The sequence below is a fragment of the Girardinichthys multiradiatus genome, chromosome 20, assembly GCF_021462225.1.
Source record: "Girardinichthys multiradiatus isolate DD_20200921_A chromosome 20, DD_fGirMul_XY1, whole genome shotgun sequence".
Classification (NCBI taxonomy): domain Eukaryota; kingdom Metazoa; phylum Chordata; class Actinopteri; order Cyprinodontiformes; family Goodeidae; genus Girardinichthys; species Girardinichthys multiradiatus.
In genome coordinates this window covers 37,548,279-37,666,408 of record NC_061812.1, presented here as the reverse complement: position 1 = coordinate 37,666,408, position 118,130 = coordinate 37,548,279, and the positions used below count along the sequence as shown (strand labels likewise).

Sequence of the window (118,130 nt, the reverse complement as noted above, 5' to 3'; positions counted from 1 at the left end):
GACAGTTGGTAGCACTGTTGCCTTGCAGCAAGAAGGTCCTGAGTTCAAATCCTGGCTTGGATCTTTCTGTATAGAGTTTTCATGTTCTTACCATCCATGTGTGGGTTCTTTGGGTACTCCACCTTCCTCCCACAGTCCAAAAACATCCTAGGTTAATTGGCTACTCTACATTGTCCTTATGTATGAGTCCTGTGTGTCTCTACAGGTCCTTCTCAAAATATTAGCATATTGTGATAAAGTTCATTATTTTCCATAATGTCATGATGAAAATTTAACATTCATATATTTTAGATTCATTGCACACTAACTGAAATATTTCAGGTCTTTTATTGTCTTAATACGGATGATTGTGGCATACAGCTCATGAAAACCCAAAATTCCTATCTCACAAAATTAGCATATTTCATCCGACCAATAAAAGAAAAGTGTTTTTAATACAAACAACGTCAACCTTCAAATAATCATGTACAGTTATGCACTCAATACTTGCTCGAGAATCCTTTGGCAGAAATGACTGCTTCAATGCGGCGTGACATGGAGGCAATCAGCCTGTGGCACTGCTGAGGTCTTATGGAGGCCCAGGATGCTTCGATAGCGGCCTTTAGCTCATCCAGAGTGTTGGGTCTTGAGTCTCTCAACGTTCTCTTCACAATATCCCACAGATTCTCTATGGGGTTCAGGTCAGGAGAGTTGGCAGGCCAATTGAGCACAGTGATACCATGGTCAGTAAACCATTTACCAGTGGTTTTGGCACTGTGAGCAGGTGCCAGGTCGTGCTGAAAAAGGAAATCTTCATCTCCATAAAGCTTTTCAGCAGATGGAAGCATGAAGTGCTCCAAAATCTCCTGATAGCTAGCTGCATTGACCCTGCCCTTGATAAAACACAGTGGACCAACACCAGCAGCTGACACGGCACCCCAGACCATCACTGACTGTGTGTACTTGACACTGGACTTCTGGCATTTTGGCATTTCCTTCTCCCCAGTCTTCCTCCAGACTCTGGTACCTTGATTTCCGAATGACATGCAGAATTTGCTTTCATCCGAAAAAAGTACTTTGGACCACTGAGCAACAGTCCAGTGCTGCTTCTCTGTAGCCCAGGACTGGGGAATGCGGCACCTGTAGCCCATTTCCTGCACACGCCTGTGCACGGTGGCTCTGGATGTTTCTACTCCAGACTCAGTCCACTGCTTCCGCAGGTCCCCCAAGGTCTGGAATCAGCCCTTCTCCAAAATCTTCCTCAGGGTCCGGTCACCTCTTCTTGTTGTGCAGCGTTTTCTGCCACACTTTTTCCTTCCCACAGACTTCCCACTGAGGTGCCTTGATACAGCACTCTGGGAACAGCCTATTCGTACAGAAATGTCTTTCTGTGTCTTACCCTCTTGCTTGAGGGTGTCAATAGTGGCCTTCTGGACAGCAGTCAGGTCGGCAGTCTTACCCATGATTGGGGTTTTGAGTAATGAACCAGGATGGGAGTTTTAAAGGCCCCAGGAATCTTTTGCAGGTGTTTAGAGTTAACTCGTTGATTCAGATGATTAGGTTCATAGCTCGTTTAGAGACCCTTTTAATGATATGCTAATTTTGGGAGATAGGAATTTTGGGTTTTCATGAGCTGTATGCCAAAATCATCCATATTAAGACAATAAAAGACCTGAAATATTTCAGTTAGTGTGCAATAAATCTAAAATATATGAATGTTAAATTTTCATCATGACATTATGGAAAATAATGAACTTTATCACAATATGCTAATATTTTGAGAAGGACCTGTATGTTGCCATGTGATGGACTGGCCACCATGGAAAGCTATTTTCAAGATTTACCACAGATTTACAACAGGATTTAGGTGTGAGCTTTGACTGGGCTATTATTTCACCAAACTGTATTTTGCACATGGTACAGTTTTTTATAGGCGTAGAAAAGCTCCTGTTTGTGTGACATCTGTCACCTCATGACAAGTATTAGCCATCTCTCTCCTACACTCTGTTCATTTACCCGACGCAGCAAAACATTTCTAGCTTGCTTCCCTCAAACACAAATAAAGCTACAGTTCAGATGCTTTGGAACTTCTCTTGGATTACCGAACTGCTGTGTCTGTATGTTCCTGCTATCTACACGTGTTTGTGCTCTTTCTGCAGACAAACGCATAAAAAAAAGGTAATGTCTGTAGCTTGCCTACCCTGCTGTGTTTTCAAGCCTGAGTCTGGGGAATAAGTGATGATCTGGGATCTGACCTTACGTCCCTCCCTGTCTTTTTTACTCCTGTTCTAACTCTCCCCTGGCGAAGCTGCTCGGTGAGCTCATCCCTGCTTGAGAAGACTGTAAATAAACCCTCTGTCCTTCTTCCTCAGCCACTCTCTCCTTTTCCCTGCTCTTATCTGTTCAACTTTTCCAAGAGGAGCACGCCTTGCCCCCAGTGTTGCTGATTTGGCTGACAAGTTGTCAGCAGAGCGGCAGAATAAGGTTTTGCACACATTAGAAGTGGCTGTCACTGAGATGAGGAGACGAATGATGTAAACAGGCTTCAGTCAACAATATAGGACATCGAAGGGAAAACGTTAAGGAGCATACCAGTATTTAGCTCTTAAAAGTTTCCGCATTTATTCAAATTACAAGATTTATGTCTCTACACATGCAAAGCTTTTAGACTTGCGGCTGTAACAATGTGATTCTAAGCGGGACTGAGTATAAATGCGCACCACGTTTTTTAGATTTTTATTTGTAAAACGTTTTGAAGGCCATCAAAATAATTTTTCTTCCATTTCACAAATATGCAGAACATTACGTTGGCCTGTCACATAAAATCCCAATGAAACACTTTGAATTTGGGGTTGTGATGTGACAAAATGTGAAAAGAAGCATATGAATAGTTATGCTATGCAAGTTAGTGTATCTTTTACCTCCACCTAATCCTGAAATTCTGCTCATGAAAAATATGCAACAACACAATGCTGCAGCCAATTCAGGCCAGGAAGGAAAAATTTGTAGCACATCCTTTACACTAAAGTTTTGGCCCAGCTCATCATATTGTTCCACATAACACGTCCGTTCAATCAGTTTACTACAGTTAATTCATCAACACCTAGCAGATTGCCTCATTTGCTTCTCCACTTCCATTTGTGTTTCTTAGGCAAACGCGATTTTTGCAAAGCTTGCAAAGAATTTAATGTATCAAGTCACGGAACAGATTCATGACATGTCACAAGCAAACATAATGCTTTGATCTTGGAGATGGTCTCGCTGATTGCAGCAGACAGATAAAACCTATCTGTGGCTTGTGGTTTCCCAGCCGCATCACTTCTGACACAAATTAAAACCCAGGCTTTCCCTGAGGCGGAGGCCTTGTTGTGGACTGTCCTTTCCACTTGGCTTTAACGGAGGAGTCTAATTAAAACACGTCAATTTGAAAACTAGATGCAGCTGTCTATAGGAGGAAACGTGATGGAATTTAGCACAAACTCTTTCAATCAACTGTTAAGGACAAACTGGTGACTGACCTAAAAGTACTTGATGTGTTGGAAAGTTTTCTAATAATCTAAAACATGAGGTTGTTGACTGTTGCCAAGTAACAACACTCAGGATTTCTACTTTCATCAGGTTTATCCTCTGCCTAATTTCTATTTAGCATATGCTATCTTCTGATAATATTGTTGTGATGTTTCCAAATACATTCCCTTAAGGATGGTACTGCAGCGCTGACAACAGGAAACTCAGGTAGCAAAAGAATATTATTATTTCATCAGCAATGAGCCTATTGGCCAGACATATCAAAAAAAGAGAACCTAGGAGGAAAGTGCACATATCAAACAGAACAAGGCTGTTTAGTCTGTTCCAGAACTTCCCAAGGATGCATTGATAACACTACACATTTCTACAGGAGCAAGTTGGCTAAAGCCTGAACAGCAAACTGGTATGTTTTGCATATTGCCCTATTCTGCAGTAAGAGGGGAGCTTGTCTGGTGTTCACTGTTATAATAATCAGACCTGACCTTTATGGCAATGACTCCGTTTAGGTTTTCAGTCCCTTGCAATCAGGATTAAACAAAGACAAAACAGTTCTTATTAATCATAATGGTTATAGTTAGTGGGTGGGCAACAAGTTAGCAGCAGTTTGGCACCAAGTGAACATTTTGTCCTCAAAGTTGATGTGCCAAAAGCAGGATAAATGGGCAAGCATAAAGATTTTAGCAAGGGATGGCAAGATACTTGCATCAGAGCAATTCCAAAACTGAAATTTTATGTGCACAAGTTTTGATAGATATGGACTACTTCAGTACATTTCCCCGAGTTTGAAATACACATGGACTTGTCCTGTCGCCTTTCTAACTTGAAGAACACATGGCACCAGGATGCACTAGGGGAAGAAGAAAAGCTGGCAGAGGGGATGTGACACTTAGAAGAATGTTTGTCTGGAAAACAATGGATTTTGCCATCCAACTGAATGTTACTTTGACACATACAGTACCATCAATATAAGCACTGTTGCAGACCACACATACCACTTTCATGGAAGGAGTATTCCCTAAAACTTGTGGTGTCTTTCAATTCAATTCAATTTCAATTCAGTTTATTTATATAGCGCCAATTCACAACACATGTCGTCTCAAGGCACTTCACAAAGTCAGGTACATACATTCCAATTAATCCTAACTATCGAACAGTGCAGTCAGATTCGGTTATTTATTCAAATTGGTTAAAATGTTTTTCTATCTGAGGAAACCCAGCAGATTGCTTCGAGTCAGAGACTTGTAGCATTCCCTCCTTCTGGATGAGCATGTAGAGACAGTGGACAGTCACTGGCGTTGACTTTGCAGCAATCCCTCATACTGAGCATGCATGTAGCGACAGTGGAGAGGAAAAACTCCCTTTTAACAGGAAGAAATCTACAGCAGAACCAGGCTCAGTGTGAGCGGCCATCTGCCACGACCGACTGGGGGTTTGAGAGAACAGAACAGAGAGACAAAAAGAACACAGAAGCACTGATCCAGGAGTACTTTCTATGGGAAGGAAACGTAAATGTTAGTGGATGTAGCTTCTTTAGTTGTTTCATCTAGAAAGAGAGAACAGATAAACTCTGAGACAGTTTTCAAGGTTAGAGTCTGAAAGAGAGCACATATAATTAGTTACAGTGAAAGATCAGTCAATTGCTATGTCTAGGAGAGAGACATGGTTAAACACTGAAAGACAGGGCCATGTGGATCATCGGTAGAGAGTAAGCATTAAGTTGTTGCCAGCAGAAACTTGGACGATGCCCCACTCCAGAATGGTGTCACAGGTAGACACAGTCGGGCCAGGTGTAGCTTCTAGGAAGAGAAAAGAGAGAGAACATAAAGTTAAAAGCTGAAATAACAGCAAATAATGCAAAAGTGGAGAGTAGTGTGAGAATGTAGCGAAGAAAGAGGTCATTACGTCCTCCAGCAGCCTAAGCCTATAGCAGCATAAGTACAGAGATAGTTTCAGTTCAGATTATTTAGTTAAACGGCGCTTATTTACTCAGGGTAACCTAAGCCACTCTAACTATAAGCTTTATCAAAAAGGAAAGTTTTAAGCCTAACCTTAAAAGTAGACAGGGCGTCTGCCTCACGGACTAAAACTGGGAGCTGGTTCCACAGGAGAGGAGCCTGATAACTAAAGGATCTGCCTCCCACTCTACTTCTAGAGACTCTAGGAACCATCAGTAAACCTGCAGTCTGAGAAGTGCTCTGTTGGGAACATATGGAACAATCAGATCTCTGATGTATGATGGAGCTTGATCATTAAGGACTTTATATGTGAGGAGGAGAATTTTAAATTCTATTTTGGATTTAACAGGGAGCCAATGAAGGGAAGCTAAAATAGGAGAAATATGATCTCCCTTTTTAATTGTCATCAGAACTCTTGCTGCAGCATTTTGGATGAGCTGAAGGCTTTTAACTGCATTTTGTGGACATCCTGATAGTAAATAATTAAAATAGTCCAGCCTTGAAGTAACAAAAGCATGGACTAGTTTTTCAGCGTCACTCCTGGACAGGATATTTCTAATTTTGGCAATGTTCCGGAGGTGAAAGAAGGAAATCCTAGAAACCTGTGTAATATGGTATTTAAATGACATGTCATGGTTAAAAATAACACCAAGGTTTTTTACTTTATTACCGGAGGTCAGTTTAATGCCATCCAGGTTAAGTGATTGACTAAGCAGTTTCTTTTTTAAAGACTCCTGTCCAAAGACGACAACTTTTGTCTTGTCTGAATTTAGAAGCAGAAAATTTAAGGTCATCCAAGTTTTTATGTCTTCCAGACATGCTTGTAGTCTATCTACCTGGTTGGGCTCATCAGGATTTATGGATAAGTAAGGCTGAATTTATCCTATGCTGCCTGATAATTTGACCTATTGGAAGCATATATAGTAAAGAGAATTGGCCCAAGTACTGAACCCTGTGGTACTCCACAATTAACCCTGGAGTTTAAAGATGATCTATCATTTACATGAACAAATTTTAATCTGTCAGACAAATAAGATTTAAACCAGTCTAGCGCTGTTCCCCTGATCCCTACAGCATATTCCAGCCTTTTTAAGAGAATATTATGGTCGACTGTATCAAATGCAGCACTGAGATCTAACAGAACCAGAACAGACACAAGTCCATTATTTGAGGCCATAAGAATATCATTACTGACTTTCAGCAGAGCTGTTTCAGTGCTATGATGAGCTCTGAAGCCTGACTGAAACTCTTCAAACAGGTCATTGCTGTGTAAATGCTCACACATTTGATTAGCAACTATTTTCTCAAGAATTTTAGATGAGAATGGAAGACTGGATATAGGTCTGTAATTTTTCAACTCATCTCGATCAAGCAAAGGTTTCTCGAGTAAAGGTTTAATTATAGCTACCTTAAAAGCCTGTGGTACATATCCATTTACTAAGGATAGATTAATCATATCTAAAATGGGGCTTGTAATCAGAGGGAACACTTCCTTAAATAATTGGGTTGGGATTGGGTCTAACATACAAGTTGAAGGTTTAGATGAAGCTAATATTTCTGATAACTCAGGAAGCTCCACAGGATCAAAGCAGTCCAAACACAAATCAGGTTCTGCAGTTATTTCCAATTTTGTCTCACTTGCTGAGGATGAAGTAATCATCTTCGGGAGTATATAAAATATTTTCTTTTTACAATTAACCCTGGAGTTTAAAGATGATCTATCATTTACATGAACAAATTTTAATCTGTCAGACAAATAAGATTTAAACCAGCCTAGCACTGTTCCCCTGATCCCTACAGCATATTCCAGCCTTTCTTTGAGCAGAACTATACAAATTGCCACAGAGTAAAGATGGGTCAGGAAATTTAAGGTGTTGACTAAGCCTCCAAACTCCTCAGATCAAGCATCCAAGTGTCCCACCTCACCTTGGTGCCCTAACTAGCAGAGGCATAGCCTATGCAATCAGCAATGTCTGTTGTCCAGCCATCCTTTAATCTCCATGGTATGCAAGGTTGTACTGGCTAATAAATCCCCCACTACTTTTTATAACTGCATCAGGTGTTAAATCAGACATTCACCACAGTGTCAGCAAACAGGTTTCACTGCAGACCCACCACTTTGTCATCTGGACAAATGAGTGTGAGCTGCTAACCTTCCAGTACCTCCATCTGGATTCAGAAACACTTCTACAAAGATGGTGAGAATATCTGGTCATCTGTCTGTGACCTAAGGTTCAAGTGCACTTTGGTTATGCAGCAGCTCAGAATGGCTGTAAATGAAAAAGTTAAGGTTTTGGATTGACCTAGGTAGTTCAAAATGTGATTAAATGTGATTGAGATATATAAAAATGTTTTAACTGTATCATTAAATATTGTGAAAATTTGCACATCATCTGTCCTCACCTCTCTCCCATCCTCCCTGACTGTTGACCATCCAGCCAATTTCCTCCTTCTTGTCTTCCTGTTCCTGTCTGTTGGTCTTTTTTGTTATATTTATGCACGTTATCTTAGAACATAATATTATGTTGAGCTTCAAAGCAATGGGACACATGAATGGGACTGCAAATGAAGAGCCCCACAAATATGAAATGTACTTAACTATCATAAAACATCTACAAAGCCAAAAATACAAGTTCTGTTTCCTGTTGGCCTTCCATGCTTATCGGTAAGTGATTTGACATTTTTCTGTCACATAAATCTTTTTTTATTTTACCCATAGGATTTTAAACAAAATCTATAACAGAAGTAGATGTTTGATTAGTGGTTTGTTCTTCCTAAATGTTGAGTCCATGATGAGTCTTGGTCTGATGCAAACAAAACCGGATGTGTTGAAATAAAGATGAGGCTCGTCATCAAACAGACCAAAAATAATGTATCTTATTGAAACTTCATCTAGCAAACCATGGATCAAAGGGACATCAAATGAAATGTCAGTTCTTTAAGTAGATTTAAAGACTGCTGGGAGCAAATCCAAGTGCTCACAATGCTGCTATGTTGAGTTTACTTCATAGCTATAAGAATACCAGAAGTTCCAAGAACTGTATTTCAAATGTTTTAAAAAGGTGAAATTATCTTTAATCCAAAAAAGATATACTAAAATGTTTTCACAAGCAACCAATAACTATAGTGACGTGTTTTGGGCTTTGCTGTACTATTAGGGTGCAGCGACTGTCGTGATACGATCTCACCATCTCTATGCCACTCAGAAGAATGTTTCAGTCCAGATAAAAAAGTCTTACAGCTAAGCTAGCTAATTAACGACTGGCCACAGGTTTCTTAGCTGCACTTTGGGGGTCAGTCTGTATATATTTTAACATTTTGTTCTTGGAGTAGACCCAAACACAGGTAGAAACAGAGACGTTTTTTTTTTTTTATTTAAAAAAAAAGAAACAGAGGCGTTTGCAAGTCATTTTTTCCAAGTCAAGTCTCAAGTCTTTCACCTCCAATTCAGAGTCAAGTCTTAAGTCTCTAAAGACTAAAATAAACATTTTCTCATTAGATCCACCCAGTGCAGCTCTAACCCTTCATTGCTGTAGGTCAGGAATCCAAACCTATACTGTTTGCCCTAAATTACCACATGAGCATTTGATAATTAGCTTTTTGTCTTTTAATATTTATTAACAGTTATACTTTAACCCTATTAACAGCTTAACAGCGAGAGAATGTCAAAGGTAAGTTACATTTATTCCGTTCTGAATTGATTTAAAGTCATTTTGTGGTTGGCACTGGTGTTTATTTGGAGATACAGTGCCTTGCAAAAGTACTCGGCCCCCTTGAACTGGTCAACCTCTTGCCACATTTCAGGCTTCAAACATAAAGGTATGAAATTCTAATTTTTTGTGAAGAATCAACAACAAGTGGGACACAATCGTGAAGTGGAATGAAATTTCTTGGATGTGTCAAATGTTTTTAACAAATAAAAAACTGAAAAGTGGGGCATGCAATATTATTCGGCCCCCTTCCCTTAATACTTTGTAGCGCCACCCTTTGCTGCAATTACAGCTGCAAGTCGCTTGGGGTATGTCTCTATCAGTTTTGCACATCGAGAGACTGAAATTCTTGCCCATTATTCCTTGCAAAACAGCTCGAGTTCAGTGAGGTTGGATGGAGAGCGTTCATGAACAACAGTCTTCAGCTCTTTCCACAGGTTCTCGATTGGATTCAGGTCTGGACTTTGACTTGGCCATTTCAACACCTGGATACGTTTATTTGTGAACCATTCCATTGTATATTTGGCTTTATGTTTTGGATCATTGTCTTGTTGGAAGATAAATCTCCGTCCCAGTCTCAGGTCTCTTGCAGACTCCAACAGGTTTTCTTCCAGAATGGTCTTGTATTTGGCCCCATCCTGTCCCTCCTGATGAAAAGCAGGCCCAAACCATGATGCTGCCACCACCATGTTTGACAGTGGGGATGGTGTGTTCAGGGTGATGAGCTGTGTTACTTTTACACCAAACATATCATTTTGCATTGTGGCCAAACAGTTCAATTTTGGTTTCATCTGACCAGAGCACCTTCTTCCACATGTTTGGTGTGTCTCCCAGGTGGCTTGTGGCAAACTTTAACGAGACTTTTTATGGATATCTTTGAGAAATGGCTTTCTTCTTGCCACTCTTCCATAAAGGCCAGATTTGTGCAGTATACGACTGATTGTTGTCCTATGGACAGACTCTCCCATGTCAGCTGTAGATCTCTGCAGTTCATCCAGAGTGATCATGGGCCTCTTGGCTGCATCTCTGATCAGTCTTCGCCTTGTTCGAGATGAAAGTTTAGAGGGACGGCCGGGTCTTGGTAGATTTGCAGTGGTCTGATACTCCTTCCATTTCAATATGATTGCTCGCACAGTGCTCCTTGGGATGCTTACAGCTTGGGAAATCTTTTTGTATCCAAATCCAACTTTAAACTTCTCCACAACAGTATCTTGGACCTGCCTGGTGTGTTCCTTGGTCTTCATGATGCTCTCTGTGCTTTGAACAGAACCCTGAGACTATCACAGAGCAGGTGCATTTATACGGAGACTTGATTACACACAGGTGGATTCTATTTATCATCATCAGTCATTTGGGACAACATTGGATCATTCAGAGATCCTCACTGAACTTCTGGAATGAGTTTGCTGCACTGAAAGTAAAGGGGCCGGATAATATTGCACGCCCCACTTTTCAGTTTTTTATCTGTTAAAAAAGTTTGACACATCCAATAAATTTCATTCCACTTCACGATTGTGTCCCACTTGTTGTTGATTCTTCACAAAAAATTTGAATTTTATATCTTTATGTTTGAAGCATGAAATGTGGCAAGATGTTGACCAGTTCAAGAGGGCCGATTACTTTCGCAAGGCACTGTATATTCATGTGATCACTATAATGAAGCTACAGCTAACATGAACAGTTTAGATCCTTTATTAGCCCATAATCCACCAAAGTCACGGGCTAATCAGTTGCATCCTTTTACTGTAAAACATGCACAGAAGGTGCACTCTGTAGCTCACATACCAGCTTTCTGTAATCCTTCATTCCATGAGATTACAATTTATCACTGAGACTCAAGTCTTAGACCAGGGGCCAGTAGCCTTGCAGCACCATGTTTAACACAACTCAATATGTATTAAAATGAACGTTGTGTAAAAGTGTGCGGAAATCCAAGCAAATTTTTGATCTGCCATGAAAATGTGCAGTAGCCACACAAACGTTTTCAAAGGACAATAATAAACTACAGATAACTAAAACTAATCTAAATATACTGAAATATCACTCCATTCAGCTTCATTTAATTCATGGAGCATCAAACCTAATGTTTTTTCATGAGTTTGAGCTATTATGGTTTAAACCCAAGCGACAAACCTAAATCACATTTAGCCTTAATACAATTACTTAACACACCTCAACAAATGATGGAAACAACCTCAGTCGAATTTAAACTGTGAAACTTCATCTGTTTTTGTCACCTGTAGATGTAAATGCTCATCGGTCTTAGCGCTGAGGAGCATAAAATGCAGAGTTGTCAGTTAGTTGTCAGTTATAATAATCAAAATGAAAGGAATTAACATTTGAAATATATCGGTTTGTGTGTAATGAATAAATATAATATACAAGTTTCACGTTTTGAATGGAATTACTGAAATAAATACATTTTTTCATGATATTCTAATTTTATGACCAGCACCTGTATGTGCAACCTATTTGTGATTCGCAAATGTGTCTCATAAATGCTTCCTCAACTCACAATTCCTTCATACTATAATAAATATTCTAATTATTCCAATTATTTTGGTTGTGTTGGAAACAAACCTCAATCAGGCTCCATGTGTGATGGCTGGCTTTTAGTTAATTTGTTTTATATGATATCCTGGGCATATGACATCTCGAGTCGCTATCTCTGGGCAGTAGGCAGGTGCAGTTGTATTAAACTGTTGTTTAATATATATATATATATATATATATATATATATATATATATAAATAAAAAACAAAAACAAAAAAAAGTGCAAAACTTACCACAGGTGGGAACAAAGGCAGCAAGTCCTCTGAAAACACAAGGTGAAGACAGGAACACGAAGTGAAATAGTGAAAAGCAGGAGAGGAACCAGGAGCGACAGCAATCCAGTGAAGAGTGGTTGAAAACAGGGAGCTCAAACACTGGGACAATGATCACTGGTGGAAGGAGGAATTTAATGTAATTTACTGAATGTGCTGCAGCTGATATGCAGAGAGAGGGCTGATGGGAAGGCTTGAAAAGTCACAAATACAGAGGAAATACCTGAGCACAGTGAACACAAGAAAACACATAAAGGTTAATCATAAAATAGTTTAGAAAAACAGTACAAGAATTACTTAACAGGACATGAGAAAACACACGAATTGACTAAAACATGCAGAACTCAAAAACTGAAATAACATGAGCAAACTAAAGTACACCAGAAATAGACATATGGAACATGTGAGGTGGATCACTCTTCTCAGAAAGACTAGAATCAGGGCTACAGCACAATTGGCCATTCTCAAGAGAAAACAACTACTTGTTTCATTTAAGTAATTTAAACCCATAGTTCTTTGAAATAAGATTTTAGGTTTCTTGCTGGAAGTAACAAAAGGAGGACTGTTTTGCAGCTGCAAGCATCTGTAATAGATTAGCATTTCACAGCAGTGGCACAGTCTCTTAGATTCCCATGGGAACTCTAAGTCTTGTGTTTTTATAACGTCCTGTTTTATTTTTACGCGACACACCATATGGCACAACTCTTCTCCACTTATGAGCTCATCTCAGGTTGAAGCAAGACCTTCCTAGAAACACAGCCATTTGTAACGAAGAGACAACTTGTCTTCCAGGGAAAGAGAACAGAAGATTAAACTAGAATCTGGTAGGGTAACGTATAGCCAATATAGGACAAAGACCAAGCCCTGTAGGGGACACAGAAGACACATGAAGGAAGGAGTTCTGGTAGATGAGACCAAAATTTTGATTTTTGGCCTTCATGCAAAACACTATGCATGCTCATAAAGACATACCCCCAAATACCGGGGAGCAGTAACTGTTGCAAAGAGGGTTCTACTAAGTATTGGATGGGGGGGATACATATAAATACATGCCACACTATTCTAGGGCAGTTGTAGGGCAATGAATACTTTTTTAAAGCAGTGTATAAAACAATTTACAGTTTTTATTTCTGTCTCAGAATAACACTAGAATGGTAGATGGACTGAACTCATATAGCACTGTTCCAGTCATACAGACCACTCAAAGTGCTTTACAATAGAGCCACATTCACCCAGTTGCACTCACTAACACTCACACATTCATACACTGATACGCAGATCGGTAGGCAACTTGAGGTTAAGTGCCTTGCCCAGGGGCACATTGACATTTGGCAGGAGGAAGCTGAAAATGAACCCACAACCTTCTGATTGCAAGACAACTACTCCTCCTACTGTCCCACAGTAGGAGAGAACATTGGGTATCTTTTGAAAGTTTTCAAAAAACGCATTAATATCGGACGTATTTTCTCTTTTCTAAGCACACGTGGGATTCCCACGATGTAAACCTTCTGATGTAGACAGAGATTTGCTCACTCGCTTCCTCCTGCCAAAAGCCAAGGGGTTGGAGGTTGTTAATCTCTGATGGGGAATGAGGGAGCTGCAGTAGGCAATGACTCCAGTGAAAGGATATGGTGAGTATACAGGGCTCCTCGAGGCTACTATATGGTTGTGACCCATATGTTTTTGAAGATCTGATCTCCTACTTTAAATCCATTCAGTGGGGCAGGATGGGAGGTTGCTGTCCCAAGCTCCCCTGGGCTACTACATCCAATCTGTATAAGAGGCAGGCTGACTCTCCTATAAACACAGATTAAAACTCTGGAAATGACTGGCAGCTCAAAGCTTTCAATGACAAGGAGTCTTTCCTGAAACTTTCCCTCCTTTGGTCTTTCAGGTCTGCAAAAACGAAATATCATGTTCCAAATCCATTACCTTGTCAAAGCGTGCAGTGAATTCTTGCTTATCTTAGCGTTTCAAACTAATAGCACAAGTTCAGAGGGCACCTCCAAGTTGATTTCTGCAGTTTTATGAGTACCAGACGGAGAGAGCCAAAAAGAGACTGATGTCAGTATCTGGTGCCCCACATTGAGCTGATTCAACACAGTAAAGCATTTCCCTTCCTAGTTTCTTGTCATTTACTGTTTGCCATAATACTTTTAATGTTAAATAATTCAGACAGGCTTTATTTAAAATGATCAGGAAAAACTAAATGATTTGGTCTTCCTGAGCTGTTTACCACAACTGCTGGATTATACTTCTATAAGAGGATGAAACATGGCTTCCTTTGGAGCACAGAAACAATGTTCCCAAAGTCATTTTATCAAAAAGAACATGGTTAAAGAAATCTGTAAAAAAAAAAAAATTACGATTAAGCCATTTTCTGGGCCATGCCTACTTCCTGATGGAAAAATCTTTCCAATTAACTTTTGGAAATGTTGGAATAAATGCGACAAAGTGGATTTCAGTGGCTCATTTTTGATCTGTCAGCATTTGAGGTAGGCTGAGTAATCTTGAAGATAGATGCTGGGCTATTCTTTACTCTCTAGGGTTTGTAGTGACTTCCTCATCAGATAAAAAAAGCATAAAACGGGAGGAATTGTCAGGTTAAAAGCTTTCTGTTAATGAGATGGAAATGATGTAATTAGCTTCATCTGGTTTTTATTTGATGAACCAGTCCTCATGCAGCTAACGTGGGTTCTGTGGGCTTTCACTGGGTGGAGTTAGGACACACTGATGAGAGACAAAGAGTCACAGACTGCAGTCAGTTCTTACTGTTTGGTATATTTCTCTACCAGTTCTTGCTGTTCTTTGTTGGTGTTTGATTTTAATTAGTAACGAGTTATGAAATGTTATTATTGGAGTTATTTTAAACAGTGCTTCGGGATATGGTTTGGTACAACCAAATGTTGCAGAAGTTTCTTTAGATCCCTCAGACTACAGAGAAATCAGACATTTTGTTTTCTTTCAGTTTTGCAACAATGTTTTGCCCATCCATATACAAAAAGAAAAAAAAATCTGCTGTAAATAGTGCTAAATTATTATGGTAAAATTTGATTTTAGCATAAAAAGACAAAACATTCCCTGAGCATATCCAATTTAATATTGTCTTAAAATTCAAATTTTTAATATTTTTATGGAAATCTAATGAATTTTCTTAACACGTGAAACAATTCTACAACCATCTTTCATGTAAGTCTGACTAATACAGAAAAACTGTAGCTGAGTTAATGCAAAATCAAAAAGGATAAATATGATTAACAAGACTGAAATCAACAAATCGGCATATCATATATGGGGCCGGATCATGATCCTTTAAATTAGATCTGAAATTTTATTTGTTAATGGATAAAGCAACTTAAACAGGAACATTTATTAATTTATTATTAGCTAGTGTAAAACAAAGTTTAAATTGAGTGTTATGGGTGTTAGTTCGAACAACAAAACAGTGCCTTGCAAAAATATTCACACCTTTAATTCTTTCCCCTTTTCTCATGCTGCAACTAAATACTTCATGAGAGAACAACAGAAAGCAGAACACAATTGTGAATTTAGAGGAAAAAGATACATGCCTTTTTAAACATTTTTCTCAAACTCTGTAGGCCTGGACTTTGACTGGGCTATTCTAACACATGGATATACTTTGATCTAAACCATTCCACTGTATCTCTGACTGCATGTTTGGGGTTGTCCTGCTGGATGGTGAACTTCCACCCCAGTCCAAAGTATTTCTGGTAAACTTTGACCAACTTCTGTGTGCCTGCTGTCTCCAAAAAAAGGATTTCCATGGCATGGTACTGCCACCACCATGTCTCACTATGGGGAGGGTGTATTCAGGATGATGTGCAGTAAATTTTCCACAACAAATAGTGTTTCGATCTAATTTTCCTTATAATGGTATTATCTGAGGCTTTCACAGAACAGTTGTATTAATTCTGAGAATAAATGGCATATAGTTTGACCTCTTTTGCTATTTAGAAAACTTCTGAAGGCCAACAGTTGGCACAGGAATGTATTTTGCTGTACCAATTTAGTAGTTGTGAATTGTAAATCACAGTTTTGTTTTGGGCTATTACAGAAAATCCAAATAAAATACACTAAAGTTTGTAGTTGTAACTTGTGAAAAATTTCAAAGGGTATGATTACTTCTGTAAGCTCTATAAATAACAATTATTTCTTCCATTTTTCTTTGCTTTAGAATTGTTTTTAATGTTAAAACAATGAGAGGAATAACAAAAGTTAATTAAAGGGTTCCTTGCAAACTATGACACAAGGCCATGTCAGTTGCAAAGCTGGTTGAAATTATGGAAATTACATCATTGATAGTTTGTAAAGGTCAGTTTTTCATTCAGATCTTATCAGCAAACCTTATCTAATTACATGAAGTTTTATGTTGAACACTCATATGCAACATTTCTAACATGTTCCTCTCCTACTTGAAGTCACTGCAGAGAACAGGATTTGTTCTGCCAAAAAAAAGGATTTCCTTTCTTCCTCTTTTCTACATCTTTTGTACTCTTTATCTTCCTTCCTTTTTCAATCTTTCCTGTTCTTATCACTTCTTATCACTGAGTTCACTCAGTTGCTGTAGATTAGAAGCACCCTCGATGGCTGTGGCTGACTATCAGGATCCAGTCTCTCAGTTCGAGGGAAGGGTGCTACATAAGATTCCTGGAGGTAACCACTCATTGCGTTTCTTCATCATGTGTTGTAAGAAAGATGTTCCTCTGGTTAAAGGAACAGCTAAAGAATGAGATGAGCAATGTGAAACCAGAGAGGTAACTCTAAACCTTCCATACAGTTTTTAAAAAATCAGAAGAGGCGCTAATGGCAGTAAGTGCAACTGATAAAACCATTTCATGGTTTTGAAATAAATCTGTAAGCTGCAGGATGGAAAAACTGAATGAATTCTTTCTTTAGGGCTATACTGTCTAGGAAGCTACTTTATTTGTGTCAGTCCTCTTTCCTTAGGCCATGTAGGGAGCAGAGCAGCTGCAGATGGCTTGTTTCAGGAAACCACAGGCCCAAAAGGGATCCCTCTCTGCTGTGCATTTAGTATACAAACTACAAAGGCAGGCTGTGGTAAGCACACCCTTGTGAAAAAGGCTAAAATAGTGTTAGCAGGATGTCAACCAGACTGCAGGCAAGGAGAAGAGAGAGCAGAGCAGAAAAACGCAGAGGTTAATGGAAATCATGTAAAGTGTTCCACAAAAGGGTTCGAACTAAAACCTTTCAATCCAAAGTTAGCACTTACGAAAACAAATCTTGTTTTCAGATTTTATCCCATAACGACCACAAACTTCACTGTATTTTAATGGGATTTTATGTGATAAACCAACACAAAGTAGAACGTAATTGTGAAGTACAAGGGAAATGATACATGGATATTTTTTGCAAATAAAAACATGAAACATGCAGCAGGCGTTTGGATTATGCCTCCTTTACTCTGATCCCTTTTAAATAAAACTCAGAGCAGCCAATTGTCTTCAGAGGTCACCTAGTAAACAGAAGTAAACATAGTCAGCCTAATTCCAATTTACCTTAGGATATATAGAGCACATCAACCGGAACACACTGTTTCCAAAGTAAAACATGGTAGTGACAACATCCTGCTGTGAGGGTTATTTTCTTCAGTAGGAACACAAAAGCTGGTCATAGTTGATTAGAAGTTAGGAGGAGCTAAAAACAATCCTGTGATAAAACATGTTTATGTCATCAAAAGACAAGGGACTGAAGCAGAGCTTCCCCTTCCGGCTGCACAGCGACCCTAAACATGTAGCCAGAACGCCAAAGAAGTGGTTTGGATTAAAGCATATTCTAATTTTGTTAGAGTGGCCCAGTCAAAGCCTACACCTAAATCAAATTGAGAATCTGTGGCAAGATTTGAAAGCTGCTGTTCTCAGGTTATCGCCATCCAATCTGAATGAGCTTGACCTGTTTTGCAAAGAAGAATGGGCAACAATATAAGGGAATTAAAACAAAACAATGTTTAAAGTGCTTTAATGACAGAAATAGCATTGTCTATCTGCTTTACCTTTGCTTTGGCATTGCACAGTCAGTCAGCAGAAAGTCATTAAATATTTAGTAGTGTTTCTTGTCTTGTGACTTCAGAATGATTTATTGCATGCTTTTCCAGGGTCCAGACATCTTTCAAAAAAAATTACAGCAATTGGTTTTTAAATCTTTTTACAACTGTTGTTTTTTTTCTCTTTAGATGAAACAAAGTGACCACATGAACAGTAAAGAATAGACATTTTTTTAAATTCTTTTGTCTTTTAGATCAATATCTTTACATTGCAGAGCGAGGGCTCAAATTCTCTACATATCTTTTACCAAATACTGCTGTCCAATTGTTCTTTCTCTGAGGGATGAAAAGCCAGCTGTGCAGCAATTTCTCTTGACTCTGCATGCAGAAGAGAAGCCTGCTCAGTCATTAGTTGAATGGTGCATACCAATGTGATCTAGTTTAAGGTTTTCTCATCATATATTAGGGACACTTTTATTGCTATGATATTTGTGCATTCCTTATAAAATTGTTTTACTAGCTGATGTCAAAAACAGTCCTGTTCCTCCTACACAGGCAATAACTGCACAGCCATTCAACTTTCCTAACTCTTAGCAATCTCTTTTTGTTACATGTCAACCTTGCTGTCATTTTAAAGCAAAGGTTTAAGCTGTTTTCTATGGTTTTCATTAAAAATGTGGAACCACAACCAGAAGATCATTTTTCCTCCATCTTTGTTTATTTTTAATCCTTCAGTACTGATTAGTATCTATGCCATCATTGTGAGTCAGGATTCTTTCCAGGCCTCTTGCTTGATTTCTAGCAATGACAATCCCACACTTTCATAATGTCAGAGTTTGTTTGTACTCTCTGTTAACCACTCCAATCCAGCTTCAATATATATGTTTTTCATAAGAGATGCTTGACTCAGGTTAAATTATCATCGTAATATTTGACCAGGTGTGTGACGTAGTCCCTTTGGAAGCACAAATAGGTGAGAACTATGTCTGTGTGAGGATTTCAGCCAAGTGGCACCCACGCTGACAGAGGTATCATACTGAATCTCGTTGTAATCCACAGGTGGGAGGAAATGAGAAAAACATGTCACAGCTTTAGAAAAGTCTTTGTCTTGACCTTTGGACTCGTTCAGTCAGAAATGTTTGTATGAAGCTACACTGATCACAGAGACAGTGTGCCAACAATTAACTATCTGTAACATGTACTGAAAACAGAACATTAAAAGTGTCTCCAGTCAGAATAACTACCTAAAGGAAAGGTAAACTACTTTAAAAATCAATAAAACTGCATTCACTAAAATCAGTATTTTATTTCTTTATTTTTACACCATTTTTCACTAGTTGCTCTTGAAAAATTCCATTCTCAGCACATTTTACATAGGAAGACAATTAGCGTCACAGCACATCATTACTTATATGTTGCTGTTCTTTAATCTTATTTTGAAATATGTGCTTTTATTTTGCCATGTTCTGTTTAGCTCCATAAACTAGAGAAACAGATGAAGACCACTGAGCACCTGCAGCATGTGAAGTAGCCAGTTTTTGTTGGTCATTTCTCGCTTCATTTTTGTCAAGAAAGCAGTCTGTGTGCAGCATTGAGGAAACTTAAGTAAAATGGTCCTTAAAAAATGCCCTCAAGGATAAAATGGCTCTGAATGGGCATAACCTCAGTTTCCCCTATCCATGTTATTCCCAATGCTGTTGCTGTCGGGTTTATTATGTGAACGTCTGAGGAGATAATTTGGTGGCTAATTTTCTGTAGTGAGCTGTGTTCTTAAGGAAGCTTACTTTCAATTTAGGTAATTTTTTTCTTTTTTGTCATTTTCAATAATCACATACTTAGTTACTTTAGTTCTTGTTGCACTGTTAGCCACTTATAAACAGACAAAGCGCAACCTGTGGTAATAGCTAGTGTCTGTGGCATTCACGCAAAGTAAAGTGGGGTTATTCCTGCAATCTTTGAATTATTTTCCATTCATTGTCAGCAGATTAGGAATCAAAAAATATGTGACGATCTGTGAGAAAAAGGACATGGAGGAAAAATCATTAACCCAAGTTGTTGTTGGGCTACGTCCGTATAATGCTGATATATCTTATCAAAGTCCATTTCTTCAGCTCAGTCTCCCAATCTTTAAATGAAGAAGGTCCAGAAATTATAAATTATCTTGTTTAAAGTGTAAAAGTTGATGTTTACACATGTTTTAATTTGCTTTGCAACAGTGTGTTTGTTAACATTTAAGTACGCATGTCCTGAAGTCATGAACATTATTTATGCAAAGCATCTAGAGTTACAAAAATAAGGTGGATAGATGCTTACTGGGTTCCCTGTAATTAAGTGTCTAATGTAAACAATGGTTTACATAAACCACTATGACTACCTGCTTGGTTCAGCCTCTGGGACCACATAATTTGTAATTATACTAAATGAAGATACCAAGAGAGCTGGGCTATATACTGAAGATAAGGTGGATGATAACTGCTCATCACAAGGCCTGTCATGAGATCTTTTGATGTTAAGACGCCACCATATTTCTTGTCAAAGTGCAGTTGTATCCAGTTTTTGGTGAGTGCTTTAAGCTCAACACCCTGTATCTATGTTTGAGACTCTTATTATGAAGTAATAATAATGACATTTTGGCTGTTGGTTGACAATCCCCTGTTGCGATGAACACTGAAGAAAGGCTTTCACTCCTTTGAAATTGGTTGTGTGACAATTGTTTGAGTAGTAAAAAGAAACTGACAGAACAAAAAGCATGAATGTGTGTGCACTTGTGAATGCAACTGGGTGAATGTGGCTCTAATGTCATAATTTGTGGGTGTTTTTGTGTTCTTCTTCTTCTTATTATTATTATTATTCTTGATAGGTTTTGAGTCATGCTTCCGTTATTTTCCTGGTCATGCTTTAGTTTTTGTCTTCTAGTTCATGTTTTGTCAAGTTAGGTTTTTTGGATCTGGTTATGCTTTAGTTTCATTGTTTACTAGTTGTGTTTAAGTTTATATTCAAGAGTCTCTGTTTTGCTTCAGCCACGTTTTGTTCTCTCCTGTCTTCAATCATCTTCATTCGGTTCACCTGCACCTAGCATTCAGTCTCCTCGTTTCACCTGGTTCTTGCTCCATATATACACATCTGTTCTGTTCGTTCCTCGCAGAAACATTTTGGATCACCATCTGTGCTCATGTCTTGTCCCTTTGTTCATGCCAAGCCTGTCTTGCCAGCCTGTCTTTTCTTGCCATTACGTTCTGTAGTAAGTTTTGTTCATTAAATCATTTCACTTACCGTCATGCTGCCTGCTCGTCTGCCCTCCGCTACACAAACCGTGACAGTGAAACACTTTTTAGTGGTTAATATGTCCAAAAAGCACTATATGAATTCAGTCCATTTACCGTGTAGAATTAGAGAAGAGTAAATACCACAATATATGGACTGGTCAAACCTATACTATGATTCTACACCGATTACCAAATGTTTGTTATTCCATTAACAAAAGGAATTTTCTTTTTCATTTTCCTAAAAATATATTTTAAATTCTTTCTCATTCTCCTGAAACAAATTTTGTATATCTTGTATCTTTGTGAGCTGGATGAGTTGATTCAGCCTTGGCTTAGAACATTTTAATAGAACCTTACTTCACAAATCCTGAACTACCCATTTTAATTTTAGGAAAACACCTGGTCTAACATGGTCATAGGAATAATCCTACTAATGTAACAGCATGCCTGGAAACCTGCAGAGAAACACAGCAAAAACATAAAATCAAAGGAATGTTTAATGTAAATCTTTAGATAGGGGATTTGTAGTGTGTCAGTACCCTCTTAAACTCCCCAACACCACGCAACAGGCAATCATTTCTCTTCTACTCAATTTCCTCAGTAGACTGGTGCTCTTGCTTTAGTATCTGACTGAGGAATGACTTTTTCCTCAGGATATAATCTAAAGGAATCCTTTCCTTCTGACATGGGGTACTTCCTGTATCTCATTCATTCCCAAACAGAAATGTACACAGACGTTTGGTTAGGATGTTTAAAGTACAGTCTGTAGTTTTTGTGAATAAAAAACATGATTCAAAACCAAGTTCTTATGGACTAAAATGTGAATTATGTTCAAATTTAAGGCAATTCCTCTTTGTATAAATTCTGATCTTTTGGGTAATACATGCTGCTCAGGTCCCTGATTTAGTCAGGAATGGCAGTTTTTCACAATATTAAAAATCCTGCTTTAAACTGACAAATAAAAAAAAATTTGTGCCAGAGGTAAGCAAAAGACCATGTTTCCAACTTATTGTTTGCATGCTTTGTTTGTCGTAACATTTGCAACTTTTGCATTTTGAGACATTGCTTCCAGCTGATTTAAACAACTGCCCAGCTGTGTGGTGTGCGGCATCCTGACATATTCTTTCACTTTAGTAAACAATTGCCAGATATTGTGCACTAACCTGTTTAATCAAGCCTGAATATCCTGGCTTCAAGATGAAAAGCAAATCTGCACTTCACATTTTGTATGAGAAATGACTTCAGCAGAGATGCACACAAGCATTTCCTCATGGAAAAGAAAAACAAGAAAATTTTAACTTCTTCCATCCCTTCTTTTTTTCAATCGAGCCATTTCTTTTGCCATTTAGCAAAGAGTTTTATAGGGTTTCATAATTATAGATGGGAAAACACCATGATGTCCTCTTTAAAAGTTTAGTGGCTCTTCAATACGATGCAGCTCATCTGCTTTGAGTTCGACGAGCTGCAATCAGTCTATCAACGCCACATGTTATGTTTTTTTTTTTTCTGAACGGAAAAACCTACAGTACATTTAATTAGGATCTTTCAAAAACTTAAAAGTATCTTTAAATTGTGTAATTTCCCGTTTTCCAATAACTCCACAGTCAGTGACAATAATCATAATCTCCTACATTCTACAGCAGATATAATGAAAAACAAGTGTTAGACTCACTTTATCTGAAGACTGGTGTACCTTTTTAATCTACCAAGAACCCAAACTTAAATACCAGACAACAAGAGCACTGATTAGAGAAGAGGCCCATGGTAACACTGGAGGAGCAGCTGAGATCCCCAACTCAGGTGGAAGATTTTATTGACAGGATAATTGTTGGTCATGCACTCCACAAATCTGGTCTCCAAGAAAGAGTAAAACGAAGAAAGCCGAACTACAGTTGACTGTAAGCTACGCAGGGCACACAACAAGAATGTGGAATAGCTAAATTTAAACTTCTAGGGCCACTTTCAATATGCTATCTGTTGAGGCAAACTATCACTGTAAATAACCCTGAAAATATTCCACTGTGAAATATGGTGGTAGCAGCATTATGCTGGGGAGGCATTTCTTCAGCAGGGAGAGGGAAGCTGGTCAGAGTTAAAAAAGAAACGTTGGATGAATGTAAATACCGGCTAATCTTGGAAGAAATCCTTTTTCTTTTGCTTTTCCTTGTGTTGGTCTAGCAAATAAAATCCCAATGAAATACACTGAAGTTAGTGGTTGTAAAGGGACAAAATGTGATAAAGTTCAAAGGGTATGTATACATTTGCAAGGAGCTGTAGGTGTGTATGGGTGTGCAAATTTTTGACTTTTCCCATCTAATGCATGCTGTCAGTCAAGGTCATCACAGCATTGCTCTCTGCCTTTCACCCTGCCGCGGAAAATTATAAGATAACTGAGTCAGAAAATCTGATGCTGTTGGTATCTGAAGTGGTGAGATGATAATCTCTAAATCAGTGAAACAGAGCTTTTATGAACCAGTAATAATTTGTGAAAACTTTTTTTTTTAACATTTACATCAAGTGCTTCTTCAGATGATATTTCAAATCATCTATTGATATTTATTAAAGATCTGTTTTATCTATTAATAGAAAAACTCCTTTCTACAGACCTCACTGATGGACATGTTTGTCTTTTCAGTTTAAACAGCACAGATTACCCCTCACATCTAACTGGGCCCTCATGCTCACTGCTCTAAGCCTCTCGGCCTATTAGCTTGCTGGCTCCTCTTGGCCCCAGTTGACCCACTTACACAGTGGCACTGCCAGCAGGACCCGAGCCAGCCTATTCTACAAACCCTAAAATAGAGTTCTTGACCCAGAACACTAAACTATATCCAATATGACAAAGAAGCAGACGGGAAACAGATCTTACTGTACAATAATGTGTGGGCTAAATAAAGGGCAAAAACAGTTTTCAGGTAAAGTGTTTCTTAATAAACAATTATGAGCTACGGATGCAAATTAGTAGAGCAAATCTCTGGTTTTATTGTTTTAATTGCAACCTGCCTGTGTTTATTATTGTAAATGTGATTTAGAAAGATCTAATGTGACATTCACATGCATTACTATTTCTGTGTGTCCACACATGAAGGCAATAGCTGAGAAAGCTCTTGTGCTTTAAATTAAAATCAAATCAAGACATATTTAATAAGAGTCAGTCTAAACATGTCTGTTTGGTTCGGGACGGAACAAATGGTGGAACAGAGCCGGAGAATCATGCCTGCTGTCTTTACTGAGAAATCCTTAATAACTGTGTTTTCAGCAAAGGAAGCTGAAGATCCTTCTCCGTTCCATATCGCTGCTCAGACTATTGCTCTGCTCTGGGTGTACCACTCCAGCTGTGCTGGGTACATACAAGAAGAAAATATATTTAAAGGGGTCAGTGGGGCTGAAAAAGTTCACCGAGCAAATCTATGCTTTTTTTCATTCACATGGCTGTTTATTGGCCCCTGTGTTGCACATTGACAACTATTGTGGTCTCTCAAACTTTCTTTTTTTTACATTACGTATAATGGAGAAAAAGAGAAGATAATAGAGGTGTGACAATACACATAGTTCCTAAGATATATATATAATATTCACTCCCATTCTCAGTTTAAATCCACCTCAAAACTCCTGTTTTTAAATCTGCATATTCCCTGTAATGTCTTATTTATGTACTGTAAATTGCTGGTGTTTTGTTGATTTTTTTGTACTTTCTTTGCTGTTTTTAACTTGTCTTGTACAATGTTCTTGAGTGTTATGAAAGGTATTTTTAAATAAAATATGTTATGTTCACAAGGACAAATCTAGATGAGAGTTTATTGATGTTTGGGGGAAAATAGGATTACACATTTATTGGTAAAGGGTCTAATGGTTTCATGAATTACAGAGTGTGCAGATTCCTTAAAAACTGAAAAATAGTTTAGCACTGATGGAAAGTTGTAAATCTAATCCAGCTTTGTTTGTAGAGCAATACAAATTAAGAACAAAGGTGCTGTACAGAAAACATGAGGCACTAAAATTACAAAAAGTCAATTACACAGATACAAAAGCATAAAATTATAAAAATCGTAAGATACTAAAAACAATACATAAAATACTAAAAAGCATAAAATATTGAAGACAAATCAAAATATAAAATACTAAAACGAAAAACATTAAATTCTAATTTCATGTACTTTAAAAAACACAGTCATGCAATAGAAAACTGACCTAAAGTCACAAACTAACATCTCATGTGGTATCAAATGCCAAGACAAAGAGATGAGTTTTAAAAAGCAAATTGAGATGTAGCCTGTCTAATGTGCAAGGGTAGGTCATTCCACATTTTAGGAGCTGCCACAGCAAAAGCGCGATCCTCCCTAAGCTTGCATTTTGTTTTGGGCACACTAAGGAGCAACTGATTGGCTGACCTGACAGAACTAGAGGGTGCATGATGGTGCAGCAGCTCAAAAAGATGGGAAGGAGCAAGACCATGAAGAGCCATAAAAACAAATTAACTTTAAAATGAATCCTGAAATACATATGGTGCCAGTGGAGTGAGGCTAAAATTAAGGGATATGTGCTCATGTTTGCGAGTGCCAGATAAAAGATGCAGCACAGCATTTTGCACCCTCTGGAGTTGAGCAATATGGGAACCACTAACCCCCACATAAAGTGCATTACACTAATCCAGCCAAGTAGTAATGAAGGCAAGGATTACTGTCCATGCCTTCCTAGAAGTGCTTCCTAGGAAAAATGGACTTTATTTTGGCCAACTGCCTTAAAAGACAAATTGATTTCACAACTGCTTTAATCTGACTGTGTCGTGAAGCAACATCTTTGGTTTTGTTGTGGTCTTGTGTTTTCTATTAGTTTGGAATTTCTCTAAGTTATTTTAGCAGTATGTTTTCTGTTATTTGTTATGGTTTTCTTATGACTATTATTATATTCGTTGTATTCTAGTTCCCTTGTCTATCTTGTAGTTTCTAGTTTAGTTTCTCTTTTAGTATATCTGTGTTTATTTATGTTTAAATATTTGTTCACCTGCGCTCTTTGTTTATTAGTTTATTCTCTCTGTTCCTCCTCGTCCTGGTTCCTTTTCTGTGGTTTAGGTTTTGTTTATTTACGGTCAGGGTTTCTTTTTGAGTTCTTTGTTAATTATTAAGTTTTGGTGTTTCTTCTATTCCCTCTAGTTTCTCGGTTTACTTTAGTTAATGATTATTCTAGGTTCTTATGTCTCTTTTGGTATATTATTTTCGTCCATAGTTTTGCTTAGTTCTGTTTCCTTGAGCTTTGTTATTTATAATTTTGTTTTCGTAGTCAGGGTCTTTTGGTTATGTTCTTATCTAGCTTTCCTCGTGTTTCGTTTTGTTTCTGGCCTTGTCACCTTAGCAACTATTCACATTCCCTCAGTTCTCTACTACCTGGTCCACACCTGAATTCCATCTCATCTGATTACTTGCCTCAGTTTCTCATTGGTCCATACTCCACTTCCCTCTGTTCTTAAGCTCTCTGTTTTTGTTTGTTCCTCGCTGGTTCCTTCGGTTCTCCACCCATGTCTATGTGCTTTTTGTACCATGTTCCTGCTAAGCTAATTTTGTAAGTTGTGGACTTTTCGCCTTTGTTAAGTACCTGCAATGTTTTGCTTCGTTTTGGAAGAACCTGGGAAATAAAGCTGAAGACTCCTTTAAACATGCTGCTGCCTAGCTCTTGTCTGCACGTTGGTCACTCTAAACCACAGAACGCGACAGACTGTCAAATTTTAGATCAGCTTCCACTTTAACTTCAAGTTTTTAATGGTTGTCGTTTTGTACTAAGCTAAATAACCTATCTCAATAGGGGGAGTCTCAGTTGTGCCACTAAATACCATGACTTCAGTCTTACTCTCTTCGAACTTTAAAAAATTGAGAGCCATTTAGGCTTTTAAGTCTTCAAGACATTTTAGCAGCAAATGAACACAGTTCCTATCTTTCTTTTTGAGTGAAATATAAATCTATCATCAGCATTGTATTAGAAGAGCACACCATGCTTCCTCAATATGGAGCCAAGCGGAAGCAGATATAGGGCAAAAAGGAGAGGTCCTAAAACTGAGCCCTGTGGTACACCACATCATAGAGGAGCAGATGAAGGAAAGTTGCAAAGCAGAAACTGACTTCAATGTCAGTGGCCAGTCGCTAATCTCATTCTTCTGGATTGTGGATTGGCTAATGCAATAAGGAGTGCATCACTTTTGAAATTTAACTTCTGACATCTCAGTTTGATCTTGGCTTAGTCATCAAAGCTATCCAATTTCAACCTACATCGTCTAAAAGCAAAGTTATTTTTAAAGTTTTCTGAATCAATCAGCATTTAGCATTAATTAACCAACCTAAGCTAAAGATAATCTCAGTAACTACAGCATCTGTGTGGTTTTATACAAACAGGACTACAAATGTTATGGTAACTCTAAATTGCCCTTAGTTCTGAGAGTGTACATGCATAGTTGTGTCTCTATATTGCCCTGTGATGGATTGGCTGCAAACCCGATCTCACTCCAAGTTTTGGTACATTGGTAATTCTAAGTATATGGGAGTATTTTTTTACTGACATATTTTTAACAACCTCAAAGTGGAAATATATTTTCAGCTCAGCAGCTCTGAGGACATCACCGGCCTTCAAACTGAATAATCAAACAGATTGTTCTCTCGCTATATCCTTGTTGAAGACTCGAGCCCCTTGTAGAAAAAAACTAAAAACTATTGAGCTTGTTGCTGTGAGCATTCCCACAAGTTACTTCTGTATCCTGCTTAATCCTTGCAGGGTTGGGTGGCGGTGTGTATGTGTGTTTGGGGGCGAGGGGGGAGGGGAAAGCAGCACATTGTGGACACCTTGTCTATAATCGAGACAGACAACCATACATACTATCACACCAAAGGCAATTTTCAGTAGTGAAATACAGTGGCTTGTAAATGTATTCATATCCCTTGAACTTTTCCACATATTGTCACATTACAACCACAAACATTAATATATTTTATTGGAATTTTATGTGAAAGACCAACACAAAGTAGTATACAATTGACATTTAGAATGAAAATTATACATTTACTATTATTATTATTTTTATTTTTTATTTTTTTACAAATAAAAAACTGAAAAGTGCAGTGTGCAAAGGTATTCAGCCCCTCTACTCTGAGTGCAACCAGTTGCCTTCAGAAGTTGCCTGATGATTGCTAATGACTGAAGAGAGTCCACAGGTGTGTAATTTGATCTCTGTACAAAGACAGCTGCTCTGTGACGGCCTCAGAGGTTGGTACAGAGAATATTGGGGAGCAAACAGCATCATGAAGTCCAAGGAACACACCAGACAGGTCAGGGATAAAGTTGTGGAGAAGTTTACAGCACGCTTAGGCTATAAAAAGATTTCCCAAGCTTTGAACATCTCACTGAGCTCTGTTCAATCCATGATGAAAAGAGTATGGCACAACTGTAAACCTACCAAGACAAGGCTCCACATAAACTTACAGGCGGAACAAGGAGAGCACTGATCAGAGATGCAGCTAAGAGGGTCATGGTGACTGTGGATGAACTGCAGAGATCTATAGCTCAGATGGGGGAATCTGTCCACAGGACAACTATTGGTTGTGCACTGCACAAATGTGGTTTATGGAAGAGTGGCAAGAATAAAAGCCATAAGAAGTCCTGTTTGCAGTTTGCCACAAGCCATGTTGGGGACACAGCAAACATGTGGAAGAAGGTGCTTTGGTCAGACAAGACCAAAATTGAACTTTTTTACCAAAATGCAAACCGCTTTGTGTGGCGGAGAACTAACACTGCACATCACTCTGAACACACCATCCCCACTGTCAAATATGGTGGTGACAGCATTATGCTCTGGGGGTGCTTCTCTTCAGCAGGGACAGGGAAGGTGGTCAGAGTTGATGGGAAGATGGATGGAGCCAAATACAGGGCAGTCTAGGAAGAAAACCTGTTGGAGTCTGCAAAAGACTTGAGACTGGAGCGGAGGTTCACCTTCCTGCAGGACAACGACCCTAAACATAAAGCCAGGGCTACAATGGAATGGTTTAAAACAAAACATATTAATGTCTTAGAATGGCCTAGTCAACGTCCAGACCTAAACCCAATTGAGAATCTGTGGCAAGATCTAAAAACTGCTGTTCTCAAACACTCTCCATCTAATCTAACTGAGCTTGAGCTGTTTTGCAAAGAAGAATGGGCAAAAAGTTCAATCAGTAGATGTACAAAGCTGGTAGAGGCAGACCCTAAAAGACTTGCAGCTGTAATTGCAGCATAAGGTGGTTCCACAAAGTATTGACTCAAAGGGTGCTAAATACTTTTGCACAATGCCCTTTTCAATTTTTATTTGGAAAAAAAATAAATCATGTATAATTGTCTTTTCACTTCACATTTGTATACCGCTTTGTGTTGGTCTTTCACATAAGAATTCCAATAATAATTATTCTAACTATTCAACCCGAGCTTGCTGTGATTTAAACCCATTTGCTTTTTCAAAGGTTTAGCCAGAGGAGGATGCCTGTGTCAACCCGCCCTTGTGTAAATGAAAGTTTGTGCAAGCAATAAGAAGTTTCTGGCACTCTGAGCCACCCAGTTTGGCTCCCCTTATTGTCTGGATACCTCATGTCACAATGGTACCCAGGAAAAGCTGCACAACACCTCTGATTGCTTTCGCCTCTCTCTCCTCCTTCCACTCTCTGTAGTGATTAATTTGGCATTAAGTCAGTTGTTGCCATTCCACAGAGAGCCAAAGAACCTGGGAAGAATTTAAACCTTGAAGAGACCTGCTGACAGCTGTTCTACCACTTGGGTAGAGTCCAGGCCCTTATCTTGTGCTATGTGAAAGCTCCTCCAATGTCCTAATTGCATTTTAGATTTTGAGCTTTGTTTTCGCTCAGCTCTCACCCAACATAAACTTGCTTAAGTCCATCCTGTAAAGTCAATTTCAGACTAACCTCCCTCCTTTATCCCTGCCTTCTATGGAAAACACTTTAGCTGCTGTTTTCTCTTTTTTAAATTAAGAGAATAAGCGCATGTGATATTGATTTGCCTTAAACATGTGTACTCAACTTGATTTGTTTGAATGTGGTTTTCTGAGTGTGGTTGCAGGTCCAAAAGAGCCATATGTTTCTGTGTCTTGCTTGTCTAATGCTGGAAGATGCAGAGTGTGTGCAAGTAAAAAAAAAAACTAAAAAAAACTAAACCTTAAGACTCCGAGTCACAGTGAGTGGACAATAGTTTGCTGTGCCCTGAAAAGTATTCACACCCCTTGGACTATTTGATATTCTGTTACATTACGACCACAAACAGTAATGTATTTCTTTTTAATATAAATTATTTTTTAATAAAAATCGACAAAGTGTGGCGTGCATTTGTATTCAGACCCATGATTCAGTACTATGTAGAACCACCTTGAACTCCAATTAAAGCTGCAAGTATTTTGGGGTATGTGTAACTGTACTAACTAAAACTCATCATCAATCAAATTGGATGGAAAGTATCAGTTAACAACATTTTTTAAGTCTTGGATGAAGCTGAAAAATCTCAGCCACTTTAAGAGGGCTATTCTTAGACATGAATATGTTTTTATTAAGACCAATTAACTAAATTACAGCTCTGGCTGTTTGTTTAAGTTTGCTGTCTTGTTGGATGGTGGAACACCACCCCAGTCTCAATTCTTCTACAGGTCAGGTTTTCTTCTAGAATTGCCCTGCATTTAGCTCCATCCATCTTCTTATCAGGTTTGATCAGCTTTTCTGTTCCTGCTAAAGAACGCATTCCCACAGCAAGATGCTGCCATTACTATTCAATTCAATTCAATTCAATTCAGTTTTATTTATATAACTATATAACGCCAATTCACAACACATGTTGTCTCAAGGCACTTCACAACAGTCAGTTACATACATTCCAATTAATCCTAACCATTGAACAGTGCAGTCAGAGTTAGCTTTTTATTCAAATTGGATAAAAAGTTTTTCTGTCTAAGGAAACCCAGCAGATTGCATCCAGTCAGTGACTTGCAGCATTCCCTCCTCCCGGATGAGCATGTAGAGACAGTGGACAGTCACTGGCGTTGACTTTGCAGCAATCCCTCATACTGAGCATGCATGTAGCGACAGCAGAGAGGAAAAACTCCCTTTTAACAGGAAGAAACCTCCAGCAGAGCTAGGCTCAGTGTGAGCGGCCATCTGCCACGACCGACTGGGGGTTTGAGAGAACAGAACAGAGACACAAAAAGAACACAGAAGCACTGATCCAGAAGTACTTTCTATGGGAAGGAAAAGTAAATGTTAATGGATGTAGCTCCTTTAGTCATTTCACCTAGAAAGAAAGAAGATGAAAGAAGGAAATCCTAGAAACCTGTTTAATATGGGCTTTAAATGACATGTCCTGGTCAAAAATAACACCAAGGTTTTTTACTTTATTATCGGAGGTCAATTTAATGCCATCCAGGTTAAGTGATTGACTAAGCAGTTTCTTTTTTAAAGACTCCAAAGACGACAACTTCTGTCTTGTCTGAATTTAGAAGCAAAACATTTTACGTCATCCAAGTTTTTATATCTTCAAGACATGCTTGTAGTCTATATAACTGGTTGGGCTCATCAGGATTTATGGATAAGTAAAGCTGAGTATCATCAGCGTAACAGTGAAAATTTATCCCATGCTGCCTCATAATTTGACTTATTGGAAGCATATATATAGTAAAGAGAATTGGCCCAAGTACTGAACCCTGTGGTACTCCACAATTAACCCTGGTGTTTAAAGATGATTTATCATTTACATGAACAAACTGGAATCTGTCAGAGAGATAAGATTTAAACCAGCCTAGCGCTGTTCCCCTTATCCCTACAGCATATTCCAGCCTTTCCAAGAGAAGTTTGTGATCGACTGTATCAAATGCAGCACTGAGATCTAACAGAACCAGAACAGACACAAGTCCATTATCTGAGGCCATAAGAATATCATTCTACGGATGTATTAAAGTGACAATAGTGTGTTCAGTTTTTTTTTTTTTTAACCCCGACCAGATCTTCTTCCAGATTTCAGTGTTTTGCTTGTAACAAACTTAAAATAGGACTTGATTTATTTTTGCTTTTAAGAACGGCTTTCTTATTGTCGCTCTTGCATAAAAGGCAGATTTGAAGTGCACACAGTATATAGTTGCACTGTCAGCAAATTATTGCACTTGAGGTTTGGATCTCTGCAGCTCATACGCAGTCACCATGACCCTCTTAGCTACTTCTCTGATTAATGCTCTCCTTGCATGGCACTGTCAGTTTAAGTGGACAGTGGTTGGATTGCAGTTGTGCCATACGCTTTTATTTTGGGAGGATGGTTTGAACAGTGCTCTGTGAGATGTTCAAAGCTTTGGGTGCTGTTTAATAACCTAACCCTGTTTAAACGTCTCCACAACTTTCTCCAGTTGCTTGTACTGGATTTCATTTCAGTATAAAGAAGGTTGAATACAAATCTAACCCATTTTTGTATTATTTATATCTACTACAAATTCTTAAAATTCTTAAAAAAGCAAAATCCCCAGGTCTTTTAAAAATGATTAACAGATTCCGCAGTGTCATTTTTTATTTCCTAAAATCAAAGCAAAAATTAAAAGGTCTGTGCAAAAACATTTACACCTTTCCATAGTATTTAGAAAGGTAAGTAGCAGTCAGGTGCTGCTAACCAAATATGCTTGATTAATTCATCAGCAGTGTGATCACTTATATGAAATGGGGAGTTTTGCTGTTTGCTGATCTCAAGCATTCAGGTGTGTGTTAACGCAATGCTAAGAAGGAAAGATATGAGCAATGACCTTTGATGTTTGATGATGGTTTGGTAGCCTTATCCTGTGTTTCCAATGTTCTGTGATTTTGTTGGATTTACTTCATATTTTGTTTTATTTTTTATTTTTTCCTTGTGCACCTTGATCATTTTTTCTCATGTTTTTAGTTTAGTCTGTGTTGGTTGATCTACCTTTTTAACTGAAAACGTCCTTTGGTTCTCTTTGTTTTATTGTGTTTTTTGTGACACATCTCCATATAAGGGTTACTTATGTAAGCAGCACTGCGGGTAGAATACAACCAGGAAACAAAACTGCTCCTTAAACTCCTGCTTCTCCTCTTAAGTCTTCTTTTGCCTCTCAACCTCTTCATCTTCTCACACAACTAACAGGTCATGATAATTGGAGGTTAAGGGAAACTTAAAAGTAAAATTATTTAACAATAACCTTAAAGGGTTAAAACAGAACACCATTGCTGTAACATGTTCAACTTTCTTGTTATCTACTGATTGAAATTTGAGTCAGTTCGCTCCTTCACCACTTCAATCAAACATCCTCAAGTCGACTATGAATTAATGTCTTGTAGAAGACTGCTCCTCTTTTTACCTGAAAAAGTCATATAACAAAATGACAAAAACTACAGGAGTTCAAAAAAGTTAAAAGAAACATAATTATCAATGCATGACTCTTTAGCTTTCTGTAAAATATCTTCTTACATCTCTGTGCTTTCTCTGATACTAAAAATTGCTAACTTTGAGTCTTTTTCCCTCAGCAACAACTTCCACACCAAAGAGGGTTGCAGTTAGTGCAATCTAGCTCATCTTCGAACTTCTCTGGAGCAGGAACAGGAACTGCAGATAACTCGTCCTTGAACTCCTCTGGAACAGGAACAATAAGAGGCTGTTCGTCCTCGAGCTCCTCTGGGACAGGAACAGGAAGTGAAGGCAGCCTGTCTTTGAACTCCTCCGGAATGGGAACCAGAAGTGCAGGCAGCTCGTCCTTGAGCTCCTCCGGGACAGGAACCGGAAGTGAAGGCAGTCCATCCACAAACCCCTCACGGGCAGGAACAGGATCAGAGGTGAAGCCAGGAGCAGAAGCGTCACTCCAGCGGTGCCATCTGCAACATGGGGAAGAGGCTGAGGGAGAAAGGTAGCGCAGCAGACCACCTCCAGGAAGAGAAATCTCCAGCCTTGAACCCCAGAATGGCAATCGCTGCAGGAGTTAGATGAATAATGATAAGTCTGAGATTTATTGTTCTTCACTCACGGACCAGGCAGGGAAACCAGAACCAGGCGAGAACATAGGATGGACGACCAGGAACAAAGGTATATGCGACCAGGAACAAAGATAAGTACATCCCTGGACACAGCAGGGAACAAAGGCCACTAAGGAACTTAAATACAAATAGGAAATGCAGGGAGAACCAGTGAAAAATAAGACCAGGTAAACAAGAAACTGGTGCGAGCTAGGCTGCAGTAAACAGAAGGAAACAAGGACAAGACTGGGTAAAATAAACAAAAACACTCAAAAACACAGACACTGGCGTGATACGACATATCTTCACTATAACTGCAGCAAATTTGGACTGAATAGTTTGAAGCATATATGTTCTTTAAATGTTTTAGAGGGCAATGTGCCAGACGGAAATGACAGTTAGGCAAAGGGTGCCAAAACTTTCCCGAATGTGTTTTTCACCTCATAAAATGGACATAAAAGGGAATCTGGTCAAATAAAAGTGCTGATTTCAATTGTAGGAGTCCTTCTGCATTTGACATAGCCTTTGGTTATGACATTTACCTTCTGTATCAATAAAATGTACAGTTGCAAATATAACTGGAAGGTAACGGAGTATCGCGCAAGCTAGCAGCCAGCGGACAGCAACCAGCAGACTGTAATGTGCAAGCAAATTACATCTCCACAGAATGTGCAAGAAAGACAAGTTTGGCCTTGTTAGAAAGGTGCGTGTCTCTAGTTTATGATATGAGACATGTGGGGTGCTGCAAAGAGAAAGGTGCTTTTTGTACCGCTTTGTTTACAGAGTCAGCAATGTCTGAGGGACCTTAAAATGTCTTTGCCTGTGTTTAAGTTGTTGTAAAACTAAAAGGTATTTGTGCAAAACTCATTTGGGAAATTATTTTGTGATGATTAAAGCCTCCCCTTGTGATATATTTAAGGACAGAAAAGAATTTGGGATTTTTACCTAGTTTTATAGACCGCCAAAAACGGGCATTGCCCGGTGGGCCCACCGGCGGGCCCACTGGACTCAAAGCTGAGAATAAGTAAAATTGCTATACAAAATCTTGTTTTAATGGTAATCCACACAAAAAGAATGAAGCTGAGTTCAGTACCAACTGCTCAATACAAGCATTTCTTTGCTCTGTAAAAAAATTTGAAAAATGTAAATATATTTTAAAAGTTCCAATGTTAGATATGTATTTGTGACAGTGGAGATTTGGCTAAATGCTAGTTTTGACTATGCAGCAACATTTCTGCAAGAGAGTGACAGGAATATGGATAAAATAATATTTGTACTCGTTGTCTTCCGCTTCTGGGTCGCGGGGGCAGAACACTGGCCATAGGTGAGGGTAGGAACATAGACCGACCGGTAAATCGAGAGCTTCGCTTTTCGGCTCAGCTCTGTCTTCACCACAACGTACCGGCACAGTATCCACCTTAAAGGGGCAGCCGCACCGATCCGTCTTTCGATGCCCCGCTCCATTCTCCCCTCACTCGTGAACAAGACCCCAAGTTACTTGAACTCCACTTGAGGCAGGAACTCCCCTCCAAGCTGAAGAGGACAAGCCACCCTTTTCCTGTCGAGAACCATGGCCTCAGACTTGGAGCTGATCTTTATTATCAGGATGTCCACTAAATGCAGTTAAAAGCCTTCAGCTGATTCAAAATGCTGCAGCAAGAGTTCTGATGAAAATTAAAAAGAGAGATCATATTTCTCCTATTTTAGCTTCCTTTCACTGGCTCCCTGTTATGTCCAGAATTGAATTTAAAATTCTCCTTCTCACATATAAAGCCCTTAATGATTTAGCTCCATCATACATCAGAGATCTGATTGTTCCATATATTCCTAACACAACACTTCGTTCTCAGACTGCAGATTTACTGGTGGTTCCCAGAGTCTCTAGAAGTAGAATGGGAGGCAGATCCTTATCATATATTTATCAGGCTCCTCTCCTGTGGAACCAGCTTTTAGTCCATGAGGCAGACACCCTGTCTACTTTTAAGACTAGGCTTAAAACTTTCCTTTTTGATAAGGCTTATATTTAGAGTGGCTTAGGTTATCCTGAGCTATCACTGTAGTTATGCTGCTATAGGCTTTGGCTGCTGGATGACATTATAACCACTTTCACTCTCTCTGCTACATTCTCATACTACTTTCCAATTTTGCATTATTTGCTGTTATTTCAGCTTTTAATTTTATGTTGTCTCTCTTTTCTCTTCCTAGAAGCTACACCTGGCCTGACTCTGTGTCTACCTGTGACACCTTCCTGGAGGGGGGCATCGTCCAAGCTTCTGCTGGCAACAACTTAATGCTCAACTTCTACCGATGATCCACTTGGCCCTGTCTTTCAGTGTTTAACTCTGTCACTCTCCTAGACATAGCTACTGACTGAGCTTTTACTATGACTAATTACTGTATATGTGCTTTCTTTCATACTCGGTTTTTTCTTCCTCGACTAAAGGATCTACATCCATTAATATTTACTCTTCCTTCCCATAGAAAGTACTCCTAGATCAATGCTTCTGTGTTCCTTTTGTGTCTCTGCTCTGTTCTCTCAAACCCCCAGTCAGTTGTGGCAAATGGCTGCTCACACTGAGCCTGGCTCTGCTGGAGGTTTCTTGCTGTTAAAAGGGAATTTTTTCTCTCCACTTTTGCTACATGCATGCTCAGTATGAGGGATTGTTTCAAAGTCAATGCCAGTGACTGTCCACTGTTGCTACATGCTCATCCAGGAGGAGTGACTGCTACAAGTTACTGACTCGATGCAATCTGCCGGGTTTCCTTAGATAACCCTAACCCTAAAACTTTTTATCCAATTTGAATAAATTAAACAACTAAATCTGACTGCACTGTTTGATAGTTACAATTAACTGGAATGTATGTACCTGACTTTGTGAAGAACCTTGAGATGACATGTGTTGTGAATTGGCGCTATATAAACAAACTGAATTGAATTGAATTGAAATCTTTATCCCAGCTTCACACTCGGCTGCCAACCGCCCCAGTGCATGCTGTAGATCTTGGCTAGAGGGGACCAGCAGGACCACCCCATCTGCAAACAGAAGAGACGAAATTCACTGGTCCCCTAAACCACACCCCCTAAGGGCCATGTTTGTGCCTAGAAAACCTGTCCGTAAAAGTTATGAACAGGACCAGTAACCAAGGGCAGCCCTGCTGGAGTCCAACATGCACCGGGAACAGGTCCGGCTTAGTGCCGGCAATGCAGACCAAACTCCTGCTCTGCTTGCACAGAGACCGGATGGCCCCTAATAAAGCCTCCCTGACTCCGTACTCGTGGAGCACCCCCCACAGGGCACCACAAGGGACACAGTCGAATGCCTTCTCCAGGTCCACAAAACACATGTGGACCGGTTAGGCAAACTCCCATGAACCCTCAAGTACCCTGCAGAGGGTCTAGAGCTGGTCCAGTGTTCAACGGCCGGGACGAAAACCACACAGCTCCTCCTGAAGCTGAAGTTCGACTATCGGCCGGACTCTCCTCTCCAATACCTGGCGTAGGCCTTACCAGGGAGGCTGAGGAGTGTGATCCCCCTATAGTTGGAACACACCCTCCGGTCACCCTTCTTATGAAGGTGGACCACCAACCCGGTCTGCCAGTCCAGAGGCACTGTCCCCGACCGCCACGCAATGTTGAAGAGGTGTGTCAACCATGACAGCCCCACAACATCCAGAGACTTGAGGTACTCAGGGCGGATCTCATCCACCCCCGAAGCCCTGCCACCATGGAGCTTTTTAACCACTTCAGGGACTTCAGACTAGATGATGAAAGAGTCCAACCCCGAGTCCTCAGCCTCTGCTTCCACCAGGAAATGTGTGACAGCAGGATTGAGAAGATCCTCGAAGTACTCCTTCCACTGCCCGATAATGTCCCCAGTTGAGGTCAGCAGCTTCCCACCCCCACTGTAAACAGTGTTGGCGAAACACTGCTTCCCCCCTCCTGAGGTTTGCCGGAGTTGCTTCGAGTGTGCCACAGCCAGGGCTGCGGCCTCACAGTACCCGTCTGCCACCTCAGGAGTCCCCCAAATCAACCACAGCTGATAGGACTCTTTCTTCAGCTTGACAGCTTCCCTTACTGTCGGTGTCCACCACTGGGTTCGGGGAATGCCGCCATGACAGGCACCACAGACCTTACATCCACAGCTACGGGCAGCAGCATCGACAACAGATGCAGAGAATGTCTCCAACCTCCCCCGGAATTTGGTCAAAGCTCTCCTGGAGGTGGGAGTTGAATACATCCCTGGCTGAGGGCTCCGCCAGACTTTCCCAGCAGACCCTCTTTATTCCCTTTGGGCCTGCCAAGTCTGTCTGGCTTTCTCCTCTTCCAGCAGATCCAACTCACCACCAGGTGGTGATCAGTGGACAGCTCAGCCCCTCTCTTCACCCGAGTGTGCAAAACATGTGGCCGAAGGTCTGGAGACACAAAGTCAATCATCGACCTCCTGCTGAGGGTGTCCTGGTGCTGAGTGCACTGATGAACACCTTTATGCTTGAACATGGTGTTCATTATGGACAATCCATGACTAGCACAGAAGTCCAAACACCACTTGGATTCAGATCGGGGAGGCCATTCCTCCCGATCATGGCTCTCCAGGTGTCACTGTCATTTTCCACGTGGGCAATGAAGTCCCCCAGCAGAATAATAGAGTCCCCAGGAGGGGCACTATGCACCCCCGGCAGGGACGCCAAGAAAGCCGGATACTCTGCATTACTGCTCAACCTGTAGGCCGAAACGACAGTCAGAGACCTGTCCCCAATCCGAAGGCGCAGGGATGTGACCCTCTCATCTACTGGGGCAAACCCCAACATGAGACGACTGAGCTGAGGGGGCAACAAGCAAACCTACTCCAGAGTAGAAGAGAGTCCAGCCTCTCTCAAGGAGATATGTTCCAGAGCCCACACTTTGCGTGGAGGCGAGCCCGACTATTTCTAGTGGATATCTCTCGACCTCTCTCACAAGCTCAGGATCTTTCCCCCACAGTGAGGTCGCGTTCCACGTCCCTAGAGCCAGCCTAAGCATTGGGCTGCCGGGGTCTCCACCTTCGTCCGCTGCCTGATCTTCTTTGCACTGGTCCCTCATGGTTCTCCCTGCAGGTGGTAGGCCCACTGGGGGATGGCCTTGCGTCTCTCGTTCGGGCTTGGCCCGGCCAGGTCACGCAAGGAGCAACCCGGCAACCAGGCGATCTCCGCTGTACCGGGCGACGTCATGTGTCTTGATTGTGTGGTCCTCATAAGGGTGTCTCGAACCACTCTTTGTCTGACCCGTCACCCAGAGCTTGTTTGCCATCGGAGACCCTACCAGGGACATTTAAGCCCCAGACAACATATCCTCTAGGATCATTTGAGCACTCAAACCCCTCCACCACGTTAAGGTGGCGGTTCAAAAAGGGGATAAAACAATATTAAATAAGTTAAATAATGACTGCTTTGACATAAAATACAAATATAAATGTAACAATGAAGATAGCTGTATCAATGATGAAATAGAGTTAAAAACCAAGAGGAAAACATCCAAAACGTGCCTGATGACCATCTGTGGCAACAAAAGACAAACCTCGGGCACTTTTTAGCTTGATCTGATTTGGACTTCTCTGTAATGTCAATTGATGTGCGTTTGTTTGTGATTCTACACCTCATTTAGATGAGTAAATAGTTAATCCATTGGAAAAGCTCTGTTTAAATAAGAATTATTTGAAGGTTGTTCAATTCACTCCACAAGATTTTTTTTTATAACAAAGATGTGTTCACCCTTCCATAAAAAGTCCACAGGATGGGGCGGATGGTGTCTTCGTCATCTCAGGCCGATCTCATGCACTTCATTCAAGCTCACCACCCACTATCAGGCCCTTGTGATCTGGACGGGAAGTGCAGTTTACTCTGCTGATAGTGGCTTTGAATGATATTGCCTGCGCACAACTCAGGAAGGGGTGACGCCGATGACCTCAATGGCCAACATCCATTGAGTACGCCCTCACTCACACACACAGGCGCCAACAGCTGTAGTGATTGTTCCATTGAGAAACATGGAAACATCTTTTTTTTCCTTCTTTTTGGCATCTTCTAATTTTTAAATCAGCAGCTGGTAGATATATGGTGTTGCTGAAACAGAATCAGCTGAAAACTGCTGACTGCTGTTGAAGCGGCATGTATAATCACAATCTGGTGACATAAAAGCATTGGATTGCATAGAAAAACAAAACCCAAAAATCATCTGAAGTGCTCACCGCTGATTATAAAGTAATAAATGGCAATAAAAATATGGCGGTTTACTAAAAAAAAAAAAAAAAGCCAGAGTTCTATTCTGAGCATGAAGTGAAGGGTGTCCTTAAAAACTACAAAAAAGCTACAGAGGACACATAGAGGGCCTTGTAAAACTATGGATATTATAATTATTATTATTATTGCATATATATTTATATAAATGTTCTGTGAAGGCCTCAGAGATTTCCTAAAGGACATAAGTGAATAAACACACAGTAACATGAAGACCAAGGAACACATCAGTCAGGTCAGAGAGAAGGTTGTGAAGAGGTTTAAAGCAGTTAGGTTTTAAAACAACAAGCTGTAGACACTGAGGACTGTTTAATCCAATACTTCATGTTCCAACATGACAACAAAACAATAGAATTATTCAGATCAAAGCATATTGTTATGATTTGGGGTTGTTTGGTTTTTGGTTTCTGGTTTTTTCCTTATGTTTTTCACTGCTCAAGTTTTGAATCATGCTTCTGTTTATTTTTCTGGTCATGTTTTAGTCTTGTTCATGTTTTGTCAAGTTTGGTTTTGTTTGTATATTAGAGTCTCTGTTTTTGCCACAGCCACGTTTTGTTCTGTCAGTCAATTAAGTTTATTCGGTTCACCTGCTCAAAGTTAATCTGTCTCCTTGCTCCACCTGGTTTTCACTCCATATATACACACCTGTTCAGTTAGTCATCGCGGAAACATTTTTCAGATCATGTCTTGTTTTTTGATCATGCCATGCCTGTCTCACCTGCCCGTTTGTTGTTTTGTTCCTGCCTCCTGTTGAGAGTGAGTTTTTGTTATTAAACCTTTTTCACTTACCATCACGCTGCCTGCTCGTCTGCATTCTGGGGTCCTATATCTCGCAAACCATAACACATATTTATGTGTAAGAATGGCCCAGTCAATGTCTAGACCTAAATCCATTTGAAAATCTGTGGAGAGACTCCAAAGTTGCTGTTCGCAGACTCTAAATATTCAATCTGAGTGAGCCTGAGCTTTTTTGGAACTACAAATGGTCAACCATTTCATTCTATAGATGTGTGAAGCAGGTAAAGACATACTCCTAAAGGCTTACAGCTGCAATGACAACATAAGGTGGTTCTACAAAGTATTGACTCAGGGGAGCTGAATCCAATTTCATGCAATTGAATTTTTGGGTTGCAATGTGGCAAAATGAAAAAAAAAAGGTTTGCATGTCAGTGTAACAAAGAGTATGGGGTTCATTTAAAGTTGAAGATGCTGCACATAAGCATACTCCTCAAGAACATTTTTTTCCAACTGTTTAGAATGTTTAATATTCTCCAAGTTGTAAAAGTGTTTTACTGCCAATTCTGAGAAATTGCTAATGAGAGTTTGTATTGGAAGTGGTCTGAAATGTCTTTCATGTTTTATAGTTTTGTGAAACCAACAGGAAGAACATCTAAATAAACTCAGACATAGCAGGACAAGAAGGCAGCAGCATCTCTGTAACCCCTGTGGTCACTTAACTGGAGCCATCAGTGTTGGAAAATTCACACTCACTGGTGCTAATGTGTGGCCCTGGGCACTTTACTGTACAGTATTAGTTATGTAAAAATCTGGAGCCATAATCACAAATGCTGGTTGGCTCTATTGAAATTATGTTGCCATTTTAGAAATCAGGACTATTTGTAACATGACAGGCTTCAGTGTGTAATTACCATAATGACCAAGGCAAACATTTTATGCTTGTTATTTTGGCAGTGACATACCCTGCAGAGGTTCTTTTTTTTCTGTTTTTGAGCATGCAGGCACTTCAAATTAGGCACTTTATCTAAGTTATGCAAAGCAAACCATGTAGTCTCCTTAAAGGCTGCACATGCTGATTGTACACTATAAAGGCATCTCCAGGCTGTTGTTCATTATTACTAGATAGGGTACTGAGAACACAAGCAGATGCCCACAGGTGTGATAGGAGTAATGACGTGGAGACCATCAAAGGACATACAGTTCAAGTTACTGGGGACCAAGAAGAGAGGCACCCATCCATTATCTGTAAACTTCTTGAACATCTTTATCTCCCGCTTACGTCCTTTCTATTGAAGTGCGCAGCAGCCACCACGATGAAAAGGCTTGAACTCTCCCAAGAAGCATTTGTTCCTCTAATTCCCACTAGACTGAGACAGATGTTATTCAGACAAAATTTGTCACTGATTTTAAACATTAAAACCTTTTTTCTGTCAGAGCAACAAAAAAGCCCCTCTGCCAGATTTCTAAATAAATACCTCTATGTCGGATACCGGTTGCCAAAATAACTAAAGACTAAAAAAGTTGTCCATCTAGTTGACCTCAAATAGTAAATCATCTCAATCAAACTAATATAGCCTACTTTTATGATAAACTTTTCCAAAAATGTTCCAAATCATATGTCTCAAATTAGTTTTAGGAAACATTCTAATATCCCATTGACAATCTTTCGTAACTGTCCTGCAAATTATGGAGCAGAAACATATTCAGCATTATCTTCCTATGCTTTCTACACATTTGACACTGTAGCATATATAATTTTCTCCAGCTAACCTAGCCTCACACAGATTCAGTGGCATAAGGGATGGTCTTCTACAAAACTGACACCAGTGCTACTCAGATTTCACAGTAATCATCCCATACTACTCATACTCATTACTCATTACTTAATGTTATGCTATGCAATGCAGACACCCAGTCTGCACTGATGAAGCTTTCCGGTTTCCTAAGTAACTGGACTTCATGATTAGAATCCTTGCACTAAATCAGACTAAAACAGGAATCATGACCCCGATGTCACCATTAACCATATGATTTATTTCATTTAAAGGTTTGCAAAATGTATTCGTTTAAATATTGACCCAATGTCAAAGTGTCAGTAGGGCTATAGTTAGAATGATTTGACTGGTTTTAGGAAGATTGTAATTTATAATTTATTGCAAATGTATACAAGATAAAGAATTGTAATTATTCATTGTACATTGTTCTACCATTACTTTCATAAATTTCTGTACATTTTTTAATCTTAACAACAACCTGCCCAGGGACTAAATATGGAAATTACCAATCATTGCTATAACCGAGTACTATGCATTTTTCCCTTGATAAGGTCAATGAAATGTTGTATATTGTCTCTGTAAAAATAGATATGGCCATCTTCATCATGTATGCTATCTAAGATTTTTTCACTTATTAATTTCCTGAATGAATTTTCATAATTGTCTTAGATTGATTATTTTAAAATCTGGACATTGCCTGCAATACTCATCACATTTATTGGAGCTACTGGTAAAGATGTGTAAAAACCCTTAAAGTACATTTATTCAGTGGGGGATGAATAATTTGTAAAATCTTCTTTTACCAATAGGACAGAACATTGTCCTCTTGTATAACATTTTAGCATACAGAGAGAGGGATCTCTGACCATGCCTGTTTACACAATGGCTGCAGGATTTAGGAGTGGGACCAAGGAAGAAGGTTGGCTTTGTGTCTTGTGAAATATTTCTCTGTTGAAGACTTAATAACAACACATTTTCAATTCTCTAGAAGGGATCACAAGATTTTAATTCAAAACCCCTGGTACTTTATAGATTTCATGATACTGTACACTTCCAGAACCTTTGGAAGAGACACGGGCCTACAGCATCACAGGTTCTCCACCATTCTTTCTTACCAAAAATCAATCTAATCCCAGCTAACCAAAGTACATTGTTCTGGTTAAAGTCCCAACAGACTTTAGCAAACTCCATATATTTAGACATATACATTATTTATGTTTGTGTAGGACAAAAAACTCTTTATTTCATAAACTGCTCTAAAACAACCAAGCCCAAACATTATTGGGGTACCTCATCCAATCTAGTGGCTACAAGTAATGTTCCTCTGTGTCATTTTGAATGTTTACCCCAGTAAGACGACTACTCAGTAGGAAGACTAGTCGTCTTGCAATCAGAAGGTTGTGGGTTCAATTCCAGCTTCCTCCTGCCATATGTCGATGTGCCCCTGTGCAAGGCACTTAACCTCAAGTTGCCTACTGATCTGCGTATCGGTGTATGAATGTGTGAGTGTTAGAGAGTGCGATTGGGTGAATGTGGCTCTAGTGTAAAGTGCTTTGAGTGGTCTGTATGACTGGAAAGGTGCTATATAAGTTCAGTTCATTTACCATTTAAAGATGAATTAGTTTAAAGGCAAATTGCTTTATTAATGGTGCCAAGAATTGTTGCCCATCTCATGCAGTTCTTCATCACATCATCTTATTCTTTTATGTGTTTTATACATTTGTCTATTTATCAGGACATTAACAAATTAATGAAATAATAAAAACAATTACCCCTTGCATTGCCTGCCAGTCTATTTGCCCTACAAATTCTTTGAAATGCATGTTTTGTGTTTTTCTTGTAGCCTGAACATGTAAATATTTGTTACATCAATAGTGACATGTCTGAGTTTCAGTTGGCAGTCAATGCAAAGGAAACAGATTAAAGTCTGGAAGAAGGAAAGGAAAGCTAGCCATGTACAGTCTGACATTAAAAATCTTTGGACTGAGATCAACTAATTTTTCCATAGAGATATGATCTGTAAGTAGGGTTTCCCAAACATCATATGTTATCCTGAAGACAAAATCATTAATGACAGCATTTTATTTAGATTCAAAGTGTTCTGTGCAATTACTAAATCCTGACTTACTGAGACACTTAATTGGAGAATTGTTACAATTATTATTTGTACCTGCCCTATTACAGTTGCAAAGGTCCTGCAGACGACATGAGACAGAGCAGCATTAGATGATTGTTGGTTCATTACTTAGCCTGATGGAGTGAGTTCAGTCAGTTGTTTTTTCTCAAAATACACAGCTGTGACATTTGACAGCTGGTACATGTATATGTCGCAGCTCCGCCTTCAGGTATATTAACAATCTCAATCAGACGCGCCCCGATTCTGTGGTCCAATGGCTCAGTGGCGCTAGCTCGGTCATCACTGAGTCAGCGTCTTTAGCCAGCAGCTGGAACTGACAAGACTTAGGCCCACTGGGCTTCATAAAGCCTCCCTCAACCTCTGGTGACGAGGGGGGTGAAAAATCATCCACCTCAAAAGATCTGTCTGTGGCAAAACTACCAGCGTTGCTCGGCTCACTCTCCATGTTTCAATATGTCAACTTAAGCTTGGTGCCACTTTTGCTCATCTTCCTGACCACAACCCCACTTAACCCCCTCCACTCATCCTCACACATGGCCCTGCCCCTCAGTGTTTCTTGCCAGTGCCCTCTCTGGTGGCATTTGTCTAAATCTGTCACCTAAACCTAGTCTAGATTTAATGATTTAGGTTTGAAAGTTGCACTTTTAGGCTAAGTATATACCAATTTTAGCAGAGGGGTCTAAGGACCATTTAGACATTGTTCAGACATATTTACAACTAAATAGTGCTTAATGACAACCTAATCTTTTAAATAATAAATGTGGAACCAATTAAGCATGGTGGTGCCTGGTAGGCTTAGAGCCCCGTTTAATTCTGGGCCGGCCCTGTCAGTCTGTAAAGCTGTGAATATCCAAACTTATTAAAAAACCCACATGCGTATTAAAGGGTTGGTTGTTCAGTACATGCTGTGCATACTCAGCAGCAACAAAAAACTGTCATATTGCAAAGTGTACGTATGCGACCACCCTTATCAGGGGCGGTAGTATATAAGCGGCTCCCCTCTAGCACCAGAGTACCTTGCCTGATCTGATCCCTCCCCTATACTGGGGAGAGAATTTACGGGCTCAACAGAGCCCATCGCCAGTGGACTGTTCGAACTGCAGCCCACCCCTCTCTCTCTGCAGTATGCATGTTCGCCAGGGAGTCCGCGAAGCGTTCACGTCCCAGCTCTGCACTCCTTCACCGGCCGGACACCACCAGCTCAGCCAGAGTGGACGGTAATAGAAGTGGATGCGGCGGCAGAAAGGCGGAGAGCCCGGAGTTAGCGCAGGAATACACGGAGTCCCCAACAAGACTACAGGCTGCCCGTACGTCTCTCTCCTCTGAACGTGGACAACATGCATGTGCTCCTCTGGGGCTTGGGGTTCCTACTATTCCCTGATCTCTTGAATGTAGTCGCATCCACAGGGAGATTACTCCGGAGTTCAAGCACAGGTAGGTATTTTTCCCCCCACGCGTGGGATCGTTTTGTCCCTCTGAAGGGAGAGAATGAATGAGTTTTCAATCCCGCCTGTACCACAGAAGTTGAAGTCTGGCAGATTCGTCGTTTTGTTTTCCTCTGGAGTGCTAAAACAACACAATAATGAAGAACACGTTAATGTTTGAATCATTGTCTCACACATGTGGACTATTTGACTTGAAATGATTCCCCCTGTCTTGTTTCCACCCCGCAGCACCAGAGGAGTTGGCCGTTTATGAGATTGTAACACCGGTGCGAGTGAATGAAGCCGGTGACAAGCTCCCAGCCGGTGTGCACTTCAAAAGGAAGAGACGGAGTTTGGACGAGGGCACCGGCAACACTGCGGATCACTGGGCCGCGGCAAACATCCACTACAGGATATCTGCTTTCGGCAAGAACTATCACCTCAACCTCACGCTGGATTCGGGATTTATTGCACCCGTTTACACTTTGACAATACTTGGAGCGCCCCGAGGAGATAACGGGACCGCTTTTGCAACAGATGCGGAAAGGGAGGAGGAAGAGGAGGAGGAGGACACGGAGTTAAGACACTGCTTCTATAGTGGACATGTGAATGCCCATGCACAACACGCCGCAGTCATCAGTCTGTGCTCCGGACTGGTGAGTTTTTACGCACGACCACAAGTCACTGTGCGCAGTACTTAGAGCTGGCTCTTTTTATTTACATAATAAATAGATTCTTTAAGTATTCTTTGAAAAATAAATCCAAGTAGCAGTGCAACAGAATTCCCATCACTACGATACGTTTTGGACCTCTGTTTCAAAGCGCTTTCAGCTTTCCAAGACTGTACAGTCCCACTTCCACGCTTTTTCTCCCGGCAGTGGATGACGTCTTCACGCACGTTTGATAAGTCAGAGCACGATTGGCGCTTACGTCATCACGAACTGGTCCAAAAAACAAAACAAAAAAAATCCCAGGGCTGCTGAAGCATGAGTTTTGTTAGAGATCAAAAGTGCATTCGTAGAAACTGCGCCTGAGGTGACAAAATATGAATGTTGCCTCAAATTCTTCGTGAGAAGGAGTATGAACAAAAAGAGACTGCTTTACCAAAAATATTCACACCCATTGATCGCGTTTTGTCAGGTTACAAAGACAAAGTTCAGTTTTTATAAATGGAAATCTGAAAAGTGTGGCGTGTCAGATTTTTGTAAAACCACCTTTCGCTGCAATTACACAAGTCTTTTGAGGAATGTTCTACCAGCCTTGTACATCTAGAGACTAACTTTTTGTGTGTTCTTCTCTGCAAAAAAGCTGAAGCTCAGCCAGACTGGACAGATGGCTTTTTTAAACATCAATTTTCAAGTCTTGTCACAGATTCTCAATTGAATGTAGATAAGGACTTTGACTCTAACACATACAGGGGTTGGACAATGAAACTGAAACACCTGGTTTTAGACCACAATAATTTATTAGTACGGTGTAGGGCCTCCTTTTGCGGCTAATACAGCGTCAATTCGTCTTTGGAATGACATATACAAGTCCTGCACAGTGGTCAGAGGGATTTTAAGCCATTCTTCTTGCAGGATAGTGGCCAGGTCACTACGTGATACTGGTGGAGGAAAACGTTTCCTGACTTGCTCCTCCAAAACACCCCAAAGTGGCTCAATATTTAGATCTGGTGACTGTGCAGGCCATGGGAGATGTTCAACTTCACTTTCATGTTCATCAAACCAATCTTTCACCAGTCTTGCTGTGTGTATTGGTGCATTGTCATCCTGATACACGGCACCACCTTCAGGATACAATGTTTGAACTATTGGATGCACATGGTCCTCAAGAATGGTTCGGTAGTCCTTGGCAGTGACATGCCCATCTAGCGTAAGTATTGGGCCGAGGGAATGCCATGATATGGCAGCCCAAACCATCACTGATCCACCCCCATGCTTCACTCTGGGCATGCAACAGTCTGGATGGTACGCTTCTTTGGGGCTTCTCCACACCGTAACTCTCCCAGATGTGGGGAAAACAGTAAAGGTGGACTCATCAGAGAATAATACATGTTTCACATTGTCCACAGCCCAAGATGTGCGCTCCTTGCACCATTGAAACCAACGTTTGGCATTGGCATGAGTGACCAAAGGTTTGGCTATAGCAGCCCGGCCGTGTTTAGTGACCCTGTGGAGCTCCCGACGGACAGTTCTGGTGGAAACAGGAGAGTTGAGGTGCACATTTAATTCTGCTGTGATTTGGGCAGCCGTGGTTTTATGTTTTTTGGATACAATCCGGGTTAGCACCTGAACATCCCTTTCAGACAGCTTCCTCTTGCGTCCACAGTTAATCCTTTTGGATGTGGTTCGTCTTTCTTGGTGGTATGCTGACATTACCCTGGATACCGTGGCTTTTGATACATCACAAAGACTTGCTGTCTTGGTCACAGATGCGCCAGCAAGACGTGCACCAACAATTTGTCCTCTTTTGAACTCTGGTATGTCACCCATAATGTTGTGTGCATTTCAATATTTTGAGCAAAACTGTGCTCTTACCCTGCTAATTGAACCTTCACACTCTGCTCTTACTGGTGCAATGTGCAATCAATGTAGACTGGCTACCAGGCTGGTCCAATTTAGCCATGAAACCTCCCACACTAAAATGACAGGTGTTTCAGTTTCATTGTCCAACCCCTGTACATATGCTTTGGTCTAAATTATTTTGTTGTAGCTCTGGGTGTATGGTCACTGTTGTTCTCCTGCTGGAACCTGAACCTCCACCCCAGTCTCAGGTCTCTTGATTCTAGCAGATGTTTTGTCAGGATTGTTCTGCACACCGCATGATGCTGCTACCACCATGTTTCACAATGGGCATGCTATGTTCAGGGTAATGTGCAATGCTAGTTTTAGCTTCACACTCAGTGTTGTGCATGTATAGAACAAAAAGTTAAATTTTGGTCTCATCTGACCAGAGCACCTTGTTTCACATGTTTGATGTGTCTCCTACATGGAAAAAATATACTTTAAACTGGACTTTATACGGCTTCCTCCCCCTCAGCAACGACTTTCTTCTTACCACTCTTAAAGGCCAGAATTGTGGATCACATAACTTAAGGTTGCCCTGTCGAGATTTTCCTATCTGAGCTGTGGCTCTCTGTAGCTCCTCCAGAGTTACCCTGGGCATCTTGGCTGCTTTTCTTTAATAAAGTTCCCCTTGCCCAGTCTGTCAGATTAGCCAGACTATTTCATAGGCTTTCAGTTGCGGCAAACTCTTTCCGTTTGTGGATTAAGGGTGGAACAGCTCTCTGTAATGTCCAAAGTGTGGGATATTGTTTTATTACACAGCGTAACAAACAATAAATCTATTTGTATCTACTTTGTATATATTATGAAATTTTTCAATAGTGCACATGTAGGAAAGTGCCATGTTTCCTGGTGAGTAATTTCTATGACTTGCTCCAAACATAATTACACTATATCAGTGTTAAATCAGTCTTTTTCCCCATGACTTGCTATGAAGGCTGTCCGTAACAAATGAGCAACAAGTCAAATGTACCAGTGGCTTAGACGGCAGCTTATCTGGAGCATTGCAGAGTTCCAAGTTGCACAGTCACGCTAAAGGTATCCTGTGATCTACATGCAACAGTATCAGGGCTTTCAGGGCATCTGCCAACAGCCAGCGTGCTTTCCTGATCACAGATGTGCTTTGATTCCTTTTGGCTAGTTTGATGATTATTCGAACATGCTCGCAAATACTCTCCTTTCATTTAATTATGAAAAGGCAATTCCATATTTGATCCAAACAATTTGTAAATAAGCTAAACGTATTCAACATTTGGAAAAAATAGGTATGTTTTCTTAAATGCGAGAAACCCTAATGTCTGCTCAATGGTTTGAATCTTCATTTAAAAGACAAATGTATGACACTGCAGTTTGACACTGCTGGTTGACTTTGTTTTATGTAGAAGATTTTGATTGGAATTTAATGACACCAGTACAGTTAGGAAGACTTGGGAGAAATCATACACATTTTTTGCAGCTTTAGAAAACATGAAAAGTACATAGGTTAGTAGTAGGACCAGCCATCTAAGGTTAGGTCTTTTTCAGTGTGTTCTTTGTGACTAACTCTATCCACACCTTGATGTAGGTCAGCTGGATGTCTTCAGGTGGCACGGCATGAGAAATGACAAACTCACTGGGATCAGAGTCTATATGCTTTTGGACAAATCATGCATGCCATTAACTGTGGGCAGCATCCAGGCCCATTGTATGGTTGGCTTTTCTGGACCACAAGTGCAGCTGTGCATATTTGAATTTTGGTGCCTGGCTACTTTAGCAGGGCTATAACTGCCACCAGTGGTTTGAGAGGAACAGAGTGTGTGCTTGACTGGTCTCCTGCAGCTCAGATCCATCTCCTGTTGAAAATGTATAGTGCATTACTAAAAGGAGAATAAGGATAGTAGAAATACGGATGATACTCAGCTTTATTTATTCAAAATCCAATCAAAAGATACCAGGATCATGTCTTGAAGCAGCATCAATTAATTTGCATCTGATGAACAAACTACTTAATCAGTCACTTATGCTGAATGGCCTTAATCTTGCATCTAGTGCTTATGTACCGAACCATAACATTATCTTTAATGCCAAGGTCCTTTCAATCCAATATTAAATAAGGTTTTAGGACCCTCTTCTTATAACTTGCGCAATATTAGAAATAGGAGATATTAAAAAATATGTAAAACTTGTTTTTAATAACCTCACATTTAGAAACTCAGGTCTGAAATGCATTTTCACCAAATTTGATTCTGTGTAACATAAAGTGTATGAATTGGACCTGTTTGTAAAGAGGCTTGAGATGATAGATTTAATTTGGCGTGATGTTAATACATTAAGTTGTACTCAGCTGAACTGAATTGAACTGAACTGAAGTAACACAATGGTGAACAAAGTTCCCTTTACTTTATGTATTATTTATGAAGGATGCACACTAATTGCTGTGGCTTTTCTTTCTCTCCTTTGCAGTTTGGCACTTTCAGGTCTCCTGAGGGGGAGTATTTTGTGGAGCCCCTGCAAAGCAACCAAGGGGAACACTATGAAGAGGAACACACAAAACCTCATATCGTATACAGGAAACTTTCATCCGGGAATCGCACATCCGAAGAGACCTCAGCTTGTGACACTTCAGGTGTGATAGGCTCCAGGATGAGTATGCATGGATCACACTTGTTGACAGAGCTTCTGCAATGAATCATAGATGCAACCATAACTTAAACTCCAGGAGCTCTGAGCTTAATATTGAATTTATACAGAATTTTACCCACAAAGTGCTAAAATCATACATCAGCTGACCTAAATATTAGCTCCAGTTGTTCCTCCCCCCACTTAGTGGTGAAACACAGCAGAGCTGGCTGCCTCTAGGCTTGGACCTCCCAGTGGCTGTGTTTAAAAACAGTGTGTATATGGTTGTTTTTCATGTGCATGGAAGAGTTTTCACGGGATGTGTGTGGTTTGCGAGTGGAGGATTTTTTTCATCTGGATGCAACCTTATAAACTGGTTCCCACGGACATAATCAGGTGTAATCATTGAGCCACACATGCAGTCTTCCCTATCAGCTGCAGAAGAAGCTGATTATGCAACAGTATCTGTGCTTATCAAGTTATTACAATAATTTATCTGTGCCCATTAATCTGAGCTAGGCTTATTCTAAAAGGGAAAAATTATGACTACATAGCATGAATAAACGTTTAATTTCTTATCGATTTGGCTTTGCATGAATGAGACCTGAGTGTGATAACAGGTTTAAAGTGAAAGCATAATGAGAAAGTCTCTTTGGCAGTGTTTCAGCATGCATGGTGCAGTTCCTGCAGCTGCTGCACAGCAGTCAGGAAGCTTTCCAACTCTTATACAGGGAAAAAAAAAGAAACCACTTGGAAGTTCACACTTGTATCTTCTCATCTCAGTTTACTGGCTGAACTTCCTGTTGACTCTTGTACTTCCTCTGCTTCTTTGATAAGCAGCTCCGGCAGACCCACTGCGATGACCACGTTGTGTAAACTGTATAATAGCAAAGCAATGCCAGCTTAAGACAGTCAAATAATCAAAACCAAGAAAATAAATGTAATATTTTTCCCTATGTTTGCTGCAGATTGCTGTGCAATTGTTTGGTGTCACTGAGTATGTAAATGTTTATGTGCATGTGTGTTTCTCTTTTGATTCCGTTGCGCAGCATGAGTGAGGACGTATGAAAACATAGCCGGAGGGAGCACATATCTGACCAAAAGCCACATGAAGCTAGAACTGATTTAGGGCTCACACAAAGTTTATGTTATACCTTGCAAAAGTATTTCTGCCCTTTAAACCTCTGGACATTTGGTCACGTAACAACCTCAAACTTCAATTCGTTTCATTTTATGCGATAGACAAGTCTCGCACTGAAGCCCTTTCCAACCAAAAGTCATAAAAAGTCTCATTACCTTGCCAGTTTAATGTAGTTATCACAAAGGAAAGTGTTTTACCATAACACATATGTATTTGAATTAATAGTTTTTTCTACCATTTTCCAATTAAGTATTGTTAGTTTAATATAAAACAATGTAATCCACAGCTATCTTGTTGGATTTCTAAGTATATTTTTTTATCAAAAGTATTAAAAGTAATATAGAAACAAACACTTGTAAATGAGCCAGTGTTCTGTAGCCCTGTTTGCTCTTGCATCAGTTTCAATTCGGTTTTATTTTACTACATTAAGTGATCCACTGCAAAACATGTATTGCATGTAATGATTTTGTTGTCTTCTCCTGGTTCTTTAATGAGGGTTCTGTGTGTGTACTGGTCTTCTATGGTTTGGCTACAGGTTTTACCTAGTCTGAACTCAGTGCCCCCTTTTCCCCCCTCCCTCGTTTCAAAGTGAGGGAAAAGAAGAAAAATGAGACGTCATTCTGTGTTAGCCAGTCAGCACAGTCTTTGAAACACATAATAGTTCCAGAGCACAGATATGTGAAAGCATTTATATCTTGTCTTTTTTAGGAATGAATGAATCTGTATGACTTCGGCTTTGCACTTTTGTTTATTTACCTCGTTCCCTCTGGATTCTTAACTTTAGGACACAAACACAGGCAGAGGCAGAAGGCAAGGAGAAGACCAGCCCCCGTTACCAGCGTTGCCCCTCTAGTCGGCGCTGGCATGCTCCACGACCTGGGGTCACTGAGCGCCAGCCTGACCGGTAGCGCTTGGCTCAGATCAGAGCACGCCGTTGCCAGCAGCAGACCGTCAAATGATAGCAGTGGTGACTCAGGACCTCACAGAAGATCAAAGCGCTTCCTCTCCTACCCGCGCTTTGTTGAGGTCATGCTGGTTGCCGACAGCAAAATGGTGGAGCATCACGGCAGCAACCTGCAGCACTACATACTCACATTGATGTCTATAGTAAGTGTGACTGTGGAGGACTGATTGGAGGAAAAGGTTAGTTGGGTGACATTGTGCCTTGCAAAAGCAACTGTCTTGCATCTTGACACATCACAACCACAAACTTCAATGCAATTTATTAGGATTTTGTGCGATACTGCCACAAAACAGAGCATGGTTTTCAAAATTCTTCACCAATTTTGCTGCAAATACAGCTGCAAGTTCAGAATAGTACATTTCTGCTTGGGTTGCAGATACTTTTTTGCCCATTTTTCTTTGGAGTTTAGCATAGGTTCAGTCAAATCATAAATAACATTTCAATTCTTGCCACAGATTCTCAACTTAAGTCTGGTCTTTGACTAGACCACCCAGGCACATGGATATGCTTTGATTTAATTATTTATATTGTAACCCTGGCTGTATATTTTGGATTATTGTACTGCTGTAAGGTGAACTCTATGTTTATCTCCACCCATCTTACCATCAAGTTTGTTCAGCATCTCTGTCCCTGCTGAAGAAAAGCATCCACATCATCTGCCCACAGCATTATGCAGCCACCACCATATTTCACTGTGGGGATAATGCTTAATGTGATTTACAACGCTTGTTGTCGTGCGATAGTTAAGGCGAGCAGACATGTCTTGGTAGGTTAATTACTGACTGTGACACAACTGCAATTGTTTGCATTGGATTTTATTTTGAGTTATTAGACTAAAGGGTGGTGAATACAAATGCACACAACACTTTTCAGATTTATATTTGTAAAAAAAAAAGGAAAACATGTATGATTTTACTTCCCTTTATAAGTTATGCACTTCTTTGTCTTGGTAGAAGTGTGTGGTTGTAAAGTGACAAAATAGGGAAAGTTCAAGTTGTATGCATACTGTTGCAAGGCACCGCATATGCATGCTTTATAAAATGGTATATCCAGTATGTAGGTGTTCCAATTTTGCTGTTAGTGCAGCATCTCTGTCTGCAGACCTTTGGGAGAGGGTTGTGGTCGGGAAAAGGGCAGCCCAGGGCACGAGTAAACAACTCTTTCAAAAGGATAGGGGTAAGAGAGCACATCTTGAGGTAGACTCTGTCTCACGGCTTTGATGAATGTTAAAAAATAATCTCAGATATGTCACAAAGAGCACTTACTTTCAGCCACTTCAAACATCAGCTCCCGCAGGCTGCAGGGGCCAGTGGTCTTCAAGGGGAGGCTGAGATTTTGCACATGGAAAAGGCTTGTTTTTCCTCAAGGACAGAGAGCTTACAACAGATTGACCAGTATATGTGTACATAGATTTTGGCTTATGCTTTTTTTTCTCCATTCAGGTCTCCTCCATCTATAAAGACCCAAGCATTGGCAACCTGATTAATATTGTGATTGTTAAGTTAGTGATAATCAACAACGAGTTGGTAAGTTTTGCTTTGTTCTTCAATTATCCCTTGTATCTTTCTCAAACTGCAACCGTTTCCATTTGTTTTTGTCTCTTGCATGTATATTAGGACGGTCCGGCTATTTCATTTAATGCACAGACCACTTTAAAGAACTTCTGCATCTGGCAGCAAACACAGAACATCCTGGATGATAACCACCCCTCCCATCACGACACCGCCATCCTTATCACCAGGTGCAGGGAAATTGTTAGCTTTCTCACTGGCCTAAACATGCTTTTAACTCTCTGAAATATCCAAATACCCAGTGAACTTGGGGTTGAGTATGTAAAAAGAGAGACTGATCAAAGACTGGGAAAGTATTCTTTTTTGTGCAGCGCTGCTGTCCATGACCTGTTATCTTCATCTTTCACCACAGGCAAGACATCTGCAGAGCTAGGGATAAGTGTGACACATTAGGTAAGCGGATCGTTTCAACCAGCCGGCTATGTATTGATGACCTCACGTCGGAAAACTGAAGCGATTCTCGTGTTACGCAGGGCTTGCAGAGTTGGGGACGGTGTGTGATCCATACAGAAGCTGCAGCATCAGTGAAGACAATGGGCTCAGCACTGCCTTCACCATAGCCCATGAACTGGGCCATGTGTAAGTATAACAAGCTCTGCAGTGTTTTGTATATAAGTGAAGGTTTTTGGCTTGAGTTAAGCAATGTTAGAGCTTCAGATGTCATCCTTTGTCCTTTAAAAGTATTCATACCCTAACTTTTCCACATTTCACAGTTAGGATCAAAACATCCAGGAATTTACACTAAGAAACACATAATTGTGAACTAGAAGGAAAGGCATACATATTTTAACATCTTTTATAATTTAAAATCTGGAAAGTGGCACATGCATTTATATTTAGCTGGTTTCAATCCGAGTCCGATTAGTTAATCAAGTCCTGTGTGCTCTGTATAAATACAGACAGCATCACGAAGACAAAAGAACACAGCAGACAGGTCAGGAATAATAGGGCACAACAACAAACCTTCTAAGTCATGGCTGTTCACCAAAACATAACCTTTCTGGAAGAGTGGCAAGAAGAAAACACTTGTTGAAAGAAAGTCAAAAGAGTTCAGATTTTTTTTCACAAGCCATGTAAGGGACACATCAAACGCATGGAAAGACAGACCAAAATTTAACTTTTGGGCCTACATACAAAATATTATGTGTAAAGAAAAAGTATCACCTAATATAAAATTATAACCTATGGTAAAGCACGGTGGTGGCAGCATCATACTGTGGTGATGTTTTTCTTTACAATGGACAGGGAAGCTGATTGGAGTTCATGGTAAGAATGTTGAAACTTAATATGGGATTCACCTTCCAGCAACTATAAGGCATAGAACAACAGTCAAATTTTTCTGACCAAATCACATATATGTGTTAGAATGGCCCAGTCAAAGTCCTGGTCTAAATCCAATTGAAAATTACTGGCATACATTTATGACTCTTCATCCAATCTGATTGAGCTTGAGCAAGGCACTGTTTGGTGAGAATTTCCTCTCACCATGTTTTGTAAGCCCTATGATGGAGTGGTGACCTGTCCCGGGTGTACCCCGCCTCTTGTCCAAAGGTCGCTGGAGGTAGACACCAGCCCCAACCCCCCACAACCCTGCAAGGATAAAGGGTATAGACAATGAATGCATAGATGAACTGATATTTGGCGAGGCCTTTGTGTGCACTTGGCCCTTAATTTTAACATAAAAAGAGACAAACTCCTTTCTCTCAATTAAAATAAAACTACAATTTGGTTTTCCTTTGTGCATTGTCCAAAGCTTTGAGTCACCCTGAGCTGGGGTTTTAAACCTTCTACAGTACGACCGTTACAGCCTTCATAATCTCTAACAAATTCTTACCACTAAACAAAGGGGTGGATTATTGAATTCCATCTTTATCCACACCAACCAGTGAAAACATGGTTACAAGCTGCTTGGTGGCAAAGGTTACTTGTTATTTGACCCCGTATAAGGTGTGCAGCTTAGCTGCAAGTGGTGTGATGTCGTACCGGTTTACAACAATCAACAGGGATCACATTTGTATACCATGCAGCGGCTTGAATGTGCGCCCTCAGATTTTCCCATCTAAAATGTTTTCCTGGTTTTCACGTAATTTAATATCAGGCTGGTTTCTCTCCAAAGTCCCCACAGACAGAAAATACAAATGCTCTGTTATTTTCGGTGGCAACCGCAAATTAGTTTCCACAATGACAGTGAGAACACAGCTGTAGATATGAAACATGGAGATGAAGAAACAATACAATGTTACAATGTTTGCGTTTGCTGGTCTGAGAGACCAGCAATATCAAAAGTTTGCAGTACTGAGCAGGATTATCAGCAACGTTCACACACTGCTGAGAATCCAGCTTGTGCTCGAAACCTGGAAAACATTGGAAAATGACTTTAACCCTCATCACTCGTACTCGTACTCGTCATCATCCGCTTTATCCGGGACCGGGTCGCGGGGGCAGCAGACTCAGCTGAGACGCCCAGAAGTCCCTCTCCCCAGATACCTCCTTCAGCTCCTCCGGGTGGAGCCCAAAGCGTTCCCATGCCAGCCATGCCTGGGAATGCCTCCCGAGAAAGGCGTCCAGGAGGCATCCAGTATAGATGCCCGAGCCACCTCAACTGGCTCCTCCTGTGGAGGAGCAGCGGCTCTACTCCGAGCCCCTCGCGGATGGCCGAGCTCCTCACCCTATCTCTAAGGGAGTGCCCGGCCACCCTACGGAGGAAGCTCATTTCAGTTGCTTGTATCCGGGATCTTGTTCTTTCGGTCATGACCCAAATTTCATGGCCATAGGTGAGGGTAGGAACGTAGAGCTTCGCTTTTCAGCTCAGCTCTCTCTTCACCACAACGGACCGGCACAGCGCCCCCATTACTGTGGCAGCCGCACCGATCCGTCTGTCGATCTCCCGCTCCATTCTTCCCTCACTCGTGAACAAGACCCCGAGATACTTAAACTCCTCCACTTGAGGCAGGAACTCCCCTCCAACCTGAAGAGGACAAGCCACCCTTTTCCGGTCGAGAACCATGGCCTCGGACTTGGAGGAGCTGATCTTCATCCCAGCCGCTTCACACTCGGCTGCGAACCGCCCCAGTGCATGCTGTAGGTCTTGGCTAGAGGGGACCAGCAGGACCACGTCATCTGCAAAAAGAAGAGACGAAATCCTCTGGTCCCCAACCAGACCCCCTCCGGCCCTTGGCTGCACCGCTTGTACAGAGACCGGATGACCCCTAGTAAAGAGCCCCCGATTCACAAGGGACACAGTCGAATGCTTTCTCCAGGTCCACAAAACACATGTGGACCGGTTGGGCAAACTCCCATGAACCCTCGAGTACCCTGTAGAGGGTATAGAGCTGGTCCAGTGTTCCACGGCCGGGACGAAAACCACACTGCTCCTCCTGAAGCCGGGGTTCGACTATCGGCCGGACTCTCCTCTCCAATACCCTGGCGTAGGCCTTACCAGGGAGGCTGAGGAGTGTGATCCCCCTGTAGTTGGAACACACCCTCCGGTCACCCTTCTTATGTAGGGGGACCACCACCCCAGTCTGCCAATCCAAAGGCACTGTCCCCGTCCGCCACGCAATGTTGAAGAGGCGTGTCAACCATGACAGCCCCACAACATCCAAAGACTTGAGGTACTCAGGGCAGATCTCATCCAACCCCGAAGCCCTGCCACTGCGGAGCTTTTTAACCACTTCAGGGACTTCAGACTGGATGATGAAAGAGTCCAACCCCGAGTCCTCAGCCTCTGCTTCCACCAGGTTAATGCGTGATGGCAGGATTGAGGAAATCCTCAAAGTACTCCTTCCACCGCCCGATAACGTCCCCAGTCGAGGTCAGCAGCTCCCCACTCTCACTGTAAACAGTGTTGGCGAAGCACTGCTTCCCCCTCCTGAGGCGCCGGACGGTTTGCCAGAATCACTTCGGGGCCAACCGGTAGTCCTTCTCAATGGCCTTGCCGAACTCCTCTCAGGTCCGAGTTTTTGCCTCTGCCACTGCTCGGGCCGTGGCACGCTTGGCCCCACGGTACCCGTCAGCTGCCTCAGAAGCCCCACAAGCCAACCACAGCCGATAGGACTCCTTCTTCAGCTTGACAGTGTCCCTTACTGCCGGTGTCCACCACCGGTTCGGGGATTGCCGCCACGACAGGCACCGCAGACCTTACGGCCACAGCTACGGGCGACAGCATCGACAATAGTTGCGGAGAACATGGTCCACTCGGACTCTATGTCTCCAACATCCCTCGGAATCTGGTCAAAGCTCTCCCGGAGGTGAGAGTTGAATACATCCCTGGCCAAGGGGTCTGCCAGACGTTCCCAGCAGACCCTCACTATGCGCTTGGGCCTGCCAAGTCTGTCGGGCTTTCTCCTCCCCCAGCAGATCCAACTCACCACCAGGTGGTGATCAGTGGACAGCTCAGCCCCTCTCTTCACCCGAGTGTCCAAAACATGCGGCCGAAGGTCTGATGATACGACAACAAAGTTGATCATTGACCTCCTGCCGAGGGTATCCTGGTGCCAAGTGCACTGATGGACACCCTTATGTTTGAACATGGTGTTCATTATGGACAATCTGTGACTAGCACAGAAGTCCAATAACAAAACACCACTCGCATTCAGATCGGAGGCCATTCCTCCCGATCACGCCTCTCCAGGTGTCACTGTCGTTTCCCACTTGGGCGTTGAAGTCCCCCAGCAGAATAATGGAGTCCCCAGGACGGGCACTATCCAGCACCCCCGACAGGGACGCCAAGAAGGCCGGGTACTCCGCACTACCACTCGGCCCGTTGGCCGAAATGATAGTCAAAGACCTCTCCCCAACCCGAAGGCGCAGGGATGCGACCCTCTCATTCACTGGGGTAAATCCCAACATGAGACGACTGAGCTGGGGGGCGACAAGCAAACCCACCCCAGCCCGCCGCCTCTCCCCGTGGGCCACTCCAGGGTAGAAGAGTGTCCAGCCCCTCTTGAAGAGATGGGTTCCAGAGCCCACGCTGTGCATGGAGGTGAGCCCGACTATTTCTAGTCGATATCTCTCGACCTCCAGCACAAGCTCAGGCTCCTTCCCCCACAGCGAGGTGACATTCCACGTCCCTAGAGCCAGCCTAAGCATCCGGGGATCGGGCCGCCGAGGTCTCCACCTTCGTCCGCCGTCCAATCCTCTTTGCATCGGTCCCTCACGGTTCCCCCTGCATGTGGTGGGCCCACTGGGGGAGGGTCTCGCGTCTCTCATTCGGGCTCGGCCCGGCCAGGTCCCGCGAGGAGCAACCCAGCCACCAGGTGCTCTCCGACGAGTCCCGACCCCAGGCCTGGCGTCAGGGTGGGACCACGGCTCCGCCGTACCGGGCGACGTCACGTGCCTCGGTTTTTTAGTCGTCATGAGGGGTTCTTGTACCGCTCTTTGTCTGACCCGTCACCTAGAGCCTGTTTGCCATGGGAGACCCTACCAGGGGCATTTAAGCCCCAGACAACATAGCCTCTAGGATCATTCGAGCACTCAAACTCCTCCACCACGTTAAGGTGGTCACTTTTCATCATCACTTTTCTTTTTATTACACTATTTAGCGCACATGTTTTATTTAATTATACTTTCTGCGTTTTAGGTTTAACATGCCTCACGATGACAGCAACAAGTGTAAGGAGGATGGTGTGAAGTCACAGCAGCATGTCATGGCTCCCACGCTTAATTACAACACAAACCCTTGGATGTGGTCCAAGTGTAGCAGGAAGTACATCACAGAGTTCCTCGAGTAGGTCATGCTGTTTTCTTCATCGTGATAACACAGATCTGTTGTGTAGAACATAGGCAGATACATTAAACATCAGTTGTTGAAATGTGGAGATCAAATATTTTATATAGGTTTTAATGTTAGTGCATCCAGAAACAGCACATGTACTGCGCGAGGGTATTTAAGAAGTATTTTGAATTATTTCACAGCTTGTTATGTTACAACCAAAATTTGAATTTTATATGTTAAAATACAAAGTAATGCATACCTTGGGAAAAGAAGGAAAACAATACATTGCTTTTTTACCGATTCTGTCAATAGGATAACTATTCGGCATGCACTCCTCAAATCTGGCACGAGTGGCAAGAGGAAACTGATTGTTGAAAGAAAACCATAAGAGGTCCTGCTGAATGTTGGCCACAGCAAATATGAACAATAAGGTGCTCTGTTCAGATGAGCATAAAACTAAGCTCTGTAGCCTACAAACAAAATACTGTCTTTGGAAGAAAACATTTCATATGAAATTGAACTGACCATCCCCATTGTGAAACATAGTAGTGGCAGTATCATGCTTTGGGTATGCTTTTGTTTAGCAGGGTAAGTGAAGCTAGTTAGAAATGAATACCAGGAATATTCTGTTAAATAAATAATATAAGGGGCTTTAAAAATGTAATACTTGAGTTGAAGCTTACCTTCTAGCACCCTAAATAACTATGAACATACAGCCAGAGCTTCCATGGAATGATTTGGATCACAGCATATTTATTACGTAGAATGGCCCAGTCAAAGACTGGACGTACATCAAATTATTATTTTGTGGCAAGAGATAAAAAATATTGTTCACAAATTCTCTCCATCTAACCTGACTGGTCTTGAGGTATTTTGCAGAGAAGACTGGGTGGAATTTTCAGTCTCCAAGTGTGCAAATCTGGTAGAAACATACACCTAAAAACTTGCAGCTGTTATTGTAGCAAAAGGCGGTTCTATTGAGTGCTAAATGCAAATGCAAGTCATACTAGGTTTTCCTTTGTGAAAACGTTTAAAAACCATGTATACTTTGTGTTGGTCTATCACATAAAATTTCAATAAAATACATTGAAGGTTCTGGTGGAATCATGACAAAATGTAACAAAGTTTCAGGGATAAGGATATCTGCGTTGTTGATATACTTGCTTCTTTAAATTGGAACTGCCAAATTTAGAAGTAATATAAGGAAGATCAACTCTTATAACTTCTCAGAGTTCTTGCAGCCTGTAGTCTCCTTTTTCCCCAAAGGCTCCTCGGTATGCTGAGAAAAAACAGATACTCTGACTGTAGAATAGACTAAATGGGATGATATTAAAATACTTAACTAAAAGTCAAACTATGCTGAAGTCTCCCTGCGTCTCTCAGTGAGATTACCTCGTAATATTTGCCAGTGGTTGAGCATAAACAGATGCCTTTGAAGATGTATATGTGCAGATAACGGACCACTCCTGCTGTACTGAGTGTGTCTTCTGTCTGTTTGTGTCTCTTGTTCTTTCTTCTTTTTTTCTTTAAGTCATTTTATTTTTATTTCCTAATAGCACAGGATATGGTGAGTGCTTGCTCGACGAGCCCATTTCTAGGCCTTACAGTCTCTCGCAGGAGCTGCCCGGGCGGATATACAGTGTCAATAGACAGTGCGAATTGATATTTGGACCAGGAACGCAGGTGTGCCCTTTTATGGTGAGTGGAGTCAGCGTGAGGGTTCGAACTTTCAAGTACTGAGTGTGAATCTAAGGGGAATCGTCAAGTTATGTCGGAGCTGCCAGGGATGTCGACTTATTTAAAGTCACTTGTAATACATGAAAACATGTTATTGGTTCTCTCTAAAATACAAAGAAAAGTAAACTGAACACCTTTTAAGAAAACATTAGTTAAACACTGAGAATACTCCCGGCAGAGGAAGTCAATGCATGCTTTTCAAGGTGTTGTGTATCTGTATTTATTGAGTTTTGAAATGTTAACAGTAACACATAATAAATGTGCCTGTGTGTAATCACCAGACTGAGTGTTGGAGGTTGTGGTGCACAAGTCCAGAGGGCGCCCAGCGGGGCTGCAGGACGCAGCACATGCCCTGGGCTGACGGCACTGACTGCGCACCTGGAAAGGTATTTGGTGTCACCAAATGACAATGAAATGGTTTTTAATTTGCATGTAGCAAGGATGTGGGTTACAATAAGAGAAAAGAGCTTTAATGAAAATAAATGCTACTTGATTAAAGCTGAATTCCAATTAGCTTTAATAAAGAACTTGGAAATAGGAATAACTTCACAACAAGCTTGACTGTGTTCCAGTTTCAGGGCAGAAAACCAGTGGGATTTGTTTGGGCTGTGAGACCAATGAGCAGGTCAAGCCAATAGCATTTTATATTGCAATTTTGTGTTTTTAAACACATGTTCACTTACAGAGGTTGTACAAAGTTGTCTTTGAAACAGTCAGAGGTTTTTATATTGTAGCATCTCTGGCTAGAACATTGGTGATTTCTCACCAACCCTGAGGTCAAAACCCAGAATGGTTCCTAAGGTCCAAAAGATATAAAAGATGATGATGGCAGAACTATTAAAATGATTTTTTACACTTCTGATGGTTTGTAACTCTTTCAGTCAGTGACACAAACAGCACAGCACAACCTCTCATAGTGAGCATGTTGATAAATTTGTAGACTTAACATGGCTGGTGTACAAAGTTGATGTAAGGTAGTGAATAATAGTTTTTTTTAGGTTTCCTTTAAATAATTCTGAGGGAAACGTAACACAGCTGGGTCCCTCTGAGCTCCAGGAGAATAAAAAATGTACTTTCTGAACGTTTTAATAGCAATGAACCAATCTGAATTTTGTGGCTAATTTCCTTTAAGCTAAACCTTTCCACCTATTTCCATGTACATGTTCCATGACAGAAATACATTAAAAACTCAAAAGGATAAAACAGAATAACCTTGCTGGAATACATTCAGCCTTCATGTTATCTGCTGAAACTCTTGCTCTCTCTCGCAGTCTGAATAAACCTCAGACATGTCTCGACATGTCGTAGATTTTTAAATTGCTTCTTTTGTCTATGTGCTTCTTCTGACTTCATTTTGAACACCTTACACACTCAGAAAAACAAGTACCTAATTGTACCATCCAGGGTACAAAGGCTTGTCACTGGGGCGTTCCCCTCAAAGGTACTGGTATTGGACCCTCAACAGTGGGTATGTACTTGTACCCTTGTAGTTTGTAACATGTAAAGGCAAGAGTCACAGTGAGGAGTGTAGAGCATAGTTAAAGTAAATAAAGGTTTTTATATTCAAAGTGACTAACAATGAAAACAGGACACAGAGCACAGGCAAGAAAACCAGGCGATGACATGCACCATATGTCATGGAGCAAGCAGGCAAACGGTAGAATCCAGTAATCAATGAGAACAACCAGAGAACTTATATGTAGGAGAAAGGCCTGACAGGTAGGTGAGAGTAATTAGGTGAGAATGAGTAACAACTGAGACCAATGAAGGGAGAGAGAGCTGAGGGAGGAGAGAAAATGGTCAGAAGCAGACAGAGATGAACACAGAAACACTGGAAGGAATCTAAGGGAAATCTAAACAAACAGGAATGCAAGAAAAGAAACTAGGAAAAACGTAAGTAACTAGAGAACATAAACAACAGGAAAGAAGTCAGAGATCAAATAAGAAACTCAAACACTTTCAGATCATTACGGCCAGAAATGTACCCGTGGGGACAGTCTTGTACCCTCTAAGAAAAGTATAAACAAAAGAGAAACAATTACCCTTTTTACTGACTTTTACCTTGTACAACCACCCCCAAGCCCAAACCACACACACACACACACACATTTTCTCGAGTAATATGCAAAATTAGACATCATTTTCTATTTTCACATTTTAAGTTTTCAATTTCATTGAGACTCTTTTGTTCCATCTATGAATTCTGTTGTCATTTAATGTTTCCATTCCTTTATTAATTTCGCAGCACTGCAAACACGGCCTGTGCATTCCCAACGAGCACGATGCCATGCCTGTGGATGGAGCGTGGGGGGTTTGGAGTCCTTTTGGTACATGTTCTCGAACATGTGGTGGTGGAATAAAGATTGCGATGCGCGAATGCAACCGACCAGTGTGAGTAGTCTCTTGTCTTTGTAGTCATGCGTGCCAGGCAGACTCTGTTTTTATCTGCTGAAGCTAGTCTTCCATAGATCAAACCTCCTTAAGGGGATTCTTTCAATAGCAAGAGTTCATTGAATCAGGCTCTCTGATTGCAGACCTTACAGGGATGTTCTTCTGCTAAATGCACACACCAGCCAGTCTCAATATGTGTAGCCTTTCATCCTGGATTAATTGAGTCAAAGAAAAGAATAAGAGTGAGTTGCAAATGGAAAACAAAGAAGTGTACTGTTAGGATGTAAAGATGGACAATAAGCTAAAGAGAAGTACTGGCATACTGTAAGCAGCTCCTGAAACTGTTACTGTACTTACTTGCTCTCTCAGGCCCCGGAGCGGAGGATTGTATTGTGTTGGTCGCCGGATGAAGTTTCGTTCCTGCAACTCTGAGCCATGCTCTAAGCAAAAGAAGGGCTTTAGGGAGGAACAATGTGCTATTTTTGACGGAAAGCACTTCAACATCAACGGTCTTCCTCCTAATGTGCGATGGGTTCCCAAATACAGTGGAAGTGAGTTTTTATTTTCTTATTTTTTACCTTTTCAGATGCCAGATGCTCATTTTTGCTCATGGAAAACATTGTTTGGTGTAATCCTTGCATAGATTAGCCTTTGTTTTGTCTCCTCTGTCAGTTCTGATGAAGGACAGATGTAAGCTGTTCTGCAGGGTGGCGGGCAGCACTGCCTACTATCAGCTCAGGGACAGGGTCGTCGATGGCACGACATGCGGACCCGATACCAACGACATCTGTGTCCAGGGCCTGTGCAGGGTGAGCTTATAAGTATTAAGTGTTTAAAGACACCCCAGCTGCGTCTTCTAGCAGGGTTCATTTGTGTGCTGCAGTCATGCCAGGAGAGCCTTTAATGATTTCCACATCTTTCCACGACCACCATCTTAAATCCTTTGCCTAACCAGACTGTTTCCTCAAATCTGACAGATAGATTTTTAGTTTGAAAGCTTGATTGCAAACATGTCCTGCACATCAAAAGAAGCAGTGGGTTTCCCTGTGTACATCCTGAACCACACACAGAGTTTGGGTTTGACTGTGACTCAGGAAGTGCCTCTGCCCCTGACAAGTGCATTCTGATCCAAATATTTCCAACTTGTCACTTCAGAAATCTGTTAGGATTAATGCAGAGTGCTATGTTCCATGTTATAACACCATAACACCCCTTGACGATTTCCACATTTTGTCAGTTCAATAAAAAACATCAGAGTATATATGTTGGAATGGCCCAGTCAAAGTCAAGACCTAAATCTTATTTATGTCACAGGTGTTTTCCATTCAATTCATAAATATGCAATACTCTGTGTTGGTCTGTCACATAAAATAAATTGATTTTCATCACTGTTATGTGACAAAATGTAAAATAATTCAAGCAAAAGATATAAATAGCTGGGTACTTTGCATGATAATGTCAAAGTTGTGCTGCATCATTCATATTAATAAAATACTTGTTTTGCCTCTTCCCTGATGGACCAGCAAGCAGGTTGTGATCATGTTCTGAACTCTAAAGCCAGGAGAGATAAGTGTGGTGTCTGCGGAGGTGACAACTCTTCCTGTAAAACGGTAGCAGGAACCTTCAACACTGTACAGTACGGTGAGCTACAGGCTTTTTTATTTATTATCCCATCTGTCTCCATTTTGGATCTTACTGCACATGTTCTTTTGAAAAATACCTTCACGTGGGGCCATACGTTAGAAGAACAAAACGCAGGACTAACGATCTGATTGCATTTACAGGCTATAATGAAGTAGTGCGAATACCCAGTGGTGCTACAAATATAGATGTGCGTCAACACAGCTACTCAGGGAAGCCGGACGACGACAACTACCTCGGTGAGAAGCTGTCATTTGCTTTTTTTCAGTCATGATGTGCTCTGAAACTGGATATTGTAGTTGATGAATTATTCTTGAACTGTTATACTAAATATCTGCCTGCCTGTTACAGTAAAATAAATCATTCAGCTTTATTGTAAATACTGACTGTTATTACAGCAACCCCATGTTTAGGATCACCCCCTGATAGAAAGCCTCTAAACAAATTCATCTTTTATCGTCGCATCAAAATCAAAAGTAAAAAATTGATAAAAGAAATAGCTGCTTGCCTAAATTTGCATATGTCTACATTAACTAGGTGTGACAAACGAGACTGAACGAGGACCCAAGTTGTCTTGTTCATGCTTGCAGTAAGAAGAGGTAAAAGCTATCTCCAGAGCTCACTGTTAGAGAGTCAAGTCTTCATAACAACCAATCAGTGCTATCTACATGCCAATTGGTTGTTTGAGCGGCATGCAAGGAAATGGCCTTTGTTGTCCCACCATCACAAATGTAAATGTGTGGAGTTTGCTAAGCTCTACTGGGACTAACTTGGGTCAGATGAAAATAAGATTGAGTTTTGCCGCAGCAAAACATCCCAGGTGGCTAAAACAAAGTACCTGATGCCCACTGTTAAATTTGGTGGAGGATCGGTAATGCTCTGGGCTTGTTTCTCTTCCAAAGCCTCTGCAAATATAGTTTGACTGCATGATATCATAAACTATTTGAAACACCAAGAAATTAAAAAAAGAATCTAATAGCCTCTGCCAGAAAACTGAATAAACAGGAAACGTATTTAATCAAATCAACAAAGAAATGGGTTAGGCACAATATAAAACTTTTTTCATGGCCATTTAAATTTCTGCACCTAAAACCTGTGGTATCTAAGCATGTGCGGGACGAGATAAAGAGAAGAGTGCAGCTGTCCAACAATAAAAGCCAAAAAAATGTTTATGCTTTCTACACATCTCTACCACAGGTGCCAATAAATGTGTTTTAACTCCACAGCTCCCTTTATTTCATCACCGTCAACCTCACATAACAGTTTAACATTATTCACCATTTACTACACAAAGAGCTTTTGGAGTTTTTTTATATGTAGCAACAGGTAGACGATTTCCCAGAAGGATATCACGTAATAATAATGTAATGTGTGAAATGGTGAGGAAAGAAAAGGCAGGAAACTAGCTCTGTAATCGCATTAGAGTGAATGATTGCAGACAGCTGGTTGAACGACCCTGGATGGGACTTCTTCTGGAAAAGAGGATTATTTTTAGTCCTTTAAGGCTTCACTTTTGCCTGATGCCTTTGTCTATCTCTAAATTCTAGCAAATCTTTCAAATGTATCCTCTTGCATGCAGTACGACGTCATAGTTTTGAGTAACATGTGCTTTCGAGGTATAGCTTTAAAAAAACACAGTATTCAGGAGGTGATTCCACTGTTTCGGGGCCTGAACAGACAGCTTGATCCAAAATCAATTATAAAAGTCAAACGGTTCTTGTCTTTCTGCAGTGATATCAAACAGCCGTGGAGAATTCCTGCTCAATGGAGAATTTGTGGTGAGCATGTTCAAAAGGGAAATCAAAGTGGGAGATGCCATCATTGAGTACAGTGGCTCTGACCATGTTATCGAGAGGATCAACTGCACTGACCGCATTGAAGAGGAGATTATTGTCCAGGTAAATTGTTGTTTGGGTGACAACTTTAGGAAATTTTAGTTTCCTATAAAGTGTCTTCTGAAAGTATTCACATCTCTAAAACCTTTTCACATTTTATAACAAACTTCAATGTGTTTTATTGGGGATTTTGTTCGTTAGACCAGAACAAAGTAGAGCAAAAGTTTAGATGTTAAAGCAAAAATGATACAGAGTTAAAAGTTTTTTGAGTAGTTGTGCACATTAGTTGTGCACTCCACAAATCAGGCCTTTACGGAAGAATTGCAAGAAGAAAGCGATCGCTGAAAAAAAAGCCAGTAGTGGACACAGAAAACTTGATCTTTTTGGCCTCCATACAAAAAACAATGCGTGCTGGGAAAATAACAATGAACATCACCCGGAACACACCATCCACACGGTAAAACACAGTGGTGGCAGCATCATGCTGTGGTGATGCTTTTATTCAGCTGGGGCAGAGAAGTCGGTAAGTTGATTAGAAGATAGATGCAGCAATAGATGATGGGCAAAAGTGGTAGAAAACCTGTTAGACGCTGCAAGAGACTGGAGCAGAGATTCCCCTTCCAGTAGGGCGACCCTACAGCCAGAGCTGCAATGGAGCAGTTTAGATTAAAGCATATTTATGTTTTAGAATGGACCGAACCTCAATACAATTGAGAATTTGTAACAGTTTTGAAAATTCACGTTTCTTTATGCTATCTCTACATTCTGACTGAGCTTCAGCTATTTTGCAAAGATGAACATGCAAACAAATCAGTGTCTAAATGTGCAAGGCTGGTAAAGACATAACCAAATGACCTGTAGAAAAGGTTTGTAAAGTTTGTGATTATAACAAGACAAAATGTGAAACAGTTCAAGAGGTACTGATACTTTTGGAAGGCTCAGTAACCTATTGCATTTAGAGTATAACCTGTAAGTGCATTTCCTTCCAAAACGTCTTCTTTTACTTTGGAAGGTTTTAATTGTTCACAAACTCATGTTGTTCTTTACTTTATTGTGTTCTCTCCAGGTGCTCTCTGTTGGAAACCTTTACAACCCAGTTGTCAGGTACTCTTTTAATATCCCAATAGAGGATAAGCCTCAGCAGTTCTTCTGGGATGCTTATGGGCCCTGGCAGGAGTGCAGTCATCTGTGCCAAGGTGAGGGGGAGGCACATGTGGTTGGCAGGCCTTCGTGTTAGAAAGGATTTTAGATAAACGTGATGTTTATAGCAAAGTTAACATAGAAGATAAAAGTATTGGGAACCTCATAGCCACAGATAAACAGGAGGAGAATAGTTTTGTTTAGTTTCATCTTAGATGATGTTGCTTGTGACCAAATAATTAAAGTCCACTTTTAGAGCAGGTTAGCTGAGATACACTACCTTCTTTGACATGACCGTGGGTTTTTCAGGGTGGTTAGGTCTGTGGGGGTGGATCGCAGATAAACTTGAAAACTTGTTCTGTGCTACAACACACTTTGTTCTGTGTAAGAATATCTTTCTTGTTTTTTTGACACAACTCTGTTGGAAAAACCTGCGGCGAATTCTGAGGGGAAACCAAGAACTTCACAGTTCCCAGCAGCAACATGTTCAGCAGGAACACACTAAGCTCTCATTGCACTGAAATGCAAAACCTATAGGTCCTCATCTACTATTTTTAACCACATTAGCTTTAAATATATGTTCTCTTCTGTATGATGGAAGACTGGTCTTTATTTCCATGGAATCAATTTGTTAAAATGGGAAACAAAAAAAATCCAATTTTAATAGATACAGTAGTTATAGTGGAGGTAAATGAATCAGACTCAAAACTTTAAAAAAAAGTACAATAGTAAATAGTGAGCTCATTCCACTACATCTCTGGTTATTTGGTTTGTTTAATATTCATTTATCTAAGAAATATTTTCTCTTATGAGAGTGAATATTAACGAACGCTACCATCTCCCCATCATCTTTGACCAGCTACCTTGTCCTTGCTGAAGAAACGAATCCCCACTTTATGATGTCTTCCTGCTCCCTTTCATTCAGTATCTGAATACCTCTTTAACAATTCCAGCAGAAGCAAATGGACGGATCCGGGTTTTTCAAAATAAAACTTTGATTGCTTTGTTGCTTGGTACCAAAAGACCCAAGGCCCAGTGGCTGGGGACCCCTGCCTACATAGCTTGTGGCAAACTGTAAACGGGATGTCTTATAGTTTTCTTTCAACAATGGCTTTTCAAGGGGAATACATTCTTTGCCCAGGCGCTGTAGAGGTTAGATCTAACAGCTGAATACTGTAAAATACTTGTAAAAGCTCTGCTTTTGATTTCCTATGATCTCAAACTCTCGGTCACAGGACGCTTGAGTGTGTCCTGTCTGGGAGTAGGAAACTGTAGAGTACTCCCTGGACAGACCACATGTTCTTCATAGGGTTTACAGATTTAAAATACATTTGTTGGACTGCAGTGCAAGTACCAACAGAACAACTGCACTCAACATAGAAAGCTTCAGCCAAACTCTACTGCATCGAGAATTTTTCATTAATCAAAGCAGCACGATCCTAGCCACAGGCAAAACTTATTGTAATAATGTAATTTTACTTAATTCAGTTCTGCATTTTTGTATATCAACAGGAGAGCGCAAGCGTAAGATTCTCTGCAGCCGAGAGTCGGACAGGGTGGTGGTGTCAGACCAGCGCTGCCACAGTGAAGATCGGCCTGCTGTCATTACTGAGCCCTGCAACACAGAATGTGAACTCAGGTATGTTTTACTGCCTAAACAGAACCCAGACAGTGAGTCTGCTGCCCTTTGTATGAGACTTTGAAGGACCTCATCCTTTCTATCTTGTATTAGATGGCACGTAGATCGTAAAAGCGAGTGCACAGCCCAGTGCGGCATTGGATATCGCACTCTAGTCATACACTGCACCAAAATCCGCCGCTCAGATGGCAAGGTCCAGAAAGTTGATGACCGGTACTGTAGTGGGCAACACAAACCTGACGACAGGGAAAGTTGCCATGGAGATTGTAACCCTGGTGGGTGGGATTATTCACCCTGGTCAGAGGTAGGATTCTAGCAGATGGAAAAGGATTTCATGAGATTTTTCATGGACTTGATGGTTAACTATTGTATTCGCAGTGCTCAAATAGCTGTGGCGGGGGCACCCGGCGTCGAGGGGCGGTGTGTCGAAAGGCGTCTAATGGTGGCGATGATGAAAGCAAATGCAGTCAAAGGGATAAACTGACCGTCCAACCTTGCAATGACTTCCTCTGTCCACAATGGAAGACTGGTGACTGGTCTGAGGTCAGTTGAGGAATTATTGCATGCCTTTCTCCATTCAGGTAGCTTTTAAATAAAAGATAAATGTGCACTTCTGTATTTTAAATTCACCTAGACCAAAATCCTAGTGCTTATTTGATATGTCTCCGTTACCTCACTTCAGAGTTTATATCCTTCCTCCACTATAAGTAAGTGTTGGGAAAATGGTGATTGCAGGGTAAAAGCCTGATTAACTTCTGCTCAGTGTGTATGGAGTGAAGCTTGCAAAATTCTGTGCTGCATTCCAGGAATTTTTTTTACATCTCCTGCATGTTGCTGCCAAAACACTTATACTGCATTATATAAATATGCATAAACACACTTCCTTTGGGTTTGGCTCCCATGCCACAGTGATTTGCTTTGAGAATGTCTTACTCGAAAATATATTCAGATCAATGTAAACATAGTAGTTGTAACAACCACATTAAATTTGTATGTCATTTTTAACCTTGTGCCATTCAGTGCCTTGTAACATGCGGGAAAGGCTACAGACACCGTCAAATATGGTGCCAGTTTGGTGAGGACCGCCTGGATGATCGCTTCTGTGGCACATCCAAACCTGAATCAGTGCAGACGTGCCAGCAGCAAGAATGCGCCTCTTGGCAAGTTGGACCATGGGGACAGGTGAGTTGCTCCTGCATATTTATTACGTTTAGTACACAGTAAACATGTTTTTTTTATTTTTATGAATGAAATGTATTTCATTTAAAGTGAAATGGTGATTGAAGTAGGGTGGCACCTAACATACAACTGGCAACTACAAGCATAGGAAAGATTATGTAAACCTCTGCTGCTGGTATGTGAGTTAAGAATGAAAGTAGTAGTAGGTACTGATAATTTAACTTGATTACATGATCAACAATGAGTGTGACCATCTCTATGAAACCTAGAGTTTTGGCAGGCTTCTGCTCTGTAAAGTATGCCCCCACGACTTCAGCATACATTGCCTTGCAATGCTATTTATACCCTTTGAACTTTTTGCATTTTGTCAAAAAACCTCTATGAATTTTAAGTGATAGACCAAACAATGTAGTACATAATTTTGATATGAAATGGAAACTGATACAGATTTTAGATATATTTTACAAATAAAAATATGAAAACTGTGGTGTGCCACCATAAAACAAAGACAGCGAAGCTTTTCAGAGTTGATATGAAGATGGATGAGGCTAAATACAGGGCAATCCAGGAAGTAAACCTGTTGGAAGCAGCAAACCACTTGAGACTGGAATTGATTTTCCAGTAACAGGCCCTAAATATACACCCAGAGCTGCAATGGAATGGTTTAACTGAAGGCATATTTGTATGTTAGAATGGCCTAGTCAAAGTCCAGACCTAGATCCAACTGAGAAACAGTGACAAGACTTGAAAATTGATCTCTACAGACTCTCTCCACCCAATCTGACTGAGCTTGAGCTTTTTTGATCACTTGCAAAAATAGCACTATAGATATACAGGGGTTGGACAATGAAACTGAAACACCTGTCATTTTAGTGTGGGAGGTTTCATGGCTAAATTGGACCAGCCTGGTAGCCAGTCTTCATTGATTGCACATTGCACCAGTATGAGCAGAGTGTGAAGGTTCAATTAGCAGGGTAAGAGCACAGTTTTACTCAAAATATTGAAATGCACACAACATTATGGGTGAAATACCAGAGTTCAAAAGAGGACAAATTGTTGGTGCACGTCTTGCTGGCGCATCTGTGACCAAGACAGCAAGTCTTTGTGATGTATCAAGAGCCACGGTATCCAGGGTAATGTCAGCATACCACCAAGAAGGACGAACCACATCCAAAAGGATTAACTGTGGATGCAAGAGGAAGCTGTCTGAAAGGGATGTTCGGGAGCTAACCCGGATTGTATCCAAAAAACATAAAACCACGGCTGCCCAAGTCATGGCAGAATTAAATGTGCACCTCAACTCTCCTGTTTCCACCAGAACTGTCCGTCGGGAGCTCCAGAGGGTCTATATACACGGCCGGGCTGCTATAGCCAAACCTTTGGTCACTTATGCCAATGCCAAACGTTGGTTTCAATGGTGCAAGGAGCGCAAATCTTGGGCTGTGGACAATGTGAAACATGTATTGTTCTCTGATGAGTCCACCTTTACTGTTTTCCCCACATCCGGGAGAGTTACGGTGTGGAGAAGCCCCAAAGAAGCGTACCACCCAGACTGTTGCATGCCCAGAGTGAAGCATGGGAGTGGATCAGTGATGGTTTGGGCTGCCATATCATGGCATTCCCTTGGCCCAATACTTGTGCTAGATGGGCGCGTCACTGCCCAGGACTACCGAACCATTCTTGAGGACCATGCGCATCCAATGGTTCAAACATTGTATCATGAAGGCGGTGCCGTGTATCAGGATGACAATGCACCAATACACACAGCAAGACTGGTGAAAGATTGGTTTGATGAACATAAAAGTGAAGTTGAACATCTCCCATGACCTGCACAGTCACCAGATCTAAATATTATTGAGCCACTTTGGGGTGTTTTGGAGGAGCGAGTCAGGAAACGTTTTCCTCCACCAGTATCACGTAGTGACCTGGCCACTATCCTGCAAGAAGAATGGCTTAAAATCCCTCTGACCACTGTGCAGGACTTGTATATGTCATTCCCAAGACGAATTGACGCTGTATTGGTCGCAAATGGAGGCCCTACACCATACTAATAAATTATTGTGGTCTAAAACCAGGTGTTTCAGTTTCATTGTCCAACCCCTGTATATTTACATCTGTAATTGCAACCCTAACCCTGAGAATACAAAAGCACTTTACTGCTCAGATTTGAGTAGTAAACAATCTTTTAAAATCATGTATAATTTTTTTTTTTTCAAAATGACCCAGTAGTTTGTGTTGGTTTGTCACATAAAATCCCAATAATGTAGTCAAGCTGTTGGTTATAGGGATATAAAAACCTTTGAAAGAGACTGGATAAGTTCTGTCTTATAAGATAAACAGCAGACATTAAGGAAATACTTCTATTCTCACATATGAATGGAACTTAATAGCCTAATGTGGCTGAAAGCAGGATTTGTAGATTTGATTTAACTCTATATGTTAGCTCTTAAACCTCTAAATCAAACAGTACTGGGATTTCCCAGCTGTAGATTTACTTAAGACAACCCAAGGTTGACAAAATGAAGGACTGTGAGGTATAAGAAGTGTAATGTAAAAAACAAATCTTGTTCACTAAAACAGGAAATGTTCAAAGCTTGTTTTCATACATAGACAGTATAGGCAGACCAGCTCCTCTGAATAGCTGTGTGGTAAAAGCTCTTTCTGAAATGATGCATGCGGCACAGTGTCTGTGTGCATTCTCAGTTTGTGGATGTGCGCACAAAACTTAACACCCAAAAATGTGAAATATTTCTGTGCCTCCGATCAGAGGATGTGTGCATGTTAACGTGTATTTGAAGCAGTTTAATGAAGCGTGGCCAAATGATAGCTAAAGCCGCCGCCACACAAGTTTGACCCTGTTTCCCTGAAGGCAATGAGCCAGAAGTGAGCGCGGGATTGTACCCTTTGACTTGGCAACAGTGGAAAAACAGCCAGAGCAATATATATGAGCTTCTTCTGCTCCTCATTTGTAGAAAGCCTCATTTTGTGAATGTGGTTCTGAAGTGTTATTTATTTTTAGGGGAGAGTTCCTTGCTGCCTTGGATAAACCTACGCTTGGCTCTCTGTCTCCTTCTCACAGTTGTTACCATTTCCCCACCACTAATTTTTTTTCTCTCTTTTTCTCTCTTTGAACCCAGTGCACTACCTCCTGTGGGCCAGGCTACCAGATGCGAGCAGTAAGGTGTGTGGTGGGCTCCTATGGTGCTGTCATGGACGACACTGAATGTAATGCTGCCACGCGACCCACTGATACACAGGTGACAGAACAATATGTTTCTAGTATCACTACATCTCCTCACCGTGAGATTTATGGTTATATACAGCTGAAGGGGAGGGCAGAAGAAAGTATGTGTATCGATGCACACTGACACTGATAAATACACGCATTTTTTGTCCTCGACTCTCAGTGAAACCTCACAACCTGCCAGATGGCATCTGGTACGGAAGAGACAGTGCCTCTTAAAAATGCTGACAAATATATTCACATTTTGTCACATTACACATACAATATCTGAAAAGTGTGGTTGGCATTTGTATTCAGATTTTGGAAGCTGAGCCTCCAAGCCAATCTCAAGTTTTTTTGCTGCCTCTATCAGGTTTTCATCCAGTGTTGCTCTGAATTTATCTGAGCCATCTTCCTATCAACTCTACCTTCTCTGTTCCTTGCTGAAGAAAATCGCTCCACCAGCATGACGTTACCACGTCCATGTTTCACAGTGGGAATGGTGTTTTCAGGGAGATGAGCAGTATTATATTCTATCAGTCATAGACCAACATTAAACTTTATGGATGAAGGCCAAAAAGGTTAATATTGGTCTCATTTGACCAGACCTCCTTCCTCTGTTTGTTTGCTGTGTCCCCTGCATGGCATGCAGAAACTGCAAACAGGACTTCTTATGGCTTTTCCCCCAACAATGGTTTCTTCATGAAGGCCAGACGTGAGGAGTGCTCCACTACTATTCTTGTTGACAGATTCTTCCATCTGAGCTGTGGATCTCTGCAGCTCCTCCAGTGTTACCATGGGTGTCTTGACTGGTTCTCTGAGTAATGCTCTTCTTTCCCAGCTTAGGTGAACGTCCATGTCTTGGTAGGTTTGTACCGGATACTCTCCATTGCCAGATGATAGATTTAGCAGTGGAACTTTGTTTTAGAATTAAACATCTCCACATCTTCATTCCTGACAGGTCTTGCTGTGTTCCTTGGGCTGCATGATGCTGCTGGTTCACTAGTGTTTTCTAACAAACCTTTAAGACCTTCACAGAACAGGTGGTTTTATACTGAGATTAAATTACACACAGCTGTGCTTTACATACTAATTAGGTGACTTCGGTCACACTGATTGTTATTTAGGGGTATCAGAATAGAGCGGGCCAAATGCGAATGCACATTGCAGCTTTTTAGCCTTTCATTGTAAGAAAGAAACAACAGCCACATATCATTATCATTCTGTTTCACAGTTTAGCACTACTTTGTGTTGGTCTAATACATAAGGCTCCAATAAAAGTTATGAAATTTTGACTTTGAATATTTGAGACTCAGTCCTGAGGGATTAAATAAAATAATCTAATTGATGGTTTCCTCCACCCTGTACAGACTATAGCTGTTAACAACCAAAACAAAACATATCAAATCTAGCATCTTATCAATAAGTTTAAAAGCCAAACAGTGAAATGGCTGAAAATTAATAGCTTCAGGTGGTTGTAAAATGATACTCTGCAAATTCAGTAAAAACTACCTTTTTTTTTCAAGATTTTTCAACCAAATATTGCATTTTCTGTTTCTAGCTGGCTCAGTAGGACTTTATGTATATCATCTTTTCTCTACCAGACAACCACAACAATGTGAATCTAAAAGATTGATAAGACAGTGGTCTAGGCTATGTAGTTGAAGGGGTGCAGATGTCTTTGGTCGATTCACCTGGAGGAACTTACAGCCAGATGCTTGGGAGGAGGAAACTTGCACCGGGGGGATTCTGTTTCAAGAGATGTACTTCCAAAGCCTACTTAGAGCCTGTCCTTATTCCTACTCCGATACAAAGAGATACAAAAAGGTGTAAATGGATGAATGGAAATGAAGTGGAAAGCAAAAAGGTAGGGATGAGAGATGCTGACACTGAGCTAAGCGAGTGAGTGGGGTATAGAAATATTGCTGTTTCATAACAGTCATTTCAGACTTGTTTATTTTTTAATATAATAAGGTTATCTCTCCTTGTAGGGGTGGACTACTTGTAAATTTCAAGGCAAACTAGAACAAACCTACTGTATTGGTTATTCAGATGGAATTGCTTAACTGGATTTTCTAAACTTGGCCTACTTGTTGCCCAGCAGCGGTGACATCATGCTATCCCATTGTATAAAAACAAATTAATTACAGAGTTGACATTTTAAACTTGCTTGAGCATCTTATCTTAATTAGTATGACTAGCTGATTTGGTTTTAGGCTTCTTGCATCTCTGTCCTTCCTCTGGCTTTATTTGAAACACCCCATAGACACTGGAAATGGCCAACTTTGAGTGTTCTTAACTCAGTAGGTGTCTACATTAAAGAGTGTTGTCTCCAGGTCCTGGTAGTTTGGGTTTGGTAAATCCAAAGATCAGATTTTATTTTATTTTTGGGGGAGTCTTGAGGTTCTAACCAGCCAGACAAAAGTCATGACCAATTCATCTGCAAATAGGCAAGTTTTGGTCATCAGTTCAATTTCTTGGTGCCTCTCTGTTATTAATATAACAATCTGTTATTGAAATACTGAATATCAACTAATTTGAAATATTTCCATATTTCCAACATATTTTAGATATTTTTTCAGAAATTGATAGTGTCATTAACGTGGTGGTGGCATGAAAATTCTAACTAAACTGAATAACAAATTATTTCTAGTACAAATTGTAAGTGTTGAAAACGTTCATTTTAGATGGATATCAGAAACTAGATGCCCAGGACATGTGAATGGGAAATGTTTGCCCTACAAGTAATACAGAAACAATAACTGTTTTCACTAGTAGGTGTGATATTTTAGATTCCCTTCATTGATATTCTAATGTAATAATTTTATAGGGGAGTATGCTATTATAAATTATCATGAACGCACATGCATGCACACCCACACACACACCCGTGTTTTACTGTCTTCAATTCCTTTTCATTTATTTCTCTGGCCTAGCCCTGACCCTATCCCTAACCATCACCAGTGCATACCTAACCCTAACATAAACTTAATTCACACTTTAGTCCTAACCCTAACCCTAACCTCCAACCCAAGAGCAGCATTTAAAAAAGGGAGGACCAGAAAAATGTCCATTCTTTGCAAAAATGTCCTCACTTTGCTGGTAAGATACAAAAAAAATGTTTTCACTCAGCACCAAGTACAAGAACACACACACACACACACACACACACACACACAAAGAAACTATAAAGAAACTTACAGTAATTTAACCTGAATGAGAGTTTTGTTTGGTCAGCATGGGGCGTAAATGCATTTCAGAGGGCTGAGCCTGCAGAGTCAGGATGAGGCCCCTCTCTAGTCACAGCAGTTCTTAATTCCGGTGCCTGGGTTGGCAGCAACCAGTGACCAGTGACCCTGAAGCAGACGCCTCACCTCGTTGTAATTCTGATCAGCCAGCCATGAAGTGGGCCACCAGGCCGCTATTCCCATCACCATTCTACAGCCAGCAGGGCTCAGAAAAAGAGCATTAATGGAAGGAGGTGACTTTTAATAAACGCCAGAGAGGGGTACGAAAAACTGAGACACTACATAAGGGTTTGATCTCCTATGGGATTTGTTAAAGTAAGAAGTATATGCATAAATAAGTGTGGCAGGAAGTGTGTGTAGATCAACCTTTAGCGCTGCTATGGGACCTATTTGTTTCTTTTAGGAAGCAGAGTGTGGAATGTGTAGTCTACTCAGAGTCTGTGAGACCTGATTAAGGTCGTCATTCTTAGAGACAGGGGGTCAGAGGGCACCATAGGGCAGGGGCGGAGGAAGAGAAGGCGGAAGGTGAGGGACAAGGGGGTGGATTAGGGGTGGAGTTTGTAACCACGCCAGCATGGGCATTGGAGCCCTAAATACCACTCCACTATGACCTGTTATGACAGGGAACAGGGCTTTATGCTGAGTGGCTTACTGCCACAATCCATAGTTTGAACTGACAGAGCAGACGCTGATAATGTTGTTTTCATAAGGTGAGGGGAAAAGGTTGATGAGAAACATACCCACTTTCAAACATGGTGGTGAAGGAATATAACTGAACTTGTTAAAGGTGGTCCCTTGTCATAAAAGCCTCTCTCTGATATTCCTGGCATTTTGTTTTCATGAACAAATGTTGTTACAGTACAGTCACCACCGCATGAATGGGTGTATGTGTCTCATATTTCACAGGACTGTGAAGTGGCCCAGTGTTCTAGCAGCCACCCTGTTCCCCCAGGAATTAAAGTCTCTTCAACCCAGGGCCACAGAACCCAGTGGAGGTTTGGATCCTGGACTCAGGTTGGTTCTCTTCTCACATTTTCATCATGTTTGTCAGTTTAACATTTTACATCTTCTTAACATTGCTCTTCTTCCTGACAGTGTAGCGCCAGCTGTGGCAAAGGCACACGGATGCGCTATGTGAGTTGTCGTGACAACCAGGGTGGTGTGGCAGAGGAGACGGCATGCGCTCACCTACCAAAACCACCTGCCAGGGAGGTGTGCTCAGTTGTAGCTTGTGGACAGTGGAAGGTGCTGGAATGGACAGCGGTAAGAAAGCCTCCATCATCCTAATCTGGTTTGATGATGATTTGTTTGCTACATAACTGTTTCAGCACTGTAGTGAAGAAACAGCATTATGAAGACCAATGAACACAGCAGGCTTGTCAGGGATAAGGTTGTAGAGAAGTTTAAAGCAGGGCTGTGTTATCTCTGATTCAACATCTCACAGACCATTAATCAGAGAAGCTGCCAAGAAGCTCATGGTATCTCTGGAGGAGTTGTGGAGATCCACAGCTTAACAAGACTTATAATCATATACACAAGACTGGCAAAAAGAAAGTACTTGTTGAATGAAAGCTAAATGAAGTCCCATTTGCAGTTTGCCACAAGCCATGAAGGGAACAAAACATGTTGAAACATGGTGTTGCCAGCATCTTGCTCGGGGGATGCAATGTTGGTAGATTTCCCTAAAGACTTTCAGCTTTAACACCGGAAAAGGTGTTTCTACAAAGTATTTGCTAAACACAGATGCACGCTACACTTTTTAGATTTTAATTTGTAAAAAATCTTGAAAACAATGTGTCATTTTTTCCATCTTACTTTTATACTCCACCTTATATGTGTATCAATTAAAATCCAAAATAAAATAATACAAATTTGTGGTTGTGGTTGTAGGGGTATGAATACTTAAATAAAACACTGTATATATTAGTCTGTAGCGACCTTGTGGCAGCTAGACAACAAGTTTGCACAATGGATAGGAGAAGGGGAGCAACAGAGGCAGAGGTGTGAGGATGTGTCATTGTTACATGTCAGAGAAACAGTAAGGAGGACTTAAGAGTAAGACACGAGTTTCTGGAGCTGATCTGAGAGGCTGCAGCGAGGGGCTTCACTCTTGTTTGCAGATGTTTCTCATCAGAGCCGTGGTGTCAGACTCCAAGTCTGGTTACTGTGCACCGCACACACAATTGCACCCCCATACCCATTCTCTCTTATCACCAAGCCGAAAATACCCAGTGACCATTTGAAAGGAAACAGTTTATCTTAAGGCTAAAATAGATCTGCAGTTCTATAGATAGTCACGCTCAGAAACACACACTGTGGACAGAGACACATTGCACTGTAAAACCTTCTTTCATCTCATCTGAGTACCTCACACTCTATACTGCAATAATTAAATTGAGACACACATCACATATATCAGCTGCATTAATGGAAGATCATCCTAAAGTCTGATAAGTCAGGGGAAATATTGTGACAGAACTGTATAAACTTCTGGACAGTGTAACCTCTGGCTATATGTAAGACACAAATGGACTATGTTGAGGAGGAGCAAAGGGAGGTACCAGTATTGCTGGTGAAAAATCTGCTTTGTGTCATTTTTCTAAAAGGTGTTTAACCTGAAACAGACCTTTTTTAGGTTTTTGCTTTCATAAACAGACACCCTAATCCAGTTTTAATGCAACTGGTTTAGCTCTTTTCTATCAAATGTTTTACCAGCTGGGTAAAGACAGATATTGTGTGTTATATCACTGGGCAAAAGTCTTTAGTCACACCTCATTTATTGAGACCTTGCTCCAGGTTCGCCAGACCTTCTTATAATAAGACACTCATTGAATTCAGATGTTCCATTAACTTCCACGGTTACAGGGGTTCCTGTATCCAACATCTATGCTCCCACCGTTTTGGTAAAAGGTTGGGGATGGCCACTCCCTCTTCCAACATGATGTGTATAAGTGCACAAAGCAAGTACCCTAAAAACACGGATGAATCACTTTAGTGTGAAAGAACTTGACTGGTCTGACCTCAACCTGAAAGAACATCTTTGGGATAACTTAGAGCCAGGTCTATGTGTCCACTATGAGTGTCTTGCCTCACAAAGGTGCTTCAGGAAGAGTGGTTAAAAATGAAGTCCTAACCTTCGCGCAAAGCCTTCTCATGAGGGCTGAAGTGCTAATAGCTGCTTGGAGGGGACTTGCATCATATTAAATCCTATAGATTAGGCATGTGTGAAGTTAGATGAGTGCATACTTCTGACAATAAAATGGATAGTGGTTTTGAGCAACAGTTCTTCATACTGTCTGAAACTATTTTAATATTTTACTTTGCAAATTGGCTGAAGATAAATATTGCTTAGGCTACATTAAATGATGACAAGAAAGTCATGCTCCTTGTAAGCAACATTGGAAGAAATGAGGTGTGCCTCAAGATCCAGAGATCTAGAAGTGGTTTTAAAAAGTAGCGACAGCCGTTTGGAATTTTTTCCAGTCATTGTGGGAAAAACTGGGTTTGAACCAGGGATGTCCTCCAGATCTTTGATCTTAAACATTGAGTAGATGACATTAACAGTGACATGAAATAGATTCACTAACACCGAACGTTTGTGTTTTTAGTGCTCTGTGACGTGTGGGCAGGGGAAGACGACACGACAGGTGTTGTGCGTCAGTTTCAGTGACCAAGAAGTTGATGCTAGTGAGTGTGATCCAGATGACCATCCAGCTTTAGAGCAGGACTGTGCCATGCCTCAGTGCCCATCCCAGTCACGACCTTCGCCGTCATCACCGAAGACCATCACCAGGAGCAATGTGGTCCATAGCCACTCCCACCAATGGCGTACCGGACCCTGGGGCGCAGTAAGGCATCTTACACAGAGACTGAAAAATTACTAAATGGTTTTGGAAATAAATCGCCTTCCATACTAATCAGCAAAACCTGATAAAGATGTGGAAATGCCTAAAAGTTTATGTTTCTTTTATTGCAGTAGCACAATCTCACACTGTAAATTTAAGAGAAACCCAATCTTTAACCATTTATTCAGCCAACTGGTGTTTTGGGAGGCATTCCAGAGAAAAGCCTTTTCTGTCCTACCATCACAAATGTTAACGTGTAAAGTTTGCTAAACTCTGCTAGGACATGAAATTGAACTGTGTGCTTTGGTCAGGCACGACTAAGATTGGGCTTTTAACAACAAACACTTCATGCTTTGATGGTTTAAAAAAGAGGCTGAATACATAGAAGAACAGCAACTACCAACTGTTAAGTATGGTGATGCACCTGTGACACTGTGGGGTTTCTTGTTTTTGCAAAGATCCTGGGAACCTTGTTAGGGTGCAAGACATCATGAACTCTTTGAATTATCAGGGCATTTTAAATGAAAATTTGGTGTTTAATGCTAGCAAACCTGACCATGGGTCGTCAACGTGATAATGTGCATACCATATGCCCAAATCTCCTCAGAAATAGTTCTCCAGACAAAATCGACCTTATTCCATGCCCTTCTGAGTCCCCAAATCTAAGTCCTGTGGAAAATCTGCGGTATACATCTCTCTGATTTACCTTGTGAAATGTTATTAATGGAATAAGTGCTGTCTTCCTGGCAAAATGGGATTTTACGAAGTATTAACAGTGGGGGTACCAATATGGGTAATTATTTCTTAAAGAAGGGTTTTTTCTACTGAATAAATGTACTCACATTTTAAGTAAATTTTTTTGGTTTAGGTTTTGAGTATTATTTTTATTATTCTGACAATTTCAGTATGAGATAATGTTGCCGCACTAAAAGATGGATTTAGTGCAAGGCTTTTCATATATCTTTTGCAGGGATGACAAAAGCTGTGAAGGATGCTGTGTAATTGGGAATATATATGTGAAATAAACACATACTGTGACATCTTAAGGACCACTAAAAACAGGCAACAATTTTGACAGTAGTTCAGAAAGCCTGTGGATCTCCTGACTTTAGATCACTTTTTTGGTCACCATCTCTGTTCAAAGATAACTTTAACCTTGAAATAACTGGGGGAAATATTTTCAGTTAGCCTTCCTTCCTCCATTTCTGGGAAAAATTACTTTAGCACTATAAATGCTGTGTCTCCACATTATTTATGTTGCTGTACACATAGATTTACTATAACAGCTAATTCCTGTGATTAAGAGATTTACAACGAACTGTATTGCGCAATAGTCATTATTAGTGTTAAATGAAAAGTATCATTAAAAACAAAAAAGAAAGAAAAAAACACTCATCAGCACAATTATATTTGAGTGAGTGAGGCAGTTAATTCATCTGTATATTAAATCTGCAGCAGTAAAGCTTATTATAAAAGTTTGCAGAAGTTGGAATTGTGAATGGGAGGGTGAGAGGTTTCTCATACACTCAAATTCCAATATGGCACCCTTGCATGATCATTGTAGGTAAAATTTAAAAGGAGAAAAGGTTTTTTACATCCCTACCAAATTGTTTATCATTAAATCAGCCGCACACATGATACTACTCAGTGCTCTTTAGCAAACATGTTGCTACAGTGTTTAAAAGTATAAAATACTGAGAAATACACGATTGGTTTGCTAGCAGTTAGCATGCTCAATTAGCAAAAGAACTAGGGAATCCCACAAGTTTTCCTAATTTGAGCTGGAACACGTTGACGTTAGTTTTAATGTTTAATTCCCAAATTAAAATTTATACTAATGACAAATAGAACTCAGCATAAGTAACCACCAGTCCTTGTTCCTAGATCACTTTCAAACATTAAACTCCAGTTAATTCCTTTGTATTTACTTTACAAAAAAATGATTAGCAAAGAGGCAGTCCAAGTACCACCACTGAACCGTGGGCTTTAAACCATTTACTCTCAAGTACCACCTTAGTAAATACAGTTTTCCAAGTAAAATTATCACATAAAAATAAAAAAAAGTCTTGCAACAGGACTAGAAGTTTGTCGTGTTGTAAAAACAAGAAAATTAAACAAGCAATGAAGTAAAAAAAAAACATTTTATCCATTAGAGCTGCTTGATTGGTTACAGGATGTGGTTTAAAAATGCATTTAATTTCTAACTCCAAGTTTGTAACAGGAAAAAAAAAAACGAAAAGCTTTTATGTCAGATTTCCATGTTTGAAGTCAGAGGTTTCTCCTGAGTACCAACTTGAAAATCCAACATGGCTGACTTTTGTGTCAAAAGTAGGCATAGTTGAAATAAAAAACTGTTGATTTGCACTTTTTTGTAGTTCATTAAATCTTTCACAGGAACAGTACTATACACCCTCCTCTTGTGAACATGCTGCTGCTGCTGTGCTTCATTGTACAAAATGCAGAGACATGCATTATAACTTGTATTGCTAGTAGTAGGTTAGCCTACTAACTCAACAGTTAGCAAATCCCACCTGCTTCTGAATTTGGAACCTGGAACGTGAATAAGTTGGGTTTGATGTCATTCCCACATCCAAGTTCTGACTTCAGGGTGAAATGAAACACTGCATAAATATCTAACTTATTCATATTTACCAAACACATGTCATAATTCCCATCATACCCAGCCCAAGTACCACCAGTTATACGAGTACCACAGTTTGAGAACTATGGATTTAAACCATTTCATTCAACATTATTCCTGGGAACATTTGTGACTGTGTGTGTGTTACCTTCTCTCTATTAACAACAGTGCTCCAGCACATGTGCAGGAGGCTTCCAACGACGAGTGGTTGTGTGCCAGGATGAAAACGGTTACCCTGCCAACAACTGTGAGGACCGCAGCCGACCCAGTGAGCAACAATCCTGTGAGTCAGGCCAATGTCCTCAATGGGTCTACGGCAACTGGGGAGAGGTGAGACGCCACTTCGTATAACTAAAGCTTAGATAAGCATTTGTTTTTAATTGTTCAAAAGGTTCATGCTTATTTTTGATTCTTATATAAACATGTCTAGTTTTGTTAACTTCTGGAAACTTTATTTATATTTTCGAATTCAAAAACCTCCATTTGTGTTGTCTTTAGTGCACTAAACCCTGTGGAGGTGGGATGAAGACAAGGTTGGTGGTGTGCCAGCGTCCCAACGGTGAGCGTTTCAACGATCTGAGCTGTGAGATCCATGACAAGCCACCAGATCAAGAGCAGTGCAATACTCAGCAGTGTCCTGCTAGCCCTCAGTGGAGCACAGACCCATGGAGCTCGGTACGCTCGTAAAAAAATACTCACATCTTTTCAAGTTTCCACCTTCTTACTGATACAACAGTCTTAAAGGGGCAAAATGACTGTGGTGCTTTTGCACAGAGATATTAGGTTTTTTTTGTTACACTTAATTTCATTTCCTGATTCCTCTCTGGTGATTGTAGAGTATTTCTTCGAGACATTTAGAACGTTATTTCTACTGCACTTAAATGACATGATGTCCTCACTTGCAATGTGCCAAAAAAACTGAAACATTACAACATGCTTCAGTGACAGCTGTGACAATATGAATATAAGATCACTTTGTATTACAAAGCTAATTCTGTAAAATATTGGTTTAAAGATAATTTATTTTTATTTTATTTTTATGTATATAACATTACCTTCAATATTTAAAGAACTCCTTGTATTCATACATTTAGCCAATCACTGTTCATATGCAAATACCTTTTATGTATATCAGGAAAATACCATAGATGCCTTTTTTATTATCCAAAGAATGTCTCATAATCCTTAAAAATGAGGTGTTACATTATACAGCTGTAAACATTATTTAGTGAGCATTATAAGTAGAATCAAGCATAGGATGTCAAGTGGGTTAAATGCTTTGTGTACGTATTTGTTTTATAAATCTTTTTGAAGTGGCTGTTTTTTTTTTTTATTCTGTTTGTCTTAAGGCACATATGGTTTTTTAGAGAAGTTACTAATTATTATAAGGCACTTTGTTTTACAGTTAATGTATTTATCGTCTGCTGCGTTGGTGCCTTTTAGTCGATCCACGTGTATTGGTTCTTACTGCCTGCATCTGCAGCAGAGAGCAGTCATCTTAGTTTAGACTCTAAAATAGAGAATGAGGGAGAAGTTCTAATGGGAGAATTAAGCTAACTACTACTCAAGAACACCACACACTTAAAATCAAATTTTCATGATCTAAAGCGAGTGAAACTCAGCCTTCCAAGCAGTTTAAGCATATGCTAAAGAAACTTTTAAATCTCACATTATCACTGCTAGATGTCTGAAATATCACGTTTTTGACTATAGAGTGGTTTTATATTTTCAGTCGAGTAAGTAGAAGACAGTAAAGTAATATGTTTGTGCTTTTTACTAAGCTGTTTTATTGAATTATTAACAAGGTAAAAAACTACCTAGATAAACTTATTGTATTTGATGTTTTGTAGCTCTATCACTAGCACCTCAATAAATACTTTAACTGCAAATGTTCCAAGTCGTTATTAAACTGATCCTATTTTCTATTTGAAACCAGTTATAAACCTCAGATATGTTGGTACCTGCCACCACATGCTTCATGGCAGCTGTTTTATGCTGATGCTGACTGACTTAAAACCATAGATATTAGCCCGAAAACAATTTCGGACTTGAATATAGTTAAGGGCTTCAATACACATCATTAAAAATTGCAACCTTATATATTCTTGAATTTAAACATGTAGTTAGCATAATAATTTGAAGGCCCTTTGGTTAAAAATACCTACTGTATACTGCTGTTTGTTGTAAAGCTAACTGGGTGTAAATATTTATGATTAAGTGTTTTGTTTAAACTAACAGTACAGTTTACAGTTTCTAGCTGTTTTAAGGGGAATGCTTATCGAGCGCATTGAGAGAACTGAACTGTCAGCTTTACCAAGCTTTAGATCCATGGTGCTGTAGTGTGCTGAGATTCAACAGATTACTAGACTCCAGCTGTGGTCAATGTTATTTGAAGCCTCGACACTCGATTGCTGGGTGCAACGACTTAGAGCATCGGCCGCAAGCTAAATGCACCTAATGTGGATTGTTTTATATAAATAATGTAATAGGGGCACATTTTTGATGTGCAGCTGATGCCCCTCAGATGCTGGCAATGTGATCTTAAAAGTGGGTGCAGTTTAGCTCAATTCTCCCATAGAATGTCACTCTTATCCCCCATACTGAGATTCTTACGACTGCTGTCTACTTTGGTATACTGACTGTTCATAACTGTTCCACAGAACTAAACTTGAAAAATATGTCCCATTAAGTACATGTCAACTCTGAAGTGCCTACAATGTCTCATATCAGTACTTTACAACAACCAACGACTGCTGTGCAAAGACTGTAAAATAATGTGTCTCAATGAGTTTGTGGGAATTATTGGAATTAATAACCTTTGTATTCCAATCTGTAGGATTGTTTTTATGCAGCTTTTCGTAGTGTGGCCAAAAAAGGTTTTGAAAGCTCTCTGCCCTAGCATTGCTTGATGGAAGTGTTTTATATATTTTTAGTTGATGTTTGTTTTGTACAGTAAGTACTAGGAATTTTTCAATGTATTCTCCTGTGTTACACTCCTTAATACCTCACTGGAAACAGAACACGACTCAACTAGCCATCAGACAATTATAGTGTGTTCTTCCTTGGTGCTTTTTGCCAAATAAGGGATGAGTGATGAGAATCATCACATTTTTGGTTTGTTTGGTTTTTCTTGTGGTGCATTGCTGTTTGATGCTGCCTGTTCTGTAATTGTATTTCATTCCATGCGCTTTTTGTGCACTGATAGCTAAATGCAAAGTGTATTACAGATTTGATTCAATATTGCTGTATTGTCATTAATTGTCAATCAAATACAGTTAATACCATTAGAAATGGGTTGCTAAACGTCGTGCTTCAGACATGGGGAGATTATTGGTGTTTTGTATCCAGAGCCAATCCAATTTGTCTACCTCAGTCTTGGTTATGATTTCTCTCTGTGCTCCATTTTTGTCATCCTTTGCACTGGAGAAATGTTGTCTCGCTGAGATGAAGGATGAGTTGTTGGTGCTATCCAGTGCAGGTGATGGCCCTAAACACAGATCTGAGGTTTTACACCTTGATATTGCTTATTTTCCGTTTTGATGAGAAAAGCAATGGTCCAGAATCTGTGGCTAGGAAACAACTTTGCTTACAGCCCACCTGGTTGACCCCTGGCCATAAATGTGTATAAATGTGTGAACTGACATCCCAAATTTTTTTAAGGGTTTGTTAACACAGCTATGAGTACTTTTCCTCAGCAATCATTTTCTAATAAGAACTATTTGCTTCAATGGCTGTGTCCAAATTTAGGGGCTGTATCCTTTGAAAGCAGCATTTTAGGCCAAATACGTCACAGCGATGCGACGAAGCCTGTCCGAATTCAAAGGCTCCTAAAAATGCCAATGAATAATGTGTCCTTTTCCCCAGATATGAGGGATGGGTGTCACTACACGCAAGTGCGATCCGTAAAGTCAGCTCATTTGTGCATGCGCAAACAAATTTACTTCCGGGAAGGCATTTTTTCTTTTATCTTATTTTTTCTTTCTTTTATCTTTTTTTGGGTGGGATGCTTGTTTTTGTATTTTATTGTAATCGTATAAATAGTACATGATTTAACGGAAATATCAAAAATACAGACAAAAATGGTTCATTTCGATTTACCATTTTATCTGCTCTGAGCATACGCAATGATTACGTCACAGAGCGAAAATTCTAATTCGTTTGAACATTTAAATCTCTCTCTGGGCTGTACACTGCAACTGTGTTGATCACAGAATGGATCCGTTTGCAGTCTTTCGCCACCTGCATTTTTTTCTGGAAAAGGAAACGTTATCAAAAGGTGTGGATATTTATTCCAGGAAAAAAATAAAATGTATGTCTCCACAAGAGGGAGACATGCCTCCTTTGGAGACATCAGAGAAAGGTCAATCTTTGGACCTGTCAATCTGTTATCAGATTGACAGCGTAAATACGTTAATGTTCAATCAATAAGTCTAATAAACAATTTTCTACTAAAATGTATTTTTTAACAAAATAATGACAATTGTTAAGTGAATTATAGCATTGTCTAGGAACGTTGGTCATTTTAATAGCAAGTAATAATTTAATATCATAAATATGTTCGCTTTAAAGATTTACATTTTAATAATATCAAAATGTGTATTACATATGTTATATTAAAATGATTTGCAGGATTTAATATAGCACACCGTTATAATTAAGGATTGAAATAATTATTTCCAGTACTGTTTAAACGACTAAAGCGCATTCAAAAGCGGTCCTGAAGTAATTCTGTTTGCACATGCGCAAATTAGCTGATGGCTCGCTATACCGGTGGAGGACGCCTCGTTTTCATTCTTCTGCTGGGTTTTCCCAATGGGTGAAAGTTAAAAACAGATATAATTCAGTCAGGTGATATTTACCGATTAAGGTTTGGTTTATTTAGTATTATTATTATCAACAAATATAATGATTTATACTTTGTATACAAAGTTAATATGTTAGTTAATATGTCAAAATTATTTTGAACATTTTCAAATGCTGTTTAACGAATGAACAACGAAACAAGCTTACAAGCCATTAGGAATAATAAAAACCATGTGCAGTTAGTGGAGACAGCAGGGTTAACCTTCGAGCTCCATTTTTACGGCTTCACTGCTTTGTGTTCACGCTGTCACGGTTGCTAGGTGACAGAAGCTACGCTGAGGCAAGGGCGTGTCCTGTCCAAATTCACAGCCGATCACTTCCGGCCTTCGCGGTTTTTGCGGCCATGGGAGGACCTGGCTGATGCAGCCCCAGAATTTGGACACAGCCAATGACTCCCATCTGTGATTGTAAAGGGGCAACAAATCTACAGCTAGGCTACATTCCTGACAAATCGCAGCAGATTTTAGTGTTCCCTGTTAAATATTTCTGTGTGCAGTTTGATAAATGTGTGGTACGGTATTTAGTGCAAAAAACACTACTAAAATAAAATTAACAGGCTCTTAAAATAAGTAATTCTATGTCTCTTATTCACAAATGGCAGTATTAGTCTGTTTCCAGAATATTTCTGTATATTTATGTTTACTTGTATTTATTGTTCATTATCATGCTGTCAATATTAAATTTTTTTATGATTTTGTTGGATTTCTGTGCATTTCCAGAAAAGGTCATGATTAAAGTGAAGTAGAGGTAATATTCAAAGCGTTTATTTCATTCTTATTTGAATCAACAATACATCTCTTGTCATATACAGTGACCAAAGGTAACTGAAAAACAAGGGAAATGGAAAGTAAAGGGATGGTACAGGATGTTTTGAGTAAGGTTCTGTTACAAGGCTTTAAGCAGTTAATGTTACGTGCAGTAAATAACTCTCCATTTAGTATTAATCCAGATTAGTTGGTCCAGGAGGCTGAAGCTAATGGATAGTCTGAGAGGAGCCAAGAGAGGAGAGGAGCAAAGACCAAAGTGTATTGGGCGATTAATTACATTAGAGCAAATTATAATTAAACAGCACATCCCCAATGATCTTGCTGTGCAAAACGTTTACTGAGAACAGGACACGTAACAAGTAGTTTCCAGCCAGAGCAACTAATTAATAGAAAAGGCAGGTAAGAAATCAATAAACATCATTAACATAAACTGCTATAGTGCTTTTGCTATTTACACCACTTGTATATCTGGTAGTTACTTTGACTGGAAAGACTTTACATGTTCCAATTGTGAGTAAATTTCACCTAGGAAACCCCCTCCCCTTTTATCTCTGTTTTCTGTAAAAATAATTATTGGCTACTGTGTAACTAAAGTGCCCGATGCAAACATGATGATAGTTTAAGAGTTCATAAAATAGAATTTAGAGAAATTACTTTGATGTTTTAGAGATTGGAGTTGTTTTAAAGTTCACTTTAGTCTAGGCTCCTCTTGGATTAGCCCTTAGCTTCAGCCTCCAGGTCCAGCTAATCTGGATTTATACTGCATGAAGTAGGTGCTTACAACCTTTCAACAGAACCTCACTTCAAAAGTCCTATTCTTTTTAAACCTTGCTACTGGAAATGAAAAATTATGTTGATTTACCTTAAACTTGTTATAACTCCCTGATGTGAAGTACATGTCAAACTTCTCCGGATCAGTCATGAAACGGAAAAAGAATAATAATTGCTTGCTTTTCAGGAGACCTTAGCATAACCTTCTATAAAGCAAACAGAATAACTTTGCAACATTTCTCATGTAGCTATTTGGAACTCAATGGTTTTTGGAAAGATTAAGCTAAGAAACATCCTGCAAAGCACACATAATGAGTTTTCCTTCAGTAAAAATGCATAAATGACTGGACAATATTTTTCTCTTATGTGATCGTGGTCTTTACTATTTATTCACATCTTCATCAGATATTTCCATCCAGCTGAATCTCTGCCCTGTTTTGTGACACTGCCTTGCTATGCTTACGAACTCATTTACTGGGCTCAGTCACTGAAAAAAACACATCAGTGCTTTTTTTATGATCCATGGTGGCACAAGCGTGGCTTTGAACTTGCTAGGCCTCATTATTCTGGTCTGCTGTGTCCTGGTGACTTCGAATCCAATGTGAACCTGGAATAAGGGGAGGTGTCAGCAAGGCACTACAGTAGTGTCAAAGGTCGCCTTTAAATGGGAGTCCCCTTTCTAGATTATTATTCTTTCATCATATGTAGAATTGAGCTAATTTAGGATTAAAAGGTTATCTCTATCACATTTGATCATATTGTTATTGAACAGAAATGTGTTTACCTATAGGGTTTTGCTACCCAGCTGGAGAAGTACAGAACCCTACTGAAGTGGGAGAGTTTGCGCCACTGCAGGAAAAAAGTGAAAGTGGGAGTGACTTGAACAAAGCCCCATCCTTAGTGGTTTGAACTGGGCTGTAAAAACTCAATTTAAAGAGTTAAATCTTGACTGAAAGGATCAATTTTACCACTTGACAGTTAAATTCAAATAAATACCTATACATACCAATACATACCTATATTTTGCCTTTAAGTGATAGAAAAAAAAGATCTTTTAGTCTGCAATACCCTTTACCCCAAGTTCTTATCCAAAGAAAAGACATAAGCAACACAGTCAAAATAAATTTTATTAATGTTGAAATACCATATCTTCAAAACAGTGTTTATTGCACATTTTCTGTCTAATCAATGAAAAAAATTGATCACTCTATCAGTTGAATGATTCAACGTTCCACCAAGTTGCAAATTTTGAACAAACGTAGCACATCACATATTTTTTTTTTTTTTATCTACAAAGAGGAATAAGAGTTTCAATGGTTTTTCCTCAAATCCACTTACCTTTCCTCCTCCTTGAACGAGGTGAGAGGTCGCGGTGAGTTCCCTTGCCAGTCTGGACAAAGTTGCACGCTGGGCTATGCACCCGTTCAACCCAGAGCCTGTCGCTTTATATCCATGTGAAACGCCCCCTTTTATTTTTCCAAGCACAGTCAATCCCAGCTCCTGTAACCCTACTGTGTGTGTGCATGCCTGTCACACCAAGTTAGACCTTCGATAACTCGGTGAACCCGGACATGAAAAAACTGCTACTGGATGAACAGGCGTGTGTTGGTACTGGGCTTTACCCTTCATAAAACATCTAACATTTCAATTTATTTTACCACATTTTTTATATTTTTCTCCATGCTGATTTAGTTTCAATTGAACCTGAGATTTTGAAAAGTTCGACATTTTTTTTTATTGATTAAACAAAGAATAACCACTGATTTCCGTTGCTCTCCTTTACCTGCTTCAGTGCTCAGCATCATGCGGAAGAGGTGTCAAATTCCGTAAGGTGAGCTGTGTGATCGGATCCGGCCGCTCCATCCCAGAGGAAAACTGCAGACACTCGTCCCCCAAACCCAGCAGGCAGAGGCGTTGCCGAGGTGGAAGATGCCCAAAGTGGAAGACTGGCAGCTGGGGAGAGGTAGGACGCTCTTCGCCATTTTGGTTCTAACGCAGCCAGACTTATCAGCATCATCCCCGCCTCCCCCACCTCTTGCTCTTACACTTTAATGCTTACCAGCTTGTTTGCTACTCTATGTGCAGTGCAACCTGACAGTATTTACACACTATGCACAACTACTAACTAGGACAGGGTGCCTTTACAGCTCACAGCATGGTGGGCCAAGGCCAGATGCAAACAGAGAGCCTGAAACCAAGGGTGTGACAGTTTAGCCCAGACCGTTGAACAGCTGGATGGAAGTGAACTCTTTGATCTCAAGTCCAGCCAAAGTAAATCTACCCTTCTCTGTATTTTCTCTTCCTTTGCCCCTCGCCTTCCTTTCCTAACTGTCCCTTGTATCCTCTCCCTCAATGTAGCCTGTGCCTCCACAATGGAAACCACATGTTGGTCTTTTTACTTCAGTGTGCTACAAGAGGGCTTTCTCTCGCGTCACGTTTCCAGACAAACTAACAGAATGCACCTGGGTGTCTGCATTGTGCTTGTTCCATCTTTCTTTTCATTCTTTTACAAGCTTCCCCGACCCCATTTTCTCTGAAATCCCTCCACTGCTTGAGGCAGTGAAACACAATTGTTGTGCACATGTGAAGGGAGGATTTGCTTCTCCCAAAACAGCTGTGGAGCAGCACGCATGCCAGGAGTAAATGTTACTGCTCTCTATGCTTACAGCCAAGAGGAGCAAAGAGGATGCTGGAAGGCAAATACAGTGCCTTGCTCAAGTATTTATACTGCTGAAACTTTTTCATCTGTTGTCATGTTATAACCACAAAGTTTTATTTTATTGAGTTTTTTGGTAACAGACCAACTCAAAGTAGTGCAAAATTGTGAACAGGAAGGAACATTATACATAGGTTAATTTATTTTATTTTACCAAAAAAAAAAAAAAAAAAACGAAAAGTTTGCAAAACATGCAAAACAGTCAGCCCCCATTCTTCTGATAACCTTGAATAAAAAAAAAAACCATGCAACCAAATTAGATGATTTTTGTCTTCAGAACACACCTAGTTGGTAAATTTAGCCCATCTGCATGTAATTTAATCAAATTATAAATCCAGCTGTTCTGTGAAGGCTTCAGAGGTTTGTTACAGAACATTAGAGAACAAACAGCAGGATGGAGACTGAGGAATACAGACAAGTCAGGGATAAAATTGTAGGGAACCCTTAAGCAGGGTTAGGTTATAAAACAATATCCCACGTTTTGAACATTTCACAGAGCTCCATATAATCTATTATCTGGCTTCGGCGGAAAACATGGAAACTGGTCAGAGTTGTTAGGAAGATGGATGGAGCAGGGGAAATGTATGAAGAAAATCTGTTAGAAGCTTCAAAAGACTTAAAACTCGAGTAGAGGTTCACCTTCCAGCAGGGCAACAACCCTATACATACAAGCCAGAGCTACAATGGAATGATTTAGTTCAAAGCATATTCATGTGCTACAATGGTCCAGTCAAAGTCCAGAACCCAATTAAGAATCCATGGCAAGAGCTGAATACTGCGATTTAGAGACACTAATTCCAGCGAAAGGTGGTTATACACACTACTGAGTTAGGGGGACTAAATACAAATTCACACCAAACTTTTCAGGTATTTTATTTGTTTAATAAACTGTGGCTCAGTGGGAAGAGTAGTCGTCTTGCAATCAGAAGGTTGTGGGTTTGATTCCAGCTTTCTCCTGCCATATGTTGATGTGCCCCTGGGCAAGGCACTTAACCTCAAGTGGCCTACCGATCTGTGTATCAGTGTATGAATGTGTGAGTGTTAGTGAGTGCGATTGGGTGAATGTGGCGCTAGTGTAAAGAGCTTTGAGTGGTCTGTATGACTGGAAAAGCGCTATATAAGTTCAGTCCATTTACCATTTAAAAAAAACCTTTGAAACTATGTATCTTTTTTCCTCCATTTCACAGTTACTATTTGGTGTTGGTCTACCAGGTAAAATCCCAATAAAATACATTGAAGTTTGAAATTGTAACATGACAAAATATGAATAACTAATACTTTTGTGAGGCACTATTATGTATTGTGTAGACCCACGCAAAGTCTCTGAACTTTGAAGCACAAACAGAAGCATTTCTCCTTTTATTTCTGTAATGATGTGTAAAAGTTCTTTCTCTAATCTGTAAATAAAATACTTGTAATATCACAATAGTGCAGTGGGAACAATAGTCTTGCATTTCCAAAAGTTGTGGGTTTGATTCCAGCTTCCTCCTGTCACATGTCAGTGTGCCCCTGGGCAAAACACTTAACCCCAGGTTACCTACCATCTGCATATTGGTGTGTGGATGTGTGTGTCTTAGTGAGCGAGACTGGGTCAATGTGGATCTAGTGTAAAGCGCTTTGAGTGGCCGGTATGACTAGGAAAGCACTATAAAAAGTCTGTCCATTTAGTATTGATATCTGTGGAAAATGGTACCAAGAGAAATGTTTATTTTGATCCAAAATGCATGAAAATAAACTTGATAGCTGAAAAAAAAACATACATGGACATTTGTTAGAATCACTTCATGTTTAAGTACAGATGACACCATTATTTTTCTCTGTTAGAAATGATTTCAAACAATTAAAATGTGTTTATATCTATAAACAGGCTGGCAACATAAGGCAGAGAAAACAAATCGTAAAATGTCTCATTTGGATGAATTTAGTGAATATGAAATTCAACGTTATTGTAGTTATTTCCAAAAAACACATGCAACCCTGCATGATAAATAGATTTTGCACTACACATTTTTATGGTTAAAAAAGCAGGACCGACGTGGTTTAGCTAATAAACAATAGGTGCACTACATTTATAGTTACTGATGTCGTAGTGTCCTGTACCATCCCTTTAATCCATGTTTCTATTTACACATCCAACATAAAATATATGTATGAATATTTTATAAGTTACAACAGATGGGCGAATAAAAATCAACCAGGGTTAATCTTAATTAGCCAAAAACTCGAGAGACTTTGTCTTCATAGTTAGAGGTAAACTGAACCCTATTTCTACTAAAATAGATCGAGTGACTGAGGTTTTACCTCCCCTGCTTTCAGTGTTCAGCCTCATGCGGTGACGGAGTTCAGCGGCGGGAGGTTTTCTGCCAGGTTGGAGACCACCGCAGCCCCGCCGAGACCGGCTGTGTCCAGCGCTCCCGTCCGGCGTCCAGCCAGAGCTGCCGTGTCGCAGACTGTCCCTCTCGGTACCGGTGGAGAGAAGGGGACTGGCAGGCGGTAAGTCGGAGCGGATACCAGTACGTTTTAAACCATAAAGTCTATAAGCCAAAACAGGTAGTTTCACCTTTCTGTCTTACCTGGCATTGGACGGATGTGCTCCGTCATCTCTGGTAAAGTGGAGTCGCTCCTCCCGTTGGAGGCACTACTGCATGGACAGAATGCCAGAGAGAGGGGGAAGAGGGTAGGGCAGAGGGTGTGGGTTTTTATTTTTTCTCTCCCAAAGAGCGGGAATTCTTAGGGACTTGCATTGGAGGAAAAATGTCATGTTATTCGAAATCCCGCAAAAGTTCCTAAATGCGTCACACAGCTGCAATTGAAATTGCGCACCTGTGTGATTGGAAGTTGGAGTCAGACGGGGCTGCGGGTGGGTCAGTATTAAAAAGTGGATTTTACCAAAACTCAGGGGAAAGGTTAAGAGCCTTTTTAATTTGCAAGATGTCTGGGTTGTTCCGAATGGGTCTTCGTATGCCTAGGAGAAAGAGCTGATAAATGGAATATCTGAGATACAGATTTCCTTATGTAGCATTTGTTCAATTTCTGTCTACTGTCTGATGGATCTTTTCAAATCCATTTTACGATATACAGGTCCTTCTCAAAATATTAGCATATTGTGATAAAGTTCATTATTTTCCATAATGTCATGATGAAAATTTAACATTCATATATTTTAGATTCATTGCACACTAACTGAAATATTTCAGGTCTTTTATTGTCTTAATACGGATGATTTTGGCAAACAGCTCATGAAAACCCAAAATTCCTATCTCACAAAATTAGCATATTTCATCCAACCAATAAAAGAAAAGTGTTTTTAATACAAAAAACGTCAACCTTCAAATAATCATGTACAGTTATGCACTCAATACTTGGTCGGGAATCCTTTGGCAGAAATGACTGTTTCAATGCGGCGCGGCATGGAGGCAATCAGGCTGTGGCACTGCTGAGGTCGTATGGAGGCCCAGGATGCTTCAATAGCGGTCTTTCGCTCATCCAGAGTGTTGGGTCTTGAGTCTCTCAACGTTCTCTTCACAATATCCCACAGATTCTCTATGGGGTTCAGGTCAGGAGAGTTGGCAGGCCAATTGAGCACAGTGATACCATGGTCAGTAAACCATTTACCAGTGGTTTTGGCAGTGTGAGCAGGTGCCAGGTCGTGCTGAAAAATGAAATCTTCATCTCCATAAAGCTTTTCAGCAGATGGAAGCATGAAGTGCTCCAAAATCTCCTGATAGCTAGCTGCATTGACCCTGCCCTTGATAAAACACAGTGGACCAACACCAGCAGCTGGCACGGCACCCCAGACCATCACTGACTGTGGGTACTTGACACTGAACTTCTAGCATTTTGGCATTTCCTTCTCCCCAGTCTTCCTCCAGACTCTGGCACCTTGATTTCCGAATGACATGCAGAATTTGCTTTCATCCGAAAAAAGTACTTTGGACCACTGAACAACAGTCCAGTGCTGCTTCTCTGTAGCCCAGGTCAGGCGCCTCTGCCGCTGTTTCTGGTTCAAAAGTGGCTTGACCTGGTGAATGCGGCACCTGTAGCCCATTTCCTGCACACGCCTGGGCACGGTGGCTCTGGATGTTTCTACTCCAGACTCAGTCCACTGCTTCCGCAGGTCCCCCAAGGTCTGGAATTGGCCCTTCTCCACAATCTTCCTCAGCGTCCGGTCACCTCTTCTCGTTGTGCAGCGTTTTCTGCCACACGTTTTCCTTCCCACAGTCTTTCCACTGAGGTGCCTTGATACAGCACTCTGGGAACAGTCTATTCGTTCAGAAATGTCTTTCTGTGTCTTACCCTCTTGCTTGAGGGTGTCAATAGTGGCCTTCTGGACAGCAGTCAGGTCGGCAGTCTTACCCATGATTGGGGTTTTGAGTGATGAACCAGGCTGGGAGTTTTAAAGGCCTCAGGAATCTTTTGCAGGTGTTTAGAGTTAACTCGTTGATTCAGATGATTAGGTTCATAGCTCGTTTAGAGACCCTTTTAATGATATGCTAATTTTGTGAGATAGGAATTTTGGGTTTTCATGAGCTGTATGCCACAATCATTCGTATTAAGACAATAAAAGACCTGAAATATTTCAGTTAGTGTGCAATGAATCTAAAATATATGAATGTAAAATTTTCATCATGACATTATGGAAAATAATGAACTTTATCACAATATGCTAATATTTTGAGAAGGACCTGTATTGTAGTCTGTGTACAAGGTAATATTCATAAAAAATTGGAAGTTCCTATCTATATAACAGAGTAGTAAAACGTTACACTAACAAAACTACTCAAATTGTTTGTCATACCATTACTGTAGTTCACAGAAAGTTCTGGCTGAGTTTTCTCATACTATTTGAAGAATAAATTATTGCAGGGTTGCCTCTTTCCCACATGTTGCTGCACATTGCCTGTCAGCTGCTTGAATGAAGGCTGCAGAAATAAATATCAGTTTTACAGCAATTTAAAACTTTTTATTTTTGGTATTTTAGACCGACTGAATTGAATTTACTAGTAGGCTCTTGATAAATAAAGCTAAAGTTACAGGAGAATTTAAAGATTATTGTAGGACACCTGCTGGTTTTCAGGTCCCTAAAAAGGGTCTTAGCTTGCTTATGCAAACTGACTGCCTCAGTTTTCCCATTACTTTTCATCTTTATTATTTGGATGCAAGCTGTTCTCTAAAAAAATTCTGATATCAAAAAGTGCCAATTAGTTTGAAAAGTTTAAGAGCACTTTTTGCTCAGTTAAACTCACTTTCTGTATGCTGGAGGTTTTGGTCGTTTCCAAAGGAAACTACAGAAGGAGTTTCTTCCTTATCAAGTTCACTTGATGTCAGATTTGGGTCAAGAAGCAGCGTGAACTGTATTTCTGGAAACATAGCCTAATTAGCAATGAGAAGAGTATGCAGGTCCCTGCTTTTGGGTTCCAATTATTTTCTGAATACCATTCAAACAGCTGAATCTGCAAGGGTCAATATATGTTTTCTTCCTTTCTGTTTAAATCGGATTAATTTTCCAAGAATAGCGTGTTATTTTGTGCATGATTTTGTCCCGGTAGATTGAAGCTCCATGGCAAATTGATGTAATGTTTATATGTCTTAGCGATACTTTTACGCAGACATACTAAAACTGTAGTGCCTTTCAACACAACGTAATGCAGCTCTTCCAGTTGTCAGAATTCAGCATTACAGGAGTGATGAGGAGCAGCTGCAGCAGGATGTAGCCATGATGATACTCCTGATGCAGCTGGACTGTTTCAAGTAATTGACTGAAATGTCACAGTGTTTGACATTTCTCTTCAGTCTGTATACACTTTTACTCTAAACCTTCAACCAACTTCCATCTTTTGATTGACAAATCATCATATTTTCGTATATTTATGGTTATGTCTTTTATCTTACAGTTCTTGAAGCAATGTGCTGTTTTTGCTCCTGTCCATTCTTTGTGCTTTAGTAAATGAGAGACAAGACTGAATGTGCTAAATAATGATGAATATTCACTGCATGCCAGATAATTAAGATAGTTTTTACATCATGACATGGGCTGGTATGTTGGAGATTCTCACAGTATCATAACTTTTTTACACCAATTACATCAATATTTAAAACAAATAGCCTGATTTGAATGCTTTCATATAAAAAAGCAGCAATTACTACTACTGCTGCTAAAATAATAAAACATATTGATTATTACAGTTATAATAATGCTATCTATACCGTATATATTTGCCTTTTTGATACATAGTCTGCAGTAGAAATATAGATTTGTAATTATATATAGTCATTTTCAAGTGCTTATTACACAGAATATTATACCTGCTCTTTATAGAGCAACACAAGTATAACAATCTGAAATGAACTGGTTAATAAGTTAGGCTAGCTGTAGCCAACCTAAAGTCAGCTGCTTAAAATATATTGCTCATAGGTAGCTGCATTACCTTAATTAGAGTAATGGGTGGCACTCCTTTAGTTTCTCCACCATGATTTTCCATCCTTTTTTCAACCCAGCCCAATTTGTCTTTGTTGTAAGCACGGGAAGAATGTAGGATTTTTATTTTGACCAGTTGCGTGGCAGTGCGCAGCAACAGGTAAAGGGTGGACACACTGTTCCATGTGTCATACAATTGGGAAAAACAAGCTAGTCACTTGAGAGTTTTCTCTCTTATCTCTTAAAAAAAGGATGCTAAACCATAGCAGTTTTGAAAGTGTATGCTTTAATACTGGTGACCAGCCCATTTCTGCACCTGATACATATGAGTAATATAATAATTGAGTAACATTTTCTTTCTTCCCACATGGCTTTTCCTCCTCTTTTGTTTTGACATTTTACTCTGTTGTTCTGTGAGTTAAAGCAAAAAATAATTCCTCTTACTTCTTCTTTCTCAGCCTCCATTATACTCTGCTCAAAAAAATAAGGGGAACCCTCAAATAACACATTCTAGATCTGAATGAATGAAATATTCTCATTGAATACTTTGTTCTGTACAAAGTTGAATGTGCTGACAACAAAATCACACAAAAATCATCATCATCAATGGAAATGAAATTTATTAACCAATGGAGGCCTGGATTTGGAGTGACACACAAAATTAAAGTGGAAAAACACACTACAGGCTGATCCAACTTTGATGTAATGTCCTTAAAACAAGTCAAAATGAGGCTCAGTATTGTGTGTGGCCTCCACGTGCCTGTATGATCTCCCTACAACACCTGGACATGCTCCTGATGAGACGGTGGATGGTCTCCTGAGGGATCTCCTCCCAGACCTGGACTAAAGCATCCGTTGGTGGATGGAGCGAGACATGATGTTCCAGATGTGCTCAATCGGATTCAGGTCTGGGGAACGGGCGGGCCAGTCCATAGCTTCAATGTCTTCATCTTGTGGCCCTCCAAAGAAATGCCACCCCACACCATTACTGACCCACTGCGAAACTGGTCATGCTGAAGGATGTTGCAGGCAGCAGATCGCTCTCCACGGTGTCTCCAGACTCTGTCACGTCTGTCACATGTGCTCAGTGTGAACCTGCTTTCATCTGTGAAGAGCACAGGGCGCCAGTGGTGAATTTGCCAATCCTGGTGTTCTCTGGCAAATGCCAAGCGTCCTGCACGGTGTTGGGCTGTGAGCACAACCCCCATTTGTGGACGTCGGGCCCTCATACCATCCTCATCGAGTCGGTTTCTAACCGTTTGTGCAGACACATGCACATTTGTGGCCTGCTGGAGGTCATTTTGCAGGGCTCTGGCAGTGCTCCTCCTGTTCCTCCTTGCACAAAGGCGGAGATAGCGGTCCTGCTGCTGGGTTGTTGCCCTCCTACGGCCTCCTCCACGTCTCCTGGTGTACTGGCCTGTCTCCTGGTAGCGCCTCCAGGCTCTGGACACTACGCTGACAGACACAGCAAACCTTCTTGCCACAGCTCGCATTGATGTGCCATCCTGGATGAGCTGCACTGCCTGAGCCACTTGTGTGGGTTGTAGAGTCCGTCTCATGCTACCACGAGTGTGAAAGCACCACCAACATTCAAAAGTGACCAAAACATCAGCCAGAAAGCATAGGTACTGAGAAGTGGTCTGTGGTCCCCACCTGCAGAACCACTCCTTTATTGAGTGTGTCTTGCTAATCACCAAAGATTTCCCCCTGTTGTCTATTCCATTTGCACAACATGTGAAACTGATTGTCAATCAGTGTTGCTTCCTAAGTGGACAGTTTGATTTCACAGAAGTTTGATTTACTTGGAGTTATATTGTGTTGTTTAAGTGTTCCCTTTATTTTTTTGAGCGGTGTACTTTTGTTGCAACTATAGAGAAAAAATTTAATGTTTTGCTGTATTTTTTTTCTGTCCTGTTTCCTCAACAGTGCAGTAAGTCCTGCGGATCGGGCCATCGAAGGCGAGCATTGCAGTGTGTTGATTACAACCGACATGAGGTCCATGAAATGTACTGTGTGAACGAGATCAGACCGCCAGTCATAGAGAGCTGCAACACACAGGCTTGTGAACTAGTCTGGATCACTGGGGAATGGACAGAGGTGAGCAGATAAGATGTCTTTGTGCTAATTCTCTCTCATCTTTCAAGTCACACTTTTGTTTAAGGAGAAATACTGTTCTGCCTTCATGCCATTGATTTCCTCTTTCCTTCAGTGCTCAGTGAGCTGTGGTCAGGGCTACCGTCAGCGTCTCGTCTCCTGCAGTGAGGTGCATGTGGAAAATGACAACTATGATTACGGTCATCAGTCTTTGTCCAACTGCCCTGGAACCCCCCCAGAGAGCTACATGCCCTGTAGTCTGGGCTCATGCCCACTTCCACAGGAATGGAGGGCTGGAATCTGGGGACCGGTGAGCTAGATTCTCCAGCCAAAACTGTCTAGTCATCAATGACTTCATTACTGACCATGATCTTGATGTTATGTTTTTAACAGAAACATGGTTACAGGAATTTAATGAAGCTCCCATTCTGATAGAGGCGAACTACAATTTTCTTTGTGAGAGCAGACAGCAAAGAAAAGGTGGAGGGGTGGCCACTTTGTTTAAAGATTTATTAGAGTGTAAAAACGTATTTCTGGTCAAATTTGACTGTTTTGAATATTTTGCTCTCCGGGTAAAGAGCCCTGTCCGAACCATGTTCTTGAATATTTACCGGCCTCCTAAGTCCAAAACAAACTTTGTCAGTGATTTTAATGAGCTTTTATCTGTGATTTGTGTTTATTATGACTTTAATTATTGTGGGAGACTTCAACATTCACATGGACAATCCTGAAGACAGAAGTGTAATAGATCTATGTGACACTCTTAGATATTTTGGTTTGACTCAACATGTTAAACAGCAAATGCACAAACAGGGACATATTTACAGATTTATTCTTCTACCTCCACTTTGCCCTGTAACACTGTAGATGAGCTGGTAGATAACTTTCGTTCTAAAATCTCGGACATCATTGATTCAATTGCTTCAATTAAAGTGAAAGTCGTTTCTGGGAAGAAAATGTCTCCGTGGAGAAGTGCTCCACCAGTCAGAAGTGAAAAAAGGGAGTGTCGAAAAGCTGAACGCAGGTGGCGAAAGACTGGACTCCATGTTCACTGTATTATCTATAAAGAGAGACTATACAGATATAACCTACAACTGAAAAATGCAAGAGAATCTTTCTTCTCTGTTTGTGCATCTGTTTGTGCATTATTTGCCATGGTCGACAGGTTATTAAACCCTCCTGTAACTGTAGCATCTGAACTCCACTCTACCAGGGCCTGCAATGAATTTGCTAAATTCTTTACTGAAAAAACCCAAAAGATCAGAGAGGCAGTCAGCACATCCACATCAACTCCAGTACCAATGTTGTCTCCAACTAGAACTGATTTTGACAAAATTTCCCAATTTCACCAAATAAACTACAAAAACCTAGAAGAAATCGTACAGCAACTAAGCTCTTCTTCCTGCTGTCTCGATGTTTTACCCACAGCTTTCCTTAAGAAAGCTTTGTCTGTAATAACATCTGATTTAACACAAATAATAAACACGTCCCTTTTGTCAGGTGTTTTCCTCCAGGTCCTAAAAACAGCAATTATCAAACCTCTATTGAAAAAGAGCAATTTGGACAAGCTGCTACTACAGAACTACAGGCCTATATCAAACCTCCCCTTCATCAGTAAGATTATTGAAAAAGCTGTGTTTTAGCAGTTAAACAACTTCCTAATAATGACCAACCGCTTCGATGTCTTCCAGTCAGGCTTCCTGCTCATCACAGTACAGAGACTGCTCTTGTCAAGGTGTTCAATGACATCCGTATAAATGCAGACTGTGGAAGAACCACAGTGCTGGTATTATTGGACCTTAGTGCAGCATTCGACACTGTTGATCATTCCATTTTATTAGAGCGCCTGGGAAACTGGGTCAGCCTTTCTGGTACAGCACTCAGTTGGTTTAAATCCTACTTGAAGGACAGGGACTTTTTTGTGTCAGTAGGTAACTTTACATCAGAGAGCACAAAAATCACATGTGGCGTTCCCCAAGAATCCATCTTAGGGCCCCTTCTATTCAATATCTACATGCTCTCCCTAACTCAGATTTTAATAAACAACAACATAAGTTATCATGCAGACGACACACAGCTATACGTTACGATGTCACCAGGTGACCATGAACCCATTCAAGCGCTGGGTAAATGCTTAGAAGAAATCAATGCATGGATGGTCCTAAATTTTCTTCAGCTCAATCAAAACAAAACTGAAGTAATAATCTTTGGACCAAAGGAAGAGCGTTTAAAAGTTAGCACACAGCTTTAGTTAATACAGCTAGAAACCACCAGTCAGGCTCGAAACCTGGGTGTAGTGATGGACTCAGACCTGAACATTCAGAGGCACATAAAGACAGTAACAAGGTCAGCCTTCTATCACCTAAAGAACATCTCCAGGATTAAAGGACTAATGTCTCAGCAGGACCTTGAAAAACTAATTAATGCATTCATCTTTAGTAGAATTGATTACTGCAATAGTGTCTTCACAGGTCTGCCTAAAAAGTTGATCAGACAGCTGCAGTTGATCCAGAACGCTGCTGCCCGCGTCCTCACTAGAACTAAGAAAGTGGAGCACATCACCCCGGTTCTAAAGTCCCTACACTGGCTCCCTGTAGCTCAGAGAATAGACTTTAAAATACTTCTGCTAGTCTATAAATCACTGAATGGTTTAGCACCAAAATACATTACAGACTTGTCAGACCTCTCAGGTCTTCTCGCTCAAATCTACTCTGCATACCCAGAACCAGAACCAAACATGGAGAAGCAGCTTTTAGTTCTTATGCTCCACTAATCTGGAATAAACTCCCAGAAAACTGTAAAAGCGCCAAAACCCTAAGTTGCTTTAAATCAAGATTAAAAACTTATTTGTTTAGAGTGGCCTTTGACTGTGCCATTTAGGCATGATTAGTTGCGTTTTCAGTCCAATTTTCCTTTCATTTTCTTGTCCATCATTCTATTCTTTTTATTTTATTTTATTTTACTTTTTTAAATTACGTCTGTTGTTTGATTTTATCATTTGATTTGTTTTTCTGTGTCTGTATCTGTGTTTATTTTCTTTGTGATTGTATTTTTAATTGTATGTACAGCGCTTTGAGTGTCTCGTTGCTGAAAAGCGCTATATAAATAAACTTACCTTACCTTACCTTAATAAGCACTGGGGAAACATGATTAATATTATCTGCACAAGCACTGGGTCTCAGTGTAACCTTTAAGTGTCTTTTCTACAAAAAACTGCTTTCTAAAAGTGTGGACACCAACCTGCAGTTATTTAAAGCTTTACAGCCTAAAACAACAAAAGGCCTCTTTTACCTCTTAAGCTAGGAATGACGCATCTACAGTTTCAAATTCAATTCAAATTCAAAAATACTTCATTAATCTCAAAGGGAAATTAAATATTTGCACACAAACTATTATGATGAAATAAAGCGTACGGAACAGGGAAGAGGGAATAATTTGCAGCAAAATCCAAAAGGTTTATCTTTTTAAAATTGTTATAGAATGTTTACATTTTCCCCAGAGCCTAAAAAATAAAAAGGAGTAGGCATTGGGCCTGTTGGGCCATGTGAGCTGTCATTATCCTAAAGGGAATTTATATTCCTAGACAACTCCAAAGTTTATTACAGGGTTAACACACAATGCAGAGAGTTTATTTGGACTGAAAACAGAACACCCAACAGATAAAATTACACCAAATTGAAGTTACCGTGACATTGTGGTTGTTTCCCTTTATTCAGTGCTCAGTAAGCTGTGGGGATGGAGTGATGGAGAGGACAGTGCAGTGTGTGTCATCAGATGGACAAGAAAGCAACAGATGTTCTCCAGATGCAGAGCCTGAAACCAGAAACGTCTGCGCTAATCCAAGCTGTGAGTGCTGCAGGAAGACCTGCACGCTTTTGCTACGCATAGGTGAAAAGTAGAGATGCACCAATCAGAGATTACTGATTTCTAATCTTCATTTTTTGATCAAACTTTGACTTTTTTTTACTCATGCTGACATTTATTTTTATATTTAGTCATAGGTGATGTAAGAAGAGAATTGAAAATAGTTTTTTCTGCTCTTCCTGCTATGAATGGTTATAATTAAATGAGATTGGAGTTAGCTTTTATAACACCAGTCTCTGTGTGTGTATTCCCTAGAGAATGTAGATTGCTACCTTAACTCTATTTCCAAAAGACTGCTAACATTTTCAAAATTCAGCATGTTTCATTTCAGAGGTTAAAGCACAATAAGATAAAACAGCCACTTTGCTGTACTTCGTTCAGCCTTCTTGCTATCTGCTGAAGTCTTGCTCTCTCTTGCTCCTTCGCAGTCTGAGTAGACTGCAGACGTGCCTCGAAGTGTCGTAGAAAATACAGCTTCCTTTTAAATAGCTTTTTGGACTGAATGGAGCTAACTTTGAGTTTTGTTTCTGGATTAATGCTGCATTCCATTAACCTCCCAAGTCGGAATTGGGTTGTCAGAGTTTACGTCATCTCTGAGCTATAGCGTTCCAGTTTCCTGCTTGTTTTCGTTTGTATTGCTAGCAACTGTAACAGCAGTCTTCCAACAACAATGACTAACACTGTTCTAAGCTGTATTTTGTGCAAATAAACAGCGATGAAACATCTCATCCTATGAATACTGAAAAGTAGTACGTGTACGACTAACTAAATGTTGCATAAATAATAAAGAACTGCTAAAAACAGTAGCAGTGTAAACGTTTTACTACTATTGATGCGAGGAGCAACCATCTTGAATGCGGAAGTTGTGTATGGTCGTGTTGTCCTGACTTTCCAACTTGTAATTCTGACCTTCGCGGGCGTTCCAGTTGAAATTTACTCAGGGGTTGGAAATTCCAACTTCCGAATACAAATGGAATGCAGCATAACTACATCCAAATTGAATGTCACCCTTACCTGGTAGCACTAACATATGGTGTTATAATTGATCAGTAAAGGATCCAATTTTTCAGTCACCGGTCGGGGGCATTCAAGTTAAAAACTACCAATTCTGCTCCCAAGTAGATTTCTCAGTGCCTCTCTAGTTAACAGGACAGCAGCCAGGTCAAATTAAATTCTTGCAAAATCCAGGGTAGTTGTAGCTCAGTTTAAATCATTCATTTTAGGAATGTTCAATGAAACATTTCTCAGCTGAGTCAAACCTTTAAATATTTACTGTGTATTACTCTTTACCATTAGTTTACCTTAAATAAATGATGTGCATTGCCAGAAAATAACACTCTACTGAGTCCTTACTTAGTTTTTTTCTCATGTCTCCAAGGCAATTTGCCTTCCAGCTGTCTTGACATCCAAAGCACAAAAGGTCCGATTCCCGACAGTGAACATTTTCTCAGTGTTCAAGGAAAAGTTCTCAAGGTAACACAATGTCATTGCTTAATCTAATGAGCGCAGAAAGAATCAACTTTTTTTTATGTGAAACAGACACTTGAGAAGCTTAACATTTTAAATGAGTCAAGCTCAACAGGCATGTATTCGATTATACTTTTGGAGCTGTCCTTGTAATTTGCCCTCTGAGTTATTCTGTATCACCCATTGTACTTTTCCATTACCTCTTTATCTTTCTATACCCTCTTTGCCCTTTTACTCTTGTTTACCTTCTCCTCCCCCACCTTCATCTTGACTCTCTATCCTCCTTCGTCTTTCCTGTCCTCAGGTCTACTGTGCAGGAATGCAGACAGAGACTCCACAGGAATACATCACCTTGACAACCGGAGAAGAGGAGAATATTTCTGAGATCTTTGGCTTCAGGTGAACCTCTAACAGGATAACAAGGAGAGCTGTCAGTTTTATTCTGAAATCCAGCTGACGTCTAGTGGTTTTCTTCTAAAACGAGGAAATTCCACTGACATATAAACTGGAAAGGCTTTCTCTGTGTTTCCCAGGCTCAATGACCCTTCTCAATGTCCTGCCAATGACTCCAGAAGAGAAGACTGTGACTGTCAAAGAGACTACATGGCTGCAGGCATGACCACCTTCTCTAAAGTCCGCCTGGACCTGAGAAGGATGAACATCATCAGTGAGTGGCCCACGCACATGCAAAACGGCACCCAGAGTAAATGTTTACTCTACATTACTCTCAGTTAAGGACTGCCTTTTTCTTTTAATTATGTCCAGGTTCATGAGGGTTAATGGGATCAAGATGTCTGCAGTTTAAGCAACAGACATTGACAAGGCATAAAGCTGAATTATACTTACACAACCAAGAAGACAAATTTTATTGAAAAATGCCTGCCTTGCAAATGTATTCATACTGGTATAGAAAATGGATGGATGGATGACAACAAATGTGTGTATTTTATTGGGATTTTATGTGATAAAAGTAACACAAAGTAGTGCATAATGGTGAAGTGAAAATAAAAGTTTTTTTTTGTTTTTACAATAACAAAATTGTATTATTAAATGTGCATATTTGCATTCAGCCTCCTTTTGTAAAGCCTTTGTGAAATGACCTTTTACTGCAAGTATAGCTTCAACTTCTTTTGGTGTGTTTCTTCCAGTTTGTTGCATTTAGAGACAAAATCGCAAAAACCTTAGTAAACTCGGTACAACTCAGTGGAGAGTTTCTGTGAACATTTTCCAATCGTGCCACAGATTCTTAATAGCATTTATGTCTGGACTTTGACTGGGCCATTTTAACTCATGAACATGTGCCCATTTTAGCTCTGGGTGTATCTCTAGTGTTATGGTCCTGCTGGAACGTGAACCTCCATCCCAGTCTCAACTTTTGCAGCCTCAAACAAGTTTTCTTCCAGGATTGCCCTGTATTTAACTCCATTCCAAAGCCATTCCCACAGGATGATGCTGCCGCCACCATCTTTAACAGCAGGATTGTGTGTTTAGTTGTGATCACAGTATATTGAATCGCAGTTGTACTCACAATATCAAGGTGTACTATATCGCTTTATAACCTAAACCTATTATAAACTTCCGACAACTTTATCCCTGCCCTTTTTAATGTGTCCCATAGTCTTTATGATGGTGTTTGCTCTTGTAGTGGACAAAACCTCTGAGGTCTAATCAGGTGTCGTCTGTAGGTGGTTGGTTGCACTGGATTTAGGGGCATCAAAGCAAAAGAGGTTCAATTCAAATGCATTCCACAATTTCAAGATTTGTTTTGTAAAAAAACAAAACAAAAAAACATCAGGTTTGTGGATGTTGGATGACAAACGGGGTAAGAATACTTTTGTGAGACAAATTTTGTCAAAGATTTAGTTTTGTAATTACAGATGTCTCTTTGCACATCCATGGGAAATCCTATAGAGGCAAGTTTTATGGTAGCATTTTTGATTATTATTATTATGAGATACAATGGGTTTAATTTTCTGCCTTTACTTGATATTTAGCTACAGACTGGCGGTTTGCTTTCACCCATGATGGCCAGAGTGTCCCGTTTGCTACAGCTGGAGACTGCTACAGTCTGGCCCACTGTCCACAGGTGAGAATCAGCTCTGTACACTGAACTTAACCTCCAGAGATTTGCTGTTACAGTTTGTTTAAAACATTTATAAAACAACAAACAAAATAGATCAAAATAAAGAACAAATAGTGACTTTAGAGAGAGATAAAATAAAATTGTTGCAGCAGAAGGGACCAATTGTATTAAAGCGGTATACCTCTGCTTCTAAAACTAATATTCAGCTAGAGATGCACTGGAGGGACTCTATTTCCTAAGCCAAGGATACTTCAATCTATTGGGAGATGAGGCAAGGGACTGATGCTTTGGTGCTTAAATCAGACCTTCAACATTTCAACAGGAAAACAAAAAAATTATGAACCCACAGTTGAAACCCCCACCCCTTCCCATCTCTCCCGCTGGGTACGATACATAATGTAAGAGATGGAAGAATTGTTTCTGAGGCCAGACGATATAACTCTAGCAGCGCAGCATCAAAAACCCTGGAAAAATATGTCAAACCCCAGTTTTTGCCAGTAGTGGTTCTTGCATGAGTGGTCTCTGGGTGTGGCCTCCCCTACTGCTCCTTCCCAACCTCACTAATACTTTCTCCCCTTCATGACTGCTTCCATGATGCAAACATCCACAGAAACGCTCCTACTTTGTGAAGATGTGATTTTTACAAATGTCCTGGTTGAGCATAGCTAAAGGCACCTCTCAGCCACTCAAGCTAAGAAGAAAGAAAAAGTCACAGAATACCTCGCACCTCCATTTTGGCACTGTGATTGGCAACCTGATCTCGCTCTTTTCAGCAGCAAGCAGGGGGCACTTTCTTAATGCAAAGGGGGGCAAACTCGCTATTGACTCTAAATGTGTAAAAGTATGGGAAAACTATAATATAAGTAGGTTATATTATTGATGTGATGCTTGTGCAACCCTTCCCTAATGCTGCCCTGGCCAACTGCCCAGATGGCCAATTTAAAAAATAACCACTAGTTTTTACAGTAAAAATAAACAATTATGAAAGCAACTGTGGTCTTGGAGCTAAACTTTAAGAATGTACCTATCATTAGTTGAATGTATTATGTATTTGTCCTCTTCATGTTGCAACATTAAAACATAGCTGTGAGACAAATAAGCAGATATGACATTCAAGTCTCTAAGTATCTGCAGTTTTCTTTTTTTTTATTTACACATCTGACTAATGTTAAAATGCTGTTTGGATTTCTGTACATGTCATTATTGCATTATTGTTGCCATCAGTCTGTCAAAGTGAAGTCATTCTGTCCTCAATGACTGTTTATTCAAAATATTAATGACAGATTAAAGCTAAAGAAGCTGCATAGCTCTTTGGTCAATTTTTCCATGTCAGATTATATTGAGATTATTATTGATGTCATACATTGATACATTCCATATCTCAAAATAAATTTTTTCTAATACTTGTTTAAAATGTTGCTGTTTTTTTTTTCTTAGCATTTTGATTTATTATATCAACTCTTTATCTTTTTGTTTTCTTTTAGGGACAGTTTAAGATCAACTTGTCAGGAACAGGTTTTAAGGTAGCTGAGGACACTTCATGGATCTCTCAGGGAAACTATGCGGCAACTCGCATCCAGAAATCACAGGTACCTCATCACACACATCAGTTACATCCAAGCAAAAAACATATAAACATGAAATAAAATGTATAATGACATTCTATATGGTTAGATTCACCTTCAAATCTCAGGCTGATTTTTTTTTCCACATATCGCATTTAGCTTTGTTCCCTATATAGCTTGTGGCAAACTGAAATTGGGAATTCTTACGGCTTTCCTTCAGAAATTGCCACAACCTGGCTCTCTGATGGCATTTGGTTGCAATTAATTTTATTTGGGAGTTTCTAAATAAAAAGAGCTGAATGGTCTTGCTGGCTGCACTTTTCAGATTTATTTGCAGATAATCTGGAAGAGCAAGTATGATTTTTCCTCCACTTCACAACTATGCACCATTTGTGTCGGTTCTGTCACATAAAACCCAATTAAAATGTGGAAAAATGTAAACAAGTTCAAGGGTATGAATGCTTTTGCAGGGAACTTTATCTCTGTTTAGTCACCTAAGAATACGCACCTCAGGAGAACCACAGGTTGATCCCCTCCGTGCCATGTTGCTTTAATGCAGCAATTCATGCAAAAGGAGCCCCGACCTAGTATTAAGTGCAAATACTTTTCAGTACACCCAGATGTCAGTCAGTCAGTCAGTCATTTTCTACCGCTTATTCCATAGTGGGTCGCGGGGGAGCTGGTGCCTATCTCCAGCAGTCTATGGGCGAGAGGCGGGGTACACCCTGGACAGGTCGCCAGTCCGTCGCAGGGCAACACACAAACAATCATGCACACACTCATTCATACACCTAAGGGCAATTTAGAGAGATCAATTAACCTAACAGGCATGTCTTTGGACTGTGGGAGGAAGCCGTAGTACACCCAGATGTTTGTTTTAAAAATCCTTTTATTTAATATTTTAATTTTCTAGGAAGTGAAAATGGGGTGTTCAGTAGCTGTAAGCAATAATAATCAAAATTGATGGAAATAAATGAGAAATAAATCACTGTGTGCTTAAAGAAAATCATAATAAATAATAAGTTTGTTCCCCTTTTTCAAGTAAATGACTAAAGTAAATTAACTTTTCAATATTATAATATGCTAATATGCACATATATAAAATTTTGAAAATGTATCACTCACATGGCCAAAGCAACAGTGCCTGGAAGCTGATGTCATTATTTCTGTGTCCACAGGATGGCAGCAGAGTGAAAGGGATTTGTGGAGGTTACTGTGGAAAATGTACACCGTCCTCTGGTGACACTCTGTCTGTAATACTGGAATAGATCTACAGCAGCAAAACAGGTGTAGAAGGCATTTTCATTTATTACAATAGCAGTATACAGATGCTCTCAGTATTTCTAATCATTTACCACATATTCACTTTGACAGTTGTTCTATGTGTGTGTTCTTTAACTGCTGAATGTTAGTCCTGATTGTATGTTTTGTATTTATTTAGCTCCAGTGGTGTGTGTGGTCTTCTTCAGGTGCTCATTTTGCGACCTTAATCCTCATCAATGGTCCTACGGCCAACTTGGAGCTCAAACCCATCCTTCACATGACCTCTTTGACTCATTTTGTGTATAGTGTAAATTATTCCGCTGTACGTACTGTAAATAGACTGATCAAATCTCTTATTTATTCTACTTGTCATTTATTTTTGTATTGTAAGATAACTTGTATTGTAAGATAACAAAAGCTGCCAACAAATATGTATGCTATTAATGCAGTTTTTGTCAGATTTGCCTTCCACATTTATCATTGATATTTAACTTTAACATTACCATGCAGTACAGCCATATGTGTGAGTTTTTCTCTCCAATAAGTCTGATAAATTTGTAATTATTACCAGACCAAATGTTTTCATGCAGTCTCTAGTTTATGGGCCTTCATTTGAAGGCCATCAAGCAGTGGCATTTATTCATACAAGCATTATGTAATGCCTGTTAACCACTGGACCTTAAGAGGTGGTCCTGCAGGTGCTGCAGTAAGTTGATCAAACTCTGTGTACTTCTGCTTCCACTTACTGAGCCACTGTACTCATTTGCAAACCTCATGTTTAAATTGCCTGCCTTACAGGTATGATCCCTCTCATTTTTCCTTGGATGTGCTACTTTTGAGACTGATCAGATCTGGAACCAGGTGTCTGAAGCCAACTGGACTGTGCTCAGGCAGCTGTGTGGGAATTTTCCTAGTTGTTAACTGTGGCTTACATTTGTTGAGGCAGGAGAGAGGATGCTGGAGGTTCATTAAGTGGGGACTAACAGGGTCAGGTGTGAGAAAAATGTTTCTGCTGTGCAGCTGTGGAGCTCTGGCAGTCTGACTCCGATAGAATGTTTACACCGGAGGAACAAATAAACCTGGATAATAAAAAGACACCAGTGCTTTGCAAAAATATTCATACTCTTTGATCATTTCACATTCGGTCAGGTTGCAACCATGTATTTTATTGGGATTTCAAATGAGAAAGACATGCATAAATATGAAATGAAAAGAAAAGGATACATGTTTTTTTTTCATAACATTATGAAAAGTGTGCTGTGCATATATGTTCAGCCCTTCTGTCTCAGCTGAAGACAACAGCATGATGCTGCCACCGCCATGTGTTGCCATGCAGTGCTATGTTAGTTTTCTGCCACACATCGCATTTAGCTTTGTTCCCTATATAGCTTGTGGCAAACTGAAATTGGGAATTCTTATGGCTTTCCTTCAGAAATTGCCACAACTTTTGATTGCAACCTGGTTGCAATGAATTTTATTTGGGGGTTTCAAAATAAAAAGAGCTGAATGGTTTTGCTGGCTGCACTTTTCAGATTTCTTTGTAGATAACCTGAAAGAGCAAGTATCGATTTTTTTTCCACTTCACAACCATGCAACATTTGTGTCGGTTCTGTCACATAAAACCCAATTAAAATGTGGAAAATTGTAAACACGTTCAAGGGTGTGAATGCTTTTGCAGGGTACTTTATCTCTGTTTAGTCATCTAAGAATACGCATTACAGGATTATAATGATGCCTCACATCAAAGAGAGGTCAATTCCTCTGTGTTCCAACATATCTCTCGGTCAGTGTGCAGTAACCAGAAAGAGCCTTTAGTGTTTTTTACCAAACAGTCAGGTTATCTTATCTGGGCTTTCTTGGAACAATAAAAGAAAAAAGACTTCACCTCAAGCCAAACAAGGTTCCACAGATACTCTGGAGATGTAATAAAAAAAAGGGGGGGGGGGGGGGGGGTCCCTGGAGACGAGGCGGTCTGCTGTATTCACAGGCCCTGCAGTGAGTTCTGTCCAAATGTTGCTTGTGCTTCTTGTACCTCATTCTTTTCTCCATCCGAATCTGTCCAATCTGCACATCTACTCATCTGAGCTTTCTGCGTTGTTGTTTTATATGAAGAAATCAGGGTACTTTATACTTGGTGCAGTGTTTTGCTCCTGATCGGCTTAGGTATTAGAAAGTCCAGAGGGAAATGTGTGGATTATCCATAACTGACATAAGTCATTTTATTACTGTTATGAGCCATTGTGTGTGGTGCTATTTCAGTGCCTTATGTGTGCGTACTTCAGCCAAAGACTTCACTACAGTCTTAATCTACAACTCAACGAGCAGTAAAGACACACAGAAGAAAACATGTTGTGTCTAACTGATGGTCTTAACTGACAAATGCACTTCTGATTGTCAAAATATAGTCCAATCAGGTTCTCAGGTGTCACAATGAAGGGATTATTTTATTTAAGTTTGCTCCATTGTTTTTTTCATTTCACATGTGTTTACCAGGTAACATAAAATATATCATTGCTTTTAACATTGCAAAATGCCATTATATGTAGAAATCTTTTTAAATGAAAGTATTTATTGTACCTGTGTATGTGATTGTACATAAACATTGGCTATGAATGATTACCGACGAGGGTTGCCATAAAGTGAACCATCTTGTAGTATTATTTTCCTGTTTTGTAAATAAAGTTATTTATATTTCAGCCATGTCGGCATAAAATGTATGAACAGAATTTGGTTGTGTCACATTAAAACAGTGATTTATGTATGAAAGCAGAAGGGGAATGATTGGATTATAATAAAATGCCTTACATGCATCACAGCCGTCTGTCTGATCTGTTCACTAATAAATCATTTTCACAGTGGCTGGTCCTGTGCAGTAAAATATGAAGAGTAGGGTTTGCACTATAAAATTCCCCCTCCAGAAAGCATCTCTGTCATCATTATCATGCACTTTGCATCAAATGAACAGCCTCTCTTATGGCCTGGCCTGATGGATGGGTTCTACAGAACTAATCTGGTTCTGGTAGTGAATTATCAGGTTAACAGCTGTCACCAATGATGATTGTTAGGAAATGTTTTTACCCGTCGAGTGACACTGGATTGGTGGCAGAGAATGTCAGTCAAAAGCTGCAATGTGGAGGAGTTGTTAGTACTGCTGCCTTGCAGCAGAAATGTTGAGGGTTCAAATCCCAACCAGAGGTTTAAGTTTGCATATTTTCCCCGTGCATGTGTGGCTCATGTGATGCAACCAGCTTCAGTTTGTTCAGATTCTCAGTGGGATTTCAGTGTAGGCTTTTTGACTGGTCTATTCTAAGATCTGAATATGTTTCGATCTAAACCCTTCCATTGAAGCTCTCAATGCATGTCATCCATCCTCCCATCAACTCTGTCCTGCTTCCTTGTCCATTTTGAGGAAAAGCATCTATACAGCATGATGCTGCTTCTATCATGTTTTACCATGAGGGTGATGTGTTCAGGGTCACAAGTAGTGTTTGTTTTTTGTAGAGTCCACCACTAACAGTCGTCCTGTCAGCAGATTATCCCACCTGGATTTCTGCAGCTCCTCCATAGCAACCACAGGCCTCTTGGCCCAGCCCACTCAGTTTAGGCAGTTGGCCATGTCTTGGTATTTGCGTATTTTTTTGGATAGCCTAACCTTAAAGGTATACTTTGAACTTGTTCACAACGGTATCCCCTATGCAGCGTGGCCTTTTATCCTTGAAAGTGTTTGTTCACTAATGTTCTCTGACATACTTCAGAGGGCTTCACAGAACAGCTGCATATATATTGAGATTATACTGACAGCAATTATTTGCACTAGATTTTTTTGCTTGATGCAAATGCATGCCACACTTTTCAGATTTTCATGAAGTAATTTCCCAGATTTAAATATTGTTTAAAAAATTTTGTTCAGTATTTTGTATTTTCTGGCTTTAAATTCTTACACTCAATTCACTTCAATTCAGTTTATTTATATAGTGCCAATTCACAACACATGTTGTCTCAAGGCACTTCACAACAGTCAGGTTCATACATTCCAATTAATCCTAACCATTGAACAGTGCAGTCAGAGTTAGTTATTTATTCAAATTGGATAAAAAGTTTTCTATCTAAGGAAACCCAGCAGATTGCATCCAGTCAGTGACTTGCAGCATTCACTCCTCCTGGATGAGCATGTAGAGACAGTGAACAGTCACTGGCGTTGACTTTGCAGCAATCCCTCATACTGAGCATGCATGTGGCGACAGTGGAGAGGAAAAACTCCCTTTTAACAGGAAGAAACCTCCAGCAGAACCAGGCTCAGTGTGAGCGGCCATCTGCCACGACCGACTGGGGGTTTGAGAGAACAGAGTAGAGACACAAAAAGAACACAGAAGCACTGATCCAGGGGTCCTTTCTATGGGAAGGAAAAGTAAATGTTAATGGATGTAGCTCCTTTAGTCGTTTCACCTAGAAAGAAAGAACAGATAAACTCTGAGCCAGTTTTCAAGGTTAGAGTCTGAAAGAGAGCACATAGAGTTAGTCACAGTAAAAGCTCAATCAA

General features: G+C 40.3%; 1 protein-coding gene and 1 long non-coding RNA gene across 2 annotated transcripts; one reads left to right on the top strand and one right to left on the bottom strand.

Annotated features, from left to right (window-relative positions):
- Window positions 1–46,346: 46,346 nt before the first annotated feature.
- LOC124857459 (A disintegrin and metalloproteinase with thrombospondin motifs 9-like) lies at window positions 46,347–116,400 on the top strand. The gene is made up of 40 exons (XM_047348723.1): window positions 46,347–46,653; window positions 46,893–47,299; window positions 51,653–51,815; window positions 53,734–54,056; window positions 55,356–55,439; window positions 55,530–55,654; window positions 55,837–55,877; window positions 55,958–56,063; window positions 61,066–61,212; window positions 62,757–62,898; window positions 63,219–63,323; window positions 65,183–65,328; window positions 65,698–65,879; window positions 66,001–66,137; window positions 66,852–66,969; window positions 67,113–67,208; window positions 68,701–68,867; window positions 69,871–70,000; window positions 71,457–71,583; window positions 71,677–71,887; window positions 71,962–72,126; window positions 72,604–72,765; window positions 75,900–76,019; window positions 80,140–80,247; window positions 80,329–80,496; window positions 82,842–83,081; window positions 85,888–86,049; window positions 86,218–86,394; window positions 93,913–94,083; window positions 97,153–97,329; window positions 103,181–103,351; window positions 103,464–103,658; window positions 107,065–107,236; window positions 108,591–108,685; window positions 108,984–109,078; window positions 109,213–109,346; window positions 110,674–110,765; window positions 112,247–112,351; window positions 113,506–113,614; window positions 113,769–116,400. Exons 1-39 carry the CDS (start codon window positions 46,557–46,559, stop codon window positions 113,593–113,595), a joined length of 5,853 nt encoding a protein of 1,950 aa, XP_047204679.1. The 5' UTR covers window positions 46,347–46,556; the 3' UTR covers window positions 113,596–113,614; window positions 113,769–116,400.
- Window positions 96,151–97,608, bottom strand: LOC124857460. Its single transcript, XR_007035599.1, has 3 exons — window positions 97,410–97,608; window positions 97,138–97,319; window positions 96,151–96,579 (listed from the first exon to the last, which is right to left on the bottom strand). It is a non-coding gene; the product is annotated as an uncharacterized LOC124857460 (long non-coding RNA).
- Window positions 116,401–118,130: the final 1,730 nt, after the last annotated feature.

What these genes read in the sequence shown, in the direction of transcription:
- LOC124857459 (XM_047348723.1), top strand. Translation starts at nt 46,557, where the DNA reads ATGCATGTGCTCCTCTGGGGCTTGGGGTTCCTACTATTCCCTGATCTC. An exon ending in TCAGTCTGTGCTCCGGACTG is followed by an intron (nt 47,300 to 51,652) that starts GTGAGTTTTTAC and finishes TCTCCTTTGCAG; the next exon opens with TTTGGCACTTTCAGGTCTCC. An exon ending in AAGTTGGACCATGGGGACAG is followed by an intron (nt 72,766 to 75,899) that starts GTGAGTTGCTCC and finishes CTTTGAACCCAG; the next exon opens with TGCACTACCTCCTGTGGGCC.